General features: G+C 36.6%; 1 protein-coding gene across 2 annotated transcripts; it reads right to left on the bottom strand.

Annotated features, from left to right (window-relative positions):
• Nucleotides 1–37,239: 37,239 nt before the first annotated feature.
• Nucleotides 37,240–142,261, bottom strand: negr1 (neuronal growth regulator 1). Of its 2 annotated transcripts, XM_026265641.1 has the most exons (8): nucleotides 141,730–142,261; nucleotides 122,398–122,636; nucleotides 111,448–111,573; nucleotides 101,919–102,050; nucleotides 84,383–84,503; nucleotides 79,943–80,091; nucleotides 70,360–70,401; nucleotides 37,240–42,154 (listed from the first exon to the last, which is right to left on the bottom strand). In XM_026265641.1, the coding sequence occupies exons 1-8, from the start codon at nucleotides 141,897–141,899 to the stop codon at nucleotides 42,054–42,056; spliced, it is 1,080 nt and encodes a 359-aa protein (XP_026121426.1). In that variant the 5' UTR covers nucleotides 141,900–142,261; the 3' UTR covers nucleotides 37,240–42,053. The 2 variants fall into 2 exon arrangements, with proteins under 2 accessions (XP_026121426.1, XP_026121427.1); XM_026265642.1 differs by lacking the exon at nucleotides 70,360–70,401 and having other exon boundaries at nucleotides 37,463–42,154; nucleotides 141,730–142,241.
• Nucleotides 142,262–144,179: the final 1,918 nt, after the last annotated feature.

The raw sequence follows: 144,179 nt of genomic DNA, 5'->3' as shown, positions 1-144,179 counted from the left end.
ATTTGAGCATATGAGTTTGGAAGAAGGTGAGTAAATGACAGAATATTCCTTTAATAGATGCAGGCCCCAGTCCAAAAAGGATTGGTTGCACTAGGGGGCACTATTGATACACCCAGTATTGCTGATCATCCCCCCTCTCTACTGGGGGGAACCACCCCTTTTCATCTCCAACTAAGCTTTAATATCTTATTTGATAATGTGTGAGGGTTAATTTGAGAAAGACACACACAGACACTCTATCCTCAGCAGGTTTGGTGATAACATCAATCTTTATGTACTATTTATATTCAGTACTGTCATTCTAGTCATTTTGATGAAACATTTCACATAAAAAAATATATTTGTGAGTGCTTGTTTTCAGTACAATGTGAGTTATAGCGAATCTGGGTCTTTATTTTATGAAGTTGTTCAATGACTTCAGTTAGACCGCTAAAAATGCTAGCCCTCTTCAAGAAAACAACTAAATATGATGCTATTTCTTAGCACAATGAAACCAGTTCACTCATCCCAGATTGTGCACCAACCTCTGTATAATAGGCCAGTGACCCACTTCTCACCCTGTTCTAATGGCAAGCCATTTTTCTTTTGTTGTCATGTTCACTTCATAAGAGAAAAAAGACCTCATGAATGCTCTCTGCCCCGAGTGCCTTAGTACAGAGAGGAACAGCTGACATGCCGTCACTGTGGTAAAGAACTCTCAGCAACAACAAAGCTATCGTGGCTACCACAGATATCCCTGGTGACTTTGAGAGACACCAACTTGGAGCAAAAAGCTCCCATTTTTTTTCAGGACAAGCAGGGCGTTGGTGCATGTCTGTTATAACAAGACATAAAAATATATGGGAGCTAAACCAATTTTGAGAGCTCCTTCCTTTGATGAGGATGTCACACTCAAGTTTTCAAACGATCGTGTCAGCTACAAGAGCCTCGGTGCTTCCTGTGGTGTCACTCAGAAGTGATGTGAACTCATCTAATTTGACAGGAGCTTTTCATTGATGCTGTTGCCTCCCTTGATGTGAAGAAAGTAATGATTTAGCTTATGGAACACTTAGTTCCGGTCTTATCTGATTGGCCAAGATTAATTTTCCAAGAGCACTGATGATGTTTAATATTACAGTTTAATATGTTTGTTCCCTTGTAGGAACATGACTTAGTTTGCTTGCGTTTGCTCTTTCCAGAGAGACTGTTAGTCTGAGCATTAGAGGTGGGGATTTTTTCAATTACTTGTTCTGCAAGTTACGTTGGTGCACCAGTAGATGACACCAAGTGTGAGTCTTTATGAGTGAGTCTTTGAACCATTCATTCAACTGATTAATAAAAAATTATGACTCATTCAGTAATGGACCAGGTGAAGGGCTGCATCCAAATATGGATACTTCCCTACTATATAGTAAGTGATAAACAGTATGTGAATCATTATTTTGTCTAAATTCACAGTATTCATGAAACCGTATGCAAAAAAAAAAAAAAAAAAAGTACACAGATGACCAGCTAAATTCTGAGGTGCCACTGGAGACTTTAATATCTTTACTATCTATACTATTAAATGGCAGTGGGTAGGTTATATGACAATGACATGACAGATATTGTTCATCCTAATTCAATTGAAGAATCATAACTGTTTTACTTTTTTAAATATTTGTTCTCTGTAATTTTTATATTGTGTTTTTAGGTGGACAATTTTAAGACCGGTCCAGGGACAACGGATGAAAAATAGCCGTTTGGCTAATTCTGGTTCATTTACAGTAATGTTAATTAATGCACACTGTCCCTATCATATTAACTTTTTATTTAAAAATTGCAAAATAATGTAATACCTGCTCAAAGAGTTTGCAATTTATATATATATATATATATATATATATATATATATATATATATATATTAAGCAGTGACAGTGCATTTTCTTCTGAAATATTCTGATTTTTAGTACAACAGCATTCCCGCTCATGTGATATTGCTTAATTTATTTTTTTGCTCTTGCTTATTCAGTTCCACCAGCACTGACATTGAGTGATGCCAAACTGTTTGTGCTGATAATGGATGCCGTAGTTTTTTGCTGATTCTGCATAAAGCAGCAAATAAATTAAGTGAGGTGCTATGAAAGTGAGTTCTAAGTATTTGTGAGCTCATTTTTCCCTAAGCACTTTGAAATGGGATAGAGTCCAGGCTTCAGTCCAAGGGGTATTCCTTCACAAGAATATTAATTCAAGTTATTTGTGCTCCAGTTCAATCTGCAGATTTGACTGCTTGCACTTCAAGCAATCCATGTGGAAATAATCTGAGATTATCCTTCCCCTCTGATGCTCCACATATTCAAAACGGATTTCCCAAAACAAGTGCAACCCCATTCCTACAGTGAAATGACTAGGTCGTCTTTTTGTCTGGATAGCATCTGTTTATGTCAGCAGGCTCTCTTTATGATTAAGGACAGCAGACTCTCTTCCGGAAAAACAAGACGCCGCTATGCTGGAAATATCGCAGCGAGCTGAATAGATGCTTGCATGTTTGTTTTTGCTCTTGCCCCTCATTTTACACAGGAATACAACAACAACCCCCACCTATGGTTTTACAAGGTTCCAGCCTATGAAGAACAACAGGGTTTTGAGTAATCTCGGCCAATCATTGTCCCTGATGTCCTTCTAAACTCAGATAGAAACATGTTTTACAGATGTACTGAAACCCCCTCAGGCTTTCTTTGTACTTTCAGCTGTGGAGTCCTTAAGGCACTCAGCTTCACTATCCTACAAGCACACCTCTCCAAGTACCAATTGAGTGTTGATATCAATCCTTGATGAAGTGCTAGAGGATTGGCAATGGCCTTGGGGGAAGAGGATGCAGGGATCACAAAAAACAAACATTAGCAAGAGGATTTAAGGGTGAGACTGTGAGTCCGTGGGTGGGAGTCGACTCAGATGGTGGAGAATTTCACAACAACATGTGATGCGCTGAGGTGCTGAACCACAAATCAAATAATAGGTAGATAGACAGAAAGACAGGCAGGACTGGTGTGTGGAAACAAGCCTTCCCTTTTCAATTTACATCCCATTGATTTCAAGTAACTGCCTAATGCATGGTTGCCATCATTCCTTCTTCAACAAACAGGCTATTTTTTTTCTTTTTTTGTAACAACGTTTTTTAAGATTCATCATAATAAATTAAATGTCATTTTGCATTTGTTGTAATAATTTCTGGCAAACATTGTTGCAGGACAATCATATATTGTAGACTATACAGCTGATGAGATTAGAAGCACAGGGAAGGTTTTCATTTAAGTCTCTGAATATTGTGACAACACTTTTCTGGAATAGAAACATTTGCCTAAGGTAGACTGTAACAAGGTTCAACACAGTCTCAATAGGAAGGAAGAAGGCAGGGGTCGGCTTGTTGCTGGGACACTCGTTTATTCAGTAATACAAAATAAGAAAAACACGATGCCCTCTGGGCGTAGACAGCAAACGATTGCTTAAACACGGTCAATAACTTCAATAACTTTAAAGCACTGTTGTAGCTTCCCTAGTGCAGAACGAGGTCCCAGCGTGTCTCTCTCCTACTCTCTGCGGTGACTCGGCTTATATCCGGTCTCTCCACGCCAATTACTGCAATCAAACACACGTGTTCGTTAATTGCATTTGACCTACTTACGCCTCGCTCTGCTCCCTCCGTCTCTCTCCCGTTGCGGATTCCGCTAAACCACGCCCCCCTCGCCACATACCCCCACCGCCCGACTCAGGCCGGGGAGCCGTCCGGCCTGCAGCCTCCCCCCCCCCCTCCTGGAGAGGAAGTCAGCCACAGCCATCTGTACACCCGGCCTGTGGATCACCTGAAATTTAAATGGTTGTAAAGCCAGATACCACCGGGTGATCCGCGCGTTGGTATCTTTCATGCGGTGGAGCCACTGCAGAGGAGCGTGGTCCGAACAGAGGGTGAACTCCCGCCCCAGGAGGTAATAACGGAGGGTAAGAACAGCCCACCTGATCGCTAGACATTCTTTTTCTATGGTGCTGTACATCGTCTCTCTCTTAGAGAGCTTCCGACTGATGTACAGCACCGGCCGTTCTTCCCCCTCCACCTCCTGGGACAGGACTGCGCCCAACCCTCTGTTCGACGCGTCTGTCTGCAAGATAAAGGGGAGAGAAAAGTTAGGTGCATTCAGGAGCGGTCCGCCACACAGGGCAGCTTTTAACTGGGTGAAAGCCTGCTGGCACTGCTCCGTCCACTGGACCGTATCTGGTGCCTCCTTTTTAGTTAAATCAGTCAGCGGGCTAGCAGTATCCGAAAAATTAGGTACAAACCTTCTATAATACCCTGCCAGCCCCAGGAACTGTCTAACCTCCTTTTTGGTCTTAGGCCTTGGACAAGTTGCAACTGCTGCCGTCTTATCAATTTGGGGACGCACCTGTCCATGACCCAAGTGGAAACCCAGATATCTTACTTCCACCCGCCCAATTGCACACTTCCTCGGATTAGCCGTGAGCCCAGCCCTCCTCAGCGTCTTCAGGACCGCTCGCAAATGCTGCATATGTCGCTGCCAATCCCCACTGTAGATGATGATGTCATCCAGGTAGGCGGCGGCATATGCAGCATGCGGACGGAGAATTTTGTCCATGAGACGCTGAAACGTGGCTGGAGCCCCGAATAGCCCGAACGGAAGAGTGACAAATTGGTGTAACCCGAACGGCGTGGTGAAAGCTGTTTTTTCTCTGGTCATGGGAGACAAGGGGATCTGCCAATAACCTTTAGTTAAATCCAGCGTCGAGTAAAAGCGAGCCGAGCCTAGCCGATCAAGCAATTCGTCCACCCGGGGCATTGGATATGCGTCAAATTTTGACACAGCATTCACCTTTCTATAATCCACACAGAACCGCACGGAGCCGTCTGTTTTAGGTACTAAGACGATCGGGCTCGCCCAGTCACTGTTGGATTCTTCTATTACTCCCATCTCTAGCATTGCCTCTAACTCCCCCTGAACCACCTTTTTTTTATGTTCAGGTAATCTATACGGCCGGCTGCGAACTACCACGCCCGGCTCGGTCTCAACATGGTGCTGAATGAGATTCGTTCGACCAGGCAGGGGCGAGAACACATCAGCAAAGGCTGCTTGAATGGACTTGATATCAGTGAGCTGCGATGGTGAGAGGTGGTCTCCTCCAGGGGCCAGAGCGAGAGATTGGGATTTTGAACTCGCTTCTGGACCGAGATCCTCCTCCCCACTCACTACCGTCGCCAGCAACACTGATTCCGCCTCAGACCATTTTTTTAATAGGTTGAGGTGGTATATTTGATGTGCCCCGCCCCTATCCGTTCGAGCTACCTCATAGTTAAGATCCCCAACCCGCCGTGTGACCTCAAAGGGTCCTTGCCACTTCGCGAGTAACTTTGAACTAGAGGTAGGGAGTAATACAAGCACTTTATCCCCCGGTGCAAATTGACGTAGCCTAGCCCCCCTGTTGTACAACCGACTCTGTTTGTCTTGAGCCTGCAACAAATTCTCCATGGATAGCCGCCCCAACGTGTGGAGTTTTGTTCTCAGGTCCATGACATATTGAATTTCGTTTTTACTAGCAGAAGGTCCGTCCTCCCAAGTTTCTTTAAGGACGTCAAGGACCCCGCGGGGCTGGCGCCCATAAAGAAGCTCGAAGGGGGAAAACCCCGTGGAGGCTTGCGGGACCTCCCGTACAGCGAACAAGAGGGGTTCTAGCCACCTATCCCAATTTTTGGCGTCTTCCTGAACGAACTTACGAATCATGGATTTTAATGTGCGATTAAATCGCTCGACCAGCCCGTCTGTTTGTGGGTGATAGACGCTTGTTCGAATCGATCTAATGCCCAATAATTCATAAAGCTCGCGAATAGTACGTGACATAAACGCCGTGCCCTGATCGGTGAGGATCTCCTTTGGGATCCCCACCCGGGAGATTAATTGAAACAGTGCACTCGCCACACTCTTCGCGGAAATAGAGCGGAGAGGCACTGCCTCAGGATATCGCGTTGCATAGTCCACCAGAACTAATGCAAAGCGGTGTCCTCGTGCTGACCGCTCTAATGGCCCGATGAGGTCCATGCCAATTCGTTCGAAGGGGACCTGCATTAATGGAAGGGGGCACAATGGTGCTTTTGGGGTGGCCGGTGGATTCACCAGCTGACATTCACGACAAGCCGCGCACCATCTGCGCACATTCTCGTGAATGCCCGGCCAGAAGAAGCGGGCCATGAGACGGTTTAGTGTAGCCGCTTGCCCTAAATGCCCGGCCATTGGATTACAATGAGCCGCCTGGAAAAGCATTTCCCGGCGGCTTTTAGGTATCAACAACTGGGTTGTATCTTGCTTTGTCTGGGCGTCTTGGGTCACCCGATACAACCTATCTTTTAAAATTGAAAAGTAAGGATAAGAGAGCGGTTGGTCAGGGAGGAGAAGCTGTCCGTCGATCGAGCGAACCTGGTCAAAAGCATTTTTTAGCGTCTCATCGCGGGACTGTTCCAGGGGGAAATCATCGCGCTCCGGGAGGATGTTCCGCTCGGGAGCACTCGGTTCCCCTGCAACAGGTTCCGGTGGTTCCGGTTCAGCCTCTCCCACCTGCGCAACCGCTACTCCATCCCTCCCTTGTTTCCCCCAAGAGCCATCCGAACATAAATACCCCAATAATTCATTACGCGGGCCAATTCGTACCCAAAATTATCGGATGCCTGAGGTGCGGGTTAACGGCCACCTCTACTCTATGTTTTTCTCCCCTAAATTTAATATCCACAGGCAAAATAGGGTAATTCACCACTTCCCCGTGTACACACCGAACCCTAACCATGCGGCTATTATCCAATGCCTTCGGATGAATCAGGCTTTGATGGATGGAGGATTGGTTACATCCCGAATCCACCAAAGCCTGATATGTACCCCCCCTGATACTCACTGGTATTTGGTATAAGCCAGCCTGATCGAGGGCAGCCTTTGGCGCGTCGGGGACCCGGATCAACGTCCCCACTTCCATCACCGGACACCTATCGATAAAATGCCCTGGGTCCCCGCAACGCCAACAGGCCGGCCCAGACTTTACCGCCACCCTGGCGGCAGGAAGTAGGTCAAGCGATTGGCGAGGAGAGAGCGGAGAGGCCGGGGCCTGGGGAACGGATCCCATGGGCGAGGTCCCACCCCTGGGAGGAGCCCTGGGACCTGCTGGTGACTCAGCCCCGTAATTCGTCCTCCACCTCGGGGCTAGCTTCGACGGAAGCCCCCCACGGGACCTGGGGAGAGGGACAGATTTAGGGAGAGAGAGGGGAGGGGAGGAGAGAGAAGAAGAGAGAGAAGCAGATGGTAAGGGGTCGCCGACCCCTGGACACGCCACCATTTGGTCTTCCGCCAGCTGGATGGCCTGATTCAGCGACGTCGGGCGGTGGCACTGGACCCACTGCGCTGTCTTCCTTGGCAGCTTGGCCACGAACTGCTCCAGTACCACACGATCGATCACGTCCTCGACGTCGCTACTGTCGGCCATCAACCACTTGCGGCAGGAATCCCGGAGCTGCTGTGCCATCACGAAGGGCCGGCCAGACTCTTCCAGGGTTAGAGTCCTGAACCTCTGGCGATGTTGCTCCGGAGTCCGACCGACCCGCTGGAGGATGGCACGCTTGAGGTCCTGGTAGGCCAGGAGGTTTTGGACTGGCAGTTGGTGAGCGGCCACCTGCGCTTCCCCGGACAGCAGGGGAATGAGCCGCAGGGGCCAGTCCGCAGGGGGCCACCCTCGAGCCTCTGCCGATTTTTCAAACAGGTCCAGGAAGGCCTCCGGGTCATCCTGAGGCCCCATCTTGTTGAGCGGCAGAGGAGATGTCTGGTCTTTAAACGAAGGGGTGGCCCGGGCCTCCCGGTCTACCCAGCTCCGGAATAGCTCGCGGTCTTCATGCTGGGCCCGGAGGAGCGCCTCGAAGCGTTTGTCCTGCTCCTCCTTGATCGCCAGCATGTGTTGATGTTGTTCCTGATGAAGACCGGCGAGCGACTGGATGATGTCCGCAAATGGCGTACCTGACGGAGATTGCATGGCGGCGATGCTCTTCTTCCTTCCCGGGTTTCGGCACCACTGTAACAAGGTTCAACACAGTCTCAATAGGAAGGAAGAAGGCAGGGGTCGGCTTGTTGCTGGGACACTCGTTTATTCAGTAATACAAAATAAGAAAAACACGATGCCCTCTGGGCGTAGACAGCAAACGATTGCTTAAACACGGTCAATAACTTCAATAACTTTAAAGCACTGTTGTAGCTTCCCTAGTGCAGAACGAGGTCCCAGCGTGTCTCTCTCCTACTCTCTGCGGTGACTCGGCTTATATCCGGTCTCTCCACGCCAATTACTGCAATCAAACACACGTGTTCGTTAATTGCATTTGACCTACTTACGCCTCGCTCTGCTCCCTCCGTCTCTCTCCCGTTGCGGATTCCGCTAAACCACGCCCCCCTCGCCACATAGACAGTGTGACTACACTTGCACATCTATATTAAAACACAGCCAAAGGCCTTTTAAAATTCCAACTCTTCATGCTCCCTCACACTTCTGACAGATAAATATGAATGGTATCCTCTTTTTTAAGGCTACAAGGCTTATCGTGTAGAAGACCAGGGGCATCATATATTGTTTTTCTGATCAAAAATACAGTCAAAACCATTAATATTGCATAGTATTTTAACACATAATTTATTCATGTGATATATTATGAATAAATTATATGTTAAATATTATTTATTATCTAGATATTATTGGCCATGGACCCAAAATTGTTATGTTTTTTTCCTCGAGCCACTTAATTATCACTTTTGCCTTATGGCAAGGTGCTCCATCATGCTGGAAAAGGCATTTTTCATTACCAAACTGTTCTTGGATGGCTGGCAGAAGTTGTTCTTGGAGGATGTTTTTGTACCATTCTTTATTCATGGCTGTGTTCTTAGGCAAAGTTGTGAGTGAGCCCACTCCCTTGGCTGAGAAACAACCCCACTCATGAATGATTTCAGGATGCTTTACTGTTGGCATGACACAGGACTAATGGTAGCACTCACCTTTTCTTCTCCGGACAAGCTTTATTCCGGATGCCCCAAACAATCAGAAAGGGGATTCATCAGAGAAAATTACTTTACCCCAGTCCTCAGCAGTCCAATTCCTGTACCTTTTGGAGAATATCAGTCTGTCCCTGATGTTTTTCCTGGAGAGAAGTGGGTTCTTTGCTGCCCTTCTTGACACCAGGCCATCCTCCAAAAGTTTTTGCCTCACTGTGTGTGCAGATGCACTCACACTTGCCTGCTGCCATTCCTGAGCAAGCTCTGCACTGGTGGTACCCCAGTCCCACAGCTGAATCAACTTTAGGAGATGGTCCTGGTGCTTGCTGGACTTTCTTGGGTACCCTGAAAACTTATTCACAGCAATTGAACATCTCACCTTGAAGTTCTTGATTTAGGTGCAATCTTACTTGCAGCATTATCCTTGCCTGTGAATCCCTTTTTGTGCAAAGCAATGATAACAGCATGTGTTTCCTTGCAGTTAACTATAGTTAACAGAGGAAGAACAATGATTTCAAGCACCACCCTCCTTTTAAAGCTGCCATTCTGTTAGAGTGATCTCTAGCTTTGTCCTCGTCAACATTCTCACCTGTGTTAATGAGAGACTCACTGACATGATGTCAGCTGGTCCTTTAGTGGCAGGGCTGAATGAAGTGGAAATGTTTTGGGGACTATATATATATATATATATATATATATATATAAAATGTGACCATGGACCTTTTTTCTTAAGTCGCTGGGGTATATTTGTGGCAAAGTCCCCAAAATTATAGATTTTCCTTTTATGGAAAAAATCATTACAATATTTAGTAAAGATGTTCCATGAAGATATTTTGTAAATTTCCTACCGTAAATATATCAAAATTAATTTCTGTTTAGTAATATGTATTGCTAAGAATTAATTTGGACAACTTTAAAGGCGATTTTCTCAGTATTTTGATTTTTTTTGCACCCTCAGATTCCAAATTTTCTTATCTTAACAAATCATACATCAATGGAAAGCATATTTATTCAGCTTTCAGATGATGTATAAATCTCAATTTTGAAAAATTGACACTTGAGACTGAGGTTTTGTGGTCCAGACACACACGCACACACACGCACACACACACACACACACACACACACACACACACACACACACACACACACACACACACACACACACACACACACATTTATATTAATATTTATAATTGTTGGCAGTTGCATTTAAATGTACTTGGCTTAAAAATCAGTTTGAATATTCATGATGTTTTTTGGAAGACTCTTAAATACTCCATTTAACCACATGGACCTATGAAATCTGTCTCTGTCGTTGATCTGGAAGTCCTTACAGGCCAATGAAATGGCATGGAGGCAGTGTAAGATTTTGGTATCTGGTGGCCTGCAGTGTCCAGGATAAATAAGCACTAGATTGTTTGTTTACTCTGTGAATGACAAGTGCGAGTAGAGAGGCCGGGGGGAACAGATGGACAAGGTCTTCAGGGGGCTTCAGAAAAGCTTCAGCCGCATAGCCGTTTCACCTCACTGAGGGGTTTGGCAAAGTCAAAGACACCCTCTTGTCTGCTCATTCTCCTGATGTTTGAAAATGAGCTCAGGCAGTTCCCTCACCACGCTCAGATCTGTCAGCCTGATTGGTGCCTCCAAAACACCTCACGCTTGTGTTGACATCAGCTTTCGACAATCACGGCTGGCAAATCAGGCTCTTCTCTGACATAAATGACCGGCGGACACCATCCTGTTTTTGACAAGGAGGGCAAAGCTCCGGTGGCTTGAGAGCATGCCTCATCGCTAACAGACCATGATCGAATCTCACAGCGCTCCCTGGAAACACACACCTGTTTCTGCACTAAAAATATCAAGGAACAATATCTAAGTCCATCTGTCACTTATAAGACTCCGCTGACATTTTTAATCAGACGGACAATGTGACTGTGCAGTGAAATTATTGAGCCACAAGTAAACAGGCAACTTTGGCCATAGCGGTGGACTATAATTGAATTCAATATGATCTTTTATGTCAGGGAAGGAAACAAAGAGAGCTTGCTGATATGAGTAGGCAGCCATAAAAAGCTGGCTTCAGTGCTGTTCTATGTAGTCTGCAAAATCCTTTGAGGTTCAGCCTTGCTTTGAGATTATTAAGTCAGAAATACATCAAAGAATCAAGCAATGAATTGCCCATTATTGCCAAATTATTACTGTTTGGAGATGCAGCCAGGATTGTGTGCAGCAATTTTTCTCTCTCCACCCTTTAATACTTTCCTAGATTTCCGTCATGGGGATAATGCCTCCTGCAAAATAAGCAGCAAATGTGCAATTTAATAACAGAGCGACTGTACGTTGTAAGGATCACACCCTTCCGTTATAATTTACAAATTCCTTAAAATTGTAATCTAATAAACTGTCTGAGCTCTGATTTTCTGACAAAAGATGCACCTTTTGTATTTCCCGCTTAAAATGTCTACAATTACAATAACAAAGAGCCGCAGTACTCTGTCACTAGTGTTAGGTGAATCATTGTGCATTTTATTCCACATAAGAGTCTGTGAAAGAGTAAATAAGGCTGCAACTGTTGTTTGAGCAATGGCGAAATTGGTCCCGGTGTGTAAAAACGGAGGCGGTAATGATCTTAACGTCTCGCCTATAAATTAAATTCAAATAGCCATTTCAACCACTAATGGATGCATAATTCCAGAGTTATAATTGTACTCCATTAGGCCATTTACTAGCCCCTGTCCTAGCCTCTGTTGTCTTCAGAGCTGAAGTACCATCATGTGCATCAGACAAATTTCGGCCGTTGTCAAATACCTCCGTTCACCCGCGGAAAGAGCACCGTATAATCTCGAGCACCCAGTTCACGTCCATTCTCTACTATTCCTCCTTCTTTCAAAGCTTTGGCAAGCTTTAAGCCGTGCCTGACAGGTCTATTTCGCTGTCCTTCACAGTCAGTATGTGCGGGTCCTGGGAGCTCCAGTTGGCTGCTGACCCTCCAGGGGATTATGTCTCTACACTAACCTGTGTGAGAGAGGGTTGAAGGGGTAATTAAAACTAAATAATAAAAGTTGCTCTTCAGTCCAGGGGTGAAATTTCAGATCAATGAAGCCAGAGGGAGGGCAGCTGTTTCCTGCCCTAGGCGCACACCACTTCACACAGCGTAATTCAAACACTAGGATCCCGACTCAGTCATCACAAATCCATTTTCTTCATGAAACCATTGACATATTTAGTTAATAACCAAGGGTATTTTATAACCGTCACCAGAAAAAAAGAAAATTAAAGAATATTGTCTATGTAAACAGAAACAACACTTACAACCATATACATATATTTATAGCAACAGTTAATTCTTGCAGAAAACACCACCCACGACATTCATAACAGCCTGAAGGTAGTTTAAGGTGATTGCATTTGTTTCTTTGCTACAATACTATTGTTTCCACAATGCACCTGAAAGCTTTAATACTGAAAACAAGTGTTGGAAATGTTAATTCTGCTCTAAATATAAATGCTATGAAGTCAGTCCTGATGTTACAACTACCCATGATTGCATGGCAAGAAAAAAATAAAATAAAACCAGCAAAGCAAACAATTCTTTGTGCTCAGGAAAACATAGTGCTTCGTGTCATTGCAAACACAATGATGAAAGAGAATAATATGCAGGATTAAACAAAGCTTTTTGCATAAACAAAGAACAAATCCAATAAGGAGGCCCATCGCCGCTTTGGTATTTGCCACTGCAGCATGTTACAAATTGTTATTTTGGCCCTTGGTAAAATGTTTTTTTATTTTCAATAAAGGGAATAAAGGAGAAAGGACAATGTCACACAAGGGCTGTTTCTGAAATGAAACTAACCTTTTATCTTTTGTGTTGCCGTACAATGACATATCTACAGTAATACCTCAGTACTTTGCTGAAGGATTTTCACATTTATCTAAAAGATTATAAGCCATTCAGAATTGAACTGAGATTTAAATGCTGTTTAAATTCCAAAATTCAATTTGAATCTGAATTGATGCAGCAAACAGTAAGACAAATGTTATCATAAATTAACTTTTACTTTGACTGTTGTGGACAAACATTATTTCCTAGATGCTTTAATTTACCCCGCATTCTTCAAAATGCGGAGCCAAATAAAATAAAGCAGACTTACAAGGTTTGTTTGAATTGCAATTCAGTAAATTCTGACTTCTGAAGGCTTGGAATATAGAGCAAGAGACTTATGAACCACTTTTATGGTGCTTTTGAATCCTTTTCTGAGGCTTGAAAGCTTCTGTCCCATAGGGAATAATTGCTAGGAAAGAGCAACCAGTACAATTCTTCTTTTGTGCTCCACAAAAGAAGTAAAGTCATATGGGTTTGGAACGACATGAGGGTTAAGGAATGTTCTTTTTTAGATAAATGATCTCTTTAATTCAACATCATATGGGGTGTGGCCAGAAAAGGAGTCAATTTATACAGTACATTCTACATTTTACCCAAGTCTGGAATTATTGTGATATTTTGAGCTACTTTTTTCGTGATAAAGCAATACCTCTTAAAAACATGAATAAGACTGACCATGATTTTTCCTCTCCATATGCTAATCTAGGCTACTCCTGTCTCACTGGGAGATATCATTAATCCTCAATGCATTTTTTTCAGTGTTGCAATCAACAGAGACTGAAGTGTCATTTGCACTTTCAGACTGACCTGGTCTTTCTTCCCCGGTGAGTTCAGCAGGAGTGTGAACACAAAAAGCCAGCAATGACTGGTCAGTTCCCTGCCTGAAGGGGTTTGCTGTTACACTGCATGGCCTGATGAGCTTTTCTTAGAGTGCTGCGTGGAAGGGCTGAAAACTCATTTGCTGGTGGAAACCACAGAGAATTATTCCATAATACAAGTTATCTCATTGCAACGTCAACATAAGACCATCTATGTCATTCTTGTTGACTGCTGAATGAATGAATTTCATATTTGTACAAATCGTACCTCAATCCCATAATTAATTTTGATTGTGGTTATACGGGGCTGTCTCTGGGAAACGATTTCAGGATTAATATTCTCTAGAGAAACCCTGCTCATATTCATTGCTTCTGGTAGTCGCTCTATAATCATTACTTATTATGCATTATTTCAGTTCCCTCAACTCTCAAAAATGACATTTTAGTGCGCTATTACAAAATACTATTTTAAACTGAACAGTGCCTCCCATGAAATGGCAACTCCAATGGGTTTGTAAGAGCACCTGAGGAAAAGGCACTTTTTCATCAATTACAACCAATCTTTAAGCTACTGAACAAGGAGCATTTTGTTGCAAGCTGTATTTTATAAGCATGCTAGTGACATGTCAGTGAAATGAGATGGTAACTATGCACTCACCCTTTGCCATAGACACTGCAGATCTATGAGAGAGTGAGCCTTGTTGCTAGGATACAGAGCATGGCTCTTTACAGGGAGTGCTGAAGAATGGAGAGAATTGGGAAGAGAGAGATTTCTTGAAACTAATGGCTTTTCGATGAATTTTGAAATAGAGCTGATCAATGGAAATAACTACACATAACTATACTGGCTTATTTTTTTTGTTCAATTCACTTTCTCTCTGACCTACAGGTACAAAACACTGTATAGGAGATAATAACAAACACTATACATAGAAACTACTGATTTTGTCTGCTTTAAACACTAAAGTTATACTATATATATAAGGAATAATGTACAGTGCTGTGAAATAAACCATGACAGATTGATCAGGATCTCAGTAGATGAATAATTATGTGGACATGAACAGGGCCGTTGCAAGAGGGGTGCGAGGCCGACACCCCATAATACATCACAAATGCATCACTTCGCTTCTGAAGGTCTTTATTACTGTAATATTGCACAATGCACATCACATTAGCAAAATATTGCAGAAGTTTCACATCTAAAAAAAGGGTAATATATTTATTTTTTTTATCTATGTGTGGAAATTTATCTCCTGATTGCACAGATTTCTATAGAAATGACTATTGAATTGCCTTTGCTAAGCAATGGTAAAACATTCAAGTCACAATTTTTTTATTGAACGCTCACTGTCGTGGCTGTTCGACTGATTCTGTGGATATTTTATAGAACTTAAGTTTATGCAAACGTCTATGCAGAAACATGCTAATTTATATTAGGTTTATTTTTATTTTTTTGTTAGTTTGAAGGTATGGCACATGAGCTTTGATTAGGCAGCTGTACTGAAATAGCTTTCTGTCTGCCTGTCAACAACAGCTCTGACCCCATAACCCTTCGTCTTAATTACATGTAGGATTAAAATGGATTGTCGTCCTTTAGAGATCCATTGTGAATTTTATTAGACAGCCTGGTTGCAAGGTCCTTGAGTGGATAATTAAAACAGAAAGGCAGTTTAGGTGATGAATTTAAACATTCTGCCACTGAAATTATTCAAATGGTTAAACAGTTCTAGGGCATCATATGGGAGCTGTTACCTTCTTATTAATAAAAATAAATGTGGACTGAAAAAAGGAAATGTGGTAAAACATGCGTTGGCGAATCAATCTTTGGTTTCCCCGTAGACAGTTTGAAGGTTCTTTTAGAGTGCAGGTGCTCCTGACACTTCTGTATCATTTATTCTCCACCTTTTGGCCATGAAATTTAGTTTCTCCCCAAGAAACAGCAACAGGGCCAATCAGAGACAAGGAGAGCAGCTGTGTTGAGTTGCACTCCCTTGCTCGGAGTGGTTTGTTTTAAATGTTTGTGTGACAGGAGCGGGACATCATTAGGGAACTTGAACACACGTGAGCATTGGCTGAAAATGCAAAGACCTGCCTATGCTGACAGAAAACAGGATGGCCTCCTCACATATCCTGATCCTGATGTCTTCGTCAGCCAGATAATCGATAGATCTGAGGAACTTTAAGGAACACTTGCCACCACTGAGACCTGGCAAAGAGCATTTAAAACAGCTTGTTAGTAAAACACATTTTGCCCTCTGCTACATAAAAAAAAGAGAGTTTTATCTGATGAGATGAGCTCACAAAATTACAGCCATGTCGAATAATCTTCAGTTCTACTAAATTAGCAGAGGCCATTTGCATTTTGGAATGCATAAATATACCCATGAGATTTTCTCAAATGATGTTTGGTAGGAGGCTCTCTGATTTCCCATGCAAAATGCAGTGACCCTTCTAACCCAAGACAAATGGAATCATCTATATTCGAATCATATATATTATATTATCAATATATATTATCTATATCAAATTTGAATCATTCTGAGATGATTGAAATTGGTAACACTTTCATTCATAATATTAATATATTTTATATGATAAAGGGCTTAAGAGATGATTATGGATGTCACAGGGATTATAAGTAACTATAAGGTTTACAAGAGTTATATGACCTCAAAAACATTTTACAGTTTATTAATCTCAGTTTTTGTTGGTCTTAACAATGGTTTGACATTTTCTGTATGCTACCTTATTATTATAAGTGTTTCATAATTGTTTTACTTTTTATATTTAGCCGATATGATTACATGACAGCTTACCTTATACAGTGTGACAGCATTCTGTTCTGTTGAGGAATGTTTTCATGAAATGTTCAATCAGTTCTGTTTTCCTGAGCAATAACAGTGGAAATGTTCAACAGTTTTATATATAGCAATAGAAAACTGACCTGACCTGGCCAGAGATATAGTCACTGGAGTAAAAAAGGGGACAACCTGTCTTTGTTTTGGTGGAGATAAACTGGAAACTATTTGATAAAAGATCACTAATTACAGGGCATTATTTGCACATTAGAAGGATTGAGTGGATTACTTTGTAAATGCTCTTGGTTTAAACATTAGTAGAGCCTTTTTGTGAGTAATGATACATCAGGTTTTAATGTCACAGAATCCTAAAGGCAAATAAAATGGAATGGAAATGCTAAAATATAATGTGTCCCATTATTTTAAACAGGTTAAATAAAGAGAATTACAATGTGGTTTTCAGATTTCTGTTCACTGTTATTGTAATCAGTGTCAGAGTTGTCTGAATGAATAAAAATCCAACACCTCAGCATGAGCATTTTAAATGTCATCAATATTTTTCTGCACATACTACTGTGGCTGTCTGATTAGCACTTCTAAAGAAGAAGACAAAATTGGCAGCTTTCCCTCAAGTTTGATGACTAAAGCATTTATTAAAGTCAGGCGTGCACAGTACTTCTGAATGTTACATGACAAGCTAACATAATAAAAAATTCTCCTCTAAAGATTCAGTTTTGCTGAGGACTTGTGTTTAGAAAATGACCTGATTAAGTGAACTGAATGAAAAGTACTGACATGATGCTGGACAGATTTATCTCGGCACAGAATGTCTATTCCTAATTTATTTTTCCTCAAACAAATGATTCTGGAAATATGTTTAAATATTTGAAATGAATGAATGAATAAATAAAATAATTAAATAAATAAAGACCATGTATCTTCTAGACCCTATTCCAAAAAGCAAATCACACATTCTATGTATACAGTACGTGTATACAAATATTGTATATTAATAAAATATTCTTTTAAAAACATCAGTTTTTACTAAAAATAATGAAATCATGTATAGTTAAATATTAAAGTCAATCAGCCAAGTGAATAGTTGCTTAGTGTCAGATGCTTACATATTTAATTTTACATCCACTACAACAATCGTTATGTTGTTTACCAGACTCATTTAGATACTTTAATAATTTAAACTGGATCAATTATCAAATTGATGCTTGTCAGACCAGAATATACTAAGCAGCAGCAGCTGCAAAAGTTCAGGTTGAACAAATGATCATGAATTTATAAGTGGAAAAACCCTCTGAGAACGAAGTGCCCATATTGAGTCATCATATTTCACTTAAAGATAAGAAAAACTCGGGCGAAAGGGCAAATAGTTTGTTCAACTACACAGAAGAAAATAGAAAAATCTGGTCCGACATGTTTTACAAATGCTTAAGGATTTTTTTTTTTTTTTAAATACATAGTGGCACTTATCTCCAGAGGACAGGTGCTCAGGTTTGCAGTAAATAAATGCTACCCAGGGCAGTTTTCTGTGAAATTGGCACATGTTTGGCATAGCACTGAAAATATGCCATAAAGCAATTGATTTTAACCAGGTCGAGGCCTCCAGAAGGCAATCAGATTGTTCTTTAAGAAACATTTATATACAATTGCCTCAGATGATATAATATGTAACTGCGTAAATGAAAAAAAAAGAAGAAAATTGACTGATATCTCCATGAATAGCCCGAGAACGTGTCTTGAATGTCCTTCACCTAATAACCGACCGAGTTCTTCCAGCAACACAGCACATAGCATTACTAGCTAAATAACCTTGTTGCATCACACATTACAAATTACATGTCTGTTTTACACCGAATAGCATCCATCACGACGAAACTGATACTAGTACAAAATCCAAGCAGACATTTTCTGTTGGTGAGATATAAGACGACAAAGATATTTTATAAAAAAGAATAGGGAAAGCATTATTCTTTCTGTTCATTTTAATATACTCGACTGTCTTTTATGTTGAATGAGAGAAATATGACCAAAAAGTGACAGGGGCCATTGTGATGAGTTCGGTACATTCCCAGCCCAAGAGGCCAAGAATCACAGCGATTTAATTGGAATAATGTATGAAATGAGTCATGCTTGCAGCTAGGAACGTTAACTCCCAGCTTCGCCAATCTCAACAGAGATCAATGCACCTAACCTCAATTCAAGAAAACATCCTTTAATGGATACCCTGGGGAACCATGCCAAGCTTCTACCCTCCACTTATTTATTTATTTTTTACATTTGCGCGACTGTAGTGCACACTTTCTAATTACCCACTGGAGCACGAAGGGGCTTGTGTCAGAATGTAATTTTTAAATCCCATCACGCTAAACAGTGGCGTTTTATCCTCTTCATTCAACTTGTGATGTTCAGGTTTATAGTCTCTTTCATGCCTTGATAGCTATGGGGGAACATGTTCAGACAAGAGCTGTAAAGTAACTTGAGCTCTGGCGAAGACGCTCTCAGACTAACAGCACAACATCTTGCATTTATAGGGAGCCTAATGCTTGAGATTAATGGGGTGTTGCAATGATGCCATAATGTAATGGAGTTTTAGTACAATAAGTGACATAGTTTTAATCTCTCCGAAAATTGCTAAAACAAGTGTGACCTTTCGAGACAGTCTTTTACTTCTCGCTTTCTTTCATTTCAGAAGGAAATTAAATACATGCTTTTAGCTCATTTAGACATGACAAGACACTCTTTCTCCCCATTTTTGTGGAGGTTTTCTTGACCTCTGTGAAAGAGAGTGTGAATTCCAGACACACCGTAGCTGATTTCTGAAGATTACATTAAAAACCCTGATGAATGGGAGGAAAAAGCAGTCAGAATAGGAGGCCAGTATTTTATATTTGAGATTTGATGTGAGATGTAATTTTGTTTGGGCGCTTTCTTCAAAATAATTAAGAGATGAGACTCTACGAGAAAGCTTTTTTTTTTTAATGGCGAAAGCACAAAAGGCCTTTCACCTGAAGTTTTTTATAAACCTTAAATAAGAAAGAATATATAAAAGAATATATCTTCATACGTTCAGGATTCAGATTTTACATTGGATCTATAAAGAAATAAACAAATATTACATAAAAATCATACTTTTTAATCTTATGAGCTTCTTATAACTGGGTTAATGTGGTCGGAGTTGTATTTTACTTGATGAGGGCTTGTCAACCAACCGGTCCGTGTTGGCATTTATCTAATTTGACAAGCTAATATCAAGTTACAGATGATTGGTCAACAACACAAAATAACTGAAAAATCTCTTATGAGCATGATTCTAGGGTTAGTTGAATTGTAATATTAAAATATAGTACTATTTTTCTCTTGCTATTAGAACTGACCCGTGTCCCATATTTTGGTCACACCCCACGACTCCAGAGACACTGATCTAGATCAGTGGTTCCCAACCTTTTTCCTTGGGGCCCCCCCTATGTACGTATTTAACAATCCGTGACCCCACCCCCATATATATATTAGTGCTGGGAAAAAATTAATCGCATCCAAAATAAAAGTTTGTGTTTGCATAATATATATGTGTGAACTGTGTATAATTATTTTGTATATAAATACACACATATATACATGTATATATTTAATATTTTTACTTATTTGTATATAAATTATTTATATTTATATATAATATAAATTATGTATAAATGTATATATACATGCAAAAAAAATAATTAATACATGCATATGCGTGTATTTATATACAAAATAGTTATACATAGTTCACACACATATATTATGCAAACACAAACTTTTATTTTGGATGCAATTAATTTTTTTCCCAGCACTAATATATATCTATCTATCTATCTATATATATATATATATATATATATATATATATATATATATATATATATATATATATATATATATATATATATATATGGGGGGGGATGTAATTTCTTATTATATATATATGGGGGGGGGGGGGGGTCACGGATTGTTAAATACGTAAAAAGGTTGGGAACCACTGATCTAGATATTCCAAAATTAAATGAGTAATAATTCATTGCGTTTCATGCACACTTCACATAGCTCAGAGTATGTTATTCACACACATCGTTTACATTGCAGATGCCAATGTTATTAGAAACAAGACAATTAATAGCCACATTGCCACATCAGATATTTCTCTCACTGCAGTTTCTTCCATAGTGCCGTCCTGGTGTTGAAATAAGCAAACACATTACAGAATCTTCATATAGCCCACATCAATTATTCATTCCAGAATACTATTATATTCCTCTCTCTACTTTTTATTACCACATTGAATTTCCTTTCACATTGATATTATAATGAGTACCTGAATCCAGCAGCCTCCCATGCTGGCTACATCCTCTCATTTGTATTTACTTTCTCAGCTTAGTGTCACACATTATGAAAGGATTAGGTATGATTTATGCCTTCCAATTCATGAAACCGAACACCACTACTAGGTATTCCAAACCTGTACCCCAAACAATATATATCATTATATATAACATTATGCCGCTTTCAACCAGGATGTTAAAATGTGCTGAATATTAGCTAAACGAACACAATCCAGTCGAACATAAACCAAAATTTAAAGAGTACCAATTGTTTTTTACTCTCAAGAGCTGCAAGCATTGATTTGCCAAAGACTTTCTTTCTCCTTGCCTCATGATGTGCCCCTTTATAAGACTACTACTTGGCCAGACTCCCCACCAGTCAACACTCCCCTGACAGGCAACGTGATCAAAAGCAAGAACTGTCACCACCTCACATTGGCTCTTTAATCGCTCTGAGAGGGAAAGGAGGGTAGGGAATCTACTTTGGAACTGTCACTGTGCTCTTTTTCATGCTTTTATACAGCCATTAAAGCAGCCGAGACGGAAGCGGGCAGATGGAGCAGGCGAACCAACAGCACACAAGAGAGGCTTTACAAATCCACCCTCGGCGTATACTAATGACTAGTTAGCGCTTTCCGATTTCACCTGTCATTGCATTGCTTTTTAGGGTTAACGAAAGCAGGAAGCTGGCTATTGTGCCGCGTGGATTATTTGGTTTGATTACTGAGGGAAGGACTTTCACTTCAGATGGCCTACCACAAGTGTTTGTGATTGGAGTTAATCGCACGCCTGCTCCTAATTTGTATTTCAGACTCGCGACTGCATCAAAGAAATTACCGTTCCAAGGTATAAATTAAATTGTCAGACTGTGGAAGATGAGCGATTCGACAGGTCATGTTCATCCGAGAGAGAGTGGAAGTGAGAAACACAGATTTGCTTCTTATTAAAGGAAATTAGTCTAAGGTAGTCAGATCATGTGCCACAGGCCTTCATTATCCTCTTCTCATGTCCACATCATTATCGCAGGCTTTGAGAATTTACCCCAGTTATTGCGAATACGAATAAGGGGATATCAGAAAACAGGAGTTTACAAGCAATAATCTATACTTATGAAATGAATCAGTCAGATTGGATCAATAATACTCATCTTACCCCAGTGTTATTCTATTCCATTAGATGTCATTACAAGTTGTTTGTGTAGATAAACTCAGATTGACTCAAAGAACTAAGCATGACTGATGACCGCAGAGAGTGTCTCTACACTCCAATCGTGAGCCGAATGAATCATTCGAAGCAGTAAATTAGCATTTAAGTCAATGATTTTCACTCAGCACTGTTTCCAAGTGCCGAGAGATTTCACAGTCACTGGCTCATATACGTTTTCGCAACCCTGAGATACAGTACTTCAATGGGACCTTCAAAGTTCAAAAGTCACCACGCTGTCGTTAGCGAGTATCCTTTGTCCTGAGAGTCACTTTGACAATCATTATGGAGAAAAGGTTAATTAGATTCCACCTGATTACAAGCCATGCTTATGTACAGGCGACTGGCATACAAACATGCTTTTGACTCCCTTGCCCAAGCTGACTGCCTGTCACAAGCCTGATGGATCAATGGCATTATTCATTCATGCACAATGGAATCTATGCCAATGTCCCCTCACAGCGCCACATTCAATGGCTCTCTTACTACATCACATTAAGCACCAATTACTCACTAATTAAAAAAGATCAGCGCATTGGGCTCGTACGAGGAGCAAATTAATACATTTGATAGGATTAGTTGCCTCAGAGATTATTGAAAATGTATTCAACTATCAATGAAGGTGCATTCAGGGTTTGACGGCTAATTGATCCCAAATGGGAAAATATTTGCAAAGTGTTACTGAAGAAGTGTTAAAAACAGAAACATCACTGAAGAGCCGCCTGACATTTAACTGGCTTTGACAGATTTCAACAGAAGATGCTTTTCTTAAACCATTTGGCAAACATGACCTTATTATTCCCTATGAGAATGAAGGAATTTGGCACAGATCTGACAAAACCGATGCACTTCTTTTGAAATGAAATTGGTTTTAAAAATATGAAGTGATATGATAGCTGATATGGCCTTGATGTTCTTAAGAGCTGGCATGACAGAGGAAGAATCTGATCTCTATCGGCTGTTCCATCTTAAAAAACGTCAGACGTACAGCGCTGCTAGCTCATAAACAGAGATCAGGGTTCAGATTGCTTGATTGGTAATTCGGCAAAGCTAATCTCCCCCTGCAAGAACCTTCTAAATACTCATGCCGTAAACACTTTGCATTAGATTTAGTGCTGGAGTAATTAAAAAAAAGTGCAAAAACGTCAGAAGAAATAAAATTCCGTATTTCCATACGGGCTCAAAATGCAAGCTGGCATTGAAAACGAGAGCTAATCAGGTATTAATGTATGTAAATGTCAAGTGAAAAATAGCCCAAGTTCAAAATGCATTAGTTTCCCAATAACAGGAACAGGGCTCATTATATTACCTGTGCAAATGTCAAGTCCTGTGATGCCGAGATGACACAGCTGGGGAAAATGGAAGAAAGGACAAGAGTCAGCCGAAAAGTGGAGTGAAGGTTTGGCTTGTTTAGTGATGGTCTGTTAGCCTTAGGGCTTACCTCTCTGTCAGTAAATTTTAGGCGGGTGATGTCTTAAAGGTGCACTGCACTGTCTAGATAATTTCAGTCAAGAGAGGCCAAAACAATAGCACCAACTGCACTTGAAATGCAATCCTGTTTAGCATGTTTATTTCCTCAAGGGGCATTTTTATACATCCAGATGTAGAGGTAGTGCGCCTCCGCTTATCCGCTCTGAATACATGATGAAACGCCATCAGAGAAGATGCACACACTAAATACAATATTATATTTCCAAGATCTTTGTCTCAGCCATTTTTAATACATTTCACTATATCTAAGTTGCAGCTGGAGGCACTTTCCACAGATTTGGTGCCACTTGACCTTTATAAAAAAAGCATTAGAGGCACAAATACCATTTTTTTTTTTACAATTTTTTTGCATTGTTTTGTCAGGACTAGAAAATGTGTATTAACTTTTATACTATTATGTAGCAAAACGAACTTAGCAAGTAGTTTCCAACTGTAGTTAATGGTTCATTAATAGTGACAATTATCTTAAAATAAAGTGTGCCCATAAAACCTAATCATATACACATATACAGTGATTACACACTGAATCTCATAATGAGTGTAGGACCAACATAAGCAATTATATTTGACATAGTACTTTAATGACATTATTTTCTATAAATACATTTGATATTTCTTTTAATATTAAATGTTGAGGATAAAATTCCCAATTATAATCATCCAAGAATCATTTGTATGATTCAAATAACTGTACATGATCAAGCAATTATTTTTATTTATCTCCCATAAACTCATAATAATAATAATAATAATAACAATAATAATAATAATAATAATAGTTCATTTATAATTCTCATTTAGCCAAAAAAATCTAATATTTTGAGACTTAACACTTATCTGTTTGATTGAGAGATGTCAAAATGTATATATATATATATATATATATATGTATGTATATTTAGTCTTGAAATTTTTATACATGGTTTGATTCTCTCTATATGATGTCAGTGTTGCAAGTATTGACTTCTATTCATGTTTCCACCTGTGTGGCTTCATGGCTTCATCTGAGATCAATTTCTATTAACCGGTTAGCCAAATGAAAACTGCAACAAGCAAGAATGATATCACACAAACAGCTAAGCATGAACATTTAACAATAGTGACAGGAAGTGAAAGAAAAAAATTATCTTTGCTCTACAAAGTGGGAAAAAAATATTTCTTATATTTTGGCTATTTCATTTTGATAACTGTTTACAGTCACACAAATTAAGTTTCTAATTTGCATTTAGACAGCATTTAGTCCCATTTTTGATAACAGTGCTGTAAATACAGCAAACATAGTTTAAAAGGAAGGAATAAAACATAACGAATCATATATTATATGTAAACATTTTTTTTTTTTTTAATTTGAAAAATCAAGCCATTTTCTACTGTCCTCATTTAAAAGCAGAGCAGAGCAGAGCCTGAGAAGAAATACGCATGCTACACATGCAACAGCAAATCCTCTTTACATGATAATGGAGGCTGAAGAATCGTGACTCATCCGTGCTGAGTAAGCACATGGGCTTTTGCGGTTAGGGTCACAGGATAAAGTGAATTTTGAGACCATAACATCAGTTACATAACAACATGCATATGGGCCTATATCTGATGACTGAAAGCGTCCAGCTTTCCTATAAGGGCAGCAGAAGCTGGCTTAGATAAACAAACTATTTCAGGAAGTGTTGTATGTTTGATCACCAGTGCACTGATTTATGTCCTCTGTACTACCTCTGCATTGCTAATATAAGTTAAGGCGAGATAGACATTATGTATCTGATGTAATGTCTACACAAACTGTGTAAATTGTGCAAACTATGTGCAAGGGCAATAAATTACTTCTCGTTTGTGTTAGCAGAGCTGAAATCCAATTTATTCCCACAAGTATCATTTATTGTCCAGATGATGCAGTGTGAATATTACGATTGTTGTGGTCGCCGTCGTCCATTCTGGATCTTGCTCTTAGAGCTTCTTTTTTTATAATGTTGGGGTTAGACTTTGATAATACGGTTTTCCGAAATGGATAAAAAGGAAAAGCAGGGTCTCTCCGAGTAATTGGATCAGGTGGTGCTGTTTCATAAAGATAACAAGTCAAACCCATTACCGTTGAATAAGGACTGACAGCCAGCAGATCCGAATTACTTATATTTTCAACAGCAGGTGTTTTCTGAAATGCCGGGTGGCGTCTGAGGAACGATGACCTTGGGAAATATCCATAGCGATGGTAGGATGCATTCGGATTTGTTTGAAAGTGTTTCAGATGGCTATCGGCCACTCCAGACTGAGATTAAAACAGAGCAAAATGATAACAGTATTGAACTCACCACAAATCAATGTCTGCTTATGTGACGGAGCCCGGCCTAAACTTTTTCCTCTATGCACTAGATCCTACTTTACCATTTTTTTTATAGTGCGGCTAGGGGGGGAATGGGGGCTCACCACGGTGGGTTCATTCATTGTGATGTAATCTCTTGGCGAAGAATGTTAATCTCTCTGTCTCTCATCTGTCACAATGATGGATCTTATTGTTTCACTACTTTAAGCCTTTATCTTTCATTAAAGTGTGACATTTATTTCACAGAGTGTTTTTCTGCATACGGATGGCCTGAGTTAACACTGGGAAAATAAAGCCATTGAAATGGATGACTTTCCAATACACAGAGCCTTTGGTAGCAAAGAGGAAATGTAGTCATTTTCAAATCTCCCTGGAGACATTCCTGAAATAAATTAGCAAAAATGTTTTTTTTTTTTCTTCTGCACTGTTGCTGAAACGGATGGTAGATGTCCCTGAAGGCATGATTGAAAAATTCTGCCAAAAACATTTAAATATCATTTTAATAATTGTGTCTCGAGACTGCAAAACTGAGCATATTTTATCAGGTATATTTATTATGCTGGCTGATTTAAATTCTCTACATCCTTAAGATGATGTAAAGCATTGAGAATTTATGCTTTGACACATCTTTACCTCATAAAGTAGAGGAGACCTGGGCTAATTGTCACACTTTTTACTCAGGTGAATATTTCTTTGTGAAAATACAAATCTGAACAGGTCCATAATTTAAAGTCTAGGCTATTGAACTTACAGTGTATTGGACTATTGATTTGATTGACCTGAACTCATTTTGACCTTTTGTTAACACTTTATGGGGTATTTTGTTACAACAGAGACTGCCATAAAACAGCATATTATAGGCTTTTAAGGTAATTTAAAGAATCAAACAATTGATGACACCATGAATATGTAAAGGGCAACAAGCAAAGACATAAAAAATGTTTTTAACCAACAAGAAAATGTACTTAATAAATTAAGAATAACATTATGTAATAAAAATATGATATAAATACATTAAAATATAATTAAAATGTAAATTAAATTTTAATTACAATTTTAAATAAAATGTTACATTAAATGTAAATTAAATTTAAATTTAAATTAAATTAACACACACACACACACACACACACATATATATATATATATAAGAAAAACATTAACACAATATAATTATATATAATATACATATAAAATGTTGGCTTTAAAACATCTGTTTTGAAGCCAACACAATACTTATACCCCTAGCATTTATTTCTATAAGAGCTTTATGTGATTAGTGACAGGGATATTTTATAGAAAACAGAAAAACATATGTTGTTATGATAAAATTCATATTCAATATCATTTTAACTCATTTCAGCAGGACTCCATATGGGAGTGATATTTTTTAGGTTGCTGGGATATTCATCTTATTTAATTCTTTCCATGTCACACTAGCTGTATGTCTGTCCTTATATTAATAAAGGGAGATAAATGAGTGCATATTGGCAAATCAGATGAGGAAAGTTATGAATCAAATCTGTTAGACGCCTTCCTGGAATGAGGGAAACCTTGAGTTTTCCTCAGAAAGAGGGCAGGATTATGACTAGAGAATCGCCATCCATATTGTTGACATAAATCAATTTGGTCTGCATTGAGATTGAAATTCGTTTAGTGCCAGAAGGTAGGAAAGAAGTAAAGAAAAGAAGAAGAAGAAGAAGAAAAACAAACAAAAACAAAACAATGTGTCTGTGTGTGTTAAAGGAAAGGTTGGCAAATTCAACATAAGAGCAACCAAGCTATCGTAGTTCTTGGGAGGAAGAAAGCGATACTCTATAGATTACGGATACCATTGTGACACCACAGGTGCAGTTCTGTAAACGCACACATCACTTGACGGGAAGTCAGTAAGTAATTGTACGTCAACAACAAAACAGACAATAAAAGTCAGACAGGCCTTAAAGGTATGCATTGAGCATCCCACTGACTCCAGGGCCACTTTTGCAGTCAGTGTGACAGCTCCATTAGTGTTAATGACAGTGTGTGATACTCCCTGAAACCACTAAACCTGGGAAATAACATCAACAGCTGCATCTGAAGAGAGCATTTGATTCTGAATAGGTATACTTCATGAGACTTCTAGTCGCTTTATCTCGCTTGTTAAGAGCCGTTTTACATGATGCAACATATAATTTCCTGCAATATGCTCTTTTGTGATGTGGAAACCAAGGATTCAAGGTTTGTCTGGTTAGCATGGCCCAGTTAGCAACACCATCAGGACTTAAAAGGGTCTTTCTTTATAATATAATATAATATAATATAATATAATATAATATAATATAATATAATATAATATAATATAATATAATATAATATAATATAATATAATATAATATAATATAATATAATACTGAAATATGTTGTGTAATAATATATCTAAGGCTTTTTTACAACTTAACTAAAATACTACAAAAATTTTAACAATAATAATTCCCTATGAAATGTTTTTTTTTTCTTTTTTTTTCAAGTAATTCGGTTTTGATTTAAATGTTTTTGGATTCTGATCTTTATGATTTAATACAAATGTATTATCAAAAACTGTGGTGATTCATCAAATGAATGCAATTTAACAGTTTAACTACACTTTTAAGATCTAATTAAAACATAGATTAGATATTTTGAGATATTTCATCAAATCTAATCAACTATATTCTTAGATTTGTTATTATTCGTTATTCGTATTGTATTTCTGTTATGACCTCTTCAAATTATTGAGTTTTAGTAAAGACCTTTGTGTATGTGGTGGTAGTTCTATCATATAAAATTGTGGAGCTCATACGGCCCTGTATATAATATAATGTATTTTCCTGCTCTTCTTGAGTGATTCACAATGCATTAATAGCTCAGGTTATTGGCACAGAAATGGCACTGATCAGAGCCTCTAAGGAACTATCAGATTTATCCTCCATTATAACCTTCTCCCCACAGACTGTGGTTAAACAAAAGGCCAGAAGATTATGTTAGAAAATACCATGTTACCTTTAATGAATCCGCCTAGATTAAGTCACAGTGAGGGACATGGATAAATCAACCAGGACACATTTGGTTTGATCGAGACTCCATAATCCTGATTATAAAAACCTTTAAATACATTATAATATTGTGTTGTTTAATACTGTCCTCTTATTTATTACAATCCAGCCGTCGACAGTTTACAGTGCTGTGTTAAACATATTTATTGAATCCGTAAGCAGTTCACTTGGTTGGGAGAATTATGAATACCGTATAACGTCACTGAGGCGACCTTTTGCACAGTTGTCATGACTATGATTTTATTCACAGGCAATCCAGGTTTTTAGCCACTGATGGTGCTTGACTGAAGTTGAAGTGTGAATTACTTCTAATGTGGAGGGCATCCCTGCTCAACGGTGACTGCATGGGAAGATTCTGCATATATCAAGAGAAGAGACATAATCAACACGAAATAGAGGCTCATTTCGGTTAGAGTGCAGGGTGATATGCTTTCAGTGTCTATTGAAACATATTGTCACAAAGCAGGTTTAAGTGGCTACCTGGGTAAGCTTGAGTTTAGCTTGAGCCAGCCCTGGATTCTCAGTGTGTTGGAAGTGGATATGCTTTAAAGGTAAGCACGATGCTACATCTAATAATGACTCAGTAAAAAATGTGTACAAATAAAAATTCTGCCAGAAATGTCAAAATAAATAAAAATTGAGCTATGAATGAACTGCACAATTTGTGTGTTTCATTTTTGGTCCCAGGTACCTGTTTACCTCTGCTCGGCAGCCCAACCAAAACCAGAACTTATATTTCCGATCTCGGAGGCTAGACTATACTTTCATTCTAACAATATTTTAAAATGTCAATTATTACATGTGATGGCAAAGCTGAATTTTCACCAGCCATCCCTCCAGTCTTCAGCGTCACATGATCCTTCAGAAATCACTCTGTATGCTGATTTGGTGCTCAAGTAACATTTCTCCATTATTACTCTTACAAATTCTCTTTGTTGCTTGATATGTTTGCAGAGACTGTGACACATTAAAAAATTTTTTTTTTTACATTCTTTTATGAATATATATATAGTTTATCAGAACAGCATTTAATAGAAACCTAAATGTAAAAGAATGTATTTTCTGGTCATTTTAATGCAACCTGAATCAAACTATCAACTTCACTTAATCATTTGAAAGTAAATTAGATGTGTTTCAATAAAATACTTGGAAATACTTGGTCAAGTTGTTTAATACACTAGCTATAAGTGATGATTATGTTAACAGAAATGTTACAGTCTCAATGCAGAGGTAAGCCTATGTACAGCTCATTTGTCTTTGACTAATCTGACATCCAGACATTGGCTGATCCCATTAGCCCCTGACAACCCAACTGGCGCAGCTGTTAGAGGTGCCATCATCATATATTACACTTAAAGTTCAATAAAACCATATTGGTATAGCAATTAAGTCTTCATCGCTTTTCACACTGCTGGAAAAATATACAAGGTCAGCCTAATAACAAAATAAGACCAAGCAATTAAAATACTGCCAATAGCTGGTTATGATTCACTCTTTGTGTATTGTCACTCACTTCAGTTTGTGGAACTGCCACCAACATCAGATCATTTCCTGAAGTGCAGATAACACTCACAGAGTCAGCCATATGCTCAATTAATAAATATAAACTCACACTCACACCCTGCATCAAAGAGCTTTGTTTGGAGGAGCTCAAACCAGAATATGCCTTCCTGGATCTTTTCCTCTGCCACAGTGCAGGAGGAAAAGACCCTCTTCCCATTTTCTCCATTTCACATTTTCCTATTTGCTGCAGATGATTTGTGTGTGATAATTTACACAGCACAGTTTGCCATCCTTATGGGTTGGGGTAGCATCTAATTATAATGAAGATCAAGTGTATAGTCTGCAAACTTAAGCCTTGATTCCCAATCAGAGGTACATTACATGTACCCATGAGAGTACTTAAGCAGGTTGTTAGGTCTTTCTAAAAAAAGTTATCGCCCCCGGAACTGACAAAGCTTGTGATAGACATATAAGCTCAGGTGTCTCATTAAAAGAAGATGAATCAACCCACACCCAAGTTTAAAGGTTAAAAAATGTTTTTAATGATGGCTACTCAAAGAATATTTCACGGATTTAATGATAATGGCGAATGATATCCTCTATGACATTAAGAGGAACACACTTCTAGTTTGATGTTGATTAAGGACATTTTAAAGGATTTGAGCATTATTGATAGTGCTGTGAGGGGTGGAGCTTTACACATGAACAATTCTATTTTGAAAATTAGATTTAAAATAAAGGTTACAAAATAGGATTTTGGGATCCAGTGATTCCATAGAAGAATGATTCTGGGTTTTTGTGCATATCAAGTACCCTTTCCACTATAAATAACCTTTTATACAATTAAAGATTCCTTGGATGTGAAAAGTTCTTCACGGAACCATCAAAACCAATTAAGAACCTTTATTTTTAAGAGTGTAGGCTATATTATTCTTGTTGCAGAGTTACAGACCTATGTATGTATTTATAACTCCATGGGCTGTATCAATTTTCCTCAATTAGCCCTCTCAAGTGTTCATAGGAAACGTGTTGCTTTTTGCTGTGTACATGTAGTTATTTTTTCATTCTTTTCATAATAATTTCTTAATCTTCACACAATTAAGTATAATATGAGCAGCAGGATTTGTTTAGTCACCCTGCATCTGAACATTGCTGATTCATGCATGACACTGATTATACATAAATGGAAAACACATTCAATTATTTCACTTATTAACACACTCAAACAGTTCTAGGAAACATGGGAGAGTTCAGCATTTTACAATGTCCATTAACCCTCTGAGGTCTAAGGGTATTTTTGGGGCCTGGAGAAGTTTTGTCATGCCCTGATATTTGTGCTTTTTTTCAGTTGCTTATACACATCTAAATGGCTAATCTCACTGTAATCAGCACAAACTGGGCTATAATAATATGTGAGCAGCATGTATGTACATGATTGTGTTTTGAGAAAAACAAAGTTAATCGTGGTTAGTGAAAAACTAAAATGTTAAATCACTTGAATAAGGCCATAAAACACATACAGAACATTGGTTCCCAGCACTTTTGAGAAATGGAGCTCGTAGCCTAGAATTTGTCTTTCTAAATGATGTGAAAATAATCTTGTTTACTCACTCACAGAAAACAATCTATCGATTTAAATTTTCTAAGACACTTTTTGTTTTTAAAAGTCATATGCGAGTATGCGTCAACTATAATGAATATCATTGTGATTTACACCTGAGAAAACAAAGGCCTGCGTAATGAGCTGCATAATGAGCCTCTCAGTCAGCTGTGTCACTGAGAGGGAGGAGTTACAAGAAAGAATGTGAGGACAAAATAAATGTATATAATTTTATGTTTGTAGTTTATTTAGAATATATTTAATTATCCCACAAAATAATTTAATATTATAACACACACACACACACACACAAACACACACTCTCTCTTCTTTGTACAGCTGACCATTTTGCTTACTTTTTTCTATGAACCACATCTAATAAACTGGTAGTTAAAATAGCTAATTTATCCATTTTTTGTGTGCATGAGATCAGGTTGGAAGATCCATTGCATGATGCATTGTCCATTGTGTTTCTTCCTGTGAAATGTATCTTTTGAACATCTTTGTGAGCCGGTTTTACAGATTAAAAACAGTCGAATTGATCAAAAGCTATACATTTTTGTGGTTTGCAGTGAAAATGTATCTGAGTAAAAGTAGAGCCTATTGATTTTATTTTGAAAACAGTGACATTAGTGAAAGACAACCCTCAATACTTGTGCAAACCAGAAATATCTCAAAACTTGAAACTTTGTTACTAAACCCATCTGATACTCATATATTTAAACATGCCATAATATAACGCAACATATGCAAGCTACAAGTAACTATCAACATTTAGGCGATTAATAATACAAATGATAACATAAGAAATCTTGTTCTACAATGTTGTAGCAATGTTCAAATGCTAGATGCAATGCTCATGCAAGCTTGACTTTTAACTCTTTTAGAGTGCTTGCACGATTCCAGCCTTTAGAAACCTGCTTCATGGGTAAGCTGAGACACGGAGGATGTGTGGTGTGCTGGTGGAGCATCCCAGTTTTGTTCCTTTGTAGATTGGGTTTTTGTGTGCAGTCTTGCTCATGGCAATTCTTTGGTGGAACAAGATAGCGCTCTGTTTACCAATGGGGAAGTTGAAATGGGATAAGAGAGATTTGTTTAGGTTTTGTCATGTGTAGTCAGTTTAACCCCAAGTTTTGCAAGCAATTTATTGGTTTAATCTTACAAGGTTCTGCCTGGAGAAAGTATGAAAAATGAAAACCAACCAAACAAACAAGCAGCCAAGGAACAATTGCTTGAAATCTTGACGTCCTAATTAGATTGGCTCTTATTGCTTTAACGAAAAAACATAAACAGAGGGCTATTTGCATCCTTGTGCCTTACGGTTTTGCTGGAGTGCTCATATTTGCTGCTTTAAAATCAATAAGAAAAAAAAACATTCATAAACCATGCTCTAAATAAAACACTCAAAAACATAAAACGGCCTTCTGTGCTTGCTGCAGGATGTACAAGGACATTATCAGTCTGTCAGCAAAGCCTCCCTTAACCACTATTTGCATCTTTCTGTTATTCCTTATCGGGGTGCATTCAGTTTGACATGCATTATGACTGATTCTCCACTCTTGTCACTGATTAAATTTCCATTAGCCATGCTTACCAGTTGTTGTGGCCCTGAGAGCTCCTGAAAGATGTTCTCCAAATATGATTGCTGGGAAGAGAGCAGAGGTGGGATAATGACACAGTAACATGATTTTAGGAAGTGCTCTGTGTGACGGCTCCCTTCCTCACCGATTCAGTCTCTCCCTCACACGTCCTTTCTCATTCTTCCTCTTCTCTGTGTGGAGTTGCTTCTCATCTGCCATGAGCACAGCAATAAGGCACGTATATAGAAAAAGACACAAAGCGTGTACGTGTCTGTGTGTAGGGGTGGTGTTAAGAGATCTATATAAATCCTATTGTGCCCACACACATACTCACAAACGGAAATAGCCATGTGTGGTTTAGTTTAGAATGAGATAGTTCATTCCTCACTGTTGTGTTATTTTAAACCCACATTACTTTTTTTGGGGTCTTTTTGGACCCATTTGGTCTTTTGATGAATCTTGGCTTCTTTTCCATACAAACTAAAATTTCCATACTCTAAAAATAACCAAAAACTCCAAGAAAATAAATACGGTCACATTCTAGAATATAATTAAATTTAACTATTCTTATTTATTTATTTTTTAATGCAGTGAGCTGGTAACTTGAGGCCAGATAATTGAGTGCGTAAATGCTGATTCATGAATGAATCAGTCCAGCGATTCATTGATGAAATGTTCCATCCAATTTGTGAACCATATCAACCAGTTCATTCAAAGGTATAGCTTAAAAGAACGATTCTTTTGCCGATTCAGTTTGAGGTGGTTCTTGGATTTCACGGCTCAACAGAAGTTAATCAGTGAATAAAGACTTATATTTGGTCTATTTCTCACACAAAGCTATCAAATTTTAGGCTGAAGTGATGGTTTGAATCTTGAATCTTGATGGATTTGTTTTTACGACGAACTCAGAGCTTTTCAAAAGTTAACTTGTGAAGTTCAGTTATTTGATGAACTTGAGTCATGTGGATTACTGTGGTGTTTATATCAGCTGTTTGCACTCTCATTCTGATGGCACCCATCCACTGCTGAGGATCCATTGATGAGCAAGTAATGTAATGCCTTAGCTGAAATGGTCACTATGAATGTATATGTATTTTTTTTTAATGGAAAAATAGGAGCAGACAAGTTTAGAATAGCAGAGTGAAATGCTTAAAATGAGTAAGTAAATAATTAGAATTTTTAGATATCCTCATCATCTCAGCCTGTATGTTAATCAGTTTCAGTATGAAGATAACATAAAATGCCTGCTATTTGAATGAAGCTAACCATTATTGCTAATGACCAGCAGGATTAATTAGAGAGAGCAGGATGGGCAGCTCGGAGAGCAGTCTCTCCCTCATTAATCCGCTTACAGGTGTTCTTCTGCCACTCTCTCCCCCTCCGTCTGCGCATGGAGAAGAGCGACGAGAAGCCAACTCACACCAATTCATTCTCATACAGAAATCACATCCATGAAAGAACCTCCAGTGGAGGACAGTGGTAGATAAAGGCAGCAAGAGACTCTGAAACACAAAGATTTGAGGAAATTGTGCGAACTGGGTGAACTTGTGTAAAGGTGGTATCTTCTGTGCTGAGAGACCAATGAATGTTGCATCTGAGAGGCTTTTTAAGGTTTGTTTTCAGCACATTTTCTCCAAGCTCCAAGTCAAAGCAGCATCATGTAATATTTGTTGTCATTATTTATAATGGGACTAAAAATTGAGGTGCAACCCAAATTCTAAATTAGGCTGATATTATGCTAATGTAAATTTTGCTCGTGCATAAAATAGGGTGAACAAATTATTATTATTTTTCATATAGCTTATCTGATTTTCAAGGCTACTTAAAACACATTGTAATTTTGTAAAATAAATATGTAAACATTTATGTAAATTAATGCAAGTTATATTATAATTAAAGTTATATTATAATAAATTAAAATATAATAATTAAAATAAATAACATTTATGGTTAATGCAACACACTTTCATGGCATTTTTTTATTTTTTTTTTACTTTCTGGGTAATTGGTGAATTTGTACAATCTATAATTTGTACATTTTCATAAAACCTAAGGTTATGTTTTGGAGTGGTGTGGAAATAAAAATCATATATTTCCAAAACAAATCCCACCACAGAATTATAAACAATATCCTTTTCTTCTGAAATCAGGGTTATTAAGGACTTACCAGCACTTGAGATCAAACAAGTTTAAACCAAATATTCTCATCAATGGAAACTAAATCATGAAAACTACATTTCCAGATTGTCAGAATACAAGCAATGAGTTAAACACAAACTCAACACCCAAAAAAATAATCCATTATTGATTGTAAATACAGCAGGGAGGATCACTGATCTATGGCTACTGTTGGTTTGGAGCTGTGAGTATGGGAGACTGGGGAGTGTTGTCACACTGAGTGATTTGCAACACCATTTAACCAATTAGAATTGAGCTACAGGGGTGGAATCACTATCACACATGACCACCACCCTCCTGAAGAGAGAGCAGCAGTTGGAAGACAGTTTGTGAAGTACATTTGTACATCTGGTTTTTATTTTAATATACAGCATCCAAGATTTTCATACATGAAGTAATAATAATGACATGTAAAAGAATTGCAGTATCATGGAAGATAGCATTTGCTAGATCATTACATAATTATTATTTATTTTTTCTCAGTGTACCTACACAATTTAAACTGATGTCCATGTTTTCCTTTAATTTTACAACTTAGTCCACTTGGGGAATAAATTAGTTTTATTCATTTCTACTTTTATTTGTAGCAGATAAATATAGAAATTTGATATCAAAAATTGAGATGCAAGTGCAAATAATAACTACATAACTACAAAACAAAATCCACTGCGACATTACACCTCCTCTAACTGGTGTTCTTTATTCAGTGCAGCTTTTTCTTGAAGCTGAAGGAACACTGTGATGTGGGCCATTAACTGAGGCTTTAAGAGGGCCATTGAAAATGACCTGGCCTGATCTCAAAATGAAAGATAAATATGCTGCAGTGTGGACATCTGTCATGGGGATGTGGGAGGAGGCTGACAGACTCGGAGTACTAAATCATTTCCACATTGAACTCTGGGTATGATTCACTTTGTGACGGCGCTTACACAACTTGTTTTCACCATGGAAGGTGAAAGGTTTTTAGTGTAGAATGAACTCTATTAACATGAACTGCAAAAGATGTAGCCAAATGTAGTAACGGGGGAATGGTCTTTTTTGGCAATTTAGGTTTTTCATTTAGTGCCGCAGGAGATCAGCTTGTTTGCAGCACACATAAAACGTTGTTTCCCATGAGGCACTGCTTGGATCCTAGTGCAGCAGGCCATGCACCACTGACATGAAAATTCAAATAGACCAGGGATTAACTCTTTAGACTTCAACAGACCCGCCAGTACATCATGTTCCTGATGAGAAACCAAACGAGGAATGTTGGAATGAAAGATGGAAAATGTCACTGTCACTTACTGTACATGATCAGCATTGTGTTGTAAATGCACTTTACATAGGTCTTACTATGCCACTTGATTGAAAGGGACAGGCAAAATAAACAAATTAACTAACAAACGAGTTGTTTGAATTTTATTACAGTGCAACATGGTTCACTTACGTGGGAAGTAGTATTCCGGCATAAGAGTCCGTAGTCTTAACTACTGGAAATTAATTGAAATATATTCATATTTATTTTAAATGCAATAAAACACACCATCTCGCGTTCTTGCTGAATTATATCATATGCAGGTACAGCATTTTAAAATAATAACATTTCATTAAGTATCATGTAAAGCACATTTCACAGTTCCATCACCAACTTCCAACTTTATTAGTATCAAACCACTGCTACAAAATTACATCAAACATGATGAAAATGAACTTGCATACGTGCTATACACAATGTAAGCTTTTAAAGTAATTAAAGTATATGGTTCTTTTTTTTTTTTCTTGACAATATCAATATATATCAATGCCACTTAAAGCCATATATGTCATTCCAGTGATCTAGAGCCTAAAATATACAACTATATCCCTGGTGGCTAAAGTATCTCCATACACATGTAAGTAAAGATGACCATTTCAAATTTCTCATCACAGAAATTTCAGCTTCTAGAGTTGAGGAAATAAAAGTACAGCCATCCCAATATGGTTACAATGTCCATTTTACTTAGTCACCAAATTGAACAAAACAAAATAAAAGGTACTGAAATCAAATAAACATGTATATACAAAAGTAACCGAAGCTCACCAAATGTTTCCCAAAAGCATTAGTGTAAACTTGGATCGTTCTGGCGGGTGTCCTCTGTGCTCAATTACTCAGTAGCAGACGGGTGGTTTCACTGGTGGGCTTATTCCACTTCACAAAATAACTGCTTAAGATATGAACAGTGCCAACACAAATAGCCCATGCCATTCAAAACAGCTAGCAACAATTACCAGGCCAACCAACAGCTAATGAGACATAACGGTAAATAAAAGAGAACGGTGTGTTTTTCGAAAAATGCTGGACTTGCGTACTTAAATTGATCCCTTGCTTTTCACATAAAAAACATTTCTCCTGATAAGACGCAATCGGAGGTTTCAAACAGAGCTCAGCGAAAGAGGGCTCTGCTAAATCCTTAGCATTATCAAAACCACTGCATCAGTGCTTGGCTAACTTATTTTCCAGCTCAGTGAAAATAATGAGCGAGGGGGCCGACAAACACTTGATGGCGGGGAACAAAAAAAAAGCTTTAGAATTCACTCATTCTCATTTGGGCAGCTACTTTATTATCCAGACAAATATTTTTCCTATGCATGTTTCTAGGTACAGTCATGGCGGCCGCTTCATGTATCATCAGTTTCGTATCATTCGAAGCTTTAACACAACAGCCGCAAACCAAATGGGCTTCGCGAAGGATTACAGGTTTTTGTTCTTTACAGTGCTCCGTGGAGTCAATTAGAATACTGCAAAACTGCAATTACTGGCAAACGTTTTGAAAAGGACAGAGGTTTATGTAGATTACTGTCAGCCCTGCCAGAGTGCTGCTGAGAGAGTGAGCGCTCACAGCTGGTTAATGCAGCACCCTCCAGCACTCCACAGAATCATCCTCCAGAAACTGACAAAGGCACAGGAAGAATTTTATTAACTGCCAGGTCAGAAGAATCACCTCCCCTGGCCGCACACACAGCACTCTCAAACCGACTTTCAAAAGAGTCCGGCCAATACAGAGATGGAGCTGACAGGTTTTTAATCATTGAAATACCGCCTCCCACCCTCATTCTGTCTCGCCAGAAGCCTCGCTCGAGATAGGAGATGAAGTATCTGAAATGTTTGGGTTTTTTCGGACTGTACACGTGTGGTTGCACATCCACCTTTTTTTTGTATCGATATGTGCTCATAGGATTTCTCAAAAAAAAAAAAAACTTAATTGCTAGCTCATAGCACATGGCGACGATTCTGGGAAGGTGTTGGAACCCAAGGGGTCTCCTCGGGCCACAACATACTGTGCTGCTTGCAGTAATTTGAACCCATTCGAAAATAGCATTGGCCTTTTGGGTTTTCGTGACCACTGGCACCACACAAGTTCTGTATATCTGTCGCTTGGCTGACGTGAGAAAATTTCGAAACACGTCATTGAACATTAATGCATGTCCAGGAATGTGATCATCAAGTCATTAGATGCTCGGAGTGAAAATTTGCAGCACATTTGCCAGTTATTTACCGACTCTTTTGAAAGGCTGTAACTTTCAGGAGAATTATGCATGCATGGATGCTCTTGTCTGCTTTTTTTATCTTGATACCCATTTACGCAGTTTTAATGATGCTTTAATGAGCTCTTTGTTAAGGTATCATTCACAATATTTATTTAAAGAGCATGTGCTGCTTTTATTTCTTTACAGAACTCAAAATTGGCAGACGTATATTTTTTTAATGCCCCTTTTATCATCTATTAGACTGAAAGAAGCCAGAAATACTGCACAACACTGATTCGTCTTGTATAATAGCTATGAATGGCAAATGCATGAGGCTTACACATGCCACTTGACATGGTATGGCAACAGATCATATCAATTAATACTTTTAAAGGCACATTTTATACAGTACTTGCTTCTAGAGTGGAGTCAGAATATTGAAATGGAGCGTATTTACTGTAACTGTCAAAGCTCTTGGTTTTAATCTGCGATTATGGATCTTTGTGGCAATGATAAGCAAGTGCAATGTTACTTTTTATTTCACAACGGCGAGAGCCAGGCCTTCGCAGCGATGAATATTTAACAGCTCTCGTTTTGATCTTTGAGGCTTTTAGGTCTGTAATAAGCAAAGGGAGATATCGGTGAGACCTATATGATTCTTCATCAGAACATATCCGTTGTAAGTGAAATATTCCGACACTTCCTGTCATTGAAAATGTACTTTGCGCAAGAAATAATAAATTTAAAAAATTTAATTCGTCACACGTTTCCGAATAGCACAGTCCATAGGAGAGGACCCAGTATTGCACACTGAGCAGAAATGATTCTGTGATGACTTTCACATGAAAAGAACATTTCATCATAGCTCAACAGACAGGCCTAGTGATGTTCAGTAGTGTAGAACACATTTCATTAAGTCAAAGCAACCTCGAAACTGGTTTTGTTCTCAAATTATCGATTTATGGTAAGTGGCCACCTTAACATACATATTAATTTGACATGCAGCACATTTATAATTTCTGCACATCTTAGTATACAACAATTGTGTGGGAACTAGGGTAGAGGTTAAACTAAACCTAGACACTGGCTCTACCAATAAGATAAAATGAATTCTACTTTCTTCGAATATACACACACGTGACTCGTTTTCTATTATACCGTATGACTGGTTCACACCCTCTGAGTTAAAAGTAGATTATTTGATTACAAACGGTTCTTTTTTCCAACTTCTACTCATTTGACAAGAATCAACAACAGTTGTGGCATCTAAAATGAAAGACAACATTGTAAACTATGCCATACTGCATACGTATTTTGAAATAATATTCATTCACATGTTTGGATCCACACTTGAAAGTTTCATATTGTCCCCACAAGGGAAGTGCATATTCAGTTTTTTTCTGCTTCCCTATTCAAAACTATTTCACACTTACAGAAGCAAAGCAGGTAATATGTTAATACATTATAAAAATCCAGTTCAAATGATTACAACCATAAAACATACTCCATAAAATGAAAGAAAAAAAAAGCTAATAATGATTTGAATGATCGTCAGATAAGTTCCATTAGACACTGTTCGTAATTTCCTCATTTAATCAAAGTGCACATCAAATATGACCTACTTTTTCCCCACTTTTTACTTTGGATTGGCCTGTTACAATATTTTGCATACTGCCAACTAAAGAATATCTTTTATGTGCTATTTTTATTTGATATCTTAATAAATATAACATCACATGCAACACAGACAATTTCTCGATTGCTTTTTCACATTTCTCTGTAACTCTGCTTTGCTGTTTTATAACCTTTTGACCACCAGAAAAGGCTCATTTTAATTTTAAAATTAGGCTTACAAATAGCTTTATAAGAGGCAAATGTATCTCATATGATTACATATTTGAATCTCCAGTGCAATCTAGGTTTAAATTTTTTCCTGCAGTATAACAACTAATTCATAATTCATGTATGACTAGAATAACTAGAAAGGTTTATGATCGTACACTGCATGATTCAGTTAAATGCAATTGGGGACTATAGCCCAGAGGTCTAAACCATTGAGGTATGGCTGTAGTTTTGGTCAAGAAAATTAATAATCATATTTCACAGTCAATGGAAAACCATGTGCATTAGCGTATTAAACTAAAGCTGCTCTTCAATTGTTCGCTTCGCCTTTGACTGTATTACTTTTGATATCAATTTCAATATCTCTCCCTTTGTGAAATCTTAAACAGTGTTTCTTGGTTCACTGGATTTAAATGAGCTCGGCAAAAAACTTACTATTTAAACATTTAGTGGGTATGTGAATGATGGAGAGCAAGGTGGCACACTAGGGCGTCTTTCCTTTTTCAATAACAAAGACACTAACGTCACACACCCGTACTTTTCCAAAGCGTGATTTCGGCTAATTTGTGAGCGTTTGAAGGGGACAATGTGTGCTGATTCACAAAGTGGGAACTCAGGAAAAAGAAAATAAGAAAAGAATAGAAAATAAGACAAGAGAAAGAAAACCACCCCCCTAAAACCGTATGTATTTACATGATGACAAACACCACAGAAGAAAATTACCATCCCAACATAAGCAATGCTGATTAAAATCCCTCGCTGCTTTCCAAACACACTGTACCAGATTGGATCCAGCCATCAGCAATGTCAAAGGATCTGTAAATGCTCAAAAGGGTTCTTTACAGTCATTGTGTATGGCCATCCCCAGGACTAGTAAACGCTGACGAGAGAAGAGAGAGCCAGGATCAGGTACCGGCAGGCCAGCAGGACTTCAGCGCCTCCTGTACTTCCATACGGAGCGGTGTTGGGTGCTGTAAACAACAGAGCAGAGACACACGCTGATTAGCAGATTCTCCCTCTCTCCTGGCAGCGAGTCATAGTCTCAGTCAAGCACTACCTCCTCCCTTTTCATATGAGCGGAGCTCACGCTGCCTGCCTTTACGCTCTCAAATCAAGACTCTTGACGGGCTTGCATGCCGGAAGGAGTCCTTTCATAAGACGCCTTGTTTTAAACCCGTGCTGGGTACTTCAAAATAAGAAGGCATAACAATTCGTCTCAAAGATATGATCATGCTGCTTTCTCTTCTTGTACCTATGAACCTGCTAGAACTTATTTAAATTCATTTCATCCCTAATGAAAATATATTAGCATAAAATATATTTTGAAAATGTATGCAAAATCTCGCTGACATGCTTGGGTGTTCTGGGTGGTTGTCAAGGAGTTGCTACGCAGCTGTTAAGATGTCATAGGCTCTATCTCCTTTGCTAGAGTGTTCTGGATGGTTACCGGGGCGCTGCTATGCAGTTGCTGAGGAACTGAGGAGCTCTGAATGATTCTTAAAACACTGCTACAATATGTGGTTGCAAGGGTTTTGCTATGCACTTGCTAGGGTGTTCTGGGTAGTAGCCAAGGAGTTGCCATGTAGCTGTTAATATCTATTATGTCCTTTGCAAGAGTGTTTTGGATATCACCAAGGTACTTCTAAAGGGCACCTATTACGCAAAATTCACTTTTACATGTAGTTTGGACATAAATGTGTGTCGGCAGCGTGTGTACACTACCACCCTATAATAATAAAAACCCACTCGCTTCTATTTTAATTTTCATAAATCATAATCAGTGTCTCAGAACAAGCCGTTTGTAGAAACTGTAAAATGTGACGTCAAATTTGAATAGGTACTGTATATTACACTGCTGTCACTTAATACACAGATCTAAGATAGAAAATATGTGTGATTTCTTTCCGGCTTTTTATCCTCACCAGACATAACCATAACCAGACATTTTTTTAACTTGTGTGTTTTAAAAAAAACTTGTTTGTGCTTGACAGTTTAAGTGCAACAAGACATGAAAGAGAACTAGTTTAGTACTCACATGCTGTGTGACAGGCACTTTCTGTGTGCTCAGAAAACCCTATATCAGAAGTTTAAACTAATATGGCTTTAAAACGCATGGTTTCAGCACGATAGACATAATAATCAAAACCAAACAGTTTTTTTTTTAAAGAATATCTAAGGTAAGAGCTGTAAATGTAAAGCACTATTCTCGAAAGGAATGGGGAGAAGCAGCTCATTTTCATTTAAAGAGACACACACACACACACACACACACACACACACACATATATATATATATATATATATATATATATATATATATATATATATATATATATATATATATATATATAGCATGTTTTTGCTTCCACTCATAATAGGCTTTTTAAAAATTATATAATAAATGATCTGTGGGGTAATTTGAGCTAAAACTTAACAGACACATTCTGGTGACACCTGAGACATATACATTACATCTTGCAAAAGGGGGCATGATGAGTGCCCTTCAAAGATTCTTACTCTTGGCATTGTAAAGGTGTTTTGGATGGGTGCCAAAGAGTTGCTATGCAGCTGCTAAAGCCTGGAATACACTTCATGACTTTTAAAATGTGAACAGATTTTAAAACACTAGGCATCATATACTTGCAGACTTTAGAAACAGGTACAGACGAAAAACTGTCCATCACACACTAAACAACTGAGGATCATACACCACCAGACTTTATCTTTCTGATTACAAAAAACACAAACACAAATGTGTCTTTTTGCTGAAACACATAACAAACGAACACAAAATGTTTTCTAAGATCAGCTCAAAATATCAAACATCTTTGATATCCTCTGACTAAATTAATTCATAGTCTGAAGCAAAAAATACAAGAAAAAAATCTGCAGACTGGTTCTGATTTTTGGCAACTAGCGTCAGCTTCTCCAGAATGTAAATTGGAACAGAAATCTGTAGTGTATTCTAGCCAAAAGATACCCTGAGTTCTTATTAACACTATGTTGCTGTGCAGTTGCTTCGTGGTCGATGGTCAAAAAAGTATTATTCACATCCATAGAATGGTACGGGGCAAAGTTTAATCTCCAAGCATGAGCAATAGTAATAATGGTGCTTTCCTTAGCAAACCCACTGATAAGCCTGTGCTACTGATGCTGGGTATACTCATATTTTCCCAGCCAACACAGATCTCAGTGGCTGAAAGCCTTCAGGTCTGTCCCCGAAGCAAAACAACTCGAGTGTAGTACTCGGGAGAGGCGCTTCAGAACAGGTGTGAGAGTGTACAGGCATTCATCTTCATGAGAGTTTTTGTTTCACAGCTCTGTTAATGACAGACACTGGCCTACCTAAGGAGATTAGTGCATCACACACACACACACACACACACACACAGGAGATTATGTGTCCTGGCTGGTACCACTGACTTTTTTTTACATCCATCCAGCAAATTCTCGTTGTGCATGTTATTTGCGAATACATGTGATGACAGTATCTAATGGAGTTATTATGATATGGATTCATTTGTTTGAACTGTTTTCCCGCACTGAAAGCCACAATAAGGCTGAATCATGGCATCAAATTGCACATCTGACAGTAATAAGTATCTTTGTGCATGGAAGGTTGATAAAATAATTGCTTTATGACAAGTCCTCTCACGAATTGCAAAAATGGGAGATGAAAAGCCGCGCATCCATTTTCGCTTCCATTCCAGCTTTTACGGCTTTAAATTACCAGTGTTGCTTAAAAATCTTTGTACCAAAAAATTACAGCCACCTGCAACGAGAAGCCCAGAATATCAGAAATGGGTATATGAGATAGAAAATGATGCAAATTGTGATGGTCAGGAAACGAGGAGTGCAAACTGCCCTGTACACTGCGGCTTCATTCTGCCTCCATCCAAAGCACCGGATAATGACACAGTTTTTGCTAGGCAGAGAGAGTGGAGCCGGTAACCATGGAAACAGCTCACATCCTGCGCTGGCCCCTTTGCCAGAGCCACAGAGTGTGCACAGCGCTACCAATGGAACAGAATCATTTAGGCTATAGGCACCTGCTGCAGTATCTAACTATAAGCGCTCTTCGTCAAAAAACAAACAACGCCATATGGCCTGTGAAAGGTAAAAGGACGAAACGCTTTGTCCCTACAGTATATTTCTTTCCAGTGCCCCATCGGACTAATAGCTTCTGGAACGTCAGTGATGATTCAGGGTCGTACCAGAAACATCCTATCATCTGGCACTATAGAAGCAATTAAGGAAAGCACCAATATTACCTGCCTGGCTGTGTTGTGCGAGTTAGGGAGCTGTTTAATATCCCACTGCGTCTAAATCAGTCTGTTGTTGTAACGGTGCAGGTTGTTACTGCACTTGCCATTTTAATTAACTCAACTCAACCCCTCCCCATCCAGACAGTGGAGCCTTGTGATTTCTCTGCTTTAAATCTAAAGTGTGTAAATACAGTGAGAAAGGAGGTTATTGCACCGGCTTTTGCAACAACATGGCGGTCCTACAGAGCAAAGTTAGAACAGGTATTAGGAACGGCGTGACATTTTCGCACATAAAAACAAATCATCGGATTAACCATCTAAAGACTGCATATCTTGAGATGCAAGAGCATCAATTTCCTCATTATATACGGATCAGGAAGTAATCAGTCATGTGCGTCTAAATCATGGTTTTGCACCCTATCTAAAGCATGCCTAACCTTCCCTTTGTCTGATTATGAAGAGGACACATTATAATTCCTCATAATGATCGCCATAGGCCACAGACAGAAGTTTCTGCATTGCCTATATATATAAGTACAAGACTCCAATTAAAGTAAATGAGAGCTCTCCCTCTGTTCTACTTTGTGTATTTGTTTTGCTTGATTTAGTTAACAGCTTAAGTTGTTTTAGGCATAATGTTGTTGGTGTGACATGGTGCAGAATAAAAAGAGGGGCTGGCACCCTATAATCAGCTACTAGTTCGAGTCCCACCATTCCTTTTAACTGGCACAAGACCCATCGTTAAGCTGCTTGATGAATTTCATCCTTCCATTCAGTGCTCTGCCTCTTTGTCTCGCTCTTATGCTGTGATAAAACAAGCTACAGTTATAATAAGACTATTTCCACAGTTTCCTTTTTATTGGAATTTTCTATTCATCAGAAAAAAAAACAAGTTTCGACAAATATATTATGGAATACAACTGTTTTCAACACTGATAATAAGAAACGTTTCTGGAAAACCAAACCAGCATATAAGGATGATTTATGAATGTCATGTGACACTGAATAATCCAGTAATGGCTGCTGAAAATTTAGCTTTGCCCTCACAGGAACAGATTAGAAATGCTTAAATAGATAACAGACATTTTTTTTTATTTGATACAATTTTCATAATATTAGCGTTTTCACTGTATTATTGATTTTGAACATTAGTGCAGATACTTTTAAAGTTAAAGAAATTCATATAACTCCAAAAGGTCAAATTATTAACTGGGTAAAAAAAAAGAAGAAGAAAAAAAAAAAAAAACACCCACACACATGTTTGTTTTTGTGAAAAAAAAGTGGGGACATCCCAAAGGCGTAATGGTTTTTTATACTGTACAAACTGTATATTCTATGGCCCTACACCAACCCTACACCTAACCCTAAGCCTCACGGGAAACTTTGTGCATTGTTACTTTCTCAAAAAAAAAAAAAAAAAAAAAAAACTCATTCTGTATGATTTATAAGCATCTATAAGTGGGGACATGGGTTATGTCCTCATAAGTAACCCTATCTTTGTAATACCTGTGTCATACCCATGTCATTATACAGAGCTGTGTCCTGATATGTCACAAAAACAAGAGCACACACACACACACACATGTAATTTCCCAAAATGCCATAAGCCATAATTGATTTCTTTAAATTCCCATTTAGTAAATTCCACTTCCTGATGTATCAATTGAAATTTCACATCAACTTCCAGTGTGGAATGGTCAATTTATTTCAAAAAATGAACTGAAAGGGAAGCGGTTTTTAGCTCTGAATTTTGCACAACCCTGATGGCCCTTAGGATCCTTAATGTTAGTTCATTATCTAATTAAATAAATGATATCTGATATAAATAAATAAATCATTTTAAATGTGTACTGTTGTGAAAATTCTGAATCACTCCTCTCTAAAAACACATGCAGTACAGCAGTGGCAAATGAAACAGCAGTTTACATAATTAAATGAAAGCAATCATCTCAATGGCGGTTATGTGAGGGTGGCTGTATCTCCAGGTAATCTGCACAGACGACGGCTGGCTGCAGCCCTTCTCCCTGGAGGCTAGTCTTCTTTGGCTTGGAGAGAAGGGTTCAATGTCCTTGACCATCAATCAGTGGCCTATTGTTCCCTCTACTGCCTCCAGAGAAAGGGGCCTAAGCTTCTGCCGAGTCCTTGGCAAGCTGGCGTAAATCCCACATCTCCAATCTTGGATTTGACAAATATTCCCTTTAAGTCCTCTTTCAGTGTTTCTGCTCTCCATATGATAAACTACCTAATTCCCTGTCTCATAATAGAACAAACATGAAAAACGTTTTGTTTTCCTCGGCTTGCTTTCTCACAAACATTCAGCCGGTTGGTTTCATTATTGCATCGCATGTATTAGAGGTTAGAAAACTTCGCTTGGAGTACTGTCCTTATCTTAAATCTGCATTGGAACAGCATCAGAAAGAAAGCTTTCAAGGGCTGTCAATTTAACACATTCATATAGCCCAATTAAGCAGACCATTATAATTATGGCCTTGTTAACGCCACTCGTGCTTTTTCAGCAAAGACTGATAAATGTGTTTTTATCATGTCAATATGCCTTCATATAATCTGATTAATTGATATGAATTTTCTGACAGCTCTTATATTCCTTGTTATTTACATGATAGTGGAGTCATTTAAAGAAACAGAAACAGGAAAACTACAATGAAGATCTTTTCTTATCTGTGAAATAAGAATACTGGAGTGAAACAGTTCTTCATTTATTCATTAGGGCCGTCGATTTAACACATTCATTTAGTATAATTAAGCAGCACAGAATGAGTAAAGGGTTGTTCACACCGTTATTGAATTCAAGAACAGCTGGATGGAGTGCAAATAAAATGGATCAGAACGCAGGGGTTTGGAGACATTTTTCTATATTGAATTACGTCAAACTTAACACATCCAAAGAAATCAGCACGAACGACATGACATGATGGAAAAAGATGCCAGTCTGAATGAGTTATGTAGACCTACAATTAAAAAAATAGCACAGCGGGAATGTGCAAAAATGGATTGCTGTGGACTGTAGGCCTGTGATAGGCTGAACAAAACAAACAATATAATTTCTAATACAATGTAATGTAATCAAATTACCTTTATTAATAGGCTTTTCGCAATTAATTAGTTAGAATATCATGGAATTTATTTGTTTTAAAATGTTCATCTCTTTAATATTTATATGCTGAAATGTATGCAGTACTTAAAAGAATTCCATGTCCATAAAACATGGCACATTTGAAAATAAACCATAATAAACTGCACAAAGAGATTCTAACACTGAGAATAGATGATTTAGTACATACAACAAAAACTCCGCACCTGCAATTATAATCTGAACAGCAATTGACAGAACAAACACATGGTGAACAAGCCACCACTATGAGTCAAAATTGAATAGCACTTGGAGAAAGTCAAGAGTCTGTGTAACTGTCTGATCAGTTTTGAGTTAACCACCTTTCTACAACTTGGGACACTGAACGAGGTTGTTATTTTTGAAACACATGTTTATGATGTTTCTGCGGCGATAATGATAATGGGTTTGAAATCCCAGGAATGCATTATCATAAATAGAGCCTAACACTATGTGTGATGGTCTGATGAGATAAAAATGAGCTAATTTCTGATTCAGCGCCGAGTAAAAGCTCATTTCAATATTGTACACAGAAGGAGTTCACCTGACATGCTGGTATTGAATAAGACTTGACGGTGTCTCTGCCTGGCCTTGAGCTTCACCTGAACACCAACACAGCAGGAACTCTCTTTGATTCGAGACGACGGCAGACAACGTAAAAACAACATTTCATTTCACTTCTCTTATTACATGCACTTTTCAGCACAGGTGGCACTAACGTACTGGACTTCCTTAAAAAGACACATTATTATTTTATGTGATAACCATCTGCTGCCTAGTCACTTTTTAAATTTCACAAAACATTCTTCCCCTTCAAAGCACATCTCATCCTCAGGCTTGTCTGTTCAGAGCGAGGAAGCGTGAAGTTATTGCCTGTAATTGACCCAATGTATCGATTGTTCATTGCGCTGCATTTTAAACGCCACTATTTCCTGCACATAATTATGCCTACTGGGTTTTTTATCAGATCGCAGTGAGCTAAAGACGTCAGCGAGCTCTTTGAGAATCCTCTGGAAAAACAACAAGGAAACACATCTGCTGTGGAGTAAACATCGGAGATTCTGTGTCTTTGCCTCCTTCATCAACAAGCGTCCCATGGGTGGCGTAAATAATGAGTACCATGAATTGGAGCAGTAACGCAAGGCTTCATTGCTGAATCAGCCAGCGCTGGTATAATCCGGCCATTTGTCCATTCTTGCCCCTCCACAACATGTGAGACGACTAATGAAAAACTCTGCATTGAAATGCAGCTGTTTGAGATTCCCTGTATTGCATCTTCCCTTTTCAAGCATGCTGTGAGATTGGTAGATATGCTTTTTGGGGGGTAAATGACATACACCATATCTATTAGCTTATCACCAGTTGTAACCACTTTTAATTTGACAGTACATCTGTCATTTTATTTTGTATATAATATTTCTCAATATCTCTCTCAGCCTTGGTCAGTATAAGATAATTATTTTAAAAACATCACACAATGCTACCAACATCACAAAACGGTTTTAAACAGCAGTGTACATATTTATTAACATTTGGCAGCATATGAGCATACAAGACACTCTTGTCACTGCTTAACATCTGAACTGCCTATTTACATAAAAAATGTATTGTTTGGTATAAAAATAAAATAAGCTTAATATTAAACCCAGCATGTAATGCAGAATATGATACCACCTATTGTGTAGAATTTAATATGCAATATAAAATTTCCCTAAGCACAGTCATGCACTAAGTGTAGTTATGTTTTATGGAGAATGAGGTTAAAATATGCAGTGTTGGGAGGGGATTCACTAATTAGCATATGTACAAAATCTACATTTTAAACCGCAACAGCCACTTTAAGCTTTTATCTGTGCTCATCGCTGCTTTCCTGTCATCAGATACTTCAATCTCCAATGGATGAAATATCAGTCAATTACATGAGGATGAAACTCGGGACCCTATTGTGCAAAGCCCAGGGAAAACACGGATGAAAGCCATAGTGTCCACGAGTGAACTATATTCATTTGTGTTACGCACTTCTAAGAGTGCAAAGATCACCTGCTGAATACTAAAAATCAATTTAACATATGTATTATTCCTTTCTATTCTTCATCTCTGCTCAGGATGTTTTTTTTGCAAACAATTCTCACCGTTGCAAGGATGGGGGAAATGGTGCTTTTATCCACGTAATGCAACAAACCATTACCACATGCAAACAAAGTCTATTCTCAAGATAAGCTGGAAGTTACATTATTTGCTGAACATTTGCCTAGTGGTTTTCTCACGTTTTTATCTGATAATGGACCATTAGAGTGTTTGGACTTTGGAAGCTTTTAGGTCAGACGCTGTGTCTCATGAAAGATGAAACGTTGGACCTCAGAGTTATCTATTTCTGTTGTTGTTTGTTTTAATTCAAAATTCATGTAGCCAGGCCCGTAGGCCACACTGATTGACAGGACTGCTAGCACCAGACAGTCTCTACAACAACTACAATGACTCTCACAAACAAGCAGTTCTGCACACACAAACCTTCAAATGTTATCACCATCAAATCCAGTCTATCCTTTCTTCCGTTGCTCTATCCTTTCAGGCACTCTGCCACTATCTATGGGACTTACAGCACTGCATAAATACCAAACTCCCTACAGTGACACATGCACTTTAGCTTGATATGGATGCTGTCAAACTCCCATCGCTTCAGGCCAGGAAGTGCTTTATACCTTTGTGTTTGGGCCTTTCTGGAAGGGGTCAAAAATTATTGATCAGCCTTACTTGATGATTCCTGACAAATTAGGCTGGGATATTGACCCTTTCTACGACCCCCTCTGGCAGCCTTGGTGCAAATTACATTGCAGCTCTGTCAGAAATACATCCACCGCTGGGAAAAATCAAGACTAGAGCTGGAGAAACAACACAGAGACCCTTTACTCTAGGATTGCAGTGGTTGAAGGTAACATTTAAGCTCACAAGTTGTACATGAACATTGCATGAATGCTTGGAAAGAACTCAAACGTGTATTAAGAATACATAAATAAAAAAAGCATCTGCTCAGCTAGTGCAGAAAAATGTAATCTTGATTACAGGGATAGTTCACCCGAAAATGTAATTTAAAATTTGAATGATATGTGGGCTATTTTAAGTCACATTAATTACAATGTGTTTTATTGATAAGATGATTAAAGCATTCTGATTTAATTTAATTGATTTCAATATTTAACAACAGAGATAAATTCAATTACGTAATTAGAAAAATGCCATAGAAAATCAGTTACAGGGGGCAAATATTGCTGCCAAATAAAAATGTTGATTTCTGATCTTAAGTAACAAAAACATAACACAACAACATAATGCAATATACTCTGTTGCTGTTTTTATTCAGTCAGAATACACAGCTATTTTGGAATGCTTTATGCTGCAAGACAATGGTGACATCTACCAGCAGGGGCTAAGAGGCCCATGCTAACCAGACAAACCCTGACCCCTTGATCACAGCGACAAGTACCTTCAGGGCACTTTTTTGTGCATGACAACAGATTCTGTTATGAAATTTAGTTTTTTTTTTTTTTTGTCCAGTATTAATCTGTTTGTACCACTCCTCTCCACATAGAGTCCTATTCCTACATTATGGAGCTGACAAAGACCTTCGAATAAGTTATGTTCATGAATAAGATTTGTGGTGTTTGAGGTATTGTTAATCTCCAGGGAGCAGCCAAATTGCCTGCTGCCAAGAAGCTAATGATAAAATGTTCACAAGCATTTTTGAAAGTGTCAGTTCTCACATCATAATGAAAATCCAATTTTGTGGTGGTTCGCTGTCAATTAATATGCTCTTTCAAAAAAGAGAGTAAACCTTCTAGGTATTCCACAGTGCCTTTCTCTTGCGCCTCAGACTATTGTGTGCAATTGAACAAAAAATCAGTCATCCTGGCTGTTCTTAAGAAAGGGAATTTGGTTTATTTTCATTTCAGTAATTATTTATACAGTTACTTCAAAATGTACTTTCTAATTTATTTTTTCATATTTGAGACGAAGACTACGTTGTTGTTGGTAAGGGCATAAATAATTAAAGTGCTTTGAATAATATTTAAGAATAATTACATATACAAATAAACCAAAGTCAAAAAGTAGCATCAATAATCTTTAGCTAACCCCTGAATGAGTTTAAATTTCTACATTATACTGACAGAATCTTCCTCAGTATAATTTAAAAAACGAAAGAATAATCTAGATTTTTTTTCCTTTTTCGTTGCGACAGGTTCAAAGAAATTTGCGTTAAACTTGCTTTCTTGACATACCAACGATAAGAGGGCAATACTTTAAGTGCTGTAAGAATTCATATATGTATATAAATAGCATTACAATACTGAGATGCCACAAATACTGTACATGCATATACAATGCATTTTCTTTAAAAATGATTGTTGATTTATTCAATGCAAACCAATTATTAAATAAAAAATGTCTTACTGTCTGCAAAAAGAAAATCTGGATTAAAAAGTGAGGAAGCTGTATAAAACGGACTACATAACAATAATATTGACTAAATATCTAACCATTTGACCTGCAGAATTCTTCAAATTCAATTCAAAATATAAGAATAAGAAATACCAGTGCCTGTTTTCATTTAATCAGTATTTGTTTTTATTGGTCGAGAGAAATTTAGCTAATTGTGAGACAATTAGGCTGCTTGTTGGTCTTATTTGTGGCATGGCCATGAAGCTAAACTCAGCTAATAGTTTCATACCTTGCTTTGCCGCTGAGAGAGAGAGAGTAGATGAACGTGGCATCCAAACAAACCCACCACCCACAGGGTCCTTCATTAAAGACATCGAAAGAAACCAATACAAGACAAAAACAAATTATGCTCTTCTCTCAGGACGATCGAAAAATCCAATTATAGTTATTTGAATAACTGTGATTGAGATGAACCCTTGGAGGAGTCAAAAAGAGCCAAATGCGAGCGCAGTCAAAATGACACGATCTGTGTATCAATAGACTGCGAGTTTATACTAGCACCAAACGATATCTGACATCTGCTTGTAAAATAAAGTCTCTTAAGTGAAACTGTTTTCCCTCTTCTTTCCTCAGACAGTGAGCGACACCTCCGTCTCAGCACTCCAAAAGACCTGCTTTTCATCTAAAGAATAAACCCACTTCAATCATCCAAATGTCAACAAAGAAAAGAAAGGACACACTATCAAAAACTAATCTCATGGAAAACATGTACAGCCGTTAGAAATAAACAACCCAAGGAAGCGAACATATCTCTGAGAATAATAATAAAAAAGCCCCCCCACAAGAACCACAAAACACTTGGGTGAGGGAAGTCAAGGTTTTAATACTCTTCCATTTCACTTTGACGATGGCGCACAAGAGAAAGAACCACCGGGGTAATGCTGTAATGCTCAAAAGGTTCCATGACAGTAAAACACTATAAAAATGAAAGCAACGCAAACTCACTAATCCTCTTTTCTCGAAGCAGCTCAGATAAAAGTGTCTGCCAATCCTTCGCATACAAATTAGCGTTGTCAGTTTGGACAGGATGTAAGACGGGACTTATTAACGTCAACTGTTTGACTAGTCTCATTTGGCGGGATCCTCCAAATAGCATTTTAAACTTTGGCGGCAACAAGGTCTTGGGAATCGCACCTTAAGATCTCTTGTCAAAGAGAACATGCTGCTTTCTGACCTTAATCTTTTTCGCAGAGTGCAGAAAGAGAAAATGACACATCCCAAAGAGATTTTTGCATGCCTGTGTGTATTCTTGATGTTATCTGAGGTGTTTAGAAAATGAAAATGTTGAGCCCTTGGGGGAGCTGAGGCCTCAAGGCGTATTTCTTAATTTGAAGTTAAAAAAAAAAATATTTAGAGATTATGATGATGGAGCGCACGATATCTGTGATTAAAGAGATCTGATTAAAGAAGCACCCATTCCAGCCGAGGGAAGGCGAGAGAGAAGAGTGAGAGGTGATTGGTTTGATGAAGGAATTAGATCAGAAACTGCAGTGATAAAGCTTACAACAAAAAACATCTTTCAATTCATATTACCCAAGCATATTATAGTGGTAATTTCATTTACATTTTGAAGATCCTCATTTGTAGAGTTGCAAAAAACCTTACTGGTTACACAAACAACCCACTTACGCTATTGGTCAGTCAAACAGATAGCCACGCCCCAAACTCATGACATTGGTTGAGCCAGTATTGCTGTTGTCGGGCTGCTCAAACAAGCAGAGCAGTGTTTTTTATAATGCCAAAGTGTTTACACGTTTCAAGGAAATCAACCGATAAATGGCTTACTTATAGTTGTCTCTACATATTAAGCTGGGATAGGAGAAAGTATTTTAACATCAAAACAATTACACACATCACCTTTTAAATGGGAACAGCTGTCTGTAAAATTACATTAACTTCATAATCATGTGAAAAAAAGCATTTGTGCCTGGCTGTGCTCATGACATTTAAAAACAGTTGTGCTCACAGAAATGCAGGTTCGAATCTTGCCTGCAATATGTACAAATGTCATTCCAGCTCTCTCCATTAATTTTTCTGACGTTCTCCATGTTAAAAGGCAAAGAAAGGAATAAAAATAAAGGGTGTCTGTAAATGTCCTGACTTTTTGGCGAAAAATGCATTTATATATATATATATATATATATATATATATAGCTGGGATATATATATGTAGTTTGAGTTTCAAAATAACAGTTGCAACAAAAAAATAACCAAAAACAACAAAAATTTCTGTCCTCTGATGGATTGCATAAAATTTCAAGGAATATCTATAGCAAAAGTTTAAATTTATCCTTTTTTTTTTCCTGAGAGAATGTACGTTAGTTGTTTAGACCCCACCTACTTTCACTGAATGGATAAGAAAATAAAACAGAGAAAGTTATACAGTTTGGAGAAATATGAGGGTGAGAAAATAATTTTTCTGATTTTTGGCTGAACTATCACTTTAACTAAATCTATCCTTGGCACAGCATGGCTGTAAAGCGTGTCTTAATAAGGCTTGTTTATGGTTCAGGTAAAGTGAGCGGGATTTTAGTTCTGCAATGGTGATTGAGCACGAAAGGCTGGGGAAGGGCGGAGCAGCTGGTAGACAGATGAAATGAAAGACAGAGAGAGAGATGGGGAAAAGGTGAAGAGTGACAGAGGTTTTGCCACGTTCAGGAGAGAGCACAACCTGCCTCAACAGGCTTCAGAGATAATTGGATGGCAGAATAATAAAAAAAAAAAAAATCTAGTCAGAGATTATTCTAGAGGAGAGTGAGATTCTCAGAATATAATGACTGGAAAGAAGTTTGACTTTAATAAGTCTGTAAAAGTCGTCGTAATGAAAGTATATACCGTTTGAATGCAAGTCATGTCATTGAAGAATGATCTAGATCTAGCTAGTATGTTACATATATCACTTCTTTGTGATAGATTATCTTTGTTTTACCAAAATAGCTCATTAGTAACATTAGAAACAAATGTCACAGTGTGGCTGAACAGCATCTTATTTCCAATAATACTGCATTTAAATTTCACATCATTTCTCTTAAATTTCAGAAGTTGGCTTGTGAACTATTGTAGATTTTTGTTTTGCTTCTGCATCTAAAACAGCTTTTTTTTACCGGCTGCTGGCACAAACCTGTGTATTTCCTCAAACGAAGCAACTTATTCATGCCCTTTTACCGAGGTCAGTTTAGAATTTCCTTTTAATCAAATGCTCTTCAATGCTTTAGCTGCCATTTTCCATGCAGTGAAATGGTCATTTAATGAGACCCTGTGAGGAGCAGCCGTGGTTGGAGTAAGGAGGACAATAGCTTTATGATGCAACTTTCCCATTTCATCATTCTGAGGCAAAGAATTTCAATCCCTCAAACATGTAAATAAGGTAGGAAATATATTCTTATAAATACAAGCCCTGAGGTTCAGAGGCCATTTTAGACACAGCAAGATAACAAGAGCCCTGTTGGCGTGACAACTTGAAAGTCTGAATTAATCTCTCAGCTACAAATTGTCTCCGCTAACCTCACCAACATGAGAACTGTGAATTGTTCATCCACCAAACCTAAAATAGCTACAAGCATTTGTTCTCTGAGAACACCATCACCATTAGTGGCTAAAGGAATAATCCTTTGCATAAAAACAAAGTTTGTTCTCAGCTAAAGCCTAGTAAATCTGGGCTGCGTTTAGATGGCTAAACAAAAAATGCTTTCTGGCAAGAATGACAAGAGAGATTATGCATCTTCACAGTGTAACTACTGTATCATCAACAAAGAGCTATCCACTGACACTATCATTCTCATGTCATAAAAACCATTCCACACATATTGTATACTGCGTCATTGAGAAACAGATTGAGAGTTATTGACTCATCAGGGGTTTTTGCACTCTGGAAAAAAAAAGAGAGAAAAAAAATGTAAAAAACTCTCCAAGTGAGATCCATTAGTTTGCATCTTGAAATCAACCTGAAAGAATATTATTTCCCCCTTCAGCTTAGCCACATGAAAGAACACTGAAAACCAACTTTCTAATAACACTCCCTATGACATTATCATTTAAATACAATCCCATGTGCATCTTACATTAGTAGACCATCGTTAGTATAAATTTAAATAACATTCAAATGTCAAGAAGGAAGGAACACGGACAACGGTGTCATGGTATGTTGTTGCGGGAACACACTGGAGTCATAAGGAAAAGTTTAACAGTATTTAACGAAGGAAACGCAGGGAATAATCCACAATAGGAGCTTGAGCGCACACATAGACAACAAGTAGACCTAGCGAACACAAACTGAACAGACTGGGGCTATTAAACACAGGGCAATAAGGGGAACACAGATGCATGGAATCATAATCAAACTAATTAACAAAATGAGAACGGGGAACAGAAACAGAGACAGAACATGACACAGACAACCCATGATCCTGACATTACACCCCCATCCGGAAGGTGCGTCCTCGTGTCGTAGAAACTACATGGGAAGGGGTGGGTGGGAACTTTGGAGGAAGTTACGGAGGAGGATGGACACCCGGGAGGAAGCTGGCTGACATAGTCCAGGGAGGAGACAGGAGGGGAAGGAGCAGGAAGCGCCCAGCTGGATCCAGCCCACAGCCATGATATCGACCCATGGTAGAGCCAATGGAGGGAGGAGCCATGGAGGAGGAATGTCCACTGACTCCAGGGGGCCAACCAACAGCGGGGAGCAGGTAGTGGAGGAGCACATGGCGGAGACGGAGAGCCAACGAGCCAGACGGATGCTGAGGATCCAGGGGCCACGGTGGAGCCGAGGGCTCTGGCAACCCAGACAAAGGTGGAGATGTGGAGATGTGGCGGAGTGACTGAGGACCAATGTGGAGCTGGTTGGAGGAAGGAGCCCAATGGAGCCGGTGGGATGGAGCGACAAGGTGCATCTGGAGAAGTGGAGTTGATGCCCCAATCAAGGTGTTGCCGGAGGGATGAGGGAGCCCGATGGAGCTAGTGGATTGATGGGTGACAGTGGAGGTGAGGGAGCTAGGAGCTGAGGTGGAGCCGCTGGGTCTACGAAGGAGTCCGGGCCTCGAAGGCTGGAGGCCTTCTCTATTGTCGCCAGCTCTCGCACCTGGTCTGACGGGTTGAGCTACATGTCTGGGGCGATCCTCCACTCAGTCGCTTGGCTTCATGCTGGCTCACTGATCGCAGTTGAAATTAACTCTCAGTCATCAGTCATCAGTAATCAATCAATCAATCAATCAATCAATCAATCAGTCACATATAATTGGACTACAACTACATATATAAAACTGCACACATACAGCAGTACATATATTGCAAATCCATTTCAGTATGTGTATGTGCATATGTGTTATGTATTTAAACAGACAGAAAGGACGATAGGTAATATTCAAGATGGGACTAAAATGGGACTGACGAGATAAACGTTTTTCTTTGAGATCAAGAGCAGAAAGGAGAGGAGGGTAGGAGAATGAACCGATAAGACAGAGAGGAGATGGGACTCTGTCAACACAAAGGAAGTTCTATGTAAAACCTCATCAATCCTAAGCAGGTGCTCACATATACATTTCCTCTGAAGCCTAAATGCATGTGAGATTTCACAGAAAAATCCTCTCTGGTGACTTTTTTGCAAAGCTTTTGCATTTATACCTGAACGTTAACCTGCTCATCCTTTGTACACAGGCACTTGTTTGGGATGTGATGCTTTTGTGCAGAGCTGATGCTGGTGTGTATGTGGGGGAAGGGAGAGAGAAGCTACGGATACCATTTAATGGACAGCCCAGTGAAGGAGCCCCAGAGTGGGTGAGATAATCAGGCCGAGAGTGCATGTAGGAGAAGCACAGATAATTGAGCGTAGGAGAGGGAGAGAGAGAGATGGGAAGGAAAGGTGGGGGTGATTCTGTATAGGAGAATTGACTGGATGCGAGTGATCCTTTGCTATTGCCCATTTGTGGCGGAACATGACATCTCAGAGAGGGTACAGAGCTCAAGGCTAAAGATTAATCTTCACAAGAGGAAGAGTGCATTTTTGCCCCTGGTAGGAGATTTTAGGCCATGAAAAATGCATGTTTTCGTTTGTGTTTAGTGTAGGTAGAAAAAAGCCGACACAGTGCTGGCTCAAACAACTCTGAATACTTTGCCGAGGACAGTTCCGGTGTGTTTATGTGTGCTTAGATGCTAATTTATGCATGTGGAAAATGATGAAAGCAACATTAGTGGCAAAACAACACACACATATGCAGAAACAGAGTCCAAATTTTATTTTATTTTTTTGCCCCACCTGGCAATGAAAGAAAATTTATGCTCATAAATATTGCTTACCGGTCACGATACTGGAATTTGCATTATTGCCTTATTAATATACAGGCCTAGTTTTGCCCTTAATAAAGTTTTTTTTTCTTTGCATATTTGTGACAAACAGAACTAAATCGTCATCACCATAGCAAAAGAAATCATACTTTACCCGAGTTGTGAATGCAAGCTCGTAGTCTGTATTGAATGTGATGCAATAAAACCTGTGTACCGTGAAATAATAGCAGGACACATCTTTATATTGAATTGCCATTGTGGGCTGCACACAAAAATATACATAGAATGCGTCTTACCAGTGTAGTCCAATTTCTTGAACTAATGACTCCTATGAGCTCGTTTTTTGAAAGAAGAAACAGTTCAAAAGGATAAGTTATTGGTTTACGCAATATATGATTTTAGTGCAAGGAAGCACAGACAGATCAACAAAACAAAAAATTTGTTTCTCATATTTTTGTTTTGGTAGCCTAATATGAGGAGCATTTCACATATGTGTTGCCACATGGAGAACGGATGAAAAAAAAAATACCGGCCAACTGGCGTATTGTACAAGTTTGTTTTCCTTTCCCTTCAAAGTCAGTTTTTACTTGCAATTGACATTTACTGAGTGTTAATTTGGAAACCCGCGCTTAACTGAATACTCGGGCACATATCTAGTGAATGATATAATTAATGTGCAATATGTAAATTCATATTTATACATGATACCTGTACAAACCCATCTGTGCAATATGCAAATTTGATATTTTTAACTTGTTTGACATTTCTATTTCTTCACATTCATACTAGCTCTACAGATCTGCCCTGCACATATTCATTTTCTGCTTCACATATCTATATATAGCCACTCTCTACCACTTGCATTTGTATAATCTTGTTCATACTACTCTGTAAATATATTTTTTTCTGTAATCCAGCTGATGTATTTCTATAGTGCAAGCTTTGTTTCCAATTTAAATTTCTTGTATGGGTCAACTCTTTCAGATTCTACAATACACATATATACATTGAAACTAAAATAATTAAGGTGGAGAGTCATTGATTTTACAAGAAATCTTCCAAAGAGTATTTTAAAAATCTGATTAGGGAGTTCATCCATTGGTGCACAAGCATAAAAAAAAAACAAAAAACTACACAGTGAAACACAGCAGAAAGCTTTTCTGTGATGTGATGTACAATTAAACCGATTCACTGTATGCCCCTGAATGCGAGATTAAAGCAAAGCCCATCAGTATGCAGAGCAGGGCACAGTATTGATTTCTGAGCTATTCCAAGGGCTCATGTAAACACAGGATCATTTAGACTGGGGATGTCTTCCACAAAAGCACACATGAGACTCCAGTTGAACCATATTGAATGCAAGCATTATTGCTCTAGCCATGCCTGTTTAGAATCTAGAGGTCAAGAAAGATTTATGACATGCCACGCGCTTATCATCCACAACCAGAAATGGTGGCGTTCTTTTTTTTTATAACACGAAGCAAAATGAAGGTCAGGTAGCACTACATCACGTCTTTACAAGGGGTCTCTCCCTCCGTTGATCTCGCCCTTCCTGATGCAGCATTAATCTGATAAGCGCACCTGAAAGAATCGCTAAACAGGATTATTCCCCGATAGGCCACTATGCCCCATGCGGTCCATTCTGAGAGAGTTCACGGAGAGCCTGGAGACCACAAGCCTGAAGGATTAAACTAATAAAAAAGATGGATATGTGAACAGTGGCTTAACGACAGCAAGGTAAGCAAAAAAATCTTAACTCATTAATATTGAACTTTGGAGTGACAATGTGAATTTTAATATCAAATATAAAAATTACACAATGAGCCTGAAGCACACTTTGCTCTTCATGTGTGACATATTGGGTCCAACCATTTAACTTGATTTTTACCTAGAACACTTCAATGTATGTACATATACATACATATACACACACACACACACACACACACACACACACACACACATATCTGTTGAAAATTTGAGGTCAGTAAAAAAATAAATAAAATAAAATAAAATAAATTATATATATATATATATATATATATATATATATATATATATATATATATATATATATATATATATATATATATATATATATAAATTATATAATTTTATATTATATATATATATTATGCTCACCAAGGCTGCATTTATTTAATAAAAAAATACAATAAAAACAGTATTATTTAGTAATATTATTACAAATTATTTACAAAACTTATTTAGTAAAATAACATTTTTATATGTTTTAAATGTAATTTTAAATGTAATTTTTCTTTGGTGATAATGCTGGACAATTAGTTTTGAAAGAAGGAGTTGCCTCAACATGTCGTCTTTTATAAGTACATTATCAATTCACTATTTTCAACCATTTACCAATGTAATTAAAACATTCTAAAGGGACAGATAAAAATATTAAAACTGACTTATACTCACACTCATGTTATTCGTGTGATGCTGATATATGAGTGCTTTGTGTGGGCCACTTCTGTATGGAAAAGGTCTATGGCAGTGGTTCTCAAACAACCATGTACCACCTCAGAAAATATCTGTATTAAAATACAGTAGTGTAGTAGCATCATCTAGCTATACACAGTTAAAAAATGAGGCAGTTTAATCCTAGTAAGAATATTTATTATTGTCTGCCACTTTAAACATTGTAAATACAGTTTGAACATTAACATCGCACTGTGCTTACATACTGTACAGGTCAATACAAAACTTGATTAAATTAAATGATTAAATTAAAATGTACTGTACCTAAAAGTTATAATAAACCTGTACGTTTTATTTTATTTATTTATTTTTTTACAGTACTTACAGGCATCATCACCTTGCTAACTTTTAAAAATGTTTTAATATTAATTTATATTCAGTTCAGTGTACCACACTTTGAGATTCAGTGTTCTATGTTAAAAAGCAACCTATTTAATAACTCCTTTTATATTCCATTATACACGCAACATGAAGATGAGGTGGTGACTACAACATTTTTTAATGGCTTTAAGTAAAAGTCTAATATAAAGTGTTCTATATAAACCTGGCACTCTATAAAAGACTAAAGTAGATTCTACATGTGTGGGACCTCTTCACAAAAATAGCACATTTCTGCAATGCAGAGATAAAATGGGAGGATAAATGAATTGGGTTTTAGTGCACTTTTTAAGTTAAGAAAAACTCTTAAGGAAGTTTAAGAGTATTAAAGTAAGTAAATAAATAAAATAATGTAGATTAATTTGAGCTCAAGAGCCCTAGATGTATAAATATGACACACTACCTTCTAAAAAGTCAGTAACATTTATTTATTTTAAAGCAATTAATACTTTTATTAAGCAAGGACATGTTAAATTGACAGGCAAAGACATTTGCAGTGTTACAAAAGATTTCTAATCACGGCTGTGCCTTTGAACTTTCCATTCATTAAAAAATTCCTGAAACTAAAAAATGATTAGGTTTTTACAAAAAAATCAGGAAGCACAAGTCTGTTTACCATTGATACTACTATATGTATATGTATATATTTTTTATTTTCTTCCTCGGCACCAAATCAGCATATTAAAAAGATTCCTGAAGAATCATGATCAAAATTCTGTTTTTCTATCACAAGAATAAATTGCATTTTATAATATATAAAACTAGACACTTATTATAAATTGAAATAACATTTCACAATATTAACATTTTTACTGCATTTTTAAACAAATGAAAGCAGCCTTAGCATAAAAGACTTCTTTAAAAACATTTATATCATTTTATTCACCCCAGACTTTTGAATGGTACTGTGTACCATCTTTTAATGCTTTTGAACCTTCAGCTTTTCCATTTTACGCCATTAATTAATTAAATTATTTATTTACTATTAAACAATTTTTTTCTTTATTTGTAAAAATAGGATATTTAATATTTATTTGTTGATTGACTGGATGATTAGCTGGTCAAGCAGGTTAAAAAACTTTGACATCTTGACCTATAAACAGCACAACCACATTTTAATGAAATAATACAGAAACATGAACTATGACATTTCTAAAAAAATAAAAAGTAAATAAATATAGATTAGAAAATGATTATATCCTCACCATTCCACTGCAGACCATATCCGAGGTAAACAACCTAATTATAACCGCATCTCCATTCTAAGCAAGCGCATGTCCATAGGCAATAACTCTCTCTCACGCTGATGTTCATTTTGGTCAAAAAGGCCCTGTGTTTGCAATAATAATCAGTATTCATGCACCATGCATGCTTGGCATATGTTCTCCCATATGCTTGGAATCCACTGCAAGGATTCAGTACACAACGTTGTAACAGTTCACAAGAAAAAAACTGACAACATTATTCCATCAAGTTTGCCAGATTAGTTCACACTGGAGATAAAAAGTGAAAGTTTCATTTGTGATGATGAAAGAACAAAAAAGGCGAGTATCTTGATCTGCTGACAGCAGTAATTGCTTTGTTTTGTAGACAAAAAAATTAGGGACGTGAGTCTCAGAGGAAGAAGAAAAAGCAATGTCAAACTAATGACATCCAGCTAATAACCTCGTTTGTTGATATGGTGAATGAGACACAGTTGGGCAGGATATCAGAGCTCTAGTTATGCTCTTAAACATGATTAAGCTCTGTAACTAAGCTCATTTGGAGGTCTGAAGAATGGGATCAAGAGAAGACAACTGAATGTGGACAAAGTGTCAAATTGAGATCCTCATAAGAGCTCCCTGTGAAAAGATTAATTTGAAAATATTTCACTTTGGATATTTCCTTGCATAATTTCTCTTTTGTAAAAAAGTCATGACATAAAAGCACTAAAGTAAATCTGCCAACCAGGAATAAGCTTATTATTATATACTGCCAGTGCTGGGCAGTAGCTGATTAGAAGTATAGTATAGCAAGTATAGTCAGATAAAAAAAAATAAAAAAATAAAATAAAAAAAAAACCACTGTAACTAAATTACATTATGCTTTAATGTGCTATTTCCTAATCAGATTACAGTTACTTTTTTAGGATTACATTATTACATGCTATTTAACAATGGAAGTAAATTATCCATAATTTACTACTTCTCCCCAATTCTTTTTTTTGTATCTCTCTCCTTTTGAATTCTTAAAAAAAAAAAAAAAACAATCCTACTGGGTGCCACGTCATTTGGCCTACCATTTATCTATGTAAATACATTTGGGGATAAAAAAATCCAGTGATCTTCGCTAATTATTGATCTGGACAAAAGTCTAGACAAAAATATTTTCAACCTGGAACCCTTTAAACATGTAATGTCATTGCTGTTTTCATGTTTGTTCCTTTCACCTCAAATATTCACTTGGAGACCCTTGAGATAAGTTCATTTTTCAGTGTCTTAACAACATATCCACACCATCACTTTAATCACTTTTTTTGTGTTTAATTGTTTTGTTTTGATTTTCAAACTATTTATTCATTTTAATTTTACATTTTTATGATTTCATTAATCATAGCTTGTCATCAACACAACCCCCCCTGCAGTTCCTTCATTAACCCCATTTTGGGGAACCCTGGTGCAATGTTTAATACATTTGTGACCTGTGCTGGCAAAATGAGGCACCATGAGCAAATTCTATTTTTATTTTCACATTCTCCATTAAAAGATCATTTTTGTGTGAATACTTGAAAACTGTAATTCTGTGTATATTTATCGGGATTGTGTGCCATCTGAAGCGAGCAGAGAAAAGGTACTCTTCTCAGAAAACGTACAAATATAGATTATTTAAGATGTTCAAATATTACTGGGATTGCTAGACGAAGGCTTAATGAACTCTTTTTTTTTTTTTTTGCATGAAGCTCAAAATTAGCCTGTGCATATTCCAATTTGCTTTGCCAGCACTGGTCACATTCCATGTTGTTGATAAAGAATGGAATATATTTTCTTTCCTTTTTTCTATTTTATATCAATATGGTACACAATAATTTAAAAGTAATCAAAAGTACTCAGAATGAGTTTTTAAATTACGTTACTAACTACAATTTGAATCATGTAATTTGTAATCAGTAACAGGCTACAATTCTACAATCTACCCAGCACTGCATATATACGGAAACAGGAAATCCGATCATTTAAGGTTGCACTTTCCCTAAACACCAACTTCAGTACAATCCATGTGACAAAACATCAAGGGAGACATAAATCATAAGTTCAGTGCTGTGGCCTGAGCTCTCGATTTTTTTTCTTTTTTTTTAATGAAACACACTCTATTTCACCGAATAAATATTGCATGAATCCCAATAGCACAAATGCTTCATAAATCTCACTTTGTGAGGAAGCTGTCTGAACTATTTGTCAGAAGGACTAACGATAAGAGACAGGTTGGTTTCCAGTGGAATCAAAAGCATGTCTGAATGTAGCTGCTATTTCAGCCGACATGCTTACACAAAAGTATTGGCAGCGTGTTTGGAGAAAAGCGCACACTGCGTGCGAACTAGGGATTGATTTTCACAGTCAATTATAGCCATTTTTAGCGCAGTTGTAAATGTGTAAAGAAAGGCCAAAAATGTTTCAAAATCACACAAAGAAACTATGAGTAGGTATTGACAAGCATCTGTTCAGAAAAGATCTAACATCCCCTCCTGTTTCCATTCTAGCAAATATGAATTGTCTCGCACATACAAAGTAAAGAATGGATTTAACAGCTATTGTGCAATGCTTTAATTTTATTCATATATAGGGGAGAGTGGGGCTAATAGTCAAACCTCTGTTTTTGTATTCACTACAAAAAAGCTATTAGGTCTAAATTAAATTCCTCCGTTATTGTGCAGGTAAAAGGCACAGGCAATAAGTTGTCACAATAGAACCTCCATTCTAACATAGTTTTTTAAGCTTAATTCAATCAATAAAAGAATTATGAGAAACAAACCGGTCGATAAATATTGTAATTAAGAAATGACAACATACAGTACGAAAGTCATGTCACACCTGACATTTACAAGAAAATACCCTTGTCTTGAAATCCAATTCAATTCCCTGCGTGACAACTAGCCTCGGTCTCCTCTTATACATGCTCATATATATTTCTATACATCATTGCGTTTGCATACCGTATGTATTGCTTCTTTCTGAATACACATAATCCAACCCTCCTGTGAAGAGATGTCAAAACATAATTAGCATTTATTAATTCATTAATTTTCGATGTCAAATAAGTAGTGGACCTGTTGCAAGGAATTCAAACTATCCTCTCTCGGCCAAGTCACTCAACTAGGACAGCACAAAATTAACTCGAAATACAATTTGGAAGTTGGAACAAAACAAGAACAGTGGGACGTCGAGACAGTTTATCTCAGCGATTGATACTGCCGCTACTGCAGTGGACCATGAAATTGTCATTTGTTCTGCAAGCGTTGCATCAAATGAAAGTTAAGGGCCACACACTAGCAAAGGTCTAAACTCTGGCAGTGAGAGGACCCCATGGCTAATTACATCCATTCCATATAAATGGTATACCTACTAATACAGAGGCATATCTGTAAAATGGAGTATGAAAATGCATTAAGATCTGTAACGCTGAATGATACTCATTGTGGTTACTAAGAACGGTCATGCAATACAACACATCACACACACATTTTAGTGTGTGCATTGTGTCTGTAAATGTGCTATAGAGAAAGCATTAGGGGAAGTAATGTATCCCATTTGAGGGATTACATTTTCACACTGGCTTTTAAAAGGCATGTCTTAAAAGAATAGTCCAGCCAACCAAAAAAAAAAAAAAAAAAAAATTAACCCTTTATAAACTCTGTTATCGTTTATCCGCAATCATATTAGTCTAAACTTGAATTATTCTATTTTATGGAACCCAAAAGGAGGAATTTTGTTCATTGAACTGGATCAACTTTTGGACTGTTCCACACACAAAGCTATTGCAAGCTTCAGAAGGCTATAATAGCACAATATAGCACAGATGTCTTATGATTAGTGGTCGACAGATATGGATTTTTTGTTGGCAGTACCTAGCATGGTGGCCAATGGCTGTTATGTATGAAACCATACCATTTACTTTTATTAACTATCGTAAATAACACAAGCATAAAAATTACTAAAATATTATTTTACATCATTCTGACTGATGAAAAACAAAAACAAAATTTAGACTAAAAAATAAGCAATATTTAAATAATGATAAGCAATTCCTTGCGATATAGTGCTAACACTATAAGCAACAGTGCACTCTATATTCTGTTATACCTTAAGCCAATAATTATTTTCATGTTTAGTACCAATAACTATTATATTTTAAGATGCTATGCCATTTTGCCTAAATAAAATTAAAAACAAAACAAAACACCATAACATGTAATCAGATGTTTTAAATGCAACAAGTGCATTCAAGCATTATAATGCATTCTAAAAATATATATTAAGAAATGGATATACATTTTGATTGTTAGAGAATAAATTTAACAGTGTTGTTAAAATGTTAAAGTGTTTTTTAAAAATAATTAAGTAAGCATGGATGATGGCAAAGGTAATCTTAATGTAAAAAGAAAATAAAAGAAAATGTACAATTAAATATCCAAAACTAGGGGAAATATACCTAACGACAACCAATGCAATTCCATAAATACATGAATAAATAAGTCATATGTGTTTGAAACAACATGAAGGTGAGTAAATAATGACAGAATTAGAATTTCTGTGTGAACTATCCCTTTAATACACACAGGCCCACACACACACACACACACATACTCCACGCTCTCCCAGAAAGAGAATATCATGGTCTGTGATTTCAGTAAGGAGCACAACAGCGAAAACACAGTGACGCCATAGTGAGAGATGTTCAGAGACGGCGGAGTCAGTCGCTGCTCAGGAGGAGAGAAAATGGCAGACAACAAATAAAAGAGAGAAGTCGAGGAGGCGTATTATCAATATCCCGCCCTTCATGCAGCCCGCACTAAAGCAGAGAATGAGGAAGCCAGAGAGAAGCAGTCAGCGTTTAGGAAAGCCACTCGCCCCAGCGCTACACATGACAGTGCCCACCATAACGCCACAGTGCTCGCTCAGAGGGGTGTCAGTGCTGTACTGTGCAATGCCAAAAGTTAAATAAAAAAATAAAAAATAAATAAAGAAACACAAAGAAATCAAGTGAAAAAATTAGGGCTGTCAATTTAAATAACCTTATTAAAAGTAATGCCCTAAAGTTGATCTCTGTGTTTACCGATGTCTAATTTGCTAATAGGGTTGGGAATCGTTCGAAATTTTCTGGTTCCTGTTCTGTAAAATTCATAAATCTTTAATAATGATACTTTAGGATGGATACAAATCCTTCCGCCTAACGGTTCCGACTCCATTAAAATCATTAAACAACTATTAAAAAAATTGTGGTAAGGAAAAATGCACAATACTCAACTACTCAATGCTCAATAGTGTTTATTACTTGCTGTCAACATAATTTAAAGGTTGGCGTTGTCAGAATTCAACATATATAACAGTAGGATATACAAATATTCAGGTTCCGATCCCAGTTCCATTCAAATGAACTATTATTATGTTTTTGTACTATTTTACCTTCATTGAATGTAGTGTTGCTGGAAGGTAGTAAGCAATGTTGAGTAATGCTAGTCCATCAATCAGCATGTGCTTCAAAGTTGATGTTTTTTACACTACCAATAACATTTTGCTTTTCAAGCAGGAATAAGCTGGTTGGCCAAATAGTCCCATGAGGTTTAAGACACTTGTTCATTTCCCTAAATTAATGAAATATAAACTGTTACACTTATAACCATGTAAGTATACACACACTCCATACAGCCCCTATTTTACAAATAATAATGCAGTCAGGAGATGGTGTGATGCAGTGAGTTGTTTCTTTCCATGTTTTTAAAAATTTAAAATTAATGAAAATAAATATTTTCTATCACTTTGTTTATCACTCTCGAAATGACCTGTACACTAAATAATCTAACCCTCATACTTACATAACAATATGAGTCTATTTATTTAGCTGTCTAAGTTGAAGTCAGTATGTATATTAATGACAATATGGGACAGATAAAATGTAGTTTAGTAGCGGCAGGTTCTGCATGCTGCCATATCATGCACAGTCAGACAAAAACGACGTGCACAGTTATCAAAGGCGCGGGTGCGCGTACAGTCGTGGGAAACATGTTCGGCAGTTAGAGACACGATGCAGCGCAGCAAATCTGTGGAGTGCACGTCATTGGAAACAATGTCCTTCACGGGAAATGCCGAATCATCAGAACACAGAACCGGTCGCAGCAGAACCGTTTTTAGGACCGTGGTTCTGGTTCTTTTCAAAAACACAAAACCGGTTCTGAATAAGAACTGAATAATAACCGGTTCTCGGTTCCCAACCCTATTTACTAACAAATGTTTTATTTTATTTGGATATTTAAATTATTAAACTGATTGATTTTAGAATCAGTCAAGATGATTTTTAGACTGCAAGTCAGTGATTCACTGGAATGAGAACCATCTCTTTTGGAAATGTCAGACTCGAAATGTTAACCACTGAGAATGAGAATGAACCAAAGGTTTGACTCATTTTAACAGCCATAAATGTTAACCAATAACACATACAGGAAATATGTTTAGTTTTATCAACACAAATACTAAAACTAGTTTGTTTTAATGAATAGCATATTTAATTATGCAAAAACATTTTATGTAAATAAATAAATAAATAATTATTGTATTTTGTTTTGTAAATGCAAATTTATATTTAGGTTCTAAATTACATTTTTCGGAGCTGAGTCATGGCAACAAATACTTTCTCAGCAAACATTGATGGGGATGAATTGATGTATAATGCCATTTATTTTATTTAAAAATAACTGATTGACAGCCCTAGAAAACAATAAATAAATAAAGTGACGACACATAAAGCTGAACGCCAGCAGGCATCCTGGCCAATCGAGAGAAGGAGAAATTGCAATGAAGAAGAGGTCATTTTTGGTTAGTGCAGCATTTCGGATCCTTTACTGAGCTGCGTACAGCATGTGACATATACTGACCTGGACTTGAGACAGCACTAGTTGTTGTGGATTCAATAATTGCTACAGGAAAAGAAGAGGAGAGGGAAAAGAGGACATTTATATATTATTAACATAACGAAGACCCAAACGAAGGGAAAAGAGAACAAAAACATGAAAAGACTGGAAAAGAGGGTTTGGAAATTTAGCCTCTGTGGTCAACTGGCAGTAAAAGGGCCCTTTACACCGCAAAATAAATCAAATCCCTGCTGAGCTTGATCATCTTGATCAAAATATAATGTTTAGTCGGGTTTTCTGTTCAAAGGGGTTTTCAACGGAGTCGGTTTCAAATCATATTATGATCGCTGATCTTTGATACTCCAAATTAGAAGCTTCTGAGCATCACTCAATTCAACCGACCGGAATGAAGCTCAGCTCAATTAACACATGGAATTTAATTTGCACCTAGCAGACAGTCATTTAATCATGACGATGTAATATAGTTTTCATATTATTAATAGATATCATACTCTCTCAATTGCCCCAGCTCCCTTTTTGGGAAATGTTAAAAGCAGGACTTTAATGTCAATCCATTTTTAATCTCATATAGGCTCTATATTTTCCAGTGAGTTACTTAACTGATGGTAATTAAAACTTAACTGGGGGGATACTGTACGTCTAGATCTTGGGGAGATAAACTGAAACATGAATGTCTAACACATTTTCTATTTGCTGGTACACATACATAAAACAGTAAAATATAAAAAATGGAAAATGAATCCAACAGCCACAGCTATGGTGGACACTTGCATTAGATACAAAATATTAAACCAAGTGGCATCTGCAAACAAAAGTGGCTGACTTCATTTTTTTCTAAGCCATTACTGGTAACTACCTGGCCTCAAGGTCATCTTCAGTAGATGTATGAATTTATTTCCCCATAAGTTCATTCAAGTGTCCTTGCACAGTAAACACAGGTGAACAAAACACACTAAAGGTTGTTATCATAAATAATGCATAAACCTCAAATAATAATAAATTCTATTGTTAAAATATGCCATTTACCGCAACAATGCACAACATGAATCTTTAAAATACACGTTTTCTATTGAACCAAGAGGTTAGTAAGTCTGTTGCCAAACATGTGAACTTGTAGATCAGAGTTCAGAGTTCACCAAACACACATCGAAAGGTGAAACCCTCTGCTTGTTTGTGTTTCCAGTCTCGCACGTATAAATGGAAGTGAATGAAACAAACTCTAGCGTGATGGGACAGTTCACTCAATCATAAAATTCTGTCATCGCTTACTTGTTGTATGACTTTGTTCTTTCTTCTGCACAATAGAAAATTAGAATGTTGGTAACAAAACAGACTTGACCAATTTAATTTTATATAGAGAAAGGAAACACAAATCACATTTCTCAAAATGTATCTCCTTTTATGCTGCAAAGAAAGCCATACAGGTTTGTAATGACATGAGGGTGAATAAATGACAGAATTTTCATTTTTTGGAACACAAAAGAAGATATTTATCTCTCTCTTTTTCATGCACACAATGAAAGTCATTGGGGTCCAATGTTATTTCTACAGTGTTCTTTAAAATCTATTCTTTTGTATTGTACAGAGGAAAAGAATGCATAAAAGTTTTGGAACAATAAATAAATGATGACAAAAGTTGCATTTTTGAAAGTATCCCTTTATATCACCAGGAAATATCCTACTGTATCTTAATTTTGAACTCATTTTTATCTATTATCTATAATTTAAAACTAACCAAACTTCCTTTTGTCAAATGCTTTATTAAAAAAGGTCTTTCCTCTGTTTTCTTTTAAACAAAATGTAGATGTACTTCTGCCCAACTTCATCAAATTTTATTAACCACATATTACTATGAAAACATACAAGTGGCTGCATGACTGATGCTGGTCTTTTAAAAAAATAAAAAAATAAATAAAGAACTCAGGTCACAATCAAACCATCTGGACATTTGTAAAAAGTATTATCCTTCCCTTTCAAAATCTGTTGTGACAGTAGAGATGAACTGAACAAGAAAATAGTCAGGATCTGTGTTTTTTCTTTTATTGTTCAAATCAACATTTCAGTGACTCCGTACAGTAAGAGTGACTTTGTGATTAAGGGGTGTAATGACCTCAACAGAGGCTTCTCTCTGGTAAGGCCTTTGCTAGATTGAGAGCCCTGGAGTTGAAATCACAGCGCCTAGAGACAGTTCGCATCATTACTGTGCGCAGGTTCAGGGGCAGGGTTGAGACTATGTGTGTGTGTGAAGCCAAAACAATGAGGATGTGTGTTGCAGCTTTCAGCTGGCGTTCATGCTAAGCGCACAGACATGCAACCTGGAGCAATCATCACCACTGACAGCAGCGCACGCTTTGGGAATAAACTGACATTTCTCTGTAAATCAGAGAAAGGGTATAAAAGCAAATTTAGTGAAGGAGGAGAAAACAAAACTAAAAGATTTTTTACAGATTTAATAATAATAATAAAACATTCTCATATTTATTTACAAATGTACATAGATGCATATATTCTTGGTTTGCATAGGTACTTTTGGCCAGTGAAATTTCAGAAATCAAACAAACTTTCACTAGTTTATCTTATTTACTTTACTTAATGTTATATTTTATATATATAACATTATATATATATATATATATATATATATATATATATATATACACACACACACACACACACACACACACACACACACACATATATATATTATTATATATATATAATTTAGATATTAATATATTAATATATTAATATATATTAATATATTATAATTTTTTATTAAATTTCCCCCATCCATAAATGTTATTTTCAGCACATCTCAAATCATAATTTATTCTTTTTTGGAAGTTACATTTGAAATATTTTTGCTATTTAGACAAGAAAATTGAAGGACAGATGGATACTTTTGCTATAAAATGGTTGTCGGCTTCATAGCTAGCATTTTGTGTTTCCTACTGTTCACACAATTGCAATTATTTTATCCATAATTTAAGCATACTTCAAGCAGTATCAAACATTTTTATGTATTGGAAATTGCATTTTTAATTTTTTGCTATTTAGACAAGAAAATGGATGGATATTTTCGTTATGAAATGGTTGTCTTGCTAAGGTTAATTTCATAGCTGATTTTATGTTTCCTACATACTGTACAATTATAATTATGTCATGCTTAATTTAAGCACACCCCTGTTTGTCTCCTTGGTACAGTAAACAAGCACATTAACATTATTTTTTTGAAAATTCATATAAATCAATTTAACACATATTTAAATGGTTTATGATTACGCTATATATTTATTTTCTTAGAATATAGATTTATGTTGAATTTTTCATGGTTTTATTGACTCCACACATAAACAACATACACGAAAGTGGACAAAAATATGCTTCCAGGATGGTTTAATTGTGACCTTCATACAATAATGAGAAAAGCTCAGCAAAAATCTGCTAGGTATAATAAAAAATCAACTCAACAAAAAAACTAAAAAGATACAACCTGTAATTGGAGGAAGACCAATACGTTCAGGCAAAAATAAATAAAATCAAGAACTTAATTATTTCTGTAAAAATTCATAAATCTTTAGTAATGATACTTTAGGATGGATACAAATCCTTGGCTTCCTTTCAGAGTTTTTATTTATAAACAATTATGTTTCTCATTCTCACCAAATTTGGCCTACATTGCAATTTTAGTTGAGAATCTAAATTCTGCTAAAACTATGGTTCTTCTGAAACAAAGATCATGCTACTCATCATAGTCATAGTTTTTCGATGATCTTCATGCAGCTCTAAGAAGGTTTCTTCTCCCTCGGTTAATATCAGATGACCACCACAATGTGATTTGTGCAATTTATTTCCATGTGGAGCTCTCAGTCTTTATATTACAGTATTGCATGACGTGTAATATTCAGGTACTGTATAGAGCAGTAGCCTGCATTGCATCCATGTAAAAGCAGATTGATGTGTACACTGCAGGACCTCTGTTCTCACTTGCAAGAAAACAAAAATCATCATGGTGGGAGGAATTGCATTTCATTTTATAATAACTTTTTCCCATTTTGTCTTTCCAAAGAAATTAACATCCATCTTCTATACAATTCACAGAGACTTAAATTGCCAAGATTCGAGTGGAGTGCTATCTGATGTGCATTGTTAGACCACTCTGAGACTGAGAATTAAACAACGAAACTACGAGCTGTGCTTGAATTCATTTATTTTACGCCAACCTCTTAACGATGGATTTTAAAACTTGAAGGTCAAAATGAATTATTTGAAGGGGCTAATTTTCTCTAATCTTCAGAAGCATAATGCACAGTACTGATGAAGAAAAACAATGCTGCATCCTTGAACGGCTAAACCTTCTATCTTTCATGCATGGTCAGAGGCATCGCAAGGATTGCTTATATCTCCAGGCGGTTTTAACCGCTGTCTCCATTAATGACTGGACAGGAGGTGTTTTATAGCCAAAACAGACTCTTTGCATCACAAACACCTTATTTTTCAAGGACCTGCTCGCTGCACATTCAATGCACAAATGGCGAGGCAGCACCCTTTAAGATGTCAAAATGATGACTGTTGTAATACAAGATAAAAGTCAATGAGAAAGATAAATGTCAGTCCATCTGTTCGGCTGTCCTTTTCAGTGCTGGACTGAATTTGATTAGAGCTTCAAAACCACTGCAAATGAAGACAACAAAATGCAACCTCAACAAGAAAATGCATTATAATAACAATCTCTCATGTAGCATGCGCATCAAAAGAACAGAAATGAAATGGGTTAATGTAATAGCATTCACAATCTCAGGCTCAGATGGCACGGCACGTCCACAGACCACTTGGACTGTCTGATGCATAAGCACAAAAAGCTGGAAAGCACTTTTTCAGTCTGGCAAGCTCTAATCTGATTGGCTGGTTTTATGCCGCTTTTGGGACTAAGGGCACAAAGTCGAGTTTACACAGCTGATACAATAAGCGCTTTTCAGTAAGATCAAATCACCAGATTTGCAGAAGTTTTCAAAGTCACTGGCATCAAATTTGAAAGATATTCCAGAGTTTTGTTTGAGGCACTTACAAGCAAGTAAACTTGATATCCACGAATATAACTGTACTGTATTTAGGCTTGTCTGTGAAATAAACATTGCTTATTATATTTAGCTAGGCTGATTGCATCAATAACATCCATTTATAGATTAAAACATTTTTTTTTTTTTTTAGCTATTATGAAGACTGACACAAACAGTGTTGAACGCCGAAGGAAACAGAACATGGTTAGTCTCTTTAAATGCCAGTCGTACATCTTTATTGGCTGTTCTCCAGATTAGTTGCAATGTAAACCAGAATTTACATTGCTATACAAGACAACATTTTTTTAAAATCTGGAAGTCTGTTTGAATAGCGTTTGGAAAAACTGGAAAATCATAGTGCATGTACCAGCCAATCAGATTCATAATCCATGTGCACTTAACACAGCACTTTAATGTATCAGCATAAATTGTGCACAGTCTGTATTTGACAGTTCTTTACAGTGCAAGTAGAGTTGCTTGGGGGGAAGGCAACCCGATATATGATTGATGGAGAAATAAGAATAGGATCAGGAGGGCTGGCTGAACGGCAAGATGAATGCATGAGTTTCCCAGCCTGAAGAAAAACTATATTCATGAGAATAAATTGACATCATATCTTCTGTTCTAGTTCACCTTCCATTTCATCCCTTCTTATATGCTTCCATCCCCTGACTCAGACAGGGTCACAGTATGGTAACCACGACAACAACATCCGGCACAACTCAGTAAGAGCGGTAAAGAAAAACCAGGACAAGAAGAAAAGGCAAGATATGAAAAGATGACACTGAGGTTATGATTGATAGGCATAACAAATGAACAAGGCTTCCATTAGCTGGTGCCTGCAGAAGATGTGGAGGCTTTATCAAGGGAGGCTGAAAGCTTCTTCGGGCTATGAGTGTTTCTAGTCTGTTTTAGTCATACTCCAATGACAGGTTGGAGGAGATTATTCGGCAAAGCCTACACTGTGCTATAAGCAAAAATAAGGGGGGAAGATAGCTTGGATTACAGAGCAGACAAAATCTGCCAATTAAGGACAACAAATTCTTTGCTCCTCAGCATTGAGCCTTACAGTCAGGACAGCAAAATGTAGAAGAAAGAGTTGCAGAAAATCTCAGACAGGAAAACACGCAATATACTGAAAACAGCAGGTTCACAATGCACTTTGGTACAATGTGCGAGATACATTTATCCCCTCACACATACAAACTTATGCTATGCAAGACATAAAAAGAGATAGGGTCTTAACACATTTAGATTTAACAGTTTCTATATAGAAATATATTGCAATTAGCAATATGCATAACGTGAAAATCCTCACATGCACACTTAGAGCAATAATCTGAAAACAAAGCAAAGGTAACATCAAATTCAAAGATAAGATAATAATGGACAAGTTGGCCCCCTTTACACTTGGAGTTTACATCAGAGGTTGCATTAACCAAAACATTTCCATCGCTCACTGAATTTGTAAAACACGGATAATTCAAAATGCTCGCAAATTAAAATAAGCCATTTGGTCTATTGCGTTTGGCTGCTTTAGAAACATTCCCACAGTAAAGGATGCTAATAGGGATTAGAAGTGAAGAAAAGGGTGGAAAATAAAGTTTTAAAGCGCCCACGCGAAGAAAAAAAAAACAGACCGGGAGAGAGACGAGAGTGAGGATTTGAGGAGAGAAATGAGAGTGTAGTGCAGTGGAACAATTCATGAGATATTGTTCATTAAATTGGGTGACCAGATCCTAAAACCACAGTGTAAAACAGAAATAAAAAAGACAGCAAACCACAACGCAGGTGCCTGGTAAGCCAAAAATGAGCTTTTGCCACTGAAGTTCTTGAGATAAGATATTGTTATATTAAAAACAACCCCAAACAACTGTCCCTAACCATATTTGAATGTGGTTTCAATGATCCGATCACAATGTGCTCTGTGGTTTAATGCTATCTGATTGCGATCCGATCACTGAAAATGCACCTTAATGTCATGTGCAAACAGGGCCAAAAGTCCAATCAAATGTAATGACAGTGAGTAATGGAGAAAGAGCCACGTAAATGTCAAGTCACTCTGATTTGTACCACATGTGCAACACATCCCCTATTTTTTTCTACATTTTTCTCAACATTAAAAGGACTTTAAAAAACATCCATTTGTTAAATTTATCACCTTTGCCAAATGCCTGCATATTTTCGTCTTCAAAAGGAGCCTGTTCAGTGAACTGGTGTTCACAGACAATGGTCAGGAAGGTTTTAGAAATTAAACAAAGGAAACACACTAACTGCCGGACATTCGTTACCTCACAAAACTGTTTGTCACGTTTGGAAATGGGTGCTCGCTGAAGAAAATATATCAAATGAAATACAGTACAGCTACAATATTGTGACAGCATTGTATGATCCTGAGGAATTTGTGGTTGTTTTTCAAGTTACACAATCATTTACTAGTAGTGCTAAATTCATTCTTGAGAGTTCATATCTTTCACACTAATGAATTCCCATTGAGGCATTGAGGAAAACAAAGACTGACTGAGAGTGTTGCTTTGACATGCATTTTTTATTTTTATCTGAATCTGTCTTTGACTATTGCAACCAAGGCCATTAGTTATATTTAGGTCATTTGGCAATTGGTAAGGCTTAAATAATGCACTTTTAAACATCTGGTTCGATCTCTGAGTGTATCTAACTGTAACGTCATTAGCAAGAGTGCATGCCAACGCCAACGTTTCACTTTAAAGTGCACTTTTTCTTAATGAAACTTTAATCTCTTAAGCATAACGTCAGTTAACATTTTAATTCTGCTGTTAAAAAATAAATTCATGCGAAGCATAAAACAATGAGGAATAAAATATTAGATCCAATGAGGACCTAATGGAGTTTAGACTCATGCGCCAGCTCTCTTTTAGTGGTAATACTGGGCCAGTGTGGATAACAACATTAACCCCCCATTTTGAGGGTTCATTTTGGGCATAGCTTACCAAAAATTTGAAAATTCTGTCAATATTTACCAATCCTCATATTGTTCAAAATATTTTTCTTCAGTGGAGCACAAAAGAAGACATTCTAAAGCACATTAAGGCGTTTTGTACAAAGAAAGTTAGTGGGGTCCAAAACAACATTGGATCCAACACTAGAGTTGGACGCTTTTACAAAATATCTTGTGTTCCACAGAATAAAGAAAAATGCATACAAGTTTGAAACGACATGAGATGAATAAATGATGACCAAATTCTTGGTTTTGTGTTTTAATAAAAAAAAATACAATAATTAAACTTTTGTCCAAAAACACTGAATCTTGACATTCAAGTATAGAATAATGGCTTTTCCCCCCGCTTACATTCAACCTTTCCACAGAAGACCTTTAATGGAAGCTCATGCCATTAAACAGCATTTCACTATGCTAAATAGCCTTTGTAGACGCCAAAAGCACTCAATCACCTTGATGTTGGCGGACGTACAGTACAATAAATGACCCAGGTTGGTTCCATAAGGGGAAAGTACTTAATTCTGCGTCTACCGCATTTGGCCAGGGATACTGTATGTCTGGGATGAAGAGTCAACAAAACAAATGTGTGTGAATAATCCAAGAAACACTTTCAATCAATACAAGGTATAAAATATGAGAGCGGAAATCATATGCGGGCTAAAAATAGAGCGAAATGATAGGTTTCTCCATGTTGAGGAGAAAATCAAACACTGCAATTTGATTAGTACTCCACACCTTGTCTCTGAGGTTGAGGTCCTCCATTAAATATTAATGTGTCCCTGAATCCACCTTTGCTTCATCAATACTTATTGACCAATATTATAACAGCAATTTAGTCCCAGGCAACAATGACCAGCATTTGCATTCGCAGTCTCTACAGATGTAGAGATGTGTGTGTTGTGGAGGAATTGCTTGCCATTTCTCATTAGGAGCACAGTAGGGTAGGTTTCCTTTTCATTAGCGATGAGGAAAATAAGAGGTACGGAGGAACTCTGGTGGGAGGAGAAGATGCAGCTTTCTGGTCTATTCTGGGTTTCTCGCATCACAGACTGTCGGTCTTCAGTAGAACGTGAAAGATACTGGAATTTTTTCATCTCAGCTGGGCCTTTGATATGCTTCATTTATAAGCAGGGGACTCAACTTTTCCATCTGCCACTTATAAGACTATCACTATTTTGTTGTTGATGTGTTTTTTTTTTTCCCGTTGTTGTCATTTGTTTATCTTGTTGGCCCACTTACTTTTATTATTGACTGAGCGGCCAGTGAATCAGAAAAACACTAAACACTTCAAACAGACTGCTCAAAGAAATTGCATCTCATTTTAAGAGCTCTTTGAAAATGCTTCACAGAAAACTTCAGGCTCCAAAACAATGACCTATTTGAGTAACATCTTCTCTCATTTCCTCTGCAACATATGCATCGAAGATGGGGGAAAACACTGCGTTTTCTCCGAGGAGCTCTGTGACGACTGTAAAAGCATATGGGAAAAAGCAACTACTGTACCAGCCCAACACAAGTTAGCCAGGGAAGAGTAATGCTTGTTACTTACGAATCAGAGGCACACTGGCGTTGGCTGTTCCCAACCTGTTGACGGCCACACAGGTGTAGTTGCCATAGCGATCCTGTGTCATGTTCTTGACTGTGAGAACTGATCTGGAGCTGAGGTTCTTGATGTCTATTCCTTGGCCCATGTTAATCCTGAAAATAGGATCATGAGTTGACATGACACGTCAAGCAGTGACACCTGCTGCAGTGTGGCATGCTGTAAATCCATACATCAAAAAGAATTTTTTAGCAGCACTTCTCATTTATACATGCAGAGAGGCTACATGGAATACTACTACTTTTAAAAAATTAATTTGGTCACACTATTGACGTAAACTGGAAAAAATGATTGAAAGGTGCAAAACTGAATATTTTTCAAATGTCTGAATATTTTTTTTTTTTTAAGTACAGCAAAGACTTTTACATGGTTACAAAAGATTTATCAAAAATTGTGAAAAAAATATTTCAATGTCTTCACAAAATCTTCGACATCAATAATAATAATAAAAAAAATGTTTCCTGAGCACCAAATAAACATATTTGTATGATATTTGAAGGATCATGTGACACTTAAAACTGGAGTAATTGCTGCTGAAAAGTCAGTCACTGATTTCTTTCTTCATCTTAGAATGGTACAAGCTGTTTTAGACATATATTAATGTTTCTTACACCAAAAGATGGCAGGTAGATATATGGCAGCATGTGAGTTATGAAGGGAAATGTAAAAAATTACAGTTGTCCCTGGTCCTGAGGGAATAACCAAAGGGGAAATCAGAAGCAGAAAAATTTGCACATGGCTTGTAGCTTTGTCAAGGTCAAAAGTTCAGCTGCAGTTGCTCTCAAGTCCTGACTTGGGTCATTCGTGTTACTCTCACAGGTGAAGCAATGTGCTGACCTTTTGTCCCCTAACTCTCAAGTAGCTTGTCTCCTGCTGACATTTGCTTAAATACGAAAAAAAACTTTTCTTAAAACAAAACAAAACCACTGCTACCATTGTATGAGAGTGTTATAGGCCATTATACATAAAATATTTCCATAATCTATTCAGAATCACCTTGCTTATACATTATAACATTCTGTTCAGCCTCTGTTATTATTAGCAAGCAACTAGAAAACAGAACAATGGTTTTGAAAGTCACAATTTAACAAGTGCTTTCCATTGCAAAAGTATCTAATTTGGAAACCCAGCTAGCTTTAGATTTTCATATAATTGATATATGTTTAGCTCAAGAAATACATAATTATATTTTTTCATGACTATTTTCTTTTTTAAAAACAAAACTTGTTCATGATTCTTTATCATTCCTGCTGGTTTCTGTTTCACTATTGTTCCCTGCTGTTAGTTCAGCATTGAGTCGGCACATTCAGACAAATACAGTAAAACAGACAGTTTAGCAACAATGCCCAATGTAAAGCCTTAGATTAAGCAGAGTACAGACCCAATGCCAATAAGCCTCCTTTGCAATTTGAATAAATTGAGTGAAGCCTATAATTACAATTAGCACAGTGTGAACTGCTGATTCAGATCGTATTCAGCAAGAGTGGGTAAATGATGGGTAATGCAGTAATTTGGTATTTAAATTCAAGAACCACCACTTGAGTCAATGCTGACTGGTGCGAAGACTAAGAATGCTCTTTACTAGTGACGAAGTTATATAAACATACAATTAAAATGCAGGGTTAAGATAGTAAGACAGATCCTCTTAACATTCACAGGTTTGTACTATTTCAACTTTAATGTAACTGTATAAAAATGGTGCATTTTGAAGCAGACTTCTGATTTATTTTCTTATTTGATCACATTCCATAACATTTCATTAATTTGACTGTCACCCCGTCCCGAATAAGGGACGCCTACATTTACTTCACTATATTACAAACAAATCTAATCCAATCTTGACAAACTATATATCGTTGGAAAGGTCTAAGACTCCCAAATATATATTTTACCAATGTTTTTTGTTAAAAATTATGTAGGAAAAGTAATAGATTGATTTATGAAAAGAGCGCACCCCCAAAAATGTACATTATAACAGTTCTGACCTTTGTTAAAAAAAAAAAAAAAAAATCACATTTTAGAAATCATCAGAAATTATATATCAACTGAAAACTTAAAATCTCAAAATTCATCCTTTAAAACCCATTTTAAATTCAGACATGGCATTACCATGTAAATGGTACATCAATATCATGTTACAAAATGTTTTCATTCATGAATTATAAAAATTTAAGTTTGGACCATGCACTATAAAGTCTTGGTTCAAAAATGTGAGTGACAGCATTAAACATAATCAAATCCTGTTAACAGTTTTCTATTTATTCTAGTGCTTAGGTGTCAGCCTATGTCAGTCTCTATATTTAACGTTTTTATAAAACTTTTTTAAATTTCAATTACAATTTTTTAAATAAATTCAGAAAATCCCCCACTGACATAGTGAAAGAAGTTTTGGTATTGGAAAAGTAGAAACCTAAAAATAAAATATACACATCTAGAAAAAAAAAAAATTCTGATGCACAGCCACAAATGAATGTTCACAGAAAATAACAAAATACCCTAAAAATAAAAAAAACACTGAAAATCCTCAGAAAGGGGTCGAAACGTTGTCAAAAAATTGGAAGAACCAGCAGTGAGTCAGTGTTTTTTATTGTGTTGACAGTGATGGATATTTGCATATTGGCATTCTTTCTCGAATTCATTTGCTTATTGAATTGTGATTGGTCTTATCTCTCTTACATCTACTTAACCATCTGTAGCCAACTTTACACTGCAAAGAGTGAAAGCCACATTATGTGCTGATACTTGTACACAGCTGACAGGAAACTGGAAGCGTACTGAGTGCCATGACAATGGAAGAGTTAAGGATGGATCTTATTTGACATTTAATTTCCACACAACCGAAGAAGCCCTAAAACTCTTTCTTGTCTTGCAAACACTAGTCTTTCCTTCTAGAAAGGGACATTTTATCACTATTTGAGTCCTAAAAATGTATTTCACCCCTCCCCAAAACACATAATGGGCCCTATCATACACTTGGCTCAATGTGGCATAAAGCATGGCTCAAGTGTTTTTGCTAGTTTCAGCCCGACACAGTTATCATTTTCCCATACTGCACCATGTTGTTTAAATAGCAAATGCATATGTGACCATTTATGTGCCCATGACGTGCTGGTCTAAAAAAGCAGTTTATTGAGGCTCATTGTTAGCGTGTTGCTAACTTAAACCTGGTCTAAAATCAATGGCTCAAATTGTTTCATTTTTGTTATTAAGAGAGCACGTTAGTAGAAAATGCGCTTCTGGGTGGGTCCACAACATGTGTTCACTTTGCTTATTACACAGGGACGCACAGCAGCACACAAACATTTTTAAATATAAAACAATAAAAGATTAAAAGATTATTATTGTGTACATAAATATAAAAATGCCTACATGTCATAATGGATAGGCATTGCATGTATCAGAATTAGGCTACCTATTTGCTTGTGCACGAGCAGCTCTATTTTGTCTCTGGAGATGCGTTCTGTCTTTGTGATTGCAAATTTCGCCATGTAAATAGCAAATCCGTCATGGCACGAGCGCGACTGCCTCTTAAAGGGAATGGGAGATAACACTCCGATTGGTTTATTGCACGTTACACCCATTACTCATTAAGAGAATAGACACAACCTGTTTAGACCATGCACTCAGGTGCGCCGCCTGTTTTCCTGTCGTTAAACTAGCAAAAGTGGATCCGGACATGCCCTGAGTAAACCTGCGCCGTGCGCTTTAGACCATGTGCTTAGATCGTTAAAATAGAGCCCAATACGTTTAAACCAATGCTTAACATTTTACATAATGCAGACTGATCAATTACGACATGTTTTTGTGTTGCTCAAATGACTCAAATGGTACAGTCTGCTTCAGAGCTCTTTTAGAAATTTAGAGTATTTTTACCAGAAGTGTATGACTTGTCTTTAATTAAAAGTTAAAAAAGACGGCAAAGTTGCAAAAGTGATTTTCATGAGCTTACGCTGTGCCAAGAGTCACTATCTTTCGAAATTAAGACTCTTTAATAAGACACTTTGTAATATTTGATAAGCTGCAGATCCATAGCTATTAAACTAATACTACTAAAGACTGTAATACAGCTTTAGATTAACGTTCAGTGATTAAACCTTAGGCGAAATTCTCAAAAAACGCTGTACAGTTTGATTGTACTATAATTATTCAGTAGATTCAACCAAGGCAGTTACTGCATATGATTACTGATCAAAAAATTTTCTTTTTTCTTTTTTACACAAGCACAATTGCCACAAAAAGTGGCCTCGACCGACATTAACCTTCTCTGTGGTGAGCATTCTGAATTGCAAATAAACTCACTTAACATGAATAATGAATGATAAATGATCACTGTACAGCTAAGCTAATGAAATGAAGGCTTTTAGCATGCGTCACTCTTGGTTTTACCTTTTCTCTCCCTTGTACCACTCAAAGACTGGAGAGGGGACAGCTGCTGCCTCACATCTCAGCAGGGCAATCTGACCGGGTCGGACCCCGTGACTTCTCATCTCATGGATTGCTGGAGGAACTACAGAAAGAAAATAAAAACCAACAAGATTCAGGGAAAGAGTGAACACATGTAATAAGCTAACTCAAATAAACGAACCCTCTGAGCCAGAGAGGGAAAATCCTTATAAAACACAGCGTTTTCATTCACAGTCATGTGAATGAGGCAGAAATTAATTAGCAACAAGATTCAGAGTGGTCAACACGTTTAAATCGTATGGGTGAAATGCTAAGAAATACCATTCGTCCCAAGGGCTGAAGAAATGAAATGAACTGCTCAGTGATAAATTGTTTAATGTCTGTTCAAAGGCTGGGTAGCTGAGAAAGGTTCTCTGAATATGTGCATGTAAAATGAGAACCCTTTCATGTTCACAAATGCAGTGTAAATCTCTCTAGCGGTGTCTGTGAGAGAGCTTTAACTACAGGCTGAATTTTTATTTTCCAGCTCATCAAGAAACAACAATTCTCTCTCAATGGGAAAAAAAAGAAATGTTTATCATACATAAATCTTCATTGTATATTATTTCTTATAGCAGGAGTAAACCGAGTAAGCTACTAGAATGGCATGCTTTCTAATACAAAATGACGGATAGATAAAGGCTATAAAAGAAATAACACCTTACTTAATATACACACAAATAAAGCAGGAATGTACAGAATACTAAGTTGAACACAATATAAAAAATAAATAAATAAATAAATAAACTGAAAATAACTCCCTTCAAGCAGGTGATCCACTTATGTCTTTCTAGCTAGCGTTAAATTACTTGCTATGTCTGAATTTGAGTGGGGGACATTTATATTCCAGGCAACTCGTTCTTTGAAAATCACCTGCAAGTTATTGAGGTCTGTGTTCAGACTATTTTTTCCAGATTTAATTTCTGACACTCTCTTCTATAACCCCAGTGTTGAAGGTATGAAGTTCTCCAGCCCTTCAATGAAATGTTTCATGTTATCTGAGGGCTGAAAAAAGAAATTTCCACCACTGTGGTGAGAACAGTAACAAGGATTTTAAAGCATGATTTGGCTCCACAGCTATGTCACATAAATGTTAGCGCATTAACATCTGTGAAGGCATGCGCTTCCCCATGTTGTACACGGAAGTGAGAGATTCTCTCATTTCTCGTATCAGGAAAGCTACTTTGCAGCATTTGAATTTCAAAGCATCTAACAGTAAGTGAAAGGAAAAGAAAATCTCGCTGTTTTTCTGAACTAGAAGCAGAAACATTCACTGAGATCAAATTATATACTATATAAAAATGATATAGTATTTGATAGATTGCTACATAGATTACCATCTGAATGCCAGGTACCAATCACCTGAATTAAATAATAAATATCTCTACTAAAGAAATTTCCATTACTCTTTTTACTCCTAGAAATCCAAATGTTTTCCAAAGCTGAGAGAATCCTAAACAATATGGATACTCATCACAGTAATCATTGTGTTGAGAAATGTAGTTCTGTGATATTGTGCTGCTCATCATTTCTTCACTGCAAAATCTCCTGGGAAGGTATGAAAATAGCAGTGTGACACATCAACGCAGCTTGAATGCAGAGTTTTGGCATATGTAGGAAGAGAAGTCTGTCTGATCCAAAAAAGTGGCAACGGATGAATCTTCTGCTTTGGCTGGATCATGCATTTACAGTACAGGCATCAGCTCATGAAAATGCCTAGGGAGCATTACATAACCTGAGCATCACAGAAGCAGGCTAGCATAAGATATAAGGATAACATAAAATAAGAGATTAAAGGAACACATTGCTGATGACAAAGGCGAGGACAGATGACTGCTTAGCCTATAATATATTGGTGCAGAAAAGACAAGACTGAGAGTGCAGAGAATTGAAAATCAAAGTGAACTGCCTTTTGCAACCCATTTTTACTGCAGTAATCTGATGTACGAGTGAAACAGGAGAACATAGGAACAAATGGGGTTAGACTGTGAAAATGGGCACATGATATAAATAATTACAAGTTATTGTTTTAACGTTTAAAAACAGCTATGCTGCTTCAAATGTTTTTTGTGAAACCCAGGATTTGTAAAACAAAAATATATAATTAACATTGTGAATGCCTTTATTTTCACTTCTGAAATTGAATGCATCCTTGCTGAATATATTTATACAATATAAATATATACTGTATTGAATGACAAGACACAAAATTAAATTCTAAATGAATATAATCTAAGTATAATAAATATAAGAAAGTAAATAAGATACATTTTAATTCGATGTCGACTAAAGGACACAGGACACACAGGATCCACACTCCATAACATGTTTATGCACCGAGATGACAATGGAATTCAATTATAAACAGATCTCCATGCTGATGGTTCAAATAAGTCAATATATTCTTCATTTACAACTTGACATCAGGTGTCAAAAGCAATTTAAAATACATGCAAGCGCATATTTAGAGATGTCAGCTTCTGCAGTAAAAAAGATTCTAGCAATTCAAATCAGGTGTCAGGTGATATGAAAGCATTCGGATTTGTGATGCCAAGTTCAGCCTTTAACAGAAAACTGAATCTCTAGCACCGTTCACTTCAAACATTTGCCACACTACCTGACATTTCAGTTGGGATGCAGTCAAATATTTCACACCTTCTCTGGCCCATTAATCAGTGCGAGCTTACTTAAAATGGATTTGGATGCTATAATATGGCAGAACCAGAAAATTATCTGCATCTAGAGCCAACGTGAGAGAATTCAAGGGTGCATTTACTAGAAACATCTATGCGCCTGTTGTATGTGTGCACATGCTTCAAATCTGCAAAAACACCTCCATATTGGAGGCTACACAAGTGGATTTAAAGTTAATTCAGCTTATGTGTTTTGCAAATAAAAACAAGAGATTTGAGAGCGGCTGAAATCTGCTGAGGGTGAGATATGGTATGTATCTTTCTGTGTCATTCATCACTGAGATTTGTGCTGTATTGTAAGCTATTGGCATGCCTTGGCAGGCTGCCTAATAGCACAAGAGAAGCTGGCTCTGATATATATATCCACATAGCTAACTTCTCCTATCTAACAAACCACTGCATCTGTCCTCACTGAGGGATGATCCAGTTCATTATAAAGCTGCATTAGCGAGAACTACCCAGGGAGCAAAACAAAGCATTAGCCACAACTGCAACCACAACTTTTCACATTAATTAAAATCGTTTGAGCACATATACTGCAGTGATAAAGGGTCCGGAGGGACAGAATTCATGCAAGTCATCTAATTTTAAACATCAAAATATTTTTTGAAAGCATAATGGAAATGAATGTATCAGCTAGTCTTTGGATGCATCTTTAAAAAAAAGAAAATCTAATGAAATAATTAAAGTTTCAGAACTGATGTGCCAAATAACAGAATTTTTAGTTTTCATAAACAAGAATCATGAACAATCACAGAAAATGACTCTTTCTTTTGCAGATCACAAAAGAATATTTTTTTGATGAAGAAGGTTTCAGCTACCAGTACAATGATGAAAGAATATTCAGTTTTGGTGAACTCTTAAATATTTGTGTTAAGAGAGCACAATTGCTAATGTAATAATCCACACAATGAATCATGAAAAAAATCCCTATTAAACCCCTATGGACAGCTTCGAAGTTTCAATTATATTAGTCTTTTAAGGAGTTCTCATTATTGCAAACACACATCAGCACAGGCTATTGCAGGAATCATGGTGTAAAAACCACGAAAGGCGTACAATCCCAGTCATTTACAGGCTTCATAACAAAAGCGTGCAACTGTAAATCAATGGTGAGTTTCTAAGCTCGTACCAGATGGGAGGGACTGAAAATAGCAAAGTTGGCATGAAAAATGGATGCTGCGGGGCTTACCGTTTGACAAATTTGCCAGTTGCGGTTTGATCACAAACGCAAATTAAAATGACAAGGTAGAGATTATGTTTTAGAATACCTGTGAACACAGCACCTCGCAAATCGGTGAATACGTCCATTTATGCCAAACAAGGTTCCCTAGGGTTCGGTGCCTTCGAGATTAGTCTTTCATGCACAGATTTGACACGTACAAAAACGCAGGTTGACTAATTCAAAATAGACTGCTATTGACTGATATTTTTATTCTTATTATTATAAATCTAGGCATGGTAAAACCTGATCTTTCAAGGGAAAAAAATCAATAGGAGCCCCAGTTCAATCAAGTTAAATAGGATTTTCTATTATCACACTGAAAGCTAGAGGTTAGTGGGTTGAACTGAACTGCATGCTAATCCAGTTTATTATTTTTCCTCTTAATAAGTTTCATAACATCACAGCATGTCTGACTTTAGAGTTCGCTGATGTTGGTGTCGGTTGGATGTACAGAATGACTAACTGGCACATCTCCCAACCAACAATAATTAATTTATCACATGACGCTTTGGAGGAAGGGATGATTTATACAGTCTTGCACCTTTATCCTCCCAACAAGTATAACATGTTATTTTAATTACAAGATCAATTAATAACCCACCTCTTCAGCCAGATGCTAAAATGAATTTTCTTCACAATTAAGCAATGGACTCATCAGTCCATGACTTATCAGCTTATAAACAGAGAGACTGCTTCAATTGCTGTCTCCACCTCATTGTCCTATTCAGTTCGCCAGCACTGGGTTTAGCAGCCAAGATTTATTAATTCATTAAGTTTTCCATTTAAAATTCAAGAATAACATCATGTTCTTTCTCTAACACATCCAATCCTTATAAATAACACTCATGCTAAGGGAACACAGGCTTTAGTATGTCCCACAGAGAATATGCACTGTGGAGAAAAGTATTGAGTTGAATGAAATCATTAACCACAGTGTCACAAATCTATGTAAATAGACAAATTGGCTTTTAGCCTATCGTGCTGAAGAATAGGAGCCATATTGTACTGTGCTGTGAAGATGGGCACTCCAGACAAGCTGTTATTTGTCTGTGAAGCCTTTTAATATGGAAAGGGCATAATTCATAGCGTCATTTATGGAAATGCATTACGGTCTTCCGTTAGTATGTGCGTCAGAGGAACACAGTTTGCAGTTTTGGGGGGCTCAATCAGTGATGACTTTCATTACTTTTAATCTCTGGTTTCAAACCCGACATTTACATCACAGCAAATAGTGAAGAACAAAGAAATATGTGTGTCCAGTGCATGCTAGAACTACATTAAAGCTATTGAGAACTACACAGAAAACTAAATCATTTACAAAAACTAATTAAAAAGGAAAGCAAGTAACACACTGAATTAACCTCTTAACTGAAATAAATACATAAACATATATATATATTTTATATATATATAAAATTGCCATAAAAAAGTAATGTTCCAAATTTGAAGTTGATGTCACAAAAATGTAGGTTCCTGTAATTTACTTTCTTATTTTCATGCATTTTCCTGTCAAAAATGTATAAATGTCTGTCATAATATTAATTCTATCACAAAATAGTCGAACATAGAACTTTAGAATAAGATAACATAAAACTGTGAAGACCTTTTCAATTAAATGTGTTTTGTCCAAATTAGAAAAAAGTTTTGGTTAATTAATTTTGTTGTATACTTGACACCTTGTAGAGGAGCTCGCTAAACTATTTAAAATATAATTTCTATTTTAAGACCGTGTCTGATTTCAAATGGCTTTCACAGGATGAATTTCGACAGTTTAAGCTTCCAATATCCAATTTAGGACAATTACTAAAATATGTGATGGGGAAAAAAACATGACATTTTAAAGTAGAAAAATGTAATATATTTCCTTGTAAAACATAGGCTTTTCAATAATCTGTTTTATTTACAACTTAATTTTTGTACAGTATAAACAGCACATTATAAAAATGAAATAAAAATTAAAACATTATTGATCATTACTCAAAATGTGTGTTTTATGCTTATTATATAGTTGTGCCATTAGCTTAGCAACATCTTAACAGCCTCCATTGAAATCAATTGTTGCCAGTAGGTTTTGAAACAGAGTTAATGACATTCATTGATTTAAAAAGCCTATAGTAAGCCCTGGACAACTGTTAAGATTGACTTCTTCTGGCTAGTTTTTTATGCTAGGTCTCTACTAAAGTAAAATTCTACTGAATGCTATCTAGAGGCCTCCTCAATATCCTTCTTATCCAGTCGTGCAGACAAAGAGGCCCTTTCATTGCTTTACATAGTTCAGGAATTTTCACAAATCTACATTTGCCATTTCCTAACTGGGAAACCTTCCACAATTTCAGTCACACTTCAAATCAAACAGAAATGATGGGTCACTATCGGTCTATGCCAAGTAACAGTGCATTTCTTCTCTGATAAATCTTAATGTTCCATAAAATCGGGCCATGTTTTTAACATATGCTTGGTTGGCTGCAATGTACTGCATACCCAATGAATACAGCTGTACAAGTTGAAAATTCTTTCAGTGATATGAATATGTCAAATCATAAATGCATGTGTCCGTGCATGGATATAATCATTAGAGTAAAATGTCAAGCTAGTAACAGCGTAAAGTCTTTAATTGCATTCACAAATACCACAAATAAGGTGAAAACAAATCAGGACAATCCTGACGATGCCTTGACTTTTTAAATATATATCATGCTCAGGCTATAATAGCTATAAAAGAGAAAAAAATGCGCAGAGAATAGAAATTACAATGTAATATATACAAATGTATTATGCTAATATTAGAAAACGCATACGGAGATGTTACAAACTACACATGAACCTAAAATAAAAAAAACATTGATGCTTACACTGCATCTCAAAATGATGTCCATTTAGGGACAAATAGGGCCATTTTGTTGTTGGTTTATCTCTGGAGCACAGACCATGTTTTTATAACCTGTCTACAATCACCAAAAGAATAAAGAGAAAACCACCAGCTTTAATTTGAGAGTATTTATTTTCATAAATGCATGTAGGAATTGCCAACCTTAATATACACAAGCTGCCCATTTAGGGAACCAAAGGAAAGAGAATAAATTAAAATCGTAAGTGCAGTGTTATTTTAGTGACATTGATATACTACTACAATTTGCATTTTTATATTTTCCCTTTTCATTTTAGTTTTTACTGATTTTAATGTTTCTGACATTTTTATTATTTTTTATTTTATTTATTTTAGTAAATCAAGTGGAATAAAAATGAGAAATGTTGCTTTGGCATAGCTGCAATAAGACTTAAACAAAAATATATATATTTAATTTAATTGAACATTTATTTTATTTTAAGTAACATATTTTATGGATTTAGTTAACTGCAATAACTAAAACCCTTAAGTGAAGACCCATTATTACATACTTAGTAGTAAATCCCCAAGCATTCAGAGAGTGACAGAAATTTGTTTTGGGCATTTGAAAGACATGTTTAATTGTCTTCAGTGAGTGAAAAGCAGGCTCAATTGGATTAAGCAAAGGAATGACTTGGTTGGTCAAGAATATTCGTCTACTGGGCTCTGAAAAACTCATTGATTGCATTAGTACCATTCATCTTCATTACAGCTCACATTACATTAATATAAAATCACATCAAGTCATGGGAGACAGAATTAGCCACACATGCCTGGGGCATAGCACACAGCCATGTCTCACAAATAGGCTGGTATGCTTTGGATCACAAGCACTACTATTTTCCATGTTCTGTTTTTTCCATACAGGTGATTTGAACATACTTGCTTTGCCTCTGATCAGTTTATCCTGCTGCTCGGCAACATGCTTTATCAGAACTGACATGTCTTTGGTCCTCATGTTGTGAAACTCTAGCAACAGACTCGAAATGCAAATTCCTAAAATTAACTCACGACTTTCTGACAGCTTTCTTGTGCATGAAAAATGCAATAACACACACTTGGCCAACAACAACTGGCTGAACAGCCAATTTAAAATGGAAAGAATGCATGAAAAAGGGACAGTAATTGCGACATTGTTCACAGATTGTTTAAATAACCTCAAATTATAGCTGAAGTTTAAGCTGCACTATAACCTCTTACTCAATGACTATGTTTACACAGTGTGCAAAAGTGGACGCTTGGCCTCATTAGTGACAATAACAGGAGACCACCTTGTAAACACATCTATTCGAGACATGGACAATTACAAGTTTTGCCACATTACCAAAAATGTATTGCATATAGGCTCAGTTGCTGTTTTCAATTTAACTGCAATGAATGGATACTGTATGTCTGCACATCCTGAACACCGAAACATTACTTCAACTAGAGTATGTCAGCAGAGTAGAGCATCAACAATTTCCACTCCGCGCTCCGAGCATTTAATAATCACTCCACTCCAGCTCCACTCCGGGTTCACCATTTCCAGCTCCACTTCACGATCACTGATATCATAAACACCGCTTCACCTGTATATGTGTGTGTATATATATATATATATATATATATATATATATATATATATATATATATATATTAGTGCTGTCAAACAATGTATATCTGTACTGTGTATATTTATTTTGTATATCTATAATGGCACACATATATAGTATATTACATATATATATATATATATATATATACACACACACACACACACACACACACACACACAATGTTTAATGCAATGAAAATGTACAAAACAAATGTATGTATAAAAATACATGACCTTATCCAGCTCAAGATTAACATCCATTAAAGATTAGTATTTTACTAATCATTCATGCAGCTTAAATCAACCTCTTATGCAACACAATAAGATCAATCCCTCTCTGACTACTAATGCCTTTATAAACCACTGGGAGGTTTGAAGGAAGGTGAATTCTGAATGTAAACAGACTATGTCTTTCTATGTAATTTGCAGAACAAAGTGGTTGTTCCAAGACACATTAGCTTAAAATGTGTCTTGACAAAATGACATATGAAGCAAAGGCATTATATTGCCTCTCCGAAACTCTACCAATTGCATTTTGCATGAACATTCTAACATCTGTGAGTGATGTGACATCACCTAATTTGTCCTATTTATATATTTCTTTTCCTTGATGTCTTTAGAGGCAGCGCCTGTATGGAAGTGAAACTTAAAACTAAACATCTGGTGCACATTCCAAAAGGAACATAAGAACGCTGTGGCATATAGTCATAAAAGACAAGATAAATTGAGCTACATTACAACTCATTTTACATCAGAACAGTGTAGATTTAAAGGGGGGGATGAAATGCTATTTCATGCATACTGAGTTTTTTACACTGTTCAAGAGTTGGATTCCCATGCTAAACATGGACAGTTTCAAAAATTAAGTTGTACGTTTGAAGGAGTATTTTTGTTCCAAAAAAACCTCTTCCGGTTTGTCACAAGTTTCGGAAAGTTTTTTTCGAGTATGGCTCTGTGTGACGTTAGATGGAGCGGAATTTCCTTATATGGGTCCTAAGGCACTTCTGCCGGAAGAGCGCGCGCTCCCGTATAGCACAGCAATGAGAGGCTGAGCACAGACAATCACTGATCAGAGCGAGAGCATCGCGAAAAGTCACAAAAGAAGTGTGTTTTTGGTTGCCAGGGCAAGACAACCCTGCACAGATTACCAAAAGAGAAACAGCATTAAGGGACCAGTGGATGGAGTTTATTTTTACAGAGTATCAACGGAGTTGTGCAAGTGTTTTTGTTTGTTCCCTGCATTTCGGATTGCACATCGTTTATTTCTTAAGGATAATGCAGTCCCAACAAAAAAGGGTCACGATCGTGTGTTGGAACCGCATGCGGTGAGTAAAACTGCTTCAAATATCTCTGTGTTGTTAACTTAGCTATCAGCGCGTAAGCACATCAAGTAAACAACATGCGATGTTGTCATCAAACTGCACTTTCCACATGTACAGCTTAAAAAAAAAAAAAAACATAAAGTGGAACTTAGTCATTTTCCGAAACCGCTAAGCAAATATATACAGTTTCATTACATACCACATAGAGACGCCTTTGCTGATGCTGCTCTTGTTAAATTTCAGCCTCTGGATCTGTGTCACAGCTTCCAAACGCTCTCAACGCAAGAGCCTACTGGGGCTCGTGATTCTTTAGCTCCGCCCACACGTCACGCCTCTAGGCACTCGTGTTTTTCCGGGAAAAATCGGTACAGACTATCTTTCTCTTATAAATATAATAAAAATAAAGATTTTTGGAGTTATGAAGGATGCAGTACTACTCTATAGGTACTCAAGATTAACAGGATATTGAGTGAAAACGAGCATTTCAGCCCCCTTTAAAATGCAAGAGCTTTTACAGAAACAAAGCCATGGTAAATTGTATAATTGTATGCAGAATTAATCAAAATTAAATTACTTTTAATTTTTTTTTTTTTTTTTTAAATATATACATATACTGTACACTGTGTAAATATAAATATATTTTCTGTATTTTTCTTTCCTTCTGTGTTTTAAATTTTGCACTACATCGTATGTTGTAAAACTAATGGATAATGTCCTGGCAGACGATAACAAATACATTTTCTGCTAAAATGCATTGTTTAAAGAGCCACACATATAAATATAAAAAAATTATATATATATATATATATATATATATATATATATATATATATATATATACATATATATATATATATTGCTGTCAAAAGATTAATTGCAATTAATTCCATCCAAAATAAAAAGTTTTTTTTTAACATAATATATGTATTTGTACTGTGTTTATTTATTATGTATATATACAAATACACACACATTCAATATATATTTTGAAATTATTTACATGTATACACATTTATAAATTTATATAATTATATTTTATATTCTATGTTAATATATTAACATTATATTATATTATATATAAATATATAAATATATAAAATATAAATATATTTTTCTTAAATATATACATGCATGTATTCGTATTAATATATACATAATAAATATACACAGTACACACTCATATATTATGTAAATACAAACTTTTATTTTGGATGCGATTAATCGTTTGACAGCACTAAAATATACCTTTAATATTTAGAGGTATATTTAAGTAACAGTTCCAGTTCCTCACCTTATTAATCCAGTTCTAATTCTGGAATTTAAAAGGCATTCTCAATTCAACTCTTAATGCAGCACAATGGAATTGAGCACCAGATCTGGCTAATGTTTACAAGAGGCCGAATTCAGCATGTTAGGAATTAGCTTTTATTCCTCAAAAATACAATCGCTACACACCAGTCTCTTTTTTTTTTTTTTGCATGAATGGAGGTTACATATGAAGGTTATAAGCTGAAGGTCATAATGTGCATTTAAAGTGTTAACACTATTTCAGTTAGCTGAGTGATCTACATGACTTTCACAGAACGCTGACAGAAGACTATCTTAGCACTCACTAGGGAACGAGTAGCATCAATAACAGTAAATGTTTCAAGGTGTTTGTCACACACGGGTCCAATGGGCTTTTATTTACCTCAAGTCTGCAGTTACAATAACTACTAAGATTCTGGCATTGACCTGTAGGTCTTCATTTAGAAATTATTATGTTGTAAATCCCTGAAAAAAAAGGCCTATTCACAACTTTCTGCTTTATTTCTGCTACAAAAGTAGTGTAGTAACTGGCACATGTCCTTGTGGCTGTAATAAAGTTACAACTTACACATACATGCTTTAAATGCATTAAAACACATGCACAGAATTAGTTTTCATCAAATGAATTAGCTTATTTCAATTAGTGGTCATAATCTGCAATTAACCTGAAGGTCAGTTCCGCACATACCTAAAAGCTGTAATTATTTTCAAACCGGATTATTTTAGCGTGTATTTAATTACGCTGATTACCCTTGAAATGTCAGAGTCGAGTCACACTATCCGCATTCGTGTAAGGCTAATAAAACGACACATACAAAGAAAGTGTCAAGGATGTCACATCAGAAATAGTTACATTTTACATCATTTTTACACGATTTCAAGTAAGACTTCATTTGTAACTAGTTTGTATGGAATTAATTAGCATTCCAAACTCAGAATAATATAACTTGAAAAATAAAATGAAACCTTATCCACCACATTACACTAGCAATATTATATATATATATATATATATATATATATATATATATATATATATATATTTTTTTTTTTTTTTTTTTTTTTTTTTTGGGCTGTTGAGTAGTTGAATGAAATCCTATTAGCTCTGCACATTTCACATTTTGCGCAAGGCAATGGGCACTGGCAGAGTAGTCCTCTCGCATTCCTTCTCACTTGTATTTTGGGACATAATGGTGAGATAACACTTCTCTTGTAAATCAAGCATTGGCACCTCCATTCCAGCTAATTTTTCACCCAGCTGTAGTGGGTAAAAGTGCTTTGATTGATACACTGGGATTATGTCTATCCCTTTTCCTGCTTTAAAACCAAATGTTGTGAAGGGAACAGGATCTGCTGTTACTGGTTCCATTAGCCGTCACTGTAAATCAGTGTGAATCAACCGGAACCTCCACCTTCTGGTTCTAGGGTGGTCTATAATACCTGGAGACTGCCATCCGCTAGTGTTCACTTGACTAATCACTTCAGAGAAAAAATGTCATGACAAGGCAGATTGGCGGATGGCACCATAAAACACAGTCCCAAAAAGAAAAAAGATATAAAATAACAAATACAATATATAAAGCCTTTTTTTTTTTATCTATACTGCTCACAATAGCTGCATTTATTTGATGGAAAATACAGTAAAGCACTAATATTTAAATAATATGTTCAATTTAAAATAATTGTTTTACATTTTAATATATTTTAAAATGTAATATGCTGATTTGTTGCTCAAGAAACATATCTCATTACCATCAAAAAAAAAAAAAAAAAAAAATTAGTTGGGCTGCTTCATATTTTTTTGGAAACTGTAACACAATATCATTCTAAAGTTTATGTAATATATATATATATATATATATATATATATATATATATATATATATATATATATATATATATATATATATATATATTACATATAATATATATATATATATATATATATATATATATATATATATATATATATATATATATATATATATATATATATATATAAAGAAATTAGTATTTTTATTTGGCAAAGATGCATCAAACTGATCAAAAGTGACAGAAAAGATATTTATACTTTTACAAAAAAAAGTAAATGCTGTTCATTTATTAAAAATCTACCATAGCTTCCACAAAAATATTAAGCAGAACAAGCTGTGTTCAACATTAACAACAACAATCATAATCAATAATTGAGCTCTAATTAACTGATGACTGATAATAACCAAACAGCCAATCATCAAATTAGGCAATTTCTGAAGGATCATGTGACACAAGACTGGAGTGAAATGTAGCTTTGTCACTACATGAATAAATTACATTTTAAAATATATAAAAATGGCCTTGGATCTGAATGGCTGCCAATGGAGAAAGATGCCCCCAGATGGTGTTGATACGACATCTACCAGCATGAGCTAACTGGGCCATGCTAACCAAACAAACCCTGACCCTTGCCTCCGTCCAAGACGATAAGCGCAAACATATGTAGAATAGAGCAAAAATAGGGGCTATAAAATAAATGGATTGCTCACTGAAAATGGTCATTAAGCTGCAGAATTGCGGCCCAGCAGACTCAGCACTGAGCCGTTCCTCTATCTTCTCAGCTTCACTCCTCATTAGAGAGTGTCAATACAATCGACGGGGAGGAGATGTGATATGACTTATGACTTCATCCTTGTCATCTAGCCATTCCCGCTCAAATCTTGACATTTCCAAGTGGTTATCTGCCCATTAGTCTGTGTTTGCATGATAGTAAAGGGAGCTGGCGTTTGATGGTCTGAACGCCACATTTATTCTGGTGTGAGTGTCGGCCTATCTGATTTATGTGCTCTCGCTGTGCCGTGATTCAGCATATGGTATATACAGAGACAAAGAGATTAATGATCCCGGTGACCGCAGATGAGGCAAAATGACTTAAAAGAGAAAAGAGGAGGAAGAGGAACTGTCAAGTGTCCTTCCCCTTGTATTTGGTAGCAGGCAGATCCTCACTATGAGCATGATGGGTAAAGTCAGTATAATTCATTAATGCTTGGAGTGCTCATTACTGTCTTTTCACACTTTGAGAGACTCATTACCTGCATAATAGAAGACTCCATATAACACTGAGACCATTCCTCACTGAAAATTAATCATCCCATCACCGACAAAAAAGGGAATTCTCTCGTTAAATATTAAGAAACTCCAGTACCATGAATTCTTTTCTAATTTCCACCCCAGCCTACCTTAGAGATACAGAAGGAAGTCTGTAATTCTGTTTCAAATTCTAGTGAGCAGCCTACGAATCCCAAATTCGAAAGCAGCACTACATGTATTCTTTGTGAAGACAACAATTCCAGAATGTACTGTGATGAACTGAAACTGAATACAAGATGGATGTCAAATGTGGATTATAAATTGTAAAATGTTATATAATTATATATAAATTGGACATGCACGGACAGAGGTGGGCCCTGCCCCCTACTTTGCACCGGACCCTATGTCTATGGAGCCAGAAGAGTCTCAATAAAGATAAATGCACACACTACAGTCACATATGCACACATAGGATTCATACATGCACACACATAATTCATAAATACACACACAGGATACACAAATGCACACAAAATTCACAAATGCACACACAAAATTTAAAAAGCACAGAAGATTTACAAATGCATACAAAATTCAGAAATGCACACAAAATTCAGAAATACACACACAATTTAGAAATGCAAACAACATTTACAAATGCACTCAAGATTCACAAATGCACAGGACAAGATTCAGAAATGTATTTCTGATGCACACACACATATATCTTGATTTACAAACTGCTTGCGGTCTGTGAACTTCACTGCATTTGTGTGTGAATTTTGTGACTCCCTTGACTTGGCTCAACACACAAATGCCTTTTTTTAAACAGGGAATGATCTGCAACCAATCAGATATCTCCCTTGTTTTAGCCAATCACAAGAATGCACCCCACGTGGGGGATTATTTACTTATAAGCCAATCAGCGAACGACTCACTTTCCTCACGCAGCGAACGACTCACTTTCCTCAACGAACGACTCACTTACCTCACACAGCCGGCGATTCACTTTGCGCAGCCAGCGACCCACTTTGCGCAGCGAACGACTCACTATCCTCATGAGTCACGCAGCGAACGACTCACTTTCCTCACCCAGCGAGCGACTCACTTACCTCACGAGACACGCAGCGAACGACTCACTTTCCTCACCCAGCGAGCGACTCACTTTCCTCAGCGAACGATTCACTTTCCTCACGAGTCACGCAGCGAACGACTCACTTTCCTCACCCAGCGAGCGACTCACTTTCCTCAGCGAACGATTCACTTTCCTCACGAGTCACGCAGCGAACGACTCACTTTCCTCACCCAGCGAGCGACTCACTTTCCTCAGCGAACGATTCACTTTCCTCACGAGTCACGCAGCGAACGACTCACTTTCCTCACCCAGCGAGCGACTCACTTTCCTCAGCGAACGATTCACTTTCCTCAAGCAGCGAAGTTGAGCGAATGATTCACTTTCCTCACGCAGCGATCAACTCACTTTCCTAAGCGAACGACAGCCGGAGACCCACTTTTCGCAGCCAGAGAGCCACTTTCCTCTCGCAGCGGACCACTGACTCTCTCTTCATGTAGGGACTGAATATTATAATTAAAGTGACTTCTATATTGCATCCAAAAGAATATTTAGATATATTTAAATATTCAAAAAGGTTTAAACATTTTTTTTTTTTACTTTCATTAAAATATTTCAATAAAATGAAATAATTGCCTATTGCAAATTTATGAATCCATGGTTAACTTTTTTTCTGCAGTCACTGGGCTATATGTATTGAGACATTTTTAAATTTATATTTAGTAAAAAATAATAAAAAATAAACCTGAATTGTAATCTAAACATCTGTATTTTCATACAATTTAATACAATTGCTGTGTGAACACGTTCATGTGATTGGCTTATAAGTAAACAATCCCCCCACATGGGGTGCATTCTTGTGATTGGCTAAAACAAGGGAGATATCTGATTGGTTGCTGATCATTCCCTGTTTAAAAAAAAGCATTTGTGTGTCGAGCCAAGTCAGGGGAGTCTCAAAATTCACACACAAATGCAGTGAAGTTCACAGACCGCAAGCAGTTTGTGAATCAAGATATATGTGTGTGTGCATCAGAAATACATTTCTGAATCTTGTCCTGTGCATTTGTGAATCTTGTCCTGTGCATTTGTGAATCTTGAGTGCATTTGTAAATGTTGTTTGCATTTCTGAATTGTGTGTGTATTTCTGATTTTTGTGTGCATTTCTGAATTTTGTATGCATTTGTGAATCTTCCGTGCTTTTTAAATTTTGTGTGTGCATTTGTGAATTTTGTGCGCATTTGTGCATCTTGTGTGTGTATTTATGAATCATGTGTGTGCATCTATGAATCCTGTGTGTGCATATGTGAATGTAGTGTGTGCATTTATCTTTATTGAGACTCTTCTGGCTCCATATATGTCAGCTAAGGACGGCCCTGCTTAAGATACTATTAAAGGTGTATTAGTAATATAACAAATTTTGTTGTGGGGTTTTTATGTCATTTTTAGTAATTTTTGGAGTATTTTTAGTCTTTATTATTTATATGTCCATTTAGTCTCGAGTTTTATTTCAGTTTTAGTTATTTTAGAACATCAAGTTAAACTAAATAAACATTAAAAATGTTGGCAACTAGCTAAAAAAGGATGCTTATTTTTAACTTTTTTTTATGTTTTTAGTTTCAGTTTTAGTAATCTACAGATAATTACCTATAATTACCATAATTATATTAATATAAAATAATGATAGCAATTTATTTTAAGGATCAATCGTCACTTTAATTATTTGCTAATTAGCTAGTATATTAGCTGTTTATTAGTACTTATAGAGCACATATTAATGCCTTATTCTGCATTACCATATATTATATCCTTTAATCTGACCCCATAGGTAAACTTAACAAGCAGCAAATTAAGAGTTTATTGAAGCCAAAGTTATAATTAACAGTTAGCTAACTAAAGTGTGACTATATAATAAATAGCATTACATTATTCATTTGAATTATATATTACGTAATTATAAACACTTTATATTTCAGTCAGTATCGATAAGTTTAGTGTAATTTAAAATTATTTAGCTTAGCAACAGGCTAACACCGTGCTCTGTTTAGATCACCTGCGAGTCACGTTTTCTGTGCGCTTTCCAAGAAGACTGGTATTTATATGATGCATGGAGTTACTGTCTATGTAAAGTTTTTTTTAAATCGGTCACACAGTCCCATTTCAGTTAGGGTGCAAAAGACAGTTGACAGCCTCACTAGGTTATGGAACAGAGCTGGTATCTCCAGTAAGAGGGAAAAAGACTCAATGTCATTGTACATGTGAATCTACACTGCCTGGCAGTAAACAAACAGAAACAGAAGTAGTATGGTACTCACAGTTGACTGTTACTCTCACGGTCTTGGTGTCGGGTGAAGCAATGTCATTTTCGGCGGCACACTCATAGTCCCCTGCTTGATCCCGAGTGATGCCTGTGATATTTAAATACTCCCCGCTTTCGTACTTCTTGGCTGTGAACACAAGAAAAAAAAACAAGCACAATGCTTCAGAAACATTCTTCTGCAGGCATGTATTAATTAATGGTTAAATGCTTAAAGGGACAAACACCATTGAGTCTCAAAAGTCGCCCAAGTGCACCCAGAAAACTGAAAGAAAAAAAGCTTTATTAAAGCACATAATTGCTTTGTTGGCTAGACATCCAGTGGGAAGCATCTCCCCTGTAAGCCTATTCACACAGGGAGGAATATTAATGGAGTCAAATACTGTGAGGAAATCAGAACTGTGCCAATATGACAAATATGACTTGAGGTCCTTGAGTAATGAGAGACAATATAGCACAGCGTGGGGCTGCCACACTTCTACTGGACTAAAAACCTCCCCAGGTTCCCCAGACCAGGATCCAACCTTATTGTGATATTCCTCACAGTGAAACCTATTTATATCCCACTTTACAGTGAGGTGAATCTTTCTCATGGTACACAGAGGTAAATCCTGCACTGGCATACAGATGAGAAGCCTCTGACTCAGCAAAACCCCCACAGAATAAAAAAAGCACGGAGAGCGATGCAAAAAAATGGAGGATGGAGAGGCTTTAGGAGGGGTGTGTTTTTACCAAGTCTTTTGTAAAGCATCACAGAGCGTCAAGATCTGACATCAACAAAGCTTAGAGGGATTAAAGGTCATTATTTACTCACCCTTATGAATAGCAGTTTTCCATGCAATTACAATAGGGATTGTAGTGTTTTATGCACTATAATGCAACTCTTCTGAATCCATATGGGAGCTTTGTATGACAAACAGATGGATTTTTTATTATTATTCATTGATATTGCGGTCCAGTCAGCTGTTAACAGCTGAGATCTTGATCTTGAGAACCAGATCAATCTGAGTAAAGAAAAAATCATTCAGATCGTTTCTGTAAACTGGATTAACTGATTCCTTGAAAGGATCGGACTTAAAAGATAGATTCTTTCACAAATCAGAAATCACTACTTCTGTAATAAATTGAAATTTTGATCTGTTCCTTGCACAAATATCATTCTGACAAGCTTCTACAACACTGATAGAAACACAAGAACTCCAAATTATTCCATCCTTTCGTAATTTGCATGAATATCTGTGTGTTGCATGAAAACAATTAAATCTGTATAGCAGGTAACAAACTGAACAATTGAACAAAATAGTTTTCTTTGGGGTTATCAAGGAACTGACTAAGACGTGTATCAGAGTTGACAAGGTGCTATTTGGCTCCCAATGCTTTACAAATGAATAGAGGCAAAGAATGTAATATAGGATAAATTGTATCAAACATATTCTTGCAAAACATCCAATATTTGGCTATACAAAGATGAAAAGGCAGTTGGACATCAGAGCAAAAGAAGTAAGCATCATAGTAAGAGATTGTTCACACATCAAGATTTAAGCTGTAAAATGTAGTTAACTAAACTGAAGTGTTATTGTTACCTAGAACTAGTTTCCATTAATTTAAATAAATCTAAAACTATATCTGAATTTCAATGTTTTATTTTTTAATATCTAAATTGTATACTGTTTAAATGTTATACTTTTCGGATATACAGTGGCACTAAAATGTTTTATTAAATCAAGCCATTCTTTAAAAACAAACCCACTGTACAACACTGTAATGTAATTGCATTAGGCATCAGGCATTTATTTTAAATAAATGTGCATATGTTAAGCAAAACATTTTCCAAATATATATATATATATATTTAATAATACATCATTTTAACAAGGTGCTAAAACCCCTGTTAGAAAAACAACTTCAACCATCTAAATTAAAATAGTTAGTCAAAAACTGAAAAAAATAGCCAAGGAAAGTGTTGTTTCTGAGAAGTTATTTATTTACAGTTATCACTAGGTTTGATCTTTTACATGTAATTAAATGAAAACCACACAAGCTTAATTATGTATAACTTTTCAGGGCAAACTGTTTTAAATCGCAGCAATGGCAGTCGTCACATCATCAAAACAACTGTTCCAGGTAAAAAGCAAACTCACAAAATTAACAAACATTGAATACAACTTACCATATTTCTTCCTCCAGCTAAAAACCAGAGGGATCTTTATCAGTGATTAACTCACTCCACAATTCCCTTACTTCAGTGATTTATTTTCTTTTTCCTAACAGAGACTTCACAATGAGCCATCATTTATCTTACTGATTACACCAAAAGAGGAAATTACCAAGGTTTAGTGACATTTAATAAAGAATGGATCCCTTCGAGAAATCAACCTTTGTTATATCAACCAACTTGTTTGCTATAATACCAAGCAGATAGAGGAAAAAAAACAATATTTATAAATAATATATACAAATAAAATCAATAATGATATAAATATGTTAATATACTAATATTAATGAAAATAAATTATCATCAAAAGGGTTACTTATAACACCATCAAGGTCCAATATAGCATTTCCAAAGCATGGTTCTTTATGGAACCCTATAAAAAGGGTTCTGCTATTGTTACAAGCCGAAGAACCCAAGCCCTTTTCTGGTACTGTTTAGAACCATTTTTCTTAAGAGTGTATAAACGCCAACTGAAGCATTTTAAAGGCTTAATGGACACAGATTACGTGCCAGAAATATATTCAAATGTAAACTTGCTCTTTATCATCCACAATCTCGACTGACTCCCGAACTGTGTGTGTTAAGAGTTATTTGAAAGCTCAAGAGAGGCCTGTCGTAGCCTCTGGGAAATGTCACTCCAACCAAATTAGCCAAATCACAGCAAGGTTAATCTAGGATTCCACATTGCTCTGTGTTAAGTGCAGTCACAGTAAGCACTTTCCCCACATTGTGTGAAGAGCACAAAGTACATTTCCTTGAGGTCTGCCTGCTGCTGATATGATGAGCACTGGTGAAGAATACATTATGGTCTAAGGTGGCAGTTCTCGGTACACCTCTTCCGTTAACCCGTGAGAGAATACTGCGGCAACTCAAATGTTGCATTATGAGAGGCTTCCCTCCGGCATTCATTGAGTTGTCAGCAATGAACCATCAACCATCATTCAACAGCCACACATACTCGCTCCCTCAATCTCGCACACGCACCTGAAGCGCCTCCACTTTTTCCATTCCCGGTATCTCACCTTAACCCTGATAGCCTCCTCATTGTCCCAAAGTGCCCCAAAACAATTGCTGAATATCTGTCTGAGCACTCTTTAAGAGCTGGTCATTGTATTGAAACCATTTGGCGATGTTTAGACAGACTGTCATTGCCGAGTACGGCGCTATTGTTCAGGAAACAATAAACCAGAGTAAAGACAATTTTGGGAGGCAGAGGCACGAACAAAAGATTGACAAAGGGCAATTGAGCGCTTCACTGTAGCCTTATCATATGAGAAAAAAAATCAAATCTGAAGTGTTATAGTCAGCTATTTGAAAGGTCAGAGTTCCTTATATCCTGAGGCTTTAAATCACAATGGAAAAAGCTTATGAAAGCATGTTTGGGATCAACCGTGCTGGGACAGGCTGTACAGAGAGCATGAGGCCGCCCTGTAGCCTCAATACGTCTCTATAGGCTCGCTTTAGGATCTATCTTCATCTAGTCTACAGCATTTGAAATCATGTCGGTAAAGCAATTTTAAATGCCCTGAGTACTAAAAGTATTAAAAGAGAGTGATTTAAAGCTTAGACAAGGAATCGCTCATTTAAAGTTCTTTAATTCTCATTTCAAATCTACAGCGGTAAGAGTGTGCTGTATTTGTGTCAGTTTAACATTTTCATAAGTAATGTATGGTTTTAGCACAAGTATGTTTTAGAAACTGAAGTGCACATTATTGACGGCTTCTAACACAAACATTTAGCTTATGATCAGCTTTAGTAAGGTATCATTAACTATTTAATTATGGAATTAATAGGTTGACATTAAATATGTTCAACAGCATTTACTTAATGCATTTAAGTAATCTGTAATTTTCTTAATTTTAATCGGTACTGTGTATTATAATTCAATGTGAAACAAATATACATCTGTAACATAAAGGATTCCCACTGTATTTTAGATTATGTCAGTGCATCCATATTGTATGCTGTTTATCTGCATGTAAACATTAGGATAGTTCTCACGAAAATGTATGTGTATTCATTGAAGTGCATGTAATCAAATCTTAAAAGATCCAAAGAGGTTATAAAGGCACTGTAACATGAAACCATAAGAATTGAGTGTTTAATCCAAGACTCCAAAAAAATCTGCTAAAATAGGGCAAAAAATTATTTTTTAATAATGATTTTACCTCCATTTTGAATTGTGCACTTTATTGCACTGTTTTAGGGTTTGCGGAAATGACCGTAAAATAAATGCATAATGTCCCAGTAAAGAGCTGCCAGTACTTTTTTTGTTATTCTACATCTGATTGCTTTATATGATGAACAGATTTAATTTTGACATTTTATTCCATGTTTACCATATGTGATTACCACTATGGTTTCATTAAAAATAAGATTTACCAAAGTCTTATGGGTTTTGAGTGATATGAGGGCGAGTAAATTATTATTATTATGATTTCTTCTACTTCTTTTTTTGTTGGGGGGGGGGGGGGGGTTGCGGTGACCTATCCTTTGTGCATATCTTTGTGCGATCTAACTGCTCAGTCAACTACGATTTACAACAAATGCTTACATGGGGACCAAACCTTTGAGTCAGATTTAAATCTGTTCATCATTACAAGTCAGAGGTCTTTGAAAAGTCTTAAATGCATGTCTTTAAAAGGTATTTAAGAGCAATTACCCCATTTATATTGATAAAAATTCTATATTCGAAGCAACAATAAGAGGCACAGAAGTCAAAGGTCTGATGACACACACACACAAGAAATGCATTAGGCCAATTGCACTTAGAGTGTTTCAGCAATTAAATCTAGTGGTGCTACTGTAGGTAGCAGGTTTAGCCTCCTGCAGGGTCATTCAAGAACCACTGGAAGTCACAGTCCAGGAGCTGCTGTGATTACAGCTCTGACGATTACCACACCACAGTGCTGCCATATGTGCACCAAATACTGTTATACATGATGGTGCGCAATAATGTTTTCAGTTTGAACATATTGGCTTGTCCAGCGATAAAATGAATACAGTTGTAAATTTTTAGAAGTTTCAAACACAATTTTTGTGTTGTTTTGACTTTGTTCTCTGGCGGCATGGGAATCCATGACAATATCACAGTGACTATTTTAATACTGTAAATGAATCTTTTCAGTACATAACAGCCTTCAATGGAAGAAGCAGCAGTATCTTAAAAAAATCTATTGTCACTGGCTCTTAGTCATTGCCATCCTCTCTGCCCACACAGAAGTTAATTAGGCTGAAGAAGAATAGTTCAGACAAATGGCTTTCAGTCACATCTGGGCTAGACTGAATCTGCTGAACAAAAGTGAAAGTTCACCATTTGCAGGACGGTTGTCTGAGGACTTTTTTAAAATTACTGACACACTTATCATCTGGTTTTAAGTGTTAAGCAGTGCTGTGAGATCCACTGTGACGCACTTGTATTCAGCGAGGAACACAAATGACTCTGTAAGTTAAAGCCAAACAGGAAAAACACAGTGTGCAACGAGACAGTCAGAAGGCTTTCAATCTACAGATTACTATAATTTACCATGGATTTACTGTAGTAACACTCAATGCACCATGGTATTGTGGCAGACATTTGGGATATTTACACTGAATTTACACCAAATTGTGGTATATAATCATAGTATGTACCCTGAACAAAATTATAAATGCAACTCTTTTGTTTTTGCCCCCATTTTCATTAGCTGAACTCAAAGATCCAAGACTTTTTATATGTACACAAAAGGCCTATTTCTCTCAAATAGTGTTCACAAATCTGTCTAAATCTATGTTTGTGAGCACTTCTCCTTTGCCGAGATAATCCATCTACCTCACAGTTGTGGCATATCAAGATGCTGATTAGACAGTATGATTATTGCACAGGTGTGCCTTAGGCTGGCCACAATAAAAGACAACTTATAACTGTGCAGTTTTACTGTATTTGGTGGTCTGTAAACCAGTCATCTGGTGTGACCACCATTTGCCTCATGCAGTGCAACACATCTCCTTTACATAGAGTTGATCAGATTGTTGATTGTGGCTTGTCCACTCCTCTTCAATGGCTGTGCGAAGTTGCTGGATATTAGCAGGTACTGGAACACGCTGTCGTATACGCCAATCCAGAGCATCGTAAACATGCTAAATGGGTGACATGCCTGATGAGTATGCTGGCCATGCCAGAACTGAGATGTTTTCAGATTCCAGGGATTGTGCACAGATCCTTGCAACATGGGGCAGTGCATTATCATGCTGCAACATGAGGTGATGGTCGTGGATGAATGGCACAATAATGGGTCAATAAAATGTGCCCATGTTCATTCTCCATAACATATACCTGCCCATACCATAATCCCACCACCAACATGGGCCACTCGATCCACAACGTTGTCATCAGCAAACCACTCACCCACACAACATCATTCATACACTCTGTCTGCCATCTGCCCTGTACAGTAAAAACAGGGATTCATCCGTGAGGAGAACACCACAACCAAAGTGACAGATGCCATCAAATGTGAGCATTTGCCCACTCAAGTCATTTATGATGACGAAATGCAGTCAGGTTGAGACCCTGATGAGGACAACCAGTATGCAGATGAGCTTCCCACCAAAAAATATTGAAGTCAGTTTGTTACTTTATTTTATTAGTCTTCATTTATTATAATAAACTGGATAAACTGTTACACCTTTTTATATTTTATGTGGTGTCATGATTTACTTTTAATAAAAACAAAGGTTTATTATTTTATGTTCGTTTGTCATTTAATTTATTGTATACCCTTTAAATTTGCTTATTGAAAGAACAACAGCAGCAACAGCAGCAGTATGGTGTAACATTTATTTAACATGTATTTGGTACTTGCTACCTCATAACTTTACTCTTTCCTTTCATTCTTTTCATGGCTTTGGAAAACTTGTCTCGGATGTTTCTCTTTGTCTGCATAACTCCGGGTCGTCGACACCAAGCTTCGTTGCTATTTATTTCTAGGAATTCAAGTTTTCTCTGAATATTTAAAGTCTCTCCATGAGTGATCGTACAGGTGCAGATATATCTGTGCAGCTCAGGTATTCGACACGCAAGTGTATTCATGTTGCTAGTGACTAGGCCGGAAATATTGCTCTCTCCTGCCTGACCTCTGTTGAATGAGAAACAATCCGGGAAAAAAATAAAATAAATCGCACGTCAAAGAAAGTGGAGTTTCAGAACACACCCACTGATTGCGTAACCGCCACCGGCCAATAGAACATCGAAGGTGTTTAGGAGCCGAAACGAACTCCCCCAGAAAGTTCGCTTTGGTCAGCTGTCTCGAACTGCCAAAACAAACTTTAAAACAAACTTTATTTCAGCCTGATTTTGTTCAAAATTATGTCATATCAGTTCATTCTTCAATTTCGTTTGAAGTATATGGGGGCCTTTATGGCAGAGAAATGAACATTCAATTCACGGGCAACAGCTTTGGTGGACAATTGCATGCTCCCTTAAAACTTGCGACATCTGTGGAATTGTGCTGTTTGATAAAACTGCACATTTTAGAGTTGTCTTTTATTGTGGCCAGCCTAAGGCACACCTGTGCAATAATCATGCTGTCTGATCAGCATCTTGATATACCACACCTGTGAGGTGGATGCATTATATAAGTGCTCACTAACACAGATTTAGACAGATTTGTTAACAATATTTGAGAGAAATAGGCCTTTTGTGTATATATATAAAAAAGTCTTAGATCTTTGAGTTAAGCTCACGAAAAATGGGGGCAAAAACAAAAGTGTTGCGTTTATAGTTTTGTTCAGTGTATTTATAATTAAGCTATATAGCATGTATGTATTTATAATGAATGTTTTCAGACTATTGTTTTTCATACAAATAGGCTACCTATAAACTATATGGTTATATTTTTACCATGATATTGAGGTATATGGGCCCTATCACCCGGCGCAATGCGACGCTATTTTCAGTCCGGTGCCGTTTGCATTTTCCCATCCAGCGCCACGTCGTTTAATTAGCAAATGCATTTGCACCCATTTGTGCACCCATGGGCATGCTGGTCAAAAAAAAAGAGGTGTGTTCAGGTGCATTGCTGGCGCATTGCTATTTTAAGGAGCAGAAAATACACTGCGCCAGAGACCAACTCACAACTGATCTAAAGTCTAAAGTCAATGGCGCAATATTTTTTTGTTATTTAAAAATCGCATTGGTAGAAAATGCACCTCTCGGCAGGTCCACATTGTGTCTTGACTTTGCTTATTACACACAGGGATGCACATCACAAAAACATGCCAAATATTAAAAACAAAAGGATTACAGTGTAAAAGAATATTATTGTGTAGGCTACATAAATATAAAAATGTAATGATGGATAGTCATTGCATGTATTAGAAGTAGGCTACCTATTTGCAATTCAGCCTATTACTACTTATAATGATGAATGAAATTGGCTAATTAATTCAACAATCATGCCAATACACACACATCTATATTAACTGATTCATTGCGTGGAGCTTTGGTGGATTCAAGCGCGTGAGCGAGATATTATAATTATTAATATTATCAGGCAACCCAAACCTGTTTCTTGATTTGAAACAATTTCACTCATTTGAACATGCAGGAACTAAGAAATCAATTTAAATGAATGGTCTGGTTTCTACAACTTTCACTTTGGAGCAAAAATCTGGCTTTAAACTTGAAAGAAAGATCTGACATTTATCTTGATAGTTATCGATATCATCTGATATGAAAAAAAAAAGTATTTTGATATTTTTTGGGCCATATCGCCCTGCCCTAATTTGAAGTATCCTACCTTTGTTAAGTAGTTGTTTCATGACACTTCAAAGTCTTTAGATGATAATCTCAAAAATCTATTCGATCACAAAACACACTGGAGTATGAAATAAATAGTGAAGTTCAAAGATAAGTGCAGCTGACTTCAATAAAAATTCACAAGCACTCAAACAGACTGCTGTGCACTGAATTTTCAATTCACTTTGAAAATGTGCCATTTTTTTTGCTTTAACAGCTGAATATACACTATGAAAGGTAAAAATAAGGTTGATGAACCCTCACATGTTGTTTACCCTACAGCAGAGTGATAACTTAAAACAACCTTTGTGAGAACAACAGCAAATTGAAGTGATAATTGATGTAAAGCCTTTTCCTAAACTCAGTTCATTATAAAGGGTTTAAAAAGAAACATCTTAAGTTTCATCACCATAATTTTCTGAGCCCCTAAACTCCAATACACTGAACAACTTGGAATGACATTCCTGCTGTGTTTTAAAATCTGTCAAATTCTGTCTAACTTATTGTGATGTATTTTAACTGATTTGAACTCACCTGATGGGGAGATGTGTTTCCAAGAGATTTTGGGCTCTGGTTTCCCACTGGCTGAGCAGATGAGTGAAACATTGTTGCCTTCGTTTATCGCAATGTCCGATGAAATGTCATAGATTTTAGGAGGAACTGTGGAACAAAACAAACCGTTAGATATAGATACACAACGCTGTAAATGAACTTAATGCCAAAAGCCTGGATCTAAAAAATTCAAGTATGGGAATAACAACAAAAGACAAGCTGCAAGCAGAAACTTTCAGGGTTCAAACTAAATGCTGCTTTATGCTGCTTTTTAGTTTGTCATTCATGTTTTGAATGAATAAGTGTTTTCTTTTATTTGGCTTTTTTCACATTGCCTAATGATTGCTGATTGGCTAAAAGTGGCTATATAGTTTCAGATCTGCCCAACGCAAAAGTAATTTTCATTGTTACATGCAGGACCAAACCCCCCAAAAAAATCTTTCATTTGTCTTTCGAATGATGTTCTAAGCATCTGTGCCAAATTTCAGGAAAATCTGTAATTTTATTAAGGAATTACAGCCATTTATATGAAAATCTTATTCCACTGGTTTCATTCTGACAGGATGAAAATTTCAGGATTAATTCACAAGTGTAATTATAAAGCCTAAGTGTAATATGATTTAATAAGTGATAATATGGGTATGCATAGTCCATAAGCCAAGGAGCCTGATTATATAAAATGTTTCATGAAGCATAACCAAAAAATATAACTACATTATAATGGCGTTTCTGCTATCTACCATGGTTCAGTATTTCATGAAGCATAACCAAAAATTATAACTAATGCTGTTTCTGTTATCTACCATGGTTCAGTATTTACCACAACATAATAATGCTGACACAATTAGCATAATTCCCAGTGTTTCCTGTTTGGACCTCTAAAAATATAAAAAAGAAAGAAATTAAAAGAAATGATTTGGTATTGTCAAACAATTTCTAATGAAATGTCTGATTTGGAATGCTTCATGGAACTTTAGTTCACATTTTGGTGATAAAACTGAAGTGATAGTTTTCTGGTAAATATATAGAGGGTAACTAGCCACTGTTGCATGATATCATGTGTGATGGTGCACCTCACACTTAGCTTTTTTTAACATTTCTTTTTTTAATCTAGATGTAAATCTATTTTTATCCCACCTTTCATCACACAGGGCCTCCACTCTTTCTCAAAACTACAATGTCAGTTGTCAAGGGGCTTATGAATAAATGTCTGACCTCCTGGTTTTGCTTTCCTACATAAAAAGGCAATAAACCATCGGAGTCTGCAAAATCAGCAATTCCCTTTGTTCATTTTTTGAGGTCTGGCTATGATGTGGATTGCATTTAACTAAACTGGTTTGGATTCTTTGACTCCCTCCTCACAATATAACATTCTAAACACCCTGCATTACTGAAGATCCTTTTATAATGACCAAACTTTCTCGGGAGCTATTTACATGTTCTTCTCAAACAATGAATGGAGTTGTAATTAACTTTTATTTTATTTAAATGTCAATTAATAGTTCTCCTGACAGGCAGACTCCCCATTGCATCCATGTATAACCATACACAATATATATATATATATATATATATATATATATATATATATATATATATATATATATATATTTATATACACATTACAGATCGCTACAATAGGATAAGCAATACTCATCAGGAGAAAATCAATTTCAAGAAAACAAGACATTGATGGATTTAAAACAAAATCCTTTAAAGCATGATGAAGAGGACATTCAAGTTCAAAGAAACTGTCTAACTTTTTCTTTCCAAGCAAAAGGACACCAAACATTCAGCCATTGGTCACCATGCAAAGAAACAGCAAGGTTATTTACTCCTACACTATTTGATCTCAAGTTTAGGTCTTTCTTATCTTGGTTTTGGTAATCTGCTGCCACTAAATGGTTGAGTTTAAATTCTAATGAACCCTTTCATTGTTTAAAAGCACTCATTCGACTGTCATGCTCTCAACTGCAGGTTTACTTGAACTTCCTCCCACTGTTGACAAATGTCCACAATCACTGATAGCACAAATGGAAAATGTTGCATTCGTCCCCTGATCATATCTGCCTTCAACAGGATCAAGACCCTATTAGTCAATGCCTGAGGAGTCAGATACCGGCCTTTTAAATGAGATGTGGGGCCTCTGCAGATCTTTAAACTGAACATGTTCAAAGAAACATCAGTTTCATCATCTTGCCATATATTACTTTCTTGGTAAATGCTCACCTTGAGATTTGAAGATGTTTTATTTCTGTTTTTTTTTTTGTTTTTTTCAAACACTTCTTTACTTCTACAACGCAATAATGGCAAAATTGTGTCGAAACAAGTGATCTTTTTGATCTCATAAGTTGGCGGGAAAAAGATACAGAGGATTTGGTGCATTGAAGAAATATCTCTCATTACAGCCCAAGACAGTTTTGACTTTCATTACTGGTCTAGTGTGTACTACCTTTGAATACAGAGTATATTTTCAGATAAAATGAAACCCTCTCTGTATTTTCAAGTAGTTGAAAAGCTGAAAGGACCGGTATGCCTTGACACTCCACTGAACACGGCAGCATAAACAGATGCAAAGGTCAACAACCTATCCCGGTGTGCTCTTTTAACTATCACTAAGTTCATAATGAAAGCACGTGTTATTTAATTTCAAGCTTAATGTCTGACCGCGGTTTGACTTCTATGAATCCTTTTCCGAGCGTCAACCTCGACACTTTCGGCCATAGTTATTTTTAACCTGTTTATTTCCACTCAGCCTGTTCAATTGGTAGGGTAATGATGACAAGAGAAAAACAAGACAACGTTAAGCCCTACCCCAAGGCCCTATTCAAGACAACCTGATGCTTTGTTTTCCGTTTAATTCATTAACTGCTGCACGATTGTCATGTTTGCCCATTCCACTCTAATTCTCCCTCCTCTCCTCGGCGGGAGGCGTTGAGATGGAGCTGCCACAGCTGACGGGGAAGGCATTATCAGTCTCTCAGCCCCAGAGTGAATAAATAAGCCTCTAATGACGCCACCTTGAATTACTGAAACGCTTACAGCTATTAAAATGCAGAGTTTCCTCTGAATAAAGTAGGAGTACATGGCTTGCTTTTCTATAAATTCTGACAGGTTCTCCAGGGCTGACTGCTGCCACCCAATTCCAAGACCCCATTGCTTCACACCTACTGCCAGCCCACATTCCAATTACAGAGCTGAGGGAAAAGTGGGCTCCTGTCATAATGCAGACTAGCACAGGCAAAGAGCCAAGCAAAGACAGGCAGAGAAATCAGATGCAGTCTTATCTATTTGTTGTCTTCCGGCTGAAAAGGAATGAAAAAAAAAAGAAAACTAAAGAAAAAAGTTAATGCTGATGTTTAATAAATGGACTTGTATGTTACAGTATCATCTAAATCAGTGGTTCCCAACCTTTTTCAACTCGCGGCCCACACAACCAAACACATATGTTTGCGCGGCCCACTTCAAAAAAATTAACTGACCCCGCTATTGTTGGGTTAATAACTTAGTACTCAGAAGCTAGATTTTAAACTATATTTATTGAATAAACTAGGGCTGTGCGATATGGACAAAAAAAAAAAAAAAACTATCGCGATTTTTTTCATCAATTTTGCAATTGTGCTTTTACAGTCATAAATGCATTCAGGATTAATTTGAAACATATTTCCAAAAGAAAACCAATCAGAGCTTTATCAAAAAGTTGTAACATCTCTAGAACAGACATAAGTCAAAATTATCACTAGTGAAGATGTAAAAAAAATGTATAGACTTGTGGCAAAAAAAATTAATAAAAAAAAAAAATCCTGTATACAGGGACTTTTTTTTCTTTTTTGCCATGCATTGTTCATAGAGCTCATTAATTGTAGCTGTGCCTCAGGTGTTTGTAGTGTGTATACAGTATGTGTATGCGGTCAGCAGCGAGAGCGCATAAATATAACGCGAAAGCACATTAAAATAATGCACGAGCGCGAATCTCTCTGTTCGCAGCAGATTTCCTTTGCTCTGTCACAAAACTGGTCGTGCTTGCTCAGATACACGCTGCTTTGCGAGGAGAGAGTGTGCACACTTAAAACGTGTCTCCTCTCACTTAAACTGCATCCTGTTCACTGACAAATTCACTCTATGCTCATGTGTTAGACATGAATTATTTTCGCACATTTTTATTTCTAGCCTTTTACCGCAGTGAGAACGCTCTGATCCGCATCACAGACAGTGTGTGAACCTGGAGTTAGGCATATGCGCACGCTGAAATCGTGATTTTAGGACGTTTTCTTTTAATCGCACAGCCCTAGAATGGACTGGAAATGAACAGAAAATAATTGGCGGCCCACCTGCAATACCACTGCGGCCCACTAGGGGGCCGCGGACCACAGGTTGAAAACCACTGATCTAAATATTAATAGTATAAATGAGGAGAATTTTGATTTGATATATGAAGCCTCTGCATGGTAAATTACCAGTGGAATAGGCAGTACAGTAAAAGATGCACTCCATTGCACACATGACCCCTTCATTAATATCTGTTGACAGAGTAAAATATACTATATTACTGTTGAAATCAGTTTTTGAGTTTTCACACTGGAGCTTTTAGTTCGTTTGGTCTTTTTTTTGTGTGAACTTTGGCATGCACAAGTTGGATGGTTCATTTGGACTTCAGCACGACAGTTGGTTTGAATGCAGTTGGGTCTAATTTGTGGAAGAGAACCAATGTTGATGACGTACAAATGTCTATTATACAATAATGTATTTCTAATTGCTACCATTCTCCACAGAAATTGCATTTTACATACATCGCATTTTCCATTCAAATGTGTCTTACAAATCAGATTCATAAGTGCTGTTCATGCATTTTTCTTTATGGTAGTAAAACCAAAGGGAGTATAAAAGGTTAACGTTTCGCTTTCTTTTTGACCTTCTCCTCTAAAGATACAACACTATTTAGCTAATTGTAAACAGGTGCTTGAACTGTATGATATCAATGATGCAAATCTACTGTACTGCGGTTTGGAATCAAATAATATAAATCAGCCAGAGGAGGAATCGAAAAATGGAAACAGACCAAATAAATTAACTCATGTGTGAAAAGCCTTCAATCTGATAATCCTGTTATGAACTACTTGTAAGACAGAACATACGAGCTAAGTATCTGTTAGGACAGACATTACATTCACTGAATTAAGCTGAAAGACAAAGTGAGGGTAAGTAACAATTTGAACATAATAAACTCTTGTGCGTCCTGAACAACCCTTCTGAGTCACAATCCGGCTCTGTTCCAAACGCTAGCAAGCTGCCAACATAGGCAGCACTTGAAGAAATCATAAGCATAAACCCAATGTTACGGCTGTTTGAAAAGGTAGGAAGCATGATTATACTGCCATCAAATATCTTGTTCTGAACCAAAGGAAAAAAAGAAAATGAAAGAAAAAAAAAACATCACAAACTATTCTTCAATAAAAGAAGGTATTGTAAAATGGTAGGCCTATATAATTTTAGATTGAATTTATGCAACACTGAAAACGTTGATCAAAATAATTCAGTCTAATAAAAAAAAAAAATTAGGCCATCCAAGAAGTAGATGAGCTTGTTTTGTCATCAAAAAAGATTTGGAGAAAAATTATCATTGCGTCACTTGCTCACCAATGGATCCTCTGCAGTGAATGAGTGCCGTCAGCTGATAAAAATATCACAATATATCACAATATAAGTCCATCCAATGTTCTCTTCTTACATCAAAATCCACCAACATATTTTTCAACAGAGGCTGGAAATAAGTCTTTCATGATCATGATGCAGAGGCTCCATTGGTAAACAAGTGATGTCATGTTAAATTACTCCAAATCTGTTCCAATGAAGATACATTGATCTCGGGTGGCCTGAGGGAAAGTACATTTTCCGCAAATTTTCATTTTTGGGTGAATTATTTGTTTAATACTCAGCTTAACAGGTTTTAAAACGGAGTGCATGCTGGGAATACTACTTATGATTCATCCATGCACACCATTACAAGGGAACACTGAATATTTTGATCCAGTGACTATACTGTGATACAAATATGCACATGCATTTTAAATATACTCATGTGGCTGGATGTGGAAATACGCTAAACTTGCAAAACTGCCAGATTCCACGTTCATTCATAGTGGTTCCCAATTCCCCATACAACCTGAAGGCTGCTAAAACCAACCAACTTAGATCCCTAATTAGGTGTCATAGACAGAAACAAAACACAATCCCTGACAGGCTGCTCTACCCACTGGGATTTCTTCAGTTGGTAATGCCACGGAACGTGAGACAGTGAGAATGTGCACGACCCAGTACATGAGCTCTCTTGGTACACCGTGTCCAGTTGAAGAGTTAATTGAAAATGTAGCACCTTGAATCAGTGCATGATTAAAAGAAATACCATTTCTAACATTCTGGTGCTGTCTGTATATATTGGTTCCATCATGTTTCTCTCTTAGATATTAATACAATATAAAAGGTACGCAAGAAACATTCTGACGTCAACCCGGTGCTTTGTTCTCCGGCACACTGTATTAGTTCAATCTATAAGCAGGAGTGCTTACAGTATGAACAGAGATATCAGTGAGAGGAATATTAGGCATTCATGAAAGGATCAACTTTCACATTAAAGACTTTGCAGAGTTGCTGTGAGGTGCAGCCGCACTGGTACAGAATCTAAAATGAGGCTTAATATTTCATGACATTTTTGATGAAGTTCAAAACATCTTAACCTAGCTTAATGATGTTCCACTAAAAAAAAAAAAAAAAAAAACCTTCAGCAGGCTGAATTGGAGAACTTCAAACTAGTAATACCGGTGTTGTTTTTTTCTTGATACATACATATTGTACGTATCAATACATGTATATTAATGTTGACCAACTGAATATTATATATATATGAATATTATATCTGATATTATATTATATCAGAGTGACAGTATGAAATTAAGACACATTATTTTTTGTTCAAAACTCACTCTATTGTGACCTAATGCAGATATTGTATATAATAAACTGACGCATAAATGTATTATGAGACAGAAAGTTCACGCAATATTGACTGAAGGATTGGCAGAGAATCGTCTTTATGCAAGTCATTAAAAAATTATGGTTCTATTCTCTTTAAAGAAATATAAGGCAAACGTGTAAATACATAACCTGCACAATTTTGGAGTAAAGGTTTGTATGTTGTGCAGCAAAGCACTGATAAAAAAATACAGAAGCAAATACGATTGAATATGTAGTCTACAGTGTCTCGTTATTCTGATCAAAATATCATTAACTCACCCATTTCATTTTGCATTCCTGGCAGAAATGAGAAATATTAGTGTCACTGTAATCAAGTATTACCATAAATAGTGGTCAAATATCGAAGCTATCTAATCTCAAGGTGAAATCAGAATATCACAGAAGGAAAACTGTACAGAAGTAGGTTGATATGGAGGAGAGGTGATTTCCTGTGAACTGACTTAGAATAGAAAAAAAGCTACTGTGTGACTTCAAAAGAATTGGAAGTTCAACGTTAAAGAAGCCCTTGAAATGTAGAGCTATCGCTCTCTATATACCATTATAATCAATGTTTCATAATTTAACTTCTTCTACAGAAGTCATTGTCTTCAAAAGACGACACGACAGAAATAATAATTTAATTCATCTTTTTTTGTTGCGTTTCATTGTTGCCGCAATACTAGAACGTACGCAGTGCTTGGTTCTTCTTCCATAATAAACAAAATGGTGGTTGCTGATGACAAACAGACCATCACTCCTAATATTTGGCTAAGTTAGATATATAGGGCCTATGTGCAGAATAGCAATACATTTGATCTGTCATTCACTAACTGAGCACATCTATACAAGAATAATGTGTTGGTCTCAAACTGCTCTATTTAATGGTGACTCACTGTGGACTATGATAAATGCCACTGTCCGGTAAACAAGGCTAAGATTTAACTGGTGGAGAAGATAGGTGATTATTCTCCGAAAAATGTGTGTGGGCCATCCTCATGCGATCCCTACAAAACAAACAAGCACACTCATTCTCTGATGATGCCCAGTATCGACCCGTCGGCTAGAAAGAATGACCTAGCAAAACTGTTTCGTCCACACATCAAGAGCTCGAAGAGACCGCAAGTACAGTCTCTTCAAATTTCACAAAGGACAAATAAGATGTTTTAATCGTATTACATACGATTTGGCGTTCCAGGATTTGTGCCACTGTAAGAGTCAATCAAGCAATTTCATTTTTGATACAATCCTGCAGGAGATTAAGTTTACCACTCACCGATTCCTATTACAAGACCGCTGTTCGTCATGTGTTTCCTGTCGCTTTTGTTCTCTCTCTTTACTTGTTGTCATTACCCCAACAGTGCGTGTATATTTTCTTACCAGTGCTTATTAATTATCCCAGATCATGTAGAGATACATGCAAGTAATGGATTCTATTAAGAACAAAAGATCCATCATGATCATGAAACAGCCTTCGGCTAAGAGAGTGAAAAGGGAGGACATTCATTTTGTTGATTATAATTACATAGAAGAGACTCAGCGAAGGGCTACAGGTTACGGCCTCTAAAACTACACATCTTCAGATATGATTGGCCTGTATTAGTTTGCTTTATCTCAAGGAGGATTAGGGAGCTTGCAGTGATCTTTCTCCAGTTAATTGCAGGCAGTGGATTTATGAGGATAAAAAAAAAAAAGCAAATTTGCCAACAGAGAGTCAGCACCTCCTACTGAGGTGTCAACCGTACACACCAACCTGTAAAAGCCTACCAGCAAATTTAGATAAATATCCGTTATTGAAATATCCTATAATGACTAGATGTGAGATGAAGCTAGCGACCGAACAAATATGTACATAACAGGCAGCTATGAAATATTCATTATAATCATCAGTTTTACGTCTGTGTTGCAGCAAACACATATTGTGCCCAAATATGAATTTCTCTATAAAACTAAAATTGCAACAATTTAAATGAGCTAATAATTTTAAAAGAGTTGGAACAGATAGTAAAGGAAAAGCAGCCAACAAGGGAACAGGGATACATGGGAACTCCTTCGATATAATTTCAAAAGCATCCCAGGTGGCAACTCATGAAACTGCTTGAGAGAATGCCCAGATTGTGCAGAGCTATTATCAAGGTAATAGGTGGCTAAATTGAAAAAGCTAGTAAAATAGATATGAAGTAATAAAAAAAAGTCAATACATAATTAGTGATAGGTAAAAATATATCCCATATGTGTATATATATTGTAATATAAAAATGCATAAAAGTACATTCTGTTATCTGTCAAGAATATATAAACACACACACACACACACACACAGTATAAATATATATACTGTATATATCTATATCTATCTATCTATCTATCTATCTATCTATCTATCTATCTATCTATATATATATATATATATATATATATATATATATATATATATATATATATATATATATATATATATATATTTATACTGTGTGTGTGTGTGTTTATATGTTCTTGACAGATAATAGAATGTACTTTTATACATATATATTTATTTATACTGTGTGTGTGTGTGTGTGTGTGTGCGTGTGTTTATATATTCTTGACAGATAACAGAATGTACTTTTATATAAATATTTATTTATATATTGTGTGTGTGTGTGTGTGTGTGTTTATATATTCTTTACAGATAACAGAATGTACTTTTATATAAATCTTTATTTATATATATATTGTGTGTGTGTGTGTGTGTGTGTGTATTATATATATATATATATATATATATATATAACTAGTTTATATAAAAAATAAAATTAAAAAAACACTCTCTCCAGAAAAACAAGACACACAAATAGCATACCTGACCTCTGCTGTCATTTATTTTAATTGCCTGTTTATAGCAAAAGCTGATTAATTTATTCATACAAATAAAACTTGTTCACAAGTTCTGAGAGCAGACCTCGCGGTTATGCTTATTCACAGCGACGAGGGGTTTATCAGGCAGACATGTGAAGCTTTATGCCAACTGCCAATATTTGTAGCTGGCAATTGGAGGTTTGTTCAAAGAACAACACTGGTGGAATTCTTCTCTTAATAATCATTCAGTTAGGGAGTTCAAATTATTGATTAGAATAGACGGCCAATTATAATATGCAAAGCTAACAGTAGAATTTATGTTTTTCTCACTAAAAAATTAAAATTTACCATATTAACCGATGCCCATTTAACACAATAAAAAGTGAGGCTTGCAGAGTGGCCATTTGCACGCACTACTATGATGTAAAATGTTATTCCACATGGACATTATCAGTAATTATGCTGCAGAGCAGGATGAAAAAAAACCCATAAATTTATACCACGAATGGAGCCACAATCCAACTCCATATAAATGTATATTTAGATCCACTTAAATGTGGCAGTATTTAATCTCACACTCGATACTGCACTCCAACTGCTATCTATAGCCTATAGGCTAATTCACAGACTTTACTCTAATTCTTTAAAAGGGGGACACACACATGTAGACTTAGAATCTGGATTTACATAATGAAACATTAAAAAGGTTTTTACTAACGTTTGATGATTTCATAGTCATTAGTAACACATTCAATTCATATTTTCATTACGACTGCAGACATATAAACGTATGAAAATGTGCTCTAAGTTTTAAGCGATAGCGTTAAAATTGCATGCAGTGGCCTGGAGATTCAAAACATTTTTGACATTTCGACAGAGCGGTTAAGCCGTCTGAAGTCAAAATATAGTGTCATGAATATGGATGCAAACACAAATTCATAGCTTCAGTATTAATAAATATATCTTTAAGTCCCTTCTCAAAACTAAAACCAAACTAGGTGCAAATATAATGCTAAACTATTTTATTATCAATGGAAAAACATGGCAAATCATGATGAAATAAGCAGTTGTTGATTAAACACTCACCTTTTACAATTAACTGAATGAGTTTTGGGCGTAGGTTACGCTCACTCTGTATCGAGCAGGTGTACAAGCCCTCATCCGTTACATCCACTTTCTGTATCTGTAAGCTGTATTCATGTTTATCCCCCACATTTGATACGATGGAGACGCGAGGATCCCCTGACCACTTGTCATTCCCTGCGTAAATGATACTGGAACGATTCAACCATGCTCCTTTTGAAATCCCATCCAACAGGTAGCATCTGAAACCAGAAAGAAAGCAGAAAATTAAAGACCCCTGTGGTGAAAACCAAGCTTTTAACATTGTTTACATGTCCATCTGCTGATTTTAAAATGCTTCGAGACAAACCATGTCCAAATTCATGAGTCAACTTCATTGCTGAGCATTTTTCAATAAAACTCCAGTATACCAAATACTGTGAAATATCTTTAAATATACATATCAGTATCTCAAAAATGTGGTTTGAAACAGGCCATTTTATACTATCATAAACATGTAACCAATCCTTTCATTTTGCAGGGTGGGGCTTTTCATATCATTCGCTGTTTGAGATGTTTTTGTACCATTAGCAACACATTATTAGCTGACATTGTAGAGAGCAATTCTGATACATCAACTCGTAGAATATCTTTTTCAGAATCAGTTTCAGCTGGGAGTAATTTGCATATTCATGATTCCACGTATACTAAATGAGGTGAGAGTGTGGAGTTACATTCAAGCCATTTTAAGGCATGGGAAAATGACTTTCATGGGTAAAACGTTTAAATATGTAATTTTGATTATTAAAGATGAGTTTAAGGGATATAACTTGTGACTTTGGGGGGACTGGGGACAAGGACATTGGATGTTATAAATGTAATTTCAGATTTGCACAGTTCAAGTACACACACATATATATATATATATATATATATACACAAAGAATATGATTTACAGTTTGCAAAAAAATGCAGAAACAACCCATCTTTCCAAGTATAACACTCCATACTTACTAGTGGAAGCAAATAGAAAGAAACAAACGAACCAAAAATGGTTCAGATCTACTTTTTTTTGTTAGATATTGAGGAAAGTTAAACTAAAATGTTTAATAAACCCCACCACTTGCAAATCATACAATCTGCATCAGTCCCTGGAGTGCACAAAAGATATCATCAAAAGGCAACAACAACAAAATTGCTATTTAATATTTAAAGCAGTGGTTCCCAGCTGGTGGGCCGTGACCCAAAAATGGGCCGTAGCTCTGTTCTTAAACAGCACAAGAGATGTTAAATACAAAAAAATAAAATGCAACTAGCTGTATAATCATGCATTCAGGACAGCAAATTAAACAGGCTTATCAACATTTCAAGAAAACACTTAAGGAGAAAATTATTTCCCTATCGTTTGTTGTTGACGTCAAAATCTATAATTAAACTCCATAGTATTCATGGTGCAAATCCGTCCATTACTTTGCAGAAGTCAAATTATGCTGATGCCAGCATGGACAGCTTGCTTGAAAAGGCCTCATCCTTAAAAAAAAAAACATGTTTTTGATTTTGTTTCAAGGTCATTCCATTTTGTTTTCTGTATTTTCTGTATTCATTAAAAAATTATGTGTTCAAATTGACAGTTCTGACCACAAAACAAAAGACTTCAAGACAGCAAACAAATAAAAAAAGATGGCTTAGAACTTCAATCTGGTACCATGTCTAACATCTAGGCTACTTGTTTGTCAGCAGCAGTGTGAGTGTGTGTTATTCACACAAGATACTCTTGAGGTTAAAGGTGAGGTGAAACGGGAGGCAACATATCCGTTAGTACATTGAAGGTCTCAACTCACTGTCCAGTTGACTGGATTGTTTGGAAATGTTCTCATGCCACTAAAAAAAAAAAAAAAAAAAAAAAAAAAAAAAAAAAAAAATATATATATATATATATATATATATATATATATATATATATATATATATATATATATATATATTAGCCTGGTAATACCAGACTCTGCTAAGTCTAACGTAGTCAGGCTATATATATATATATATCATGCTATGAAAAAGGATTGAACTTTGTTTCACTAGGGTTCGTTAAAAAGTGTACACAGAATGATGAGACAAGAATTAAAAACGATACAGTTCAGTTATCATTATGCATGAGAAAAGCCCACTTGAGAATGTGATTTAGAGCAGATCTTATTAAAAATGTATTGATGCTTCTAGAATACAACCTCTTAAATTAAAAACATTTCATAATGTCAAATTGCATGTTGTGTACAACGTTGTAAATCCAATAAAAGCAACTATTAAAGCATTCATTATTGTTGTTATTAGTATACCATTAGTATCATCTGAAATCTGAAATGCATGACAAAATATCTGAAATATTAGTGATAAGTCATAATTTGTCCATTTTATGCATGCCGCATCCCTGAATTTCAATGCCAGATAATAGAGTATAACTTATAAGCCTACATTCATACGCATACCAAATTAACAGCAATAGAGATGATATATTCTTCACATTAACATTAATGCTACAAGAGATATGAGACGGTGCAACAATTTTTACACTTAAATAAAAAATAATCTAAATAAATAAACACTTGTGCTAAATAAGCACACATATATAACCATTACTTCAGATTAGTGTTCAACAAAACATGCACTGCTACAACTGCAGTACACGGAAGCACATTCTAAGGATCTTAGAAAATGTTAATGCTCAGCTCTGTCTTACAAAACCCAAAATTATTCTTTTAAAATGTTTAATTCTTATAAACATCTCCATATTCCTTGCACAAATTAGGAGTTGAGGCAATAGTTGTAGTTTGTAAAGTGTGACCCTTTTTTTCTATGGGACATAAAAGAAGACATCTGGAGGATTTATTTCATTTTTTCTTTCTTTTTTTTGTGTGTGCATGCAATGGAAGTCAGTGATAACCAAAACTGTTTGACATAGGCTTGGAATGACTTGAGGGTGAGTAAATGATGACAATTTTCCTTAATGAACGTGATTTGCAATGTTGTCACAAAATCAACACAATGTTTAAAAGCTAATTAATGTAATGAAAAAAATCAGACATTTGTGCAAAGAAATGGTTGATTATAAATAGAACAAATATTTGACAAAGTGCTACTAGCACTACACAGTAAAATATTACTAATATTTATAAAGTCAAAAACTCAATAGACCTCTAATAAATTATTTAATACAAACTGGTCAATTCTAAATGATGTGCTACAAGCTAAACTCTTTTGATTTTCCTGTAAAAGCTCCTCAGGCAAACTGCTCAACATCACTGACACTGAAGGTTTCATCACCATTTCTAACCCTGAAACAGCAGGATGGCTGGTGTCAAAGCACTACAGATATCTACTCGGACATACCTAACAATTACTCCCCACAAAGGCATAAGTGCGTCCTACTGAGGTGTAGGCTACTGTAAGAAAGAGTATGGACCTCCACGTGTGCTATATTTCCTTTGTACCACCTGGAAGGAACAGGTGGAAAGGTTCAAAGCTGATTTTATGCGCCTACTAGCCTGTGCTAGTCTTTGAACCCTTGGACTGTAGGACTTGTGTGTGTGTGATTTTTCACCATCATTTACCCATGGCTAGACACATGACTTGTGACACTAGAGGTGTGTGATATGACTATTTTTGATTGTGGACGATTAAAATGTCTCCATGATCTGCTTTTGAAGAAATATCATATTACCGTGCTACAGCACATATTCTATCAGTTCCAGTTCTGGCATCGCCGTGTCAATATACTGTACAACGCCACGTACATTCACATCAATGTTAACTCAGTTATACTCACAGAACACTGCACTTATTCACAATCACAAAAGTACATTATTTGCTTTAAAGCTACTGGTTAAATATTTCATTCACATGCTGTTCTGACATGTGCTTTTTCTGAGCGTGTAAACCCGAAGTGCTGACGCTAAGAAGCATGCTAAACAGCGCCTGATTACTGAATTAAGTAAAAGTTGTGCTAATATTGTCGAACCAAACAAGGTTTACATATAGACTCAGTTGGTTAAACAGCAAGTAGGCCTAAACAGCAAAGAGAAAACAGATGAGTGCCTGTATATAAGATGCCTGCAAGTCTTAAAGCGACAGTACTAAACATGGTGCCGACATTCATATGGGATAGTTCACCCTAAAATGTCATTTCTGTCATTATTTACTAACTCAAATGTTGTCCCTAACTTGTAATAATTTCTTTCTTATGCTGAACACAAAAAATATATATATTTTGAAGAATGTGGGTAACCAAACAGTTGCTGTTCCACATTGAATTTGATAGTAGGAAAAAATACTATGGAAGTCACTGGGGACCAGCAACTGTTTGGTTTTCCACTTTCTTCAAAATATATTTTTTTATGTTCAGCAGAAGAAAGAAACTCTTTCAGGTTTAAAACAACTTCTGAGTGAGTAAATGATGATATAAATACAAAACACTGTGACAGAATTGACAGACAGATGGCAGAATTTTTATTTTAGGGTGTTCCTATTCCTTTGATGTTAATAAAACAACAGAGCACAAAGAGTGAGTGAAAATATCCACCATTTTTTTTTTATATTTTGTTACAATGTAAGGCTTTCTATTTATAATAGGGAAATTAGTTTGGATGTACTGCTCAGACAAAATACTAAATATACTAATATATATTTTCCATATTCATGCAGATTTAGAAATATTTAATAATTCACAATTCATTTTTAGCCTGGTTTTACATAAGTAAAAAGTTTTTTTGTTTTTACATATATTTGTTCAGACATCACATCTGTCATGCAGAAAATGTACTTTGACATGCAAAGCAGACTTTTCTTAAAATATAACTTTTCTCATCAGCATCTTTCAAATCACAGGCAGCTGTATGTTAGACGGCAGCTTATTTGCTGACACATCTTACCCCGCTGTCCCCTACACCACTAAACCACCCCAGCCCAATGTCTTTTGCATCCAAATATGTATTTTCAGGCCAATGCGCATTGTTACCAATTTAAATAAGCAATTGCTTTGAAAGTCTCAAAACAGCAGAGAGAAGAGAGCGTAATCAAGTCATGTTTGTTCTTTCTCTTTCCCCAAAATTTCCCTTAATCATCTTTATTCATCCCTTCAAAGCACTGCTCTGTGAAGCTCATGAGGGCAAACCTCTTCACACTCATGGTGGGATTTTTCATCTCATGATCTCTTCAGAATCCACTGAGGCTTTCCACATTGTGAAACACTGATTAGGTCTTCATCTGGTATTTTTTTTTATTCTAAACATGATTTCTGAAGAGCAGATTCAGTAGACCTTTCTGTGTTTAGGCTTGAATTGCAAGTTTTTGGATTTGAGGCATCTGAAGAACCGTGCCAAGGTAAGTTAAGCACGCTGAATCTGAACCATATCCTTAAAACACACTGAGCTCCACCAATTACAGTTGCTGTTCTACAGATGTACTGGGTGTTTTCTCTAATCCAAACTGGATTTTCTTTTCATTTCGGATTGACCCAGATTTCTTTTGTTCTTCTGATCACTCCTTCCAGCTGAATGCTTCACTAAAGGTATGTTTCCTAGCAGGGCCTATGGGATGGATTCCACTAAAGATTTAAATAATTCTTTGTTTATTTGAGAAAGAAGTATTTAAGTATTTATTATACTTAATTTTTTAGATTTTAGTTTTTAAAGTTTTTTTTCCTGTTCTTTTTCTACTATATATATATATATATATATATATATATATATATATTTTTTTTTTTTTACTTTTTTAAATTTTTTTAATTTTATTCACCAAGCGTGCATTAAATTGATCAAATTTCACAGCAAAGAAATTCATAACTTGAACAAATATATTAATATATTATTATTATATATTAAAAATAGAAAACAGTTATTTTAAATTGTATATTTCACAATATTTAAATAATTGCTTAAAACTTTTTTCAAAAATATTACAACATCTTACTGACCAAAACTTTTGAATGATAATATACAGTACATACAACACATAATACATGTGTAGATATAATTTTTTTTTTTTTTACTAAAACCTTTTAATACTTGCAAAGTACTAGCCAGCAAACCCCATTTTATTATCAAATTGTGGAAGCAATCAGTACTGAAATGCCTCTAACTGAACCACAACCTCACTGACATTCTTCCTTCTTCAAAGCGGAACAATTCAAGCCAGCAGGCACACAACCAGGGTAGTTTGGGAATGGGAATAGGGAACAGGGTTTTGTGAAGAAAACAGCTGAAAATGCACCTTCCAGCCTTCTCTCTGTTCGCTACGCTAGTTACATACGGTGGCTGCAGCAAGCAGCAGACTGTATTTGAAACATGTTTGGCTTTTCCCCCCCGCTGATCACGACGATGTCAGGCAAAATGAGAAGTCATTTCAGAGATGGAGCAAGTTATTACATTTTGATTAAAGATTAGAAAGACAACAGCATGCAAAGATGAATCGCTCACAATAAGAGCAGGAACAAGTAAATAGGGTCAATTCTGATTTCATGTCAACTTCAACATCAGCAAAATACAGTACCTACATACTAGGCCTATGACATACATGAAAATTGCATTACTAGAGAAAATCATATTACAAAAGACATTTAAACCGATCATCAGAGAGATCCGAAAACAGAATGTCACTGGGATCGCAGCATCCTTCTCAATCCCCAAAGGAGCATTTTCCCCCCCCCCACAATTTTTTATCTCGTTTTTTCTTTCATAAGACATATGTCCCTGTCTGATGTTGACCCTACTGTTGATGTGTGCCAAAGAGAGGTACTCTTTTGTGAAGACCAAGGATTAAAATAAGATTAAGTCGATCCCAGCCAACAAATCTTGTCTCACAATGTGCCACAAGTTCTCCACACCCGATAAAACCTCAAAGCCAAGCTATAATATTGTCTCTAATGTGTTGAAAACCAACTGGCGACATTCCCATAAGTGCCTTTAGCAATGAGAAATGATAATTACATTACATCTGGACGTACATGAGCATGGAAACTAAAGCTATTGGCTACCCAGTGCCAAACAATGGACAAAACTAATAAAGATGACTGAATATAGGGAAGCTATAAAAATGCTACCTTAGTGCACATAGGTCATGATTTCAGTGTTTTTTTTAATGCATTTTTTTAATAAATGAAGCAAAATGCACATCATGTTGCAGCTAACTACCATTTACCTCTAGCTCTCGCACACACATACACATACTTTCACATGCATGCACAATATTATCTCAACATCTGCTATTTCAAATGAACACTGTATCTCCTGTGTCAAAATTGCCCATTCAAAACCGGCAAAAATACATCAAATAATCCACTAGGGATCTCAGCCTCCCCTAGCCATCTGTGCTCCAGTCCAAACCATCAGACAGCTAATAGTTATGGTTATTACAATGTTACCTCTCAAAGGACAAATTTAAAGTTTCCATTTGGATTTCCATCATATTCGGATTCCACTCACCTAAGAAGCTTTTGGAAGATAATAACTATACTTTTCTGTCAACGTGACTGTTCTGAATATGACTTAACTCTGACTTGATGCAAATTGTTTATTCTGTGTTTTATTTACTTTGCATCATGCATCATGGCGATGAGCCATATTTTCATTAAATCTAAAATTTGGCAATATTATTTTTCATCAATTGTATGTCAAAATTGAATGATTCAATAAACCATGATTGTTGCTATTTGCCTGAAGGCATTTTGGCTGAGTTTGGTTTTATGCCAGACAAATGCATTATTCCAATTATTGTTAATTCCATGGTGAGATCCTAGTCTGTCTAATAATTAGGGTGGAGTACTGTATATTTGTGCTACATTTGTTGCCAATATAAAATTATGAGGGTCATTATTATGCTGTACATTTTTAACTGAAATTCAATGATTTTTAAGCATAATCATTTAGAAAAAAATGTCCCTATGTGGAATTTGTAATGTTTTAGCAATAATTATTGACTATTGGTGCATATGAAATAATCATAATTCTTCCTTGTGTTGACTTGGATTCCAAACATACCGGTCATCTCCAGATTTGTACTGTTTTAGTTCCTAAAACATTTTACATTTATTTGGCAGCATAAATCTGATCGGTTGAAACTTCGAAACAATCACTGATAAATATTCTTTTAAGCAATCCCCTACCCACAAATTGGCAATAGAATTGTCTTTACATAGTAAATATTTCTGTTTACTCTCCAGGCTTGTCTAATGCGAATTGGGGTGCTCTGATTGATCAGCTACCGATCACTATTGGCCGATAATCGCTTTGGGGTGTTTGATCGGCGGTCTCTATGAAGGCAGATCTCTATAAACCGATCTCAAGCTGATGACGCAGTTTGGCATGACGTGCAGCGGCACCATTTCAATCTCTGTCCGGCAAGGGTAAAATAATTATAATGCTGAAGGTGAAGTGCAATTCATATTTCTTTATTAAATTATAAAGTAATTCAAAAACTTTCTGTGAGGCAAAATTTCACAAACACCGTGAGTGAATCACCATGCACTAACTCTTTCTCTCTCAAAATACGCACATGGCTTAAAATCACGTCGTGTCTGCACTATAAACGAGCTGCATGCTGAACAGTTGACATTGGAATTGTCACTTGCACAATCAAGGCAGTGTCGCATCATCACTAAAGTTTCTAAATAGCATTTCTTTTTAATTCTTGCCAGTGTTTAAACCATTCAACCCTCACGTTCTCTCCTGGACACCGTGTGCTCAAAGTGCACACACTTATTGCTAGGGTTAGATTACTCGGTTTGCAGTGCATATGCGGTGCATATTTTTGCCATCCTCATGTTAACGGTTTAAAGCATTCACACTGCACAAGGATGTGGTCTGGGAAGTCTACTGAGTTGACAAGGTTTAAAGGAAATGAGCACTTTTAGATAAACAAGGCAATAATAGATGGCACTCGTGGAGGTAGGAAAACAGTTCTTTATGAATCACATGATTTATTGTAATAAAGATTTAAATACAATAGAAAAAGCAGTAGAGCTGATTGTTTCTGTCTATGGTAAGTTTTAATTTAGAATGTGATCATGTAAGAAAAATAGTTTAAATGTTTTGCCAATTGCTTAAGCAACTTAATATATAAATCTATAAGTAAATGCAAATGTGTTATTATGTCTTTATATGAAATATTATGTCTATGAATTACTGTATTACAATACTGTGTAAAAAAATAACCACAATGCTGAAAAAGCATTTAAAGTAACAATGTTTGGATTTGAAATCAAAATAATGGATATATGTTGTGTTTGTAGTAAACAGCCATGGATCAGGAGCAGACTCCTGTGTGAAAGAACAGTCCGTGCTGCTTCTGTACCACACATGGACTGCATACAGTACGCACTGCAAAGAGAGTATGTGTGAACCTGGTGAAAAAGGCCATCTCACAGCTCACAAAATCAGGCTTGTGCTGTGTGCAAGCTCTTATGCAACAATTGTACAATTGTCAAAACAAAAATACAGTGCATGATCAATCATTTAGGTGAAATAAATATATATTTTTAAAAAATGTCTAAAAAATGCCCTCCTCCACACTCCTATCAAAAATGAAATTCAGGCCCTGAATAAATGTCTAAAATTCTTGACTGGGTCATAAGTATAAATAATTCTACATGATAAAAAGGAGGCTTTAACCGGTATCAGTGATTGTATCGGCAGATACTGCTTGCCATGAACAGGCATGGACACAGTTATTTTTAACCTTATTGCATATTTCACTTTAATCAAATATTCTACAGCTCATTCTCACCTTCATTAATGAGCTTCTTTCCCGTCAAATTCTCTGTCAGAATGTTCTACTGAAGAGGTCATAGGGCACAAAATGCAGCTAAAATATGTCAGTACTAAACTAATTATTAGACAATAAATCAGTGGTGTATAAATCTAACAATTTATTAGCCTAAAGACAAACGTTATTTAGTCACCTTGCACAACTTTTTTTTTTTTACCATATAAAAGTGATTTATTCGGGTAAATCCATTTCAAAGCAAATATATAATAATAAGTTATACTCAAATGATTAAAAAATTTAATACATTAATAATAGACATAATATAATAATAATAAAATAATAATAGACAAAAAGTATGACTGACATCTGTGCTATTAAGTAAATAAAAAATTTAGGCTTCTCTAAAATGAAAAAAAAAAAATTATTTTTTATTTTTTAAGGTAAGTGGTTGCAGTCAGTCTATTTCTGTTTTGATAAGATTTCCCTATGTTTCTTTTCTACCTCCCTTGACCTTGGCTGCATCTGAAAAGCCTAGGCAGCTGACTTGCTGCCTTATGAGGCAATGACTTTATTTGCAGACAGCGTTTTTGTACAAAGGCATCTCATGAAAGTGATTTCAGACATGCCTCCTATATATTACTATAATATTGATTTCTCGCTAGAAATAACATCAAAAGTGCAAAAAGCTAGTCACAAATATACATTTACACACAATCTGACCACCAAATGCAACTTTCAGACGCCATCTTTATTTTTTAGCCCCACAGTCCTGGAATGGAATGCACAGGATTGTGGGATAACAAAGGCAGCGAAGGATACATCTATGCTGCCTTCAAAATACCTCCAGGGACAGGAAGTAAAGCAGAATTTGGATTTGGACGTGCCTTGATGCCTACCTGCCTTGAAACAATGCCTCCGAAGGCAGCATTTTAGAGCTTTCGGACGCAGGCTCAGCGCTTGTTTGACGCAGCCCTGTGTTCTCCTGTGTTCCTTTGTCCTGTATTAGTTTGAGCTTAGATGTTTGTGGGATCCTTTCTTCTGGTTATTCTCCTAAATTGGAATTAAAGACTTTCTATTGGATAACTCCTGTGTGTGCTTCCCTCCAGCCACAAACTGTTACACCACTTACCTCAAAAAACCTAGTATAATTAAATTTTCAGTGTATAACGTACACGGTATATACATATTCTAGCTACTGAGCTGCATGAAATCTGTCCTTTTTTTGCCATTTCCTTGTAGCTCCAGCCTATCATCAGGTGCGTTCAACTAGGCAGTACTTTCAGCTTTTAGAAGGTGCAGCTTCTCTGTAATCTTCTGTGACAATCTCTCTGATACTGGGTTAAAACTGGAAGAGTGTCACACTGTGAAAGTGGAGGCGATGCATCAGTTTGTTCCATATATGCAGCTACATAAATACAGTGAGGCCACTCTATTAGGCCTTATAATTATACCCCAAAAAGCTATTATAAAAGCTATCATTACAATAATTATACACAAGTGGTTCCGTCCAGGATGATTTGAACTGAATTCCTTGTAAAGCTGCTTTGGAATGATTTGAATTATGACAGGCGGCATACAAATATCACTGAATTGCATTGAACATGACAAACAGCATATGTGAACAAGAAGCTTTCAGCACTGTACTAAAACTCAAACCCTGTTGAGACGAACGGTATGTGAATAAATCAACAGAGACGGGCAAGTGTCTCACGACTTTAATTCTAATTCCTGCAACAAATACTGGATAAATGATATGTGTGCGGTCCCGCTGGGACCCTGCCATATTTTGCATGACCTAATTCTGCTCACTGCCTTCCTTAAGTGACATATTTCTTGCAAGCCAGCAAACTCTTTGCCACTTAATGTAGTGGAAGAACTAGGCTATAGAAAAACTCGATCATTCAGCTGATGTTTTCTTTGCGTTGGGTGATATCATCTCAGCACTTCAAAAGAGTGAGGGAAACTTGTTCCTTGTGGTTTTCGTGCCAGTATTGATGGTGCTAACTGTCAGACAAAATCAGCCTCGCTGATGGATCATGACATAACAAACTACAAACAGAAGATATGTACCAGGTTGCCGTTTATAGCAAGAAGAAGACGTCAAAACATGAAGGCGTGCATTTTAGATCCCTTAATTTGAATGGATGAATAAGGAAATCTAATGAGCATTCTTCCCTCACATTCTTTGTGTTTTTGGCAGGGACTGAACCTCCTTGGGTAAGCTTTCTGTGAGACCATTTGGCAGAGATTACGCCCAGCTTAACGTCCGTCCCACAAAGGCCTTTGATTCATAACTAAGATTTGAAAACACACGTACATTCATGGAGTAACTAGTGCATGTGAGAACGCTTTAATCAGATACAGCTACAGAGCAAAGGGATTAGCAACACTAAAATGTAATCAGTGTGATTAAAACATTAATGCGTTCACATACAAAAGCATTTCAACAACAACCCGGCTACGCTGTAACAGCATAGTGCCAGAGAAGAGTGGAAAATATTCCACCATGCTGACAGTCAAATAGAGAAACAATTGCAGAGCATTTCAATACTCGATGAGAGTCAACAGGGGGGACCATTTTCTTTAAAGGGACTATGATAGGTGCTGTGATGCTGCAATAGGGGAAAATTGAAATGCTGCAGAGAAGGGAGGCTGAATCAAGGGAAGATCCGTTAGAAATGCATCCATGCTAAGACGTCTTTAAAAAAACAGTGAGCAACATGATGTATATTAGAGACTCTCACTGGTTTCTTCATAGCGCCTGTGTTCCCGATACAGAAAATGACACCCGGCCGAGGTAACCATGGCAACACACCCTATGGACATGCACTAGATAGCCTCTGCTATCTAACACTAGTTCAAACACCTTGGTAGGCGTCTAGATAACAAGGGACAGTTCACCCAAAAATAAAAATCAGTCAATATTTACTTGCCCTCATAATAAGACAAAACTGTATGACTCAATTTGTCTTCTACATAACATACACAAAAAGAGTTCTAAGTGTTCTTTTACATACAATGCAAATAAATGGGGTCAAATGTTGTTTGGGCCCCACTGACATCCATTGTATGGACAAAAACAAATGAACCATTGGCCTTCTTTTGAGTTCCACAGAATACGAAAAGAGGTCTTACAGTTTGGAACGACATGAGGATGCGTAAATGACAATAGAATTGTAATTTTTTGGGTGAACTATCCTATTATCTGATAAATTCATGTAGCGCACAAGCGCTATCCAAATAATACAATCCTTTTGCACTATCCACAATGTGTGAACAATGGCAAGCGTTGTGGGTTTGTTCTTTTGACTAAAACATATTCTCAGCTCAGAACAGCACTTAAATAATTGCAGTGTGAGTACTCTGCTTTTACCAGTTTCATCAATGCCCTTTTAAAGAGCCCCAAGCTGTTTTTAGAACTACCAAACATCTTCAAAGCAGCAGAGAAGAAAAGTTGGGTGATCTAAAAGTTAAAAGTAGTGAGCTGGTACAAATTAAACGCCATTGTTCGTGTTGGTTGGGTTTTGACAGCTGCAATTAAAAGTCTCATGTTCTTGAAGGAAACCAGGCGCTGCCGTCTCTCAAGTGGCAACTGCTTTCATTTCTCAAATAAGCTCACTTCCTATCGGCTAATATTGTGTCATAATGCCAAACCTCTCTGGTTCTGACAAATGGAAAATGCAACATTATGAGACCTATTAAGCAACGTGAAAACAAAGTGAGATATGCGGAGCATGAAAAAATGTTTGGAAGAAATGGCAGGCATCTTCGCAGCTGACTGTCTGTGATGATGGTGTGGCATTCCCAGTCTGAGCAGGTCCTCCAGTCTGCCAAGAATGCAGAGGCAAAGCTGTTGAGATGATTGATGACAAGCCTCCACTGGCCCTCTCTTCCCTGCTGACATGCACTCACAACCCAACACTTTTCACCGCTAATTGGACAACCTTGCAAATTCCTTCTCTGAAACTGTGGTCCACTAAATTAGTCACTGATAACTGCCCAGAATTGGTTCAATTTATGAACGTGCTGGTAAGGTGTCACTCATACGGCAGAGGCTGTTGAATAAACCTGCCAGGCGTCCAACTTTCCAGACGAGTTTATTTCTCATCAGTTTTCCATTTTAATGTTTTGATCAAGCTTGCGGGTGACAGTTCATTTAAAGTCTAGTTAGGTAGAACTTTGCCTGAAATGGGGAAATAGATGTTTTTGTACATAATGAGTCCCGAAGGAAAAAAATCACATTGCGGCCATAAATGGGGCATAGCATGAGCTACTTTTGCTTGTTTGATTAGTCTGAATCACGTGCTAATTAGGTTTTCATCTGAGAAGATCCACTCTATAAAAAATTATAATAATCCAGGGGACCTATTACACCACAGCTTGCAAGTTAAAACATTTTTTACATTTTAAAAACTTGCTTAGTTGTGTTGACATTATAATGTTGATCATTAAGTCAACTTAATATTGTGTGTAAAATTCTCCGCTGCTTTATTTATTTAAAAAAAAATTGGTTACAGTAAATGAAATTGTCTTGATATTTTTGAAAACTGGGCTGTGGATTTTCTAGTTCCCAGCATGCTTTGCATAGAACTGGATAATAAAGTCATACTCTATTTGTTTATTAAATTTCCATATTAAATAAGAACTCAGTTAATTAAAAATACCTATTTTTGGGAGGTAATCAACTTTAAAAAAAAAGTTTATTCTACAAAGTTTCTACCTCAGTCTAGTTTGTAAAATTATAACCCTAACCCTAAAAAATTAAAAAGATTGATGTAAACTATGGAAGTACCACAGCTTATGCTGTATATTGTGTACATACACATTCTCTGTTCATTTTTAAAAATAGTTTCTCAAAGATCTAGTGTTGTCAACATGATACTGCCTTGTGTTTTTCACAGACACTAAGTAAAACTGCAACTGCCATCCAGCCGGAAATCTAGGTCTGTTATGTAACCCAAATGTGGTCAATGGCCATTCAAAAATCTGAAAACTCCCAGGCTCAGTGTGAAGCCTTGACAAATGTTTTAGCAGAAGCCTAGCAGCACACAGTCAGATATTTAAACTATTTGAATGCATGACCCTTTAATCTTTCTAAGACATTTGAACTCTACAGGAACTAAGGAGCTTTACAGGATCAATTGGTAAAGCATGGTGCTAAAAACTATATAGTTATTCGTTTAGCTGCAGGAAACTCAGGTTGAAGAAAAATGTACCTTAAATAAGCTAGAAGTAGCTTTGAATAAGAGCAAAGTTGTTATATCTGAAAACTGTATGGTCGAAATAGCAGAAGAAAAAAAATCTAAGTAAACATATCATTACACAATTTGGTAGCTGAAATATGAATCTGTGTTAAATAAGCAATCCTCATAAAAGAGCCCAATCATCCAGAATATTACTTTTTTCCATTCAACAAGGGAAACTGCAATCAACATTGCTTTACATCAAGCAATTTTGGATTTCTTTGTCGGCCAACATAGAGATATGTCACATTAAGCTCTCAGAGGGGGAAAGAAAGCCTAAATGCTATTGATCTGCTTCACTGCTTTGTATTCCGTTCACTAATAATTACCAATGCAGTCCCTCCAATTACTTGGCTCTACTTAACATTTACAGCTATGTGCAATCCACACACATTGATTCATTATGCAAATGACAGGGACTAATTTAAGGCTTGCTTACATGACTCCATTTAAAAACCTGCAGCCATGGCAATGCACTGCACAAATGAATTGAGAAGCAGTTTCCTTTTGATGCTGCACAGAGAGTACTGAACTCTATTTAAGCCAAATATTATCAAATGGTTCAAATGTTTCTAATGTTCTCAGTTAGGACAAATAAAACTCAATATCTTATAGTACTGTGCCAATTACAAATGAGTCTTCAATATTAACACCGAATATGGTGAGGACTCATGATAGGATTACTGTTAAGGTGAACGGCACAGGCCCGTGTGCTCTCCAGTTTGAGAGTAGAGTGGGTGTCTAGCACCTGAGGGACAAAGAAGCTTATCTGGTATATAGTGAGCCTGCTTCATCAAAAGCCATGAAAATCAGTGACAGGTTGAGGAGAAGGGAGGTTAAATCTACTTGAAAGGCACTACTGTTTTTTTAGAAGTGCTTCAGGTATAATTGCTTTGAAGATAACCATTATCTGGTGGCAATGATTATTTTTTTCTGCATATTTTATCCTGAGACTCGTGACCTCCCCCACAATTGGGAAAGGGGGCATCTTTAGGAATATTCCATTACAATATTGCAATGATACAGTTGTACTCCCTCAGAAAAGATCTTGAAAAGAGAAAGAGCATAGCTACTGTATATTATATTCTTTATCATCCACAAAATGAAGTGCATTAAACATCAGCCTACATTATTATCATGGTTTCCCAAACTGGAGTTCATAAGTTGATGAAAAGCTTATAATTAAAAAAACTAAAAAAATAATATCATGTTATTATAAAAAACTTATTTTAAATCTAACTACAAGTATTTTTTCTGTAATCTGAAATTAATGTAATCCAGACTACATATAATCAGTAACCAGTCGGCACTATGTATATATAACAGGTTAGTAACTAAACTACATTCTTTTAGAGTTTCTGTACATTCCTGAAGTGGCTTTAACAAAAATTTACATTTTGACTTCTGGTATTCATGACTGGTGAATATCAGATAATGTTAAATTCCTGCCTGGCTTTCTACAGCTTTCCGTGTCATCTTTAATATCCAGGGCTCTCTCTGTATTTACAAGAGCAGTGTGGAATACACTCAATTTAGACTCCTCCGTGGCATACTAAATATTGAAGCTGATAATCTCTCACTGTGAGTTATTCTTGAACAAAATTGAAGAAAAACATGATAATGTGAACATTATAATGTTAAGATATACAACTGGCATCATATCTGTAGTATAAAGTATGTTGATATACTGCAGCCAAATTGCAAATATTTAAACGTGGGCTTATTGGCACAAAGTCAAGAACCATTTAAGCGAGATCACAGTATTTGTCATAATGTATGCTCTTCAGCTCAAGAGACCAACAATACCATGGATAAAGACAGATTAGATACACTCTAAGAAGTCATTAACATTTGAAATCCTAAATATTCTCTTCAGTACCTACAGTGTACATGATTAAATTTGTGATCATGTTGTGTTGACGATTCCACAAATATATATTGGTATAGATATATTGATGGAATATGTATGCATTCAGCTTCTCTTGGATTTTGCGTTTACACTGGCACAACTGATATACAGTCCCTCTGTAATAACTGGATCAGCAAAACATCAATAATTTGAACACATCCATAAAATATTTCACAGAGCAGCACTATAGTTAAAGTGTTGGTGTTCAAATTAATAATACAACAGAAGAGATAAAACAGAGGAGAATATCTCACAGTAACATCCTTCCGATTAATCAGCACTGACAGTAAGAGGTGTGGCCTGAGGAGAAAAGGAGCAGGATCCCACCCACGTCTCCATGTAACACTGACGCTGGTGAGGAACGTTTAAAGCACAGGCACTAAGCATTCACAGACCACCAACTGACATTCTCTGGTCATCTGGGACAGTCATGACAGCCTTATTCACAGTACACAATAGCCTCCCTTTACAATTTTTTACCCAATTCTGAGATACAATAATGTTGTCACATTGAAATTACTTGGCATAAGTGCCTTCACTTCTGAAAATGTAACAACAATACAAGAAACATTGTAGGGTGTATTTTAGTCAAAGAGAGTATAAGAAAAACAAAATCTAAGATAACAATCAAGGCTTTCTGGGGGGAAAAAAACAGCAAGGTGCAAAACTGACGTTTGAATAGCCTGCTAAACATAACCAATGGTAGAAATTGACTGTCACTTAAGCCAAGCAAACAATTTTGTGGAAACAAGGGGTGAACAAAGGGTGATGGTCCATCATTTTCCCACAAAAGCTCTACTCAAAGTCCTCTGTGAAATCATAACGGAGGGTGAGTATAAACTAGCAGCAGCTGAGCTGACACAAACAGATAACACGAAAACCTTACTTGAGAAAAATATCCTTTACACACAGAGTAGATTAAGGATAACACAAAACAAAGACTTTATAAACAGAAAAGTGTTGGCTAGAGATACCTGATTCCTGAAATATTAATTTATTAATTTATTTATTTATTGAGTCAAATCTTTTCAATGAATCAGTTGACTGATTCAATAAACCGGCCCTGTGAGATTATTTTACGAATCGGACTGAATCAGTCTGAATATTTCTCGAGTCACCGACTCTTTAAACAGAGAACCGTCTCTGTCATGTCCGATTTGTAAAAAGCTGACACCCGCTGAGTCAGCTGACAATTTGTTTTCATTAACAATAATTTATTTTAAAACATGCCCAGAGATATAGTCTAATTTAAACGAATAAAATACAAACATTATTTAGGTTTTAGCTTTTACATAACTTAATTATTTTGGCGACAGCATACTGCACCGGCCTCCTGACACTAGCCTACGTGAATAACAAAATCAGAAAACTACAATAAAGAGCAACTTCTACTCACATATTACTTTTTAAAACGTTTTAGAGCAACGCCAGTGTGATTCGGACTACGTCGATGACGCACTTACGTAAAATTGGTAAAAGTGGTTTTAAACAGGTTCATTGAAACGAACTGTTCGAAAGAACCGACTCCATGAAATGAGTCGAACTTGCCGTCATAATGGTCCTGTGCGTATTAGAAGGGGCACAAGCTAAATTTCCAAGGAGTCAAACATGTATTCTAACGTATGTATAAATGTCATATAATGTTTCAAATTATTCCAAAAGTTAGATTTCACGGAAAACAATATAAACGACGTCTGGATCAATTCTTAAGAAGAAAAATACATTGGCTCCCCTGGACTAAAATCACTTAATAGCTGATGTTATGAAAAAATAATAATAATAATAAAAAATAAATAAAATGAAAACCTTTTTATTTAAATTAGAGTACAACATCCAGCAGCACACTACAAGAATGGACTTGTGAAACTGACACTTGCATCAGTTACCGTCAGACACACCCATGAAAAAACGCTTTCAATAAACGCGGATCGGTTGGAATTCTGTTAACATGTTTATCACAAACTACTCTGGACGTGACTCAAATCCCACTTTAAACCCGCATATAATCGTGTGCCAACTTTTCTGTCTTTTTTTTTCCCCAGGACGCAAACATTCGTGGGGCTCTTTCGGACGGTGGGGATCATGAATGACTTCATTGTAACTGTGCAAAGTGTTCCGCCTGGCGGGGTTTACAAAAGTCTACCCTTTCTTCCCCAGCTCCTTATGCAACCCCTCATAGACTCTCTGGACCCTAGACTTTTAAATATCTATAAGTGAGCCAGTTCACCTCCCAAACTCAAAATATCTCGGGAGGGAAAAAAAAATCATCACGGTCCCAGACTGTTCTGGTCTAAATGGGAATCAGTAGGGATTATGACCCAAATAAAAGTGATGGAGCGGATCTGCCGAGCGTTGTTTACAAAACTGAGAGCAGAGCAGAGAGACCGAGGCAGGTGCCATGCAGCCAAGTTTAGTTTGAACACTTCTACAGCGACTTGAGTCTCTTACCTGAGCAGCGCGGTGTCTCCCTGTCTGCTGACCACACTCTCGCTGGACGCATAGTCCACAGTTTGTCCAGCGGGCAAACACGATGGTAAAAAGCAGCAAAGACTAAGAATTATAGCGGTGAGCCACTGACCGGAGACGCACGCATCCTGCACTGCAATCATTATGTCCATCACCGCCGAATGGAGCACGATCCGCGCCGTTATCAGAAAGAAATATATCTGGATGACAATACAATAATCCTCCGCGAAAACCCCGAGAAACGGCGTTCCGTGTAGTTTCCCAGATTTGTTTTGATCGGAGCCTGACCGCGTAAGGAAGTCGACTCTCCAGTGGCTTGCACACCATCTAGTGAGGAAATGGGAAACGGGAGCAGAGCTAGCAGCAGACAACCCCCCGGCTCTGATCCTGTTGCCATGCGGCCGTTTCCCAGGCAACCTGTTCCCTGCAGCTCGTGATGGAGCAGTTAAGCGGGTGGTTATTCTTGATACGGCAATGATATTTAAATGAGTGAGTTTTGACCAGCCGGGGTTTAGCGCCCTGCAACCTCGAGACGTCCTCCTGCAAACACGCACTTTGTTTTGTTTTAGCCTATTGCCTTAGACGTCTCCAAAAACGAGTCGATGAAAAGGGCAAGATGTAGAATGACACAGGTCAGGTCTTGTTTGTGTCATCGGTGGCCCATGCAGCCCTGCAGTAGGCTGCTGTTTGTTCCGAGAAGTTATATGCTGGATGTTCACGTTCATTTTTAGACTTGGTAGCTTGAAAGGTTTCCCTCAAACCAAGTGTTTTTTGTGTTGTTTATCAGATCAAAGTAGACAAAAATGTCCTTAAAATTAAACATTTGTGACCTCGACCACAAAAAAACAGTCGTAAGGGTCCTTTTTTATCGAGATTTATACATCATCTGAAAGTTGTATAAATAAGCTGTCATTTGATTTCTGGTGTGTTAGGATAGAACCATATTTGGCCGATTACATTGTATTGTACAATGTAATTTTGACCCATACAATGTATTGTTTGATTTATGACTGGTTTTGTGGTCCAGGGTCACATTTAAGGCTTAAACTTCGACTCATCAAATAAATCCATACTGTACAGTGTTGTGGACATGAAATATTGATCTGAATTTTAATTACTTTAAAACTTTGCATGTATCTTAAATGTTCTGCCAAAATAGTCCAAACAATCAACTGACCTTGCAACAACAACTTCAACTTTAGATTTAATATTAATACTGAAGTCCTCCAGTAAAAAAGCTATTTCGGTTTTGTGAGAAATCATTGCCTCTCTCAAATTGGTCTACTTCATCAACTCATACTTAGTACCCACAAACAACAATTATCTAAAATGTCAAACTAATCTCACAAGAAAATCTAACTATTTCCAGGTGGTTATTTCATATTCATTTGTATGATGTGATTTGTACAAAACTGTCTCGTTTTAAGAAAGAGAGAAAAAAACAAGATTCAAACCTAACCATCCATGGTGCATGAAAAGAAGACAAATTAAAAAATACTACACCAATTCACCCAAATCATAAAATATGTACAACACTCACAAATTGCCATGAGAGCAAGTTCAACGTATTTCTATAATTGATAACTATGGAATATTAAAAAAAATTGGTTTCATTGTTCTGAATGACTGTGCTGAAATTTACAATTGACCCTTCGCAAAGACCCTCACTCCATCATTACTGTTGTTGTCCAACAAGCCATCATGTTAAAGGGGTCATATGATGCAATTTCAAGTTTTCCTTTCTCTTTGGAGTGTTACAAGCTCTTGGTGCATAAAGAAGATCTGTAAAGTTGCAAAGACATATTCTTTATAAAAGTTAAGAGTCAAGCACACAAATGTATTTATGTCCCCTCTGGATGCAACAAATGCCTTGTTTGTAATGGGTTTTATTGTTTTTGTCTTGTCGTGCCAGGACACACGACACCACAGTATGGTGAGGGGCGTAACATTTTTTTGTCACACGCCTGAGGCATTCAGCCAATCACAACGCACTGGATAGCTGGCCAATCAGCGAACACCTCGCTTTTCAGAATGATAAGCTTTGTAAAAATTGTAATGTTTCTAAAAGGTGGGACATAGAGTAGCAACAGTAATGTACATTATGTGGAAAATAATGTTTTTTGAACTTCTTTTTAGCTACATCATATGACCCCTTTCCTGAAAAATACATGTGCATCTCAAAAAAAAATGAATGAAGTGGAAAAGGTCTTTATTTTTTGTAATTTAATAAAAAAAAAAACTTTCTTATATTTTAGATTCATTGCACACAAACTGAAATATTTTAATGTTTTTTTTTAATATTATTATTCTGATGGTTACTGCTTACAACTTAGGGAAATGAAAAATTCAGTATCTCAAAATTTTTGTAAAGAGCCAGTAAGATGAAAATTCTAAGCTTCCTATCACTGTTTCTAAGTCCTGTACAACAGGTT

The sequence above is a fragment of the Carassius auratus genome, chromosome 6, assembly GCF_003368295.1.
Source record: "Carassius auratus strain Wakin chromosome 6, ASM336829v1, whole genome shotgun sequence".
Lineage (NCBI taxonomy): Eukaryota > Metazoa > Chordata > Actinopteri > Cypriniformes > Cyprinidae > Carassius > Carassius auratus.
The sequence above is the reverse complement of the archived record's forward strand: the minus strand, read 5'-3'. Positions and strand labels throughout refer to the sequence as shown.

Coding starts and splice junctions, on each gene's coding strand:
- negr1 (XM_026265641.1), bottom strand. CDS start 141,899: ATGGACATAATGATTGCAGTGCAGGATGCGTGCGTCTCCGGTCAGTGG. Junction 111,574..122,397: donor CATTCAGTTAATTGTAAAAG/GTGAGTGTTTAA, acceptor TTTGTTCCACAG/TTCCTCCTAAAATCTATGAC. Junction 42,155..70,359: donor TAGTGCTGTCTCAAGTCCAG/GTCAGTATATGT, acceptor TGTTGTTTACAG/CACCCAACACCGCTCCGTAT.